Source organism: Ambystoma mexicanum, chromosome 2p (assembly GCF_040938575.1).
Source record: "Ambystoma mexicanum isolate Mex_15411 chromosome 2p, UKY_AmexF1_1, whole genome shotgun sequence".
Taxonomy (NCBI): Eukaryota; Metazoa; Chordata; class Amphibia; order Caudata; family Ambystomatidae; genus Ambystoma; species Ambystoma mexicanum.
The window spans coordinates 58,847,816-58,991,994 of record NC_090923.1 but is presented as its reverse complement, the minus strand read 5'-3'; the positions used below and the strand labels follow the sequence as shown (position 1 = coordinate 58,991,994).

Genomic DNA, 144,179 nt, shown 5'->3' with positions numbered 1-144,179 from the left:
CTTGATATTGCTTTGGTCAACATTTGTTTTTTTATTCCTTTTTCGTTTTTTGATTTTTACTTTTGTTCTCCAACATGGACCATTTATTTTGTTATCCACATAGTTGTATGTTTGATTTGTTTACTTATTTTTAATCTTTAATACATTTTTTATTTTTACTTCCACTTGTCTTATTTTGTCTTTGGTTTCATACATGTCATGATATGGGTTTTGACATTCACTTGCAGCCATTGTGTATGTGTGTGTGACGGACATGTGTTCATTTACATACTTGCCATTGGGGTTGTGTCATGTAATTGCATTCACTATGTGGGTGGATGCAATCCTTGCCTGGGTGTTTGTGCTGGGTATGCTGCCCATTACTGCCATGATTGTGTATCGTCAGGACCTGGGGGCAGGGGGACATGGGTTTGGGCCTGGTGGAGGGTGACCCTGCACTGCTGGGGTGTGGGGGTGGTGGGAGACATGAGTGGGGGCCTGGTGGAGGGTGACCCTGCACTGCTGGGGGGTGGGGGTGGTGGGAGACATGAGTGGGGGCCTGGTGGAGGGTGCCCCTGATGGCTGGGGTGTGGGGGTGGTGGGAGACATGAGTGGGGGCCTGGTGGAGGGTGCCCCTGGTGGCTGGGGTGTGGGGGTGGTGGGAGACATGAGTGGGGGCCTGGTGGAGGGTGCCCCTGGTGGCTGGGGGGTGGGGGTGGTGGGAGACATGAGTGGGGGCCTGGTGGAGGGTGCCCCTGCACTGCTGGGGGGTGGGGGTGGTGGGAGACATGAGTGGGGGCCTGGTGGAGGGTGACCCTGCACTGTTGGGGGGTGGGGGTGGTGGGAGACATGAGTGGGGGCCTGGTGGAGGGTGCCCCTGGTGGCTGGGGTGTGGGGGTGGTGGGAGACATGAGTGGGGGCCTGGTGGAGGGTGCCCCTGGTGGCTGGGGGGTGGGGGTGGTGGGTGACATGAGTGGGGGCCTGGTGGAGGCTGCCCCTGCACTGCTGGGGTGTGGGGGTGGTGGGAGACATGAGTGGGGGCCTGGTGGAGGGTGACCCTGCACTGCTGGGGGGTGGGGGTGGTGGGAGACATGAGCGGGGGCCTGGTGGAGGGTGCCCCTGGTGGCTGGGGTGTGGGGGTGGTGGGAGACATGAGTGGGCGCCTGGTGGAGGGTGCCCCTGGTGGCTGGGGGGTGGGGGTGGTGGGAGACATGAGTGGGGGCCTGGTGGAGGGTGACCCTGCACTGCTGGGGGGTGGGGGTGCAGGGGGACATGAGTGGGGGCCTGGTGGAGGGTGACCCTGCACTGCTGGGGGGTGGGGGTGGTGGGAGACATGAGTGGGGGCCTGGTGGAGGGTGACCCTGCACTGCTGGGGTGTGGGGGTGGTGGGAGACATGAGTGGGGGCCTGGTGGAGGGTGACCCTGCACTGCCGGGGGGTGGGGGTGGTGGGAGACATGAGTGGGGGCCTGGTGGAGGGTGCCCCTGGTGGCTGGGGTGTGGGGGTGGTGGGAGACATGAGTGGGGGCCTGGTGGAGGGTGCCCCTGGTGGCTGGGGGGTGGGGGTGGTGGGTGACATGAGTAGGGGCCTGGTGGAGGGTGACCCTGCACTGCTGGGGGGTGGGGGTGGTGGGAGACATGAGTTGGACATGTGTGGGGGCCTGCTGGCAGGTGCCCCACAGTGCTGGGGGGTGGGGGTGGTGGGTGACATGAGTGGTGGCCTGGTGGAGGCTGCCCCTGCACTGCTGGGGTGTGGGGGTGGTGGGAGACATGAGTTGGACATGGGTGGGGGCCTGCTGGCAGGTGCCCCACAGTGCTGGGGGGTGGGGGTGGTGGGTGACATGAGTGGGGGCCTGGTGGAGGCTGCCCCTGCACTGCTGGGGGGTGGGGGTGGTGGGAGACATGAGTGGGGGCCTGGTGGAGGCTGCCCCTGGTGGCTGGGGTGTGGGGGTGGTGGGAGACATGAGTGGGGGCCTGGTGGAGGGTGCCCCTGGTGGCTGGGGGGTGGGGGTGGTGGGTGACATGAGTGGGGGCCTGGTGGAGGCTGCCCCTGCACTGCTGGGGTGTGGGGGTGGTGGGAGACATGAGTTGGACATGTGTGGGGGCCTGCTGGCAGGTGCCCCACAGTGCTGGGGGGTGGGGGTGGTGGGTGACATGAGTGGGGGCCTGGTGGAGGGTGCCCCTGGTGGCTGGGGTGTGGGGGTGGTGGGAGACATGAGTGGGGGCCTGGTGGAGGGTGCCCCTGGTGGCTGGGGGGTGGGGGTGGTGGGAGACATGAGTGGGGGCCTGGTGGAGGGTGACCCTGCACTGCTGGGGGGTGGGGGTGCAGGGGGACATGAGTGGGGGCCTGGTGGAGGGTGACCCTGCACTGCTGGGGGGTGGGGGTGGTGGGAGACATGAGTGGGGGCCTGGTGGAGGGTGACCCTGCACTGCTGGGGTGTGGGGGTGGTGGGAGACATGAGTGGGGGCCTGGTGGAGGGTGACCCTGCACTGCCGGGAGGTGGGGGTGGTGGGAGACATGAGTGGGGGCCTGGTGGAGGGTGCCCCTGGTGGCTGGGGTGTGGGGGTGGTGGGAGACATGAGTGGGGGCCTGGTGGAGGGTGCCCCTGGTGGCTGGGGGGTGGGGGTGGTGGGTGACATGAGTGGGGGCCTGGTGGAGGGTGACCCTGCACTGCTGGGGGGTGGGGGTGGTGGGAGACATGAGTTGGACTTGTGTGGGGGCCTGCTGGCAGGTGCCCCACAGTGCTGGGGGGTGGGGGTGGTGGGTGACATGAGTGGGGGCCTGGTGGAGGCTGCCCCTGCACTGCTGGGGTGTGGGGGTGGTGGGAGACATGAGTTGGACATGGGTGGGGGCCTGCTGGCAGGTGCCCCACAGTGCTGGGGGGTGGGGGTGGTGGGTGACATGAGTGGGGGCCTGGTGGAGGCTGCCCCTGCACTGCTGGGGGGTGGGGGTGGTGGGAGACATGAGTGGGGGCCTGGTGGAGGCTGCCCCTGGTGGCTGGGGTGTGGGGGTGGTGGGAGACATGAGTGGGGGCCTGGTGGAGGGTGCCCCTGGTGGCTGGGCGGTGGGGGTGGTGGGTGACATGAGTGGGGGCCTGGTGGAGGCTGCCCCTGCACTGCTGGAGTGTGGGGGTGGTGGGAGACATGAGTTGGACATGTGTGGGGGCCTGCTGGCAGGTGCCCCACAGTGCTGGGGGGTGGGGGTGGTGGGTGACATGAGTGGGGGCCTGGTGGAGGCTGCCCCTGCACTGCTGGGGTGTGGGGGTGGTGGGAGACATGAGTTGGACATGGGTGGGGGCCTGCTGGCAGGTGCCCCACAGTGCTGGGGGGTGGGGGTGCAAGGGGACATGAGTTGGTGTTCATTAGTTCAAGGAGACATGTGCCTTTGCTGGGGGGCATGCCCATGTTGGGTGGGCTGCCTGCGGGACATGACCAGGGATGCAGGGTAGTCCCCTGTGGTGTGGGCTGCCTGCAGGGGCCGTGGAGGGTGTACAGGGTACACCTGGGAGGACCCACACTGTCAAATCACATGTGGAACTTCCCGCGCACCCCTGAAATACACGCGCCCAGGCTATTCGCGTGTGGAACTTCCCGCGCACCCCTGAAATACACGCACCCAGGCTATTCGCGTGTGGAACTCCCCGCGCACCCCTGAAATACACGCGCCCAGGCTATTCGCGTGTGGAACTTCCCGCGCACCCCTGAAATACACGCGCCCAGGCTATTCGCGTGTTGAACTTCCCGCGCACCCCTCAAATACACGCGCCCAGGCTATTCGCGTGTGGAACTTCCCGCGCACCCCTGGAATACACGTAGCCCGCTCACCCAGGCCCGATCGCGTGAGGAACTTCACGCGAACCCCTGTAATACACGTAGCCCACTCCCCCAGGCCCGATCGCGTGTGAAACTTCACGCGAACCCCTGAAATACACGTAGCACGCTCCCCCAGGCCCGATCGCGTGAGGGACTTCACGCGAACCCCTGTAATACACGTAGCCCGCTCCCCCAGACCCGATCGCGTGTGAAACTTCACGCGAACCCCTGAAATACACGTAGCACGCTCCCCCAGGCCCGATCGCGTGAGAAACTTCACGCGAACCCCTGAAATACACGTAGCCCGCTCCCCCAGGCCCGATCGCGTGTGAAACTTCACGCGAACCCCTGAAATACACGTAGCACGCTCCCCCAGGCCCGATCGCGTGAGGGACTTCACGCGAACCCCTGTAATACACGTAGCCCGCTCCCCCAGACCCGATCGCGTGTGAAACTTCACGCGAACCCCTGAAATACACGTAGCACGCTCCCCCAGGCCCGATCGCGTGAGAAACTTCACGCGAACCCCTGAAATACACGTAGCACGCTCCCCCAGGCCCGATCGCGTGAATAACTTCACGAGAACCCCTGTGATGCACGTACCCTGCTGAAATCGCGTGTTAGACTTCCCGCGCACCCCGGTATACACTCACACGTATTTTTTGTCAGCGGGTGTCCGTGTTTGTGGGTACCCCTTTGCACGTCATTTTTCCTGGAGGGCCACAGTATGGGACATTCATCATGGCAGTATATAGGTGCTATTTGTTGGCGCACCTTTTGGCGCACATTTCTTACAGCCGCAGAGACGCTACCGCCTGCTTTCTTGTGGCGGTCGTGTTTGTGCCTGTGCGCTGGTTTGAGCGTGCGCTTTTTTGCCCTATTCTATTCCATGAATACGTGTTGTAGGCGAGCGTGTGGGCGTTCCGCGCACTTGTGCCCTGTACTTCCCCCGTGACGCCCACGTTTTGGCAAGTTGTTCCCCATTCCGAGTGTTACGCCCGTGTTCCGCCTACTTTTGTTGCGTGCGCCGCGCTATGTGCGAATTTCGCTGTGGCCTGTGCGATTTTCGCTGTGACCTGGCGCACGCTGTTAGATGGCCTGTGCGCCAACGTGCGCCGCGCACTTTTTTATCGCACATGCGCTGGTTTTCTCGCGCACGGCCTTCCATGAATCGACGTGCGCTGCTTTTCGTGCGATTTTCGCAATTGCACTGCGATTTTCGCTATTCCACTGCGATTCGCACGTTTTTGCCCACTTGCGCCGCGCTAATTATTCCATGAATCTGCCTCTTAGTGTCTCATATGAAGGGCATATATAGGAGATTATGCAGATTTTTTATTTGTAACACTAACTTACATTCTCTGCAGCTGGCAACTCCAGCAGGTTATAAAGCTCTCCATGTAGATCACGAGGGACAGCGGGGTGGGGGGTTGCTATTCTCTATAAGGGCAGCTTGAATTTATATGTCTCCAGTACCCCTTCTCTTAACACCTGCAAAGGTATTTTTGTTAAACTTCTTCTTAGTCCGACCTCCAGCCTTAGTCTTCTCTTATTGTATCGCCCCCGCCCCCCCCCCCCGGCCTTTTGGCTTCACCTGATTTTCCTGAACAACTTATGGCCTTTTTGGGCCCTCATATTAAGGCTACTACTCCATTTCTTGTTGCTGGAGACCTCAATCTCTGGGCCAATAATCCTGCCGACAAGGAGGCCTGTCCTATTCTCAACCTCTTTGGAAGCCTTGGCTTCAAACAATGTGTTATAGCTCCCACTCACCAGGGAGGTAAGACTCTGGATTGGATCCTAACCAGATTGCACGTTATTTCAGCTAAAGAGATGGAATCCTGCTGCTGGTCTGACCATAGCACCATAGCTTTCCAGATTATATTACCCGGCAAACAACCTAGAAAAGTACGTGCACCAGTCTTACCTATGCTACGCAGATGCATTCAAAAGGTTTCCTTGAAAGCATTCTCAGCTATTATGTTGCGTTTACTTTTGGCAAATGCCAAATCTATCTCAATACAACTGAACTGCGCAATATCCTAAATGGTGCATTTGATCAACTGGCACCATTGAAAAATGCCCCAGGCAAAAAAAGAACACACAGGGGCTTATTAACCAGTGGTTTTCTCCCGAGGTTCTTGCAGCCAGACATAAAGAGGCTGGAGGAAATCTCCGACAGTTACCACTATGACTCTTGGTGAACTGTAGGGTAAGCCACAGGAATCACATTTAGCCGTTAACGATGCCTGGTGTCAGAATATTCATAACCATTTTTTTACAAAAGGTCAAACAACACCAGGAGAATAGTCAGACAAAAATCCCTGGCGGCCACAAAGTTTTCCCAGTTACTATTATTGCTAGTAAGGAGGTGGACGACATCAGGACACCTTTTCGTTCAAGTGAACGATATAACCACTATTATGGAAAACCTTACACCCACTTCTTGTAGTGGAGACCTCTTCCCGGCATCCCTTTTCAAAAGATTCTTTTCCAACATTGCTGCCCCTGCCCCATCCTTCATAAACCATTCCTTGCAACAGGGGATAGTCCCACAGTGTATTAGAGAAGCCTGGATTTCTCCCCTGCTGAAGAAGGACGGTTTGGATCCACATGAACCGTCAAACTATTGCCCTGTTACTAATGTGCCCTTTCGCCTCAAGATTATTGACAGCGTAGCTTGCGTTCAGTATGACCCATTTGTTGAGGAGAAGGGTCTACAATCCACCTGACAGTCGGGTTTTCGAAAACACTGTGGTACAGAAACTGCGCTGGTGGATGCTAAATCCCTGTTAACTGGCATTGTTGACAAAGGGAAAGTGGCAATGTTGATGTTGTTAGACCTGTCTGCCGCCTTTGATCTTGTCAATTATGACAGCATGGCAGGGAGGCTAATGGAGGTGGGAGGCTGCTCAAGATCAGCAGCCAAATGGTTTCGATCCTTTCTAGGCCCCAGGAGAGCAAGAGTTTTTCACGGGGTTTTTAGGTCCAAGGAATCGGTCCTTAATTGCGGAGTACCTCAGGGATCCAGTGCACACCCCCTGCTTTATAATCTTTATTCAAATCCGTGTTTTAATTTTCTGGACGGTCTGGGTGTCAGATTTGTAAACTTGAGAAGACTTCAGACAATGCAATGTGGTCTGGGACACAGACAACATGTTTCTCATGCCGGCAGGAGCCTGCACTGGTTACCATTAGTCATTACACGCATCTGTTTGGAGGAGTGTGTTGGGGCTCTCTGGTGCCAACCCCAGTGCTATTATGCGGCACGAATTGTACCTGACTCCCCTTAGTGTGAGATTTCTGTGATGCCAGCTTACGTATACCGCACATTTCTGTCTCCTCCACCTAAGTATTTGGTTATGGACGTTAAGAAAATGTTGTCAGACTGTTCTGTAAAATCTGTTCCGTTGTATAGGGCCCAGATGTGTAGACTTCTGGCGCTAATTGGCTACTCTGAGCTGGAATTGCCTGTGAATCCCGAGGCAGTAAATGTAAAAGTGTTCAGGGATGACTGGAGAATCACATTGGCATTGGGTACCTACTCTTCTTACCAGGAGTATGCAATAAGGCAAGCAGCATGTCTATGCGTTTCAAATTACATCGGATACACACCAAAGAAAGGGCTCAATAATGAGGGAAGGTATCACTCCAAGGCGGTCTATCTTTGGACTGCCGTGTCTGCACATCTAGTGACACAAGAGAAACTCTAAAGCATTGGATTATGGACTGCCAGTCTCTTATGATGATTTGATCGACCTGCTTCACCAAGGAATAGGGAAGCATCAGCTCTGATTCTTCTAAGGAGTTGCTTTGGTCGAGACTGATGTGAGGAGAAAACATATCAGGAATGCTTGCTCTTGTGCGTTTCCTGAATGCAAGCGAATATATTTAGGATGTTAATTGATTAGTTGTTTCACTTTTTTCTCTCTATCTCCTTTTCTCTTTTTTTGTTTTTTGTGTGTGTATGTATAGGCATGTCAAGAAACTTTATTTTGTAATTATGTTAGGCATGTTTATATTGCGTAAGGTTTCATGTAAACCATTTGACAACAATAAATAAATAAATAAATAATTCACCGGGCACCTAAGCCAAGTAATAGCAGCACCACCACCTTTTATTAAAATACTGTGGCCCAGTCACAAATGTGGGAGAAAATGCAACCTGATGTTCCGCAGGCAAAACTGAGCTCATGCTATGGGGGAAGACCACCCTCTTTCCCCTGCCCACCACATGCACACTTGCCCTAGGCCCACTGCCCACCACCTCCAACACAGTAAAAAACCTTGGATGCATTATGGACGTGGACCTGACCATATCACATCAACTCTGCGACAAAGAGCTGCTACCTACACATGCACAACCTCTGCTGCCTTTTTCCTTACGTGGCCTTCCCTCACAGAGTCTCCGCAATCATGGCTATCATCCTTTCACGCTTAGAATTTGCTAGCGCCCTATACCTGAGAGCGACCACAACACAATTACAAAAACGGGTTCAAAACAAAGTTGCAAGACTCCTCCTAGCCCTCGTCCCTAGAGAATACATCTCACCAGCCCTCTGTGTCCATCACTGGCTCCCTATCGGCCAATGATCCACCTTCACAGCAATGTGCATCACCCACCGAGCACTCCACAACTCAGGACCGGAATACCTGTAGCATAAACCTACATGATACAGGCCTAACAGAAACCTCAGATCTGGCACAGCACTTCTCCTCGTCATTCCAGTGACAAAATCAACAAGAATAGAGGACTCCTATTTCTTAGTCCAAGCACCCACCATCTGGAACTCACCTTTAACCATCCGTCACATAGAAGATCACCTCGCCTTCAGGAAGGCTCTCAAACCTTGACTCTTCCCTTCGACAGCCTGGCAATCTCAGCCCATATCCTGGATGAATTATTACTCGAACCCTGATGGGCATGCTGTGGCACCTGAGGAGTTGACAGGGGGGTGGGGGGACATTTCACCCCCCACCACTGAATGCATCCCAGTCAAGGCTTTATGATAAGATCGTCAAGATTTTCTCCAGCCAGGTGACAGTGTCTCTTCAATGGGACGTCAAGCACGCCATCACAATGAAACATAACCATATCACGCGCGGGTACGGCCCACTCCTGTGCATACCTCTAAATAAACACTGCTTGATTACACACACACACAAAACACTCATCACCTCATCCAATAGAATACAGACGAGAGATCCACGCAGAATTCGTACCAGCCGTTCACATAATCTGATACTTTTGACTATCCCCCCCACTGACAATTCATCACGGCACCCATTCTCTCACCTGATAACTATGGGTTACTGCTAGAGACCCAGCCAGTGGCGGAGCCAGGGGAAGGCGGGGGGACGCCTCCTTTATCCCCCTTGTGCCCAGTGAGCTTCCCAGCCTCCTGCTGGCACTCTTTTTTCTGCATCCCCCTCTCCGCCCTGGCACCAAAATCTGCCTCGGCTCCGCTACTGGACCTAGCCATTCCCTGCTCACCTACGTGCTGGCTAAAAAAAGCACACACGCATTTTAGAAATCCTCTCTACACTACGGCCTGGATCTATATGATCACTGCGACGGCCGAAAATGCAGACTTTTTTTTTTAACCCTTTACTCCACATATATATCTGGGGGAGACTCCCCGCACCCCCCACATACTAATATTATACTTAAACCCCCTCACATATATATGTGGTGTAAGGGGGGGTTAAAAAAAAAAAGTCGGCATTTTTTCGGCCGTCGCAATTCCTAGGTCGACATTTGTGTCCGATTCCCTACGGCCGTGGTAGAAGATGAGAACAGGTGAGTGAAGGGAATAGGAAAGGAAAGAGAAAGGATAGGCTAGAAGCACTGGGGAGGGTGGTAGTGCCACCCAAGGAAAGCTAAGCCACAAAGGGAGACTTTTACCTATGGGTAGGTAAGCCTTGAGAATAACGGCAGCCAGAACAAGAACAAGAACACGAAAGCAATGTTTGGGGAGGGTCCGCTCGGTCCCTGCATTGCCTGGGGGTTGCCTGGCATACTTCCTAGATCTCCTGAGATCCTCATTGTGTGAGTAGGCGAGAGCCGCGTCTGGTCGCAGCTTTTGGGTGACCAATTTGTCAAACGCGTCTTGGCCGTCAGAGGAACTCTGGGGATGATTTAGTGGCCTTCGCGAGGCAAGATTCTAAGGTAGTATTTCAGACACCTGGTAATTGTGGTCACCTCTGCTCCCGAATGGCGTCAACGTACAGGAGTGTGTACTTACCGAAGGGCAGCTCTGCAAACCCCAGTGGGTGAATTGATACAGGTTATTTAGGATTCAGAAACATTTCCTGGAAATCAGTGCTTTGAAAGTTCACCTAAACAACCCGGGCAAGAGGGCAGAGAAACTCCTACACTGTGCAGACCTGTGCAAGAGCCAATAGCCTGTGTTATGTGTGCACGCTATAAAGGGTTGAGGTGCAGCTATGTGAATCCTTTGCACAGCTGAACTACAGGGGCAGGCAAACCTGGGCTGTACATGGCTTGAGATAGCAATGAAAGCAGTGAGATGGCATGAACCCAGAGCCCTCCAGGCTGTGAAGGATATCAAGAGAGTTTATTCACAGAGTGTGAGCATAATGTCTTGCAATGAGCGTGGCATACAAAGATACCCCTTTCCCACACAGCCAGGGATGTATTCATATACCTTGAGGTTTTGTAACATGTCAGATGTCAGTACAACTGCTTCTAAGTGTGAGGGAGAAGGTGTGGAGACGGTGACCCAGCACTAGAAAACGGCAACACAATGGGGGTCATTACGACCCTGGCTTAAGGGTTTAATGGCGCCGTAAAAGGTGTCGGCGCCGTTAACCCCTTAGCGCCTAATTATGAGGTCCCTTTGCGGGTTCCGAACTTAACGACTGGTCTGGACCAGCCGTTAAAGTAGGGACCCGTAAAGGGATTTACGAGGTAATTACGGTGTCGCAAATTGCGGTACCGTAATTACCGCCTTCCCCAGTCCCATTGAACCCTATGGGGCAAAAATGGGAATGGGGAAGGGCCAATGTTAAATGGGGAATTACCGCCCCGCCAACCTTGGAATGGGGCGGTATTTCCCCATTTAACATTGGTGGACTCGTTACAATACCGGCAGCAACCATGGTGCTAATAGCGCCATTGTTTACCGCCAGTGTTGTAATGAGGGCCAATGGGACGCTACATAAAGCTGCACAACAGGGAAGAAGGTTTGTGGAATGAAGAAACAGGGGACCAGGAGATTGGGCCATCAGGAAGATAGGCAAGTCCACCAGCAGTCGAGGGAAGGAGAACGGAAACCCTAGTTCAGCAGCAGGCTTGCAGGAGAACCAGGTTTTACATTTCCCTTTCAATCCTATATAGGATGTTTCAGACTGGAGGCCAGAATGGAGATCCAGGGGGGAGTCTGTTTGAGTGGTCTTAACAGAAGGCAGGTAGCAAACAACCCACTGTGCTCTATTTATCTGAACTCGTGGTGAGGGCTGCAACAGGCATCTACTTGCTACCAACTACAGACCCACAAGACAGTCCTCCCTCTTCCCCTCAGAATGGGCTGACCTGTCCTCCTCTCTTCATGCCTCTTCCCCCAAACTTATCTTCCTTGAGGACTTTAAGGTCCATCTCGACTCTCAGATGTGGCTACTGTTCTCTTTTGCGCCCTCTGTAACACTTTTTCCATCACTACCCTTCTCTCTACCGGACACACCTTGGATGCTCTCTTCTCAACAGACGTCCCTCTCTCCAACCCTCTTACTGTCAAACCGGAAATTATATCATGCCTCCTATCATGATGAATATATATATATTGGCCTACGCCAAGCTGCTTGTAAGCCACTTGCGAAGAAATCCGTGTTGCAAGTTCCCGACCTTAGAATCAATGTAAACTGCCATTTTAGGTCAATCCGGCATTTTATGTTCTCTCTGCAAAGTCACTCTGTGAGCTAAAATGGTGGACAGTGTCATTTCGAAAATGTAACATGGCCGGCTTGACCTCTGTGTATAAACTAATGTATCACTTGCCTGCAGGCTACATGTTGGGGTCATGAACTGAGACCTTGTCGTTCGCTGACCTGTGTGTAGAGGATTACTTGCGCTAACAAAGCTAAACCGCAAGCACATGTTAAACACAATGTATTCAAATACTGAAATGTGAACACTTGTTTGACTACATTGTATAAAACTGTTTAAGAAGGCTTAACATGAAATCCTAAGATACACTGTCACCATTGAGGCTTGTTAAGTGAATACATTAAAGGTAAACCCCAAGTGCACAGATGCGTGAACTCGGCACAAACCCTAGATCCGTAATATATTAACAAATATCTACTGGCAAATGGGTTGGACATTATGTTTTCAAAGGTATATAAGGTGCGACTATTCTAATGTACAGTCGCACTCACTGAGCACACCGAACCACGCTGGAGTTCGCTGTGTTGTACTGAGGGGCGATAGCTATCTGTTGCTTTGTCCTTTGAAACTGTTCAGTATAAAATAAAGATCTTTGTATGTTCCTTTGTAACCCGTGTTCGGTGTATTTCCTTTTGGGGGTACTCAGCCTCGATATATTCTCTTTGTTTTCACATTACTACCCTTCTCTCCTGGTCTGACCACTCTCTCCTCTCTTCCAACCTTGACCTCCCCTGCCCCTGATGATGCCTCCTCCTGCACTGCCAGTGTCCTCCTTGATTTGACCGATGAAGCATGTGTCTGTAGCTGCATTTGCCTCTTCCTTCATCCCTCCTCCACCCCCTTCTTTTGACTTTCCTTCTGACTCTGTTCTAGCTAACCTCCATCTCTCTATCTCTAACACCCTGGACATCCTTTCCCCCATCATGTGGCTCCACATGAAGCCTGCCTCCAAATGCAACTCTTGGTATGACTCCGACTTGGAAGATTTGAAACACAAGTACAAAGATGCAGAGAGGAAGTGGCTGTCATCTAGCTCATCCTCTGACAAACTGGCCTGCCGCCTATTCCAAAGGCAATATTGTCTCACCATCTTTTCCAAGAAGAGGGCTCATGACCAAGCCCGCATCTCTAAAGCCCCCAATAACACAACTGAACTCTTTAAAATCTGCAAGGAACTTGCCAATCCTACCGCAGTCTCCTCCTCCCCTCCTCCCTCCCAGGCCCTCTGCACTGGCCGCCCAATTATCTTCCAAAACTCTGCACATCCTGTCCTCTCTGTCGTCTGCTCCACCCCGGGCCCCCCTGTTCTTTTGCCTCCTTTTGTCTCCCTCTAAACCCCATACTCTCCTCCTTTTCGCCCATTGCACCAGATGAGATCTCTAGGATCGTCTGCTCTATGAAATTCACCACTAAACAGGTGCTCCCGTGCTTCTCCAGAGCCATCAAGGACAACATTGCCTCTCTCGTTCCAGCCTTGGCTGACCTCTGCAACCACTCATTTGCCACTGGCTCCTTCCCACAACCCCTTAAGCACTCTCTTGTGCACCCTCTCCTAAAAAAGCCACCCGCTGACCCTTCTTCCCCGGGTAACTATCGCCCTATCTCTATCACCCCTTTTTTGGGATAACTCATGGAGAAGCTGATCATCCCCCAACTGACCCTGGACCCTTAAGTGGCTGGCTGCCTCAATGACCAACAGTCTGGTGTCAGGGCATCCAGAGGCACGGAAAATGCTCTCGTGAAGACCTAGGGCCTCATTACGAGGACAGCAGTAACACTCCGGTGCTACCAGCGGGTTGCCGCCGTCCTCGTAACACTGAATCCGCCACCTGATATCCCAGTGGCACCGGGGCATTACAAGTCCCGGCAGTCCGGGATATCAGGTGGCGGATTCTGGAAGTCCCCATTCCCGTGGAGTCCAATAAGACTCCACGGGAATGCGTTCACAGAAGCAATGGCACCGTTGTTAATGGTGCTTGTGCTTACGTGAAAACCCTGCTCTCTGGGGCCATTCGCCCAGCAGGTCAGACCTGCCGGGCATAATTGCCCCCCGCCCGCAGAGTGGGAGCGTGGTGGTCCAGAAAGGGTGCCGGTACATTGCTAACAGCACCTTATTCCTGGACTGCCACACTCATAATGAGGCCCCAACTCTCTAACCTGGACTCAAACACTCCGTCTGTTCTGATCCTCCTCGATCTTTTTTCTGCCTTTGATACAGTCAACCACTCCATCCTCATAAACCGTCTCCATGGTACCCTAGGCATCACGGACAGGGCACTGGTGTGGCTTACCTCCTTCCTTTCTAACAGACCATCCCAAGTGCAAATGGGACCTTTTCTCTCCTCCACCTCACTCTCTACCTATGGCGTCCCTCAGGGCTCTATCTTATCACTACGGCTCTTCAACATCTACCTGGCTCTTTTGGCCCACCTGATCTCCACCTCCTCTCCTCATTTCCAGTGTGATGCAGACGACACAGAGCTCTCCTTCAAGCTGCCTTTCTCTATCTCCTCCACCTGCTCCCTCATTGCTTAATGCCTGACTGCTGTTCTCGCATAGTGGTCTGCCAATGAACTCTGACTTATTACCTGCAAGATGGAGATCCTTCTCATTGGGATACCTGCTCCTTGCTTCCCCTCCCCCACCCATGAAGCAAAAAACCTTAGGATCATCTTTGAGTCCTCTCTCTCGTTCTCTCCACACATTACGGACCTTGCCAAGAAGTCCAACTTTCAGCTGCACCTCGTCAGGGGCATTGTACCTTTCCTCACCTTCGCCCAGAAGCTCAATGTCTCCAGAGCTCGGGTTCTCTCTAGGCTAGACTACTGCAACAGCTTCTTCCCCAATCTTCCTCTTTCCTCTTTCCTATTAGGACAGCAAGTACCTGAACTGTACTCGAATTATCGCCATGTTATCGGGCGGGCTAACACATTTATCACATTCACCTTCGCCCATCCCTTCTTCCACCCTCCCTAATACTTGTTCACTGCAGGAGTTGTCTTGATTCACTATGGTTTTCACCATCTTCGACCTGTTGCCAACACTTGGATTTGACTTTATGGACACTGACTTGGTGCTTAACCTTCTCAACTCTCATGCTGGGCCTCCCAAGGAACTCGTACTCAGGGTTGCCCTGAATCATGCTGTGCCCATCGCCTTCTTGATTCCTTGCCTACATTTTCTATACCTACAACATTATGTGTTTTAATGACCTCTGCAACTGTGTTCGCTCTCCCCTCTGCTTCTCTGCTCTTTTTCACAGTTTTATTCTCTGTTCTCTCCTCCCCTCCCTTCTCCCTCTCTCCTCCCACCCAACCTTACTTTTTTATTTGCACTTACTCTATTAGAATTGTTACTGGACCTAGTATGATAGCAACAAATGTCTGTCTCCTCCCCCCTTCCCATACTTGTTCTCCTCCCACCCCCTCCAGCACTATCTGAAATGTCATCAGGTCTAGTACGATAGTCGCTTGATTTGATCCTCTCCTCCTTTCTCCTCCCCTCTTCCTCACCTCTTGTTAAACTCCGTCTCTACCAGAAATGTTGTCAGGCCTAGTACGGTAGTCGCCTGTCTGTTTCCCATTCCCTCCTATCTGTGTCTTAGATCTTGCACTATCTGAAATGTCGCCAGGCTGAGTACAATAGTTAATTTCACATTCTTGTTGTTAATGGCCTTGTAAGAATGTCATTGTATTTTCCCTTGATCCGTCCCTACCTTGAAGTGCTTTGAAACACATGGTTTAGGCGCTGTATAAATAAACTATCATATCATATCATATCATATCATATCATATCATTAATGCATTTGGAAAGAGGATTCTCACCTTTCCATCCCTATTTTTGATCGGGCTTTCTTTCCAACAATCGGTACAATAACAATGGGGCTTCACACCATTAAGACAAAAATCCAGATCCGCCCCCACGCCCAGCACCCATCCCGCTAACAACTTTTACTGCATCTCATGCACAGTCTGATACATCATTTTTGGATACAAGACGATTTTTGAATGGATAAATATTTAATATTTTAGTTAATGCCATCTTCTATATGTGTTAGAAAAGATAGGCCCTAATCTCTGTAATAACAATATTTGTATCTATCTATCTATCTATCTATCTATCTATCTATCTATCTATCTATCTATCTGTCTATCCATCTATTTTTGTTTTTACATAGCGCCCCATCGCCCATGGGCCCCAAGGCGCTCACTAAGACAGACAACATGGAACAACAAAAAAAGGAGTCAAGGCTCCGTGAGGCGGACGGACTGGGAAGGTTTACTCTTCATCGAAAAGATGTGTTTTGAGTTATTTTTTAAAGCTGCAGAGGGAGACACTCTCTTTGATCCCAGAGGGTAGAGTATTCCAAATCATGGGGGCCCAGTGAACAAAGTTGGTACCGCCAATTTTGGTCAATGTTTTCTGTTGTTGCTTTAGGTTGTTAATGCTGTTGGATCGAAGATTTCTGCGTACTGGTGCCTTGATTCATCTCATGGAGAGATAGGTAGGAGCACACCCCACCAGGCATTTATAGATCGTAACTGAGCACTTGAATTTCATGCGCTGTGGTACCAGAAGCCAGTGAATTTTTCTCCTGGTTTTGGAGATTTTATCCCGTCTATTTAGTCCAAATACAGCCCTTACTGTGCCATTTTGTATGGTCTGTAGTTTTGTGATGTTACCTTTAGATGTGCCCATTAAGAGGCTATTACAATAGTCCAGCTTGGAATTAATTATCGCTCCTGCAAACAGGGCTAGGTTTTTCTCAGATAGGAAAGGACGTATTTGCCGGATCAGATTTGTGTAGAATGCTCATGAAGATTTTAGATAAGAGACATGTCTATTATACGAGAGATGAGAGTCCATGAAGATTCCCAGCGTCTTGACATGCTCTGATACTTCAATGAAGCTGTCATTAATCTTAAAATGTTTAAATTGTTGATTTAGCTTGCCTACTTTCAGAGGTGTACCAAGGATGAGTAGTTCAGTTTTTGCCGCGTTAAGGGCGAGGGAGTAATTGGCCATTCATTTTTGTATGGCATTAAACACCTCGTTAACTCTCAACACATTCCTTTCGTATGATCCTGTCAGTTCAAAGACCAGTTGCGTGTCATTGGCGTAATTTGTGACCTGGACACCCATGGTTTTAAGCATATTGCATAAAAGTTTGGAGAATATGTTAAAGAGTAACAGTGATAAACATGAACCTTGCGGGACGCCACATGTGAGCAATGTTTTCTGAGAACTATAGTTGCCTTTTACTACCGTGGCCATTCTTAGGCCCAAAAAGGACTTAATCCATATAAGAGCTGTTCACAATAATAACATCACAATAGTTGATTGAAGCCCTGGTGTATGTTAATTTTATTTAAGAACAAGTATATATTTTTTGATGAATGATATGAGAGCCATGAGGATTAAAACCAATTCTCGAAGCACGTGTCGGCTCGTTCCAGGCCCTGGAGTCTGGCTTTCCTCATGAATAAATTAGGTTTTGATATATGTTTATACCTTGGATATCTTATTGCAGGCAACACTATATTTGGGCAATTGGTGCATTAGAGATTTGAACACCAGTTTATCTGCCTCTTTCCTCCCTTCGATCTCTTCAACTAATCCAGAATAGGACTGTGAGAGCTATCCTTGGCTGCAAGCCCAGGGACCATACCTGTCCAGACCTAAATACTCTCCACTGGCTCCTGGTTAGCGCAAGGATCAAATGAAAGACCCTTTACATCATCCACAAGGCTGCGTGGGGCCTGGGACCGCTCTACATTCAGCTTTCGCTCCCTAAATACCTCCCGGCCAGTGTCCGTCAGTCCTCTGGCTCCACCTCAATGCAGGTCTAACGTCTCTCCCAGCCAAATATGTGGACCCCACAACACGTATCAAAATGAACGGCAAATTATCTGACCTGATACCCTTGATGCTCCATGTCACCTTTAATATTCGCACTGGCCATGTAGTGTTTAGCGCAAAAGTTCTGCTCCCACGATCGCATTAGGGGTATAGGAATCACTCAGGTTCACCATAAACTCGCCCTTTATGCTCATGATTTGGTATTCTTTATGCAAAGGTCAGAGAGGACTTTACCGAATATAGTAGAGTTTCCGGTTTAAAATAAATGACTCCAAATTGCGTATTCTAAACATCATTGACTCAGATCGAGTGATGAGCTCCCTGAAGGCGCGATATGACTTCCAATGGGGCCAGGACTCTCTCGAGTATCTGGTGTTCCGCCTGGCCAGGGCTCATCAATACCTATACCAACAGGACATTCTGCTGCTATTCAAGTTAGTTCAGGAGGATTTAACAAGATGGGCACAATTAGAGTTCTCCTGGCTGGGGCGTATCACAGCAGTGAAAAGTTATTACTATACTAGTCAGTTGTCTCCATACTTGGAATCACTAACTAAAAGGGAATGCTAAGCAGTGGGGCGTCATTGAGAAAGTAGGTTGGGGATAGCGATACGTGAAAGGTGTTGGGTGGTGCAAAACATAGGTGCTCTCCTGCTTCAATCGTACCCGTCACTAAAACCCATGGTTCCAACTGGGATAGGGCAGTTCGGAAATATGGCTGTACTACGTGTTGTGTGTTCCCCAACTAAGCTCAATTAAGGGACAGGCCCGACGCCGCGCGACAATCAACAAAAGGCGCGGCGTCGGAGAGCTTCATTACAGCCTCTTTATTCTTCTCTGTTGCACCTCCAACTGACTTCCTTCCCTTGTGTCACTTCCCTCGCCACTCCCAGGTCCCGCCCACCTGCCTGACTACGAGACCGTCATGGCACAACATGACATCCCCCCAAAACTAAACATTAACAGGATATTATTACTTGATCTCTTCAATTAATCTCTGTGGTCTTGTTCTGGCTCGCTGCAGCCTTGTTCCTCTATTTTCCAACAGTTCAGGCACTTCTCCTCCTGCCATTGGGATGGGCTCACCCACGTCAGAGTCTTCTCCATCACCTTGATAATACTCATCTCAGGAGTAGCCGTCCACTCGTTGTCTCCATGGTAATTCTGTCACCACCATTCTTTTAAGGTGCAACACATTTCTTGTGATTTGTCTTTGGTCGCCTTCGGCAGGGATCATGGATCCTTTCCATGCGGTTACGATGAGGGGGTCCTCGTGGAATGCAGCCATGTGTTTGCTGGTCCAAGGTTGCTTGACCATCACTATTTTATTTATTTATTTTTTGCATTTGATTATACGCCCAAACCGGGTGGTATCACGACGTAGGTTACATGGTTACAGTGAGACTTATCTGGTTACATAGGGCGAATAAACATGTAAAATAAACAACAGCTTATCTGATTACATAGATATTTGAAGTGGATTAGTCATGGTGAGACAAGTATACAGGTTTATATTAGTTTGCAAGTTTACAGTATACAAGTTTACATTAGTTTACAAGACAGACATGGTGTTCGGGTAGCTTAGAGTTGCTTGCGATGGTCATACATGTTAGAACTTGTTCTACTTCCCCTACTTCCAGCGAACAATCCTTGGCTCTCCTGTTACTGCCAGCATAGTTGTTCATATTTTCTTTTGCTCGTGTGTCTCTTTCTGGCAGGTCTTGATCACCCGTGTAGTGGTTACCTTCTTCTTGGTGGTGTGGCATTCGTGTGTGGAGGCTTCTTCCGTGCATTGCCTGTGGAACTGTGTGGGGTGTTCTGATAGTCCCACAACATTTGATGCACCACTTGTTCACAGGGTTGTCTCGTGAGATGCGCAATTTTGAGAGTTCTTTTTTTTAAAGAATTCAACAAAACATAAACAAAGAGCATAACAGAGTACAAGCTGCATAAATCACGATTACCACTTGCTGATTGTTAATGCAATAGAATGTTCCGGGATATCTGGACAGGTGAGTATAATGTAAAATAAAAAATATATAGTATACAGATTAGGGGCACAGGCGCGCAGCCGTTAGGGGGCGTAGGTTGAGTCCAGGGCGTTAGGGGACCGCCATCTGCCGGTTTAAATCAAGTTATATGCAGTCCTCCAGCAGTTCCCAATACTGAGCTGCTCTTGCTGGATTGAGACTGGATTGTCTCTTATAGGCCGCCCTTTCTAGCTTGCAGGTCTTTGAAAGTACGTCTGCCCAAACCTTGACCCCAGGAACTACCACAGCCTTCCAATGGATCAAGAGTGCTTTAGCCGCTGTGAACATCATTATGGACATGAGCTTGTGTGTGAGATTGTCGTCATGCCAATCTTCTCCCCCATGACCGAGCAGCATCCGGCCCCTCAATACTTAGCAGCTTGTGATGAATCTCCCGCCAGTTAGGGGTGATAGCAGGACAAGAGCGCAGCACGTGCCCCAATCTTCCCGTGACAGTGCACCCCCTCCAGCATAGTCCCGTGGAAGTGAGGCCCATATTGTGAAGATTGGCTGGCGTATAGTACAGTCGTTCTTAGATTTTAAACTGGGTTTCTCGATTTCTGTGTTTTATAGATACCATGGGTATGGCCAAGAAGCACCGCTGTAGGTCATTGCCGTTGATCGAAGTTTCCAGGTCTTTGGACCAGGTTGCTCCGAGTGTGAACAGCCTGTTTTTATTGTCCGGTATGGACATTAGGTAAAAAGGGTGAATTTGCGGGTGCTTGTTGGTGTTATGTGCCATTTCCGTCTCACATTGCGCAGGGGGTTGTCTGCGTGTGTCCGGTGTGATGTGTTTAGCAATCGTGCCTTGGATGGTTTGGTCTGTAAGCCACTCACCAGTCTTTAGGCCCAAAACTCTCCTTGCGTCTTGAATGCCCAGCAGGGGCCCCTCCTCTGTGATGTCCATTGTCTGCATCTTTGCCCATGCCTCCGATCGGTTTTGGTGGATTGTTAGCGTTGGCTTGTATTGTAGGACCGGCAAGATGCTGGCCCAGGCTGGTGCTCTCTTTGTTTGAATTCCTCGTGTTGCGCGCAGTTTATGCCATTGTAGCAAGGTGGGACCTATAATTGGGGGAGTCTTGATACACGACGGTAAGTATTGGGGAGGGGTTGCCATAAATTCTATAGGTGTGAGTGGGGCCATGGCTGCAAGCTCCATGGTCCGCCAGCTGGTGTCATCCTCGGTGTTGAGCCATCTTTTCATCCACATCAGCTGAGCGGCTTGGCGGACCGCCAGACCTCCGTTGGGCTTATCCGCCTGCAAGATAGGCAGCCGGATCCGTGCCTTTTTCTCCCACCAGATGAGTCTACTGACAGCTTTATCCAGGTCTTTTAACATTTGGGGGGTGACCCTGTCGGGAGCATCATTGTTGCATATATTAGCCTTGGAAATGAGTTCATTTTCAGTGCGTTGATCCTACCCGACATTGATAGAGTCAGTGGGCCTCATTACGAGGTTGGAGGCAGCTGCTATTAGCACCATGGCTGCCTCCAAACAGGTGTCCGGGGAGTCGGAATGGGGACTTACCGGGTCATTCCAACCTTGGAGCACCCGGTAAGTCCCCACTCTGAATACCATTTCCCATTCCCATTGGAGCCCCCATAGGGCTCAATGTGAATGGGGAAGGAGCTAATAACGGGCCCGCAAATAGCGGGCCAGTTATTAGCTCCCTGGTCCCTTAGCGGGTCCCGCTAAGGGCAGCTGGTAAAACCAGCCGGACCTAGTGGGACCCGCTAAGGGGCCTCGGAATGGGGCGGTAGGGGGTTAACGGCACCAGCATCCTTACCGGTGCCGTTAACCCCCTACCGCCGTACTCGAAATGAGGCCCAGTGTGTCCCACCACGCCAGATTATTTTGTATATTACTTAGAATCCGGAGGTAATTAAGGTCCCAGAGCTCTGCTATCGAGGCATTTATGTGGATTCCCAGGTATTTCAGGGGATGTCGCGTCTGAGGGGCATAACTTTGGATTTGCTCCAGTTAACTTTATAGCCTGTTAGGGAGAATTCTCATTCTATGGCTAATTTCCATCACCTAGTGAGTCCCCCAGCAGCTTTGTTGGATTTCTGGAGTTTATTTTTTTCACTTGGTAAGAGTGTGAGATTTTTTCCCACTCTTACTTGTGTTTTGCCATGTGTATTTCATCTGTTCTGTTGTGATTGTGGACTCTGGAGTACACCACTTCAGTAGCCCCCCTTCATTTGTATGTTACACAGCACCTTCAGTGCAGTGACACCGGGTTGCTTTTAGACTTCCCACCGACTCCATTTCTGGGGCTGACTACTGTCCCCCACAAAAGGGTAAAGTTGCCATTAACTTTGCAGAGTCATTTAACCACAGATCCAGTACACCCCATCCTACATGGAGTATTGGAAAGGGTTAATTCTTAGCCCTTTTTTATCTGTACCTCTTAGAGCATTGTTTCGCTCCCTTAAAATTAAGACTTGGGTGGTGGCAGTGGTATCTACCCTAATTTTCCTACTGCGATTATATTACATATAGTGGTATTGTTTTAGGCTATTTTAATAGCCTCGAAATTTAAACCCGCTAGTCCAAATACTTTTTATTTCGGCTCTGGTTGGGTTTAATCGCCATTTCTTTTTGTTAACATCCTTCCTGGGTCTTTCTTTGCGTGGCAAACCAGGTTTGCCTCCTTTCTTCGCCGACCTTTGGCGGGCTTCTAACCAGAAGCCCCCCTTTGGCGTCTGGGTGTCTAGGTGGGCTGAATGTGAGGAAGGGGTGTAGTCACCCCCTGCACAGGATCTCCTTTGAGACCCAAGTCGCACTTTGTGTTGATTGGCTGAGGTGGTTGTCCGGGCTGGACAACCCCGCTGCTGAGTGATTGACAGCCAGGCTGTGTGAATGGGGGATTTTGGCATAAAGGGCAGGACTCCTGAGCTAGAAGGCAGAGTCGCCTCTGAAACTACAAGGAACCGAAGAGAAGCAGAGAAGATGACAGCTGCTGCAACCCCGAGTTCCGGTGAAGCCCTGCTGCAGTCCTGATCTATCTACCCCTTCAACGACTCAGAGAAGATCCAGTCCGGAGTCTTCTTCCCTTGAGCCTGGTGGGATCAACCAGCTCGTCTTTTCTTCAGTCAGAGAATCCTCTCCTGGTTCAAAATCACTGCTGTGCTGTAGTGGTCCGGATGGCCATCAGAAAAGCCCTCTCCTGATTTAAAGGAGCGCACCTTTTATTCATCGTTGTCTTTTTCGCTGCTGCTGGCCTCATCCCTGGGTAGTTCAGATCGCTCAAGGCGTCCTTCTTCTTGTCCCCACGACTGAAGCTGCAGGAACCGTGAGTCTGCAGGAACTACCAGGAACAACTGCCGTGGCACCAGCTTTCTCCAACGGAATAAGGTACTGTGCACATTTGGTCATTCTCTCCGTCTGACCAGCCGGAATTGGGGCGAACCCTTTTCCTCCATGATGATGTGTTCTTTCTTTCCTCCCTCTTATAACTTTTCCTTCCATTTGACAATCTTTACGAACTCTTGGCATCTCAAATCTCCAACTGTTCAACGTGTGATCCTCGGCAACTGAGCATCTGCTCCATTGACACTGGTGCAGGCCCATTGACTTTAATCTGTATCGTTGAATAAGCCCTAGAGTCTCCTTGCCTTGAAAAAGTATTGCCTATGATTTTTATTCACTTTTCCCTTGTTTGAAATTTTTAAGTACAAAGTATGGTTTAAACTTCGTGAGCATTTCTATCCGCGGGTACGTGTTAGTATCGCAACACCGGTCTGTCAAATCCTAGTGCACTTACCTTGAATTTACTGCAACAAGTGGAATTGATTGTGTAGTGTATTTTACGCGTGGTTCTGAAGTGATAGAAGTGTTGTGTTATAACAGATGGTTTAAAAATAAATATACTTGTATTTTTTTACCTGAAACCTTGAGTCAGTGTTTGCTTGAGTCACAGTAACTGTCGTCCTTTGTATAATCTCTACTACTGCTCATATACTCTTGAGATAAGTCTGGCTGCTCCGCTACTGCTACCACTTTAACATAGTAGTACAGGCTTCTACCAAAGCTGAACTTGTATTACCACTTGTAGTCTTAATTTGTGTAGTGGTCCATAAGGGCACTGCACAGGATTCTGCCTAACATAGCCCGCCCTGGGGCCATTGGTTTGCAGGACATTTCTGATGTGTTCTAGGGAAGTGGGACAGTTGCTGACGTACATGAGGAGATTGTCTGCATATAATGATACCTTGTGTTCCTCCGTTTCCTGCAGTATGCTGGTCTATTTTGGGTCTATGTGCATTCTAATTGCCTGGGGTTCAATGGAGAGGGCATATAGAAGGGGCGATAGTGGGCATCCTGCCTAGTGCCAGATTGTAGGGTGAATTCTTTGGAGGCTACGCCATTAGTGACGACCAAGGCCATTGGTCTAGTGTAGAGGAGCTTGATTAGTTGGATTACTCGCGGGGGAAAACCATATTTAGGTAGGACGCGAAACATGAAGTCCCATTGGACCCTATTGAACGCCTTCTCGGCGTCCACTGTGGTTATGGCGTCTTGGGGGTCTCTGTCACCTGCTATTACATGAAGGAGCTGGCGGATGTTGTCACTGGAGTGCCGTCCTCTTATAAAGCCTGTTTGGTCTTTATGTATCAGGTGTGGTAGGGTGTTCTCAATCCGCTAAACCAGGCACTTAGCTAGGATCTTGGTGTCTGCGTTAATTAATGATATTGGTCTATACAATCCACAGACCTCTGGGTCCTTGCCATTTTATGGAAAACTATGATGTTAGCCCCCATCATGGACCTAGGTAGTTGTTTGTGTGTCAGTGCTTCCTCGAAAACTGCAGTGAGTTGGGGTGCGATTTATTTGGCGTGTTTCCCATACAAGTCTATGGGAATGCCGTCCGGACCGGACACCCTCCCTTTGGACAGGGATAATATAGTGCGGGTCACCTCTGCTATGGAGATGGGAGCGTCTAACCCCTCTAAGTGCACGGCAGGGATTTGCGGGATGGGCACTGTGTTCAGGAATTAGTCAAAGGCCTGCGGTTTATAGGTGTCCGTGGCAGTGTAGAGCTCACAATAGTATTCTGCGAATCTATCGTTGATCAATTCATCCCCCACTACCAGGTTATTGTCCCTGTCCCTAATCGCAGTGATTAGTTGTGTATCTTGGTGCTGTTTGAGGGCTAGTGCCATTCCGCAGAGAGGTCTGTCGCCTTCTAGGTAATATTTTTGTGTCCAGCTGGTACAGGATTTTTGCACTCTGTATGTGGTGAGTTGCTAAATCTCCCCTCTCACTTTGCGAATTTGATGTCTAAGCTGTTTATCGTGGGTCATTTTGTGTTGGAGCTCTAATCGTGCCAGGTCACACATGAGTCGGGGCTCTGCTTCCCCCCATTCCCTGCGCTTATGAGCCCACCACGCTATGCTTTTGCCCCTAAGATAAGCCTTAAAGGCATCCCAGCACCTATACGGGGAGTATCCAGGGGTTGTATTGTTCTCCCAGAACCCTTCTATGTCTCCTCTTAGATAGTCTACAATGTCCGGATACTGAAGGGCGTTGAGGTTAAGACGGCAAGTTGGGAGTCTACAGGGCATATCAGGGATTCCAAGACGGAGAATGATCAGTGCATCGTCAGACAGAGTGGTTGGTATAATTTTGCAGTCATTAACCATATGAATTGTGTTCTCGGGTATCAGCCAATAGTCCAGACGTGAATGGCAGTCATGGCTGTAGGAATAGAAGGTGAAGCCCTGCCAATATGGGTGTAAATGTCGCCATATATCTACCAGACGCAGGTCCTTCATCAGAGTAATGCGGGCGTGCCTCTTTTTAACATTAGGTGTGCTAGTGGGCTTGGGGCCTTTGCGATCCAGTTTCGGGATAAGGGTTACATTCAGGTCCCCGCCTATTATAGTAAGGTTGCTCATAAACTGGGCACATTCAAGAAAAGTGTTAGTGAAAAATGCTGGGGCGTCTGCTGTGGGGGCGTAGATGTTTAGAAGAGTGATTGGACGTTAGAGGAGTCGCCCTTGCTCAAGGATGAACCGCCCATCCTTGTCGCTGAGTGTGCGTAAGATCTGCATCGGGACTCGCTTATGTATTAAGATAGATACCCCCGCTTTCCATGGTGGGCTGAGTGAGCCACTGTCCCCAGCCAGCCACGGGTCAGTTCCTCCGCCTCCACTTTATTGAGATGTGTCTCTTGTAAAAAGACAATATCGCTTTGGTTGTCCGGCATATAGTTCAGCATACGTCACTTAATGAGGTGGCCTAGCCCCTGCATATTCAAAGTCACCAAGGTGAGCCTATCACTCGGAGGGAGGAGGGTTTAAAATCTGTTTAAGGGTACACTTGCGGGTGCATGTCAGTGTCTTTCCGAGTATTCATTCTATCCGATTGCGCCTCTTGTCTCGTGTTAGCCCTGTAATAATCGTGGGGGAACACCCACTCCTTTTGTAACTGTCAGGTCTGAACACTGACCTGATTGTAACCATGAACAGTAACATTGGGTGGGCCCAAATCCCGGCCCATACCCAATACGTGGCTTCGAAGCCCATATATGGGACCGGCGAGTGTGAGCCATGTACTCACTCCCACTTCCCATATATACTCTGATAGTATTGGGGTGGTGGCTGGCAGAGCTGTGGTGTACAGAGCATTCATGTGCGATAATTCGTACCTTCCTCTCACATTGGAGTGCGAGATCTTTCCCTGGTGTTTGGTAGCCGCCCTGGGAGCAGCTTTGATCAGTTTTAGGATGGGTTCAGGTTGTGTCTTTGTGCTTTTTGAGGTCTGGGTTCCATCCACAGAGCCCTCTCCCGGCTTTTTGCCCTCTCCCTTTTCTTGCCCATAATCGGTCTGGGTGTGCGGTGGGGCTGAGGGGTCCTTCCTCAGTGGGCGAGGCTGGTTCCCAGTCTGTTGTTACGATATCTTGTTGCTGCAGGAAGCTCCAGGGCAATTCTGGTTTGTTAAAGGAGTGCCACTGTTTGTTGTGTTGAATGCACCATGTCGAGGGGAACTTTAGATAGTGGGGCGGATCACAAGTTTGGCGGTAATGTAATTCCCCATTCCCCATTGAGCCCATTCGGGAATGTCCCATTCCCCATTGGGTTCAATGGGGAAAATGTGCGCTCTTACCGCCGGCAGACTTACCGCCGGCGGAAATAGCGCAAATTTTCAGCAGATTTCCCCCCAGCCAAGAGCTGGGGCGAAATCTGGAAAAGTCCTGATTTGGCAGACCCTTAAATCCAGCAGTAATAGCGCTACCGCCGGATATAAGGATTACTGCCAAAGTCATGATGAGGCCCAGTGTCTGAGATCTTTGCCTTTCAGAGCTTCGAATATTGGGTTGAACCTTTTCCTGCATCTGGAGACTTCGACTGAGTAGTCGTTGAAGCTTTTTATCTCGGTGCGGACTGTGGTAGACGCTCTTGTGCACTAGGACCCCAACCGGCCCATAGAGCTGGGGGTTGCCCAATATCACTTTAAGATGATTAGCAGTACCCCTGAGATGGATGGGGATGCAGATTCATACTCTAGCATAAAATCAATAATGACAACTGAATGGTTTGGCAAAGAGAGTCCATTTAAGGACAAGTACAAAAAACAGGGAGTTAATGAACATCAGCTATTGCTCGATCTTGCTTCTCGCTTCAACAACTGCAATGAAATCCATAAAAAACACATTATTTATACAAAAAAGTGGTCATCACTGACGTGTAACGCTTAAAATGTTGCATGTGATTATATTGGTTGTAGTAAAGTAACTTTACTATAGGTACAATATCTGTATATGGTAACAGAGTGAGAGGATTGGATAAACAGTGTCAGGTGGGGCATCTAACCCCTTCCTTCAAAATGGCTACTGTGGACGTCACTAAAGGTATGACATCTCATTGGTTCTACTAACTATAGGAGCCTAGATTACTTGGTCCACTATGGTTGGGTTGGCACCAACCCCACTCATACTTTTTCACTAGCATAGCAGTGTGCAGAATAGCCGGCCAGGTGCAGGGTGCTCATCTGCTCCCCCAGCCTCTCTCCCATTATTGCTACAATCAATAAATCACTTCAGTGGTCATGTGTCAATTATTTCTTTGTGGTTGACCTTGAGACTGCATCTCTGTCTCGAAAGGTTCTGATATCTTTGCATGGCACACAGCCATGCGTAGGTGTGAAAGTTCCATTTCTTCTCGCTTGGCTGGTCACGTGATTCAGACACCGTGAAATCGTCTCATTCTCCATGCAATTCGAGCATTTGATTTACTTGTGTAAGCCACCTGCCTCCTGTGGCTTATCTTTGACCCTTCTGAACAGGATACTCTGTTCTTTGCTTCATTAAATGTATCTACTGTGGGTCTATTTCAGTTGATATGACCTTGGTTTCCTGGCACGATTTGCATGCATCTGAGTTTCTATCTGTCTTTAGTTTTTGAGTTACGTGCTAATGAGCTCCTCTCCTTGAGACCTTTAGTAACCTTTTGGTAGATTCTGCTCTTGTGCGTAGTGGAAGTATACTTACCTTGTTGAGATAGATATGTATAGGTGGCGCTTGCCACAATCTATCTTACTACTAAGCATAGCAAGCTGCACAATTTTCTTAGCTTTGTTGCGGTTCCAGGCATATGTACACATGTAAACTGGTTCAATATCTTCGTCATGCTCATGGCTTAAGCTTCTTACATTTCACATCGTCATTTCACTTTAGGTACATGATGTCCCTTATACATGGCGTTTCATCTCTTTTTGTCATTCGCAGGTCGTCATATCTTCTATATGTGAGTCAGTTTGTGTTCTTGTGACATCACCATTCGTCTTAATTCAGTATCTTTTTAGCTTCTTCAGGGACTGTGCTCTGACAATCTTCATTCTGTTTCATTTGTTGATATGGTTTTCTCAATGGATATCTTACTGTCCAGATTTTCTTAGATGTCGGTACTTCAATGTCTGCGGTTCTTCTGATAGGTACTGGACAGAGCCCCACCGCGCCTCTTGGCTGGTTTATTTGTTCATCATACATCACATATTTTGACATGAACGTTCCTGGTACTTCAAAATGGACGGTTGGAGTGCGGGTCAGGCTTGGGACCTCCTCTACACTTCAAGATGCCCACTTTATGCTGAAAGTTCAAAAGCCTCATTGTTATGACCCTCGGGCGTTCTTTCGGTGGAGGCTTCGGTATAGGGGCTCGGTGCACCCTTTCTATGATAAGTTCCCTGGCGTTTAGCAGGTACAAGTTGTTTTGTAGGAGATCATAGATGAATTGTTCTAGATCTGGGCCTTCTGCGTTTTCCGGTATCCCGACCACTCTGAGGTTGTTTGTGCGTGACCTATTTTCTTGGTCTATCAGTTTTTCCCCAGCCGTTGTACCTCACGGATGACTCCGTCCAACTCTGTTTCCATTGTCGCTTGGTTGTCCTCAATGGCACTAATGCGTTGTTCAATATCGGTAGTCCTCTCTGTCTGGGTCGATAGCTGCTTTTGCACATCCTGGAGATCTTTTTCGATGTCTTGAACCATCAGATTGGTTTCTTGCATTCGTTGCCCGATCAGTCTCATTTCGGCAAAGATGGCTTGTAGCTGCATTTGATCATCCATTTCGGCCTTGTTCCGTGTCGATCTCCGTGGTAGGCTGCCTGCTATCATAGCGTTGTTACAGTCGGTCGAGAGTTGAGTGTGAATGGCTTGTTGCATGCCCACTGTAGTGGTTTTATTGCCCTTATGAGAGATCAGGAGAGATCAGGAGGGGGCAGACGGGGTGGTCCAATCTGGGTCGACCCTTGGTTTCTCTGGACCTTGGCACTTGCCGGGGCTATTTAGTCACTGTCCTGCTAGTAACTTACAGACCTCGGTATGCTATAATAGGGTTATTGCTCGTATGGAAGCATATGGGAGTGGTTTATGCCAAGGATTGGGCCATTTCTGTGTGGTCTGTCTCCCTTGTGCGCCCAGCGTTTGTCTTGACCACTGTATCTGTGTGGGGTTTGCCGGTCCCGCTGAATCCGTCCTACAGGCTGCTCCTCACTTTGCCGTCCTAAATGGCCACTTGCTGCGTTCTGCTGCTAGTCCTCACGGTCAAGCCCACTGGCGGGGGTCCATGTGCCTCCGCATTGTGCGTTCTGGAACATAGCCTCTCCCAGGCGTATAATATGTGGCTCCCTGGTGATTAGACTGGGTATGGCGCTGCATCCTTCCCAGGCGTGCGGCGAGTGCAAACTCTGTGTCTGCCCCTTATGTGTTGATGTGATCTGCCGTTGTTTCACCTGTGGGGCTGCCAAACCATGGCTGTATTAGCGGGTGAGCAAGTCCTCTGAAAATGTCAACTGCGTCTAGCCTGCCTTGGTTCACAGGTCGTCCCACCTTCTACGCGCATGGGACACAGTCCCTGACATCACTGCCTTGTGTAGCTCTGCTGCACATTCCGTCTTGTCGGACCCGCCCCTCCTACTACCGCACTTATTTGTTGAGTGATGCAGGTGATTTAGCGGGCCTTCCCGGGTCCTCCAGCATGGATGGCATCAGCGGGCCGCCTCACTTCATCCACAGTGCCCCCCCCCTGGGGCCGTTGCAGTGTCCCACAGCCCACATGGCACTCCTTCCCGCCTGGGAGCTCAGCATCCTACCCCTTCGGAAGGCTTCACCCTCGGCTTCTGGGGTGAAGGCCTCTTTGCTGCCATGGCCGGTGCTGGATCTTGTTAGCCGGGGAGCAATGCTGCTTGCTCTGGTGTCCGGAGCTTACACTGTGGCTCGGGTTGACGTCTGTGCTCTGTGCCAGCTGCCCTGCTTTGGGGCTTGGTGCGTGGCAGGCTTCATGCTCAGCGGTTGATGCCTTTTCTGAGCACCATTGAGACCCACGCTCCCGTTGCTGCCCTGACGATTATCTCCCAGTCTCTGGTGTGGCTCTCCTTAGGATTTCCCCCAGTAGTGCTGCATCTATTCCGACATAAGCGTTATGCTTTTCAGCACGCTTCACAATGTCTGGAAGGGTGGAAGGCGGTCGCGATTGCCTTCTGTCATCGAAGCTCACTCAGCCGGCCGTCATTCTGCTCGGACTCTCGATCGCCCCCCAATTTGGAGAGCTCTTTTCAGTTTTCCCATGAAACGTTCGATCATCCCATTTACCTGAGGCCAAAAGGGCATTATCGTCCTATGTTGGAACCCCATGTATTCCCTGAAAGCTTTGAAATCCTGGCTCATAAATGGGGGCCCATTGTCCATCTTGACCTGTAGAGGGATGCCATATGCTGTAAAGATCCAGTAAAACACGGGGATGAAATGATGGGCTGCTGTGGACGACACTATTTGGGCTTCTGGAAATTGTGAGTATTCATCCATGATGGCTAGCAATTATTTTCCACCTTCAATGGGACCAACGAAATCTGCTTGCTATTACCTCACAGATACCTTTTGGGAGTTCTGACACAAGCAAAGGTTCCGGGTGACTATTGTTGAGATGAGACATGTGGGGCACACTTGCAATAGTTCCTCGACCATAGAGTCGAGTTTCAGGAACCACACCTTTTGTCTTAGTATCCTCTTTGTGGAGGCGATCCCTCGATGACCCTCAGGGGCAATGGGCCTCATTATGAGTCAGACGTTAAGGGGTTAACGGCGCCGTAAATGGCGCCGACTGTTAACGTCTGATTACAAGGTCCCTTAACGCCATGATGATTTTAACGCCTGCTTTTTGCAGGCGTTAAAATCCATGGCGCTAATAGACCATGGTGCTAATTACGCCACCGTAATTTACGGTGGCGTAATTAGCGCCTTCCCCACTCCCATTATGCCCTATGGGGCAAAAATGGGAATGGGGAAGGGTAAAATGAGAAATGGGGATTTACCGCCCCACTCACCTTGGAATGGGGCGTTAATCCGCCATCCACCATGGTGTAAACTTACCGCCTGGGTCGTAATGAGGCCCAATGTCTAGAATATGTTTCCTCACTGAAACCGGTATAACTAGCTTGTTTCCTTTTAGAAGTAGGTTCTATTCAGATAGCGCCAATTTCTCTTTTACTAGGAGCATGCACTCTACATCTCTCCGTACACTCTCCTCTTCCAAACATCCCCTTTCCTTGGCTCTTTTCCACCTGCCCGACCTTACTCCTTCCATTACTATTTGACATGCCAGGTCATTGTCCATCTCCCTAGTCAGAAGTGTGGAGTCGATGCCTTGTGGGATGGCGTGTTGTATTAAGTACCTTGTGTATCTGTCTGCTACTGAGGGTTACGGTGTCTCTCTGGTCCTCGGATGTCTTGATAGGAAATCTGCTTGATTTTCATCCTAACCCGGCTTGTAAATAATGTCAAATGCATAGTCTAGAAGTCGCAAACCTCATCTGGTGATGCGTGGTGGCATATTTGTGCTTGTGGGTTTCCATATGTGAATAATAGAGCCTGGTGGTCCGTGATGATCTTGAATGGCTCCCCATAGAGAAATAAATGAAAATGCTTGCAGGCCCAGACGACTGCCATGCTCTCTTTCTCTGCCTGGGAGTAGGCCTGCTCTGTTTTTACAAACCTCTCCTGGCATACGACACAATGTGCCTTTATCTGAGTTGTCCTTGTCCTTTTGAGCCAATATTGCACCCAACCCCACAGGGCTTGCGTCCACTGTGAGTTCTGATTCTCTGTCCGCATCAACGTATGCCATGTTTTCTGCCTGTATGATGCATCTACTGATGTTCACGAATGCCTGTTGGCATAATGTTATCCAGTCGAATTGTGTGTGTGATGCTTTGTGAGCACATGTAGTGGCTCACTGATGGTGACAATATTTTTAATGTACTGGGGTAAGAAACCTGCGAGCCCTAAAAATGACCTGTACTCGGAGACATTTGTCAGTGTTGAAAGCTGTCACTTTATCTGGATCAGGGGTAATGTCATTTCTGAGAATCTGTGTTCGAAGAAGCAGAGTGTACCTTACCTCTACTCACATTTGTCTTTGTTTAAAGTGAGGTTGGCTGCTTCAAGCGCCATGTAAATTCGGGACAGTGTTTCGTCACACTTCTCCACATCCGTGACAGAAACCAATATGTCATCACTGTAATTTATGCAGTTGGGTAAGTGCTTTATAACGTTGTGGATCTCAGCATGGAATATTTCAGCTGCTGCTGACACACCAAAGCTTAATCTCTTGCATTTCTAAAGCCCTAGATGAGTTATGAAGGTTTTAATGTATCAGCTCTCTGGTCTTCCCTTTTGCAAGTCAAGTTTCGAAAAGACTTTTGCACTGTTTAGTAGATGTATCATGTCAGTGAAGCGTGGAGCTAAATGTCTCTCTCATTTAATAGCTACATTGGGCCTCCTCATATCCACACAGATGCAGATGGCGTCCAAACCCTTCTTTGGCACAGGCACAATAGGGGATACCCACGTGGTGGGCCCTACTGCTGGCACAATAATGTCTTGCTCTAGTAACTTGTTGAGTTCTTCCTCCACTTGGCGTTGCATGTTTAGTGGGAGGCCTCTGTATCGCTGTGCCACCGGTGGTATGTCTTCATCGATATGCAGTTTAATTTGTCGATTTCACGTCTTTCCAATTCCCTTGAACAGGTTGGGATGTACGTGATCGACTTTGTCTACAGTGTTGATGTACTTGTGGACCATTAGTTTGTATAGTACATGATTCAGACCTATGTCCATGGCTGTTTTGAAGCTTAGAATGCAGCTGCATTCGGTGGTGGTAGAATTGACAGGAATGGGAATTGTTTTTTCTTGTGTTTTGTACCGCTATAATTGACCGAGGCACTTTAGCGGTGTACTGGCTCCATAGGGGTATATGTCCACACTTGTTGGTCATAATCAGGGCATCTTAGGAAGTGTCTTGTAAATTGTTTCACTGATGCCATTTACGGTGGCACTGGTGTCTATGAGGAATTCAATCAGTTTTTCATTTAGATTCATTAACAGAGTGGGACTATGTTCTGTTGCCGTTTTGTTCCGTAATGCGTACAGGTACTCCTTTTTCCTTTGCCCTTCTGAGGAACTTGGCTTGGCCTCCAATGGGGATTATTCAACCAGGTATTGCACGTGGCATCTGGTACATCTTTCTGGCGTTGACGAGGTGACTGAATATCTCCTGTGCTCCTTCCTTTCTCTTCTTGGCCTTTCATCTTCCGTTTCCTGCTCGCGTCTCCCTCCTTCCCTTTGATTGCCATGTATCTGAGCTGCCATTTGCAACGCCTGCACTGCTGTTGTGCTGCTTCTCATCATGGACCTACCAGATGTTCCTCGTAACCTGTCTCTTTCTCCTTCCCTGGCTACGCGACCCACTGATTTGAAGTGTCCTTCACCACAAGCGGAGCATTGTTGTCCAATTGCCGGGCATATACCTTCATTAGGGTATTCATTTTCTCATTTATAGCAGAATGGTTCATTCTGGTCATTAGATTCTCTCCATAGTCTGTGAATCACGTCTGATCTTTTTGCCTCAGCTCCTTTCAGGCTATTAAACTTTCCACCTGCCCGTCTATGAATAGTTCCGCCCTTGCCAGCCTTAGAATCTCGTCTAGCAGCCTGGATTTCTGTAATAGTTTCCACCAGAATGCTTGGGATTCGTATTCCGCTATAATTTGGGACCTCAGAGCCTCCGTGCTTGAGTAGTTGCCAAAATCACAGTGCTTCATTTTGGTGCGCAGCCTCATGACAAATATGTCCATAGTTTCCCCTGTCACTTGTTTAGTATTGTGGAACACGTGCCTTTTGTAATCCACATTAGTATGTGGGTGAAGTATACAGCCAATGCTTCCTTCAGATCTTGGATGTTATCAATTGACTCAGAGGGCAACTCGTCGATGATATCCCTGGTGGCAGGGCCTACCGCCAACTTCAGTAAACATTGTTGCCTGGTGTCTTCAAACGGTCTTGTGGCTCTAATGTATAGGTCAAAATCAAGAATCCACTTTGCCCATCTTGGCCCCATGTTACTGTTATCTGAAATGTCAAATGCCCCTGGTAACTGGACTGCCAATGACTCCTGCACCCTATGAGGACCCTGTAGCTGAGGGGTTATGGGGAGAGTAGGTGGAATATCTGTGTCCAACATGGCTGTTTCGTGGTGAGTTGCTTTTCTTCCTCACCCATTGCTCCCCGACCTCCAGGGTACACACCTGACACTTCTCCAATGGGCTAACACAGCAGTTAATGCATGTGGGGTGTTTTCCCCCACTCCTTCTTCTAGATCACAATATGCATACGTGAGGCACTCTGGTGGCTCGCGTGCCTATCCCAGTAGTATATGGCCGCCTATATAGACATGTGCACCACCTAGGCCCAGCACGTAGGTGGACACCACTGCCTCAAAGAGGCATGAGCACCGGTCTTTGCTGGCTACGACACCACATACTGGCACTCCCCACTCACCGCCGTGGCACCGGGCGGCCCATGTCATGTTCAGCACTCTGGAGCAGCTAATGCAATGGTAGGTGTCCGTACCATCCCTCGTGTATTGTTATTGCCAGCCGATTCCATATGCCATAGGAAACATGTGGGCAGTTTCCATTTCGTCACCAGTGTTGTGTGTCCCTCAATGAAGCACCATTGTGGGACAGGCTGGATGCCGCGCGGCAAACACCAAAAGGCACGGAGTCGGATAGCTTCATTACAGCCTCTTTATTCTTCTCCATTACACCTCCAACTGACTTCTATCCCGTGCGTCACTTCCCTCCCCACTCCCAAGTCCCTCCCTGCTCCCTGACAACTAGACCGTCATGGCACAACATGATATCTACGGTCCATCTCTGCTCACACCAGTGCTGTGTAATCCTGCATTCCCACTAGGTTTTTATTGACATCATTTTGGACAATGTACAGATGGTGATTAACAGAGGATAGGTGAGCTATCAACAGATCGAAGGGTGTTGACCTTTCAGGAATGCAAGCAAACCTTTTTTGCTCCAGGAATCAGCCACATGTATGTTTATATATATTATTAGTTATTTATAACACTGTAACAGATTTAAGACACAACACACTCCAGTCAAGGACTCTTTCTACTGGCAAGGAATGTGGCGCACAATAAAAACGCTTTTTATCTTTATTTATTTTGGATTCTACTTTGAGAAGGCACCCATCCCGTCTCACACACACCTTGACAAATACCCTGTGTCGCAATAACCATGAACCAGGCCGGTGTTAACAATGAAATATTTATTTATTTTTAAAATTCAAATGAAAAATCAGAGCAAAACAAATGTTTAGGGCAGCAATCACCAGTGTGGTGATAATATACAGCAAAATGTTATAATAGACTTAATTTAACTTTCTGACATCAGATACACAAATTTTGAATCGAGATTGAAGCAAGATCACTTTTTGTTACACTTATAGACGGCAGTTTACGTTTGCGATTTGATAGATAGGACAGGAATTTGTGTGGCTGTACTATAAAGATGAGGAAGCTGACAAGCTACTGGACAGGTTACGAAAACAACATGAACACAGGTGAGAATATTTACTTTGGGAAAGGAAAACAATGCAGCAAAAATCACACGTGGCAGCATTGCAATTTCTTATCCTACACAGACTTTAAACAAGCAAACAGCTAAGAAAATGAGCTAAGTGTCAAAATCGGAAATTGATTTTGGGATGGGGACCAACGGCACATACCAGATATGATAATGAAGTAAAAGGGTGAATCTTTATGGGGTGACAGTATGGGTTTCTCTATTTGAAATGAAAATCGGATTTTTTTTAAGGAAAGCAATTACACGTGCAAAAATCGGTTTTCATTGAACAATGACAGGTTCTACTGAGACTATATTTTAATGGCTAGCTTATTAAAGAAAGACACTGCATGCAAAGGGGTAAATTTACCATTTTAACCAGCTTGCGATGCGTACCTCCTTATAAGGGAATTAATTAATTTATCACAAAAATGGTACTAAGGACTTACACAGATAACTGAAATGATCAGAAAATAAATATGCTAACAGATATATACTACACAGATTCTTCTAAGGAAAGTGTAAACAGAGGATACTGACGATTTGGGATACGATTAGGGTTCTTATGGAATTCTTTAGAGGATCGGGACAGAATGCAAAGTCACAGAGTGGGTTTTGCTGTTTTTGGGTACTGGGGAGGGTGATACGTCCAAAAAGCACTTGAGTTGAGTAATTTGGACAGGCAGCCGGGTCTCTGGACAGCGAGGCAAGGATCTGGTCACTGGGCAGCGGCTGGGCTTTCCTTTATGGGAACAGCTGGGCAAAAGGGGTCTGGTCCCTGGATGCTCCTGAAGGGGATCAGCGGCCTCTCTGCTTCTCTCCCTGGATTAGTGGGTCTGCCTGGATCTAAATGGGTGGTTCTGCCTGGATCTGAATAGTTCTGCCTGGATCTGGAACAGGAGGTTCTGCCTGGATCTGGATCAGGGGTTTGTCTCTGGATCTGGATTTGGGTCTAATTCAGCAGGTCAGGAAATCAGGCAGTCAGTCAGGAAATTCAGTCGGTTCAGTTAGGTTAGTCCTTTATGTTTCCCTGCCTCCTGCTTATATAGGCAAGATGATATCAGATACTTTTACAATAGGGGCGAAAGTAATATGGACATACCCCTGGGATGGGATAGGTCAGACTATGGTCGTCCCCGCCTCCCTGCGGCTGGATTGGTTCCAGGGAAGTGACATCAGTTTAGGTGTGTGTGTTTTATGACTTGCTTTTTTTTCACCACATTTACTTTTTACCAAAATGAGTTATGGCACAAAAACGTCATATTTACAATAGTTACCATCATAAAAATCAGATGAGCAGTTTCCATATTTCACAAGGAATATGCCGGTTGAAATGCCACCTCTGTGTGATGCTGCTTTGCCCTTCGGCACAATTTTGCTGTTCTTAGGAGAAACAAACCACCTAAAATTCCACAAATGACTATATACATGCAAACTATCATTGGGCATATTTTCCTCAAGTTTCATGTCTGCGCCATTTATGGTTCACACCAAAAGAAATGTTTTCTGTCATTCCAGTTCACCATGGGCTAAGATGATGCGCCTAGTTAAATTCTGTGTGTATAAAAATCCCATAAAAATTGTCATAATATCACATTACTGCTTATTCGGATTGCGGCGAAAATTTCTTAATATGAAAAGGTCTTTAAATCAAATGGGTTGGATTTGTCCCCAAATGTGGGTGGTCTGTCCAACCCTCCAGACAAAATGTCTTCCCTGGGTCAGCTTGCACAAGGGTTGCCATCACTCCCCCTTTGAAATTCTCAAGTGGGTGATAGGAATGACTGTTAAGAAAGTCACAACTGCAAGGCAAAACATGGGGCTTCCCCTCTTTCTTTGTCCTGGGAGTAGTTCTGCCTGGAAGTCTGGGATAGCCTGTAATTATCACACTTCAGGTCCATGGGAACAGAGCACAGCCCTGACAGCATCAATTCACTGGGAGGTGCGAAATTAGTCTTTCTGCCAAACTGGTTTGACAAGAATTCCAGGCCTCAGCAGGCTGCTTGAAGTCTTTGTGGCGGGAAAATACATAATGTACATGGCCTTTGCAGCCCCCTTAACCCCCAGGTACAATAAGATTTCTTGTGTGAGCAACAGTGAAATATGTACATCTAATTTTAAAAGACATTTTTCCTGCTTGTCAGAAGAGCAAATTCACACATGTGTTTATTTCAGTTCATTTTGGATTTACCAATGCGTTTATTTTTCAGCACACAGTTCCTTCAATTAGGGCTTTTATAGAAACGGTAATTTCTGGACAGATAGACATATACTGCCAAGCATCTCTTTGAAATTGACAGAAGAGAAAGGAGCACTGCGTTATTTCTCTCATTTACGGTGGAGTGTATGCGATGATTAAAAGCAAATGAACACAAAGGCCGTATTTCAATGGAAATCCGAATTATTTGCCTTTAAAGGGATTTCCCAGTACATCAGCTGCTCTGGGAATGTGTTTGCCTGACTTCTTGCTACTCAGCAGAAATAAAACATCCCAGGATGGGTTTCCATGAAGGGCACAACTTTGGGATGTTTTAAAATGAAATCCAGATTAAATTGCAAAGCCGTCTTGAATGTCATGTGTGCAGCTTTAGTATTCAGCATGACAGATCAGCCAAATGTGATGCCATTCTGAGCATAGGTCATTTTCTGCTTGATGTAGATGAAAGAAGCAAATGCAGCCATTCTTTGTAGTGGCAGTGTTTAAAGCTTGCCACCTCATGTGCTTTGTCGACAAAAGCACAGCCATTTTTGGGTAACTGCTAAAAATTGAGTGTTTGTTGTAAGGGGGTTTTGTGATGTTGTGAATTTCTGTTGGGGCTGGTAAATGTACCCCCCCCACCCATTACCACTCTGCTCTCCCATGACTTCTTATTGAGGGAGAGGAGAGTAGGGCAGAGTGGGATTCATCTGGTGGAGTTCTTCATCAGGAAGTAGCACACCATGATTTCCCTTCCGTCTTTCTGTTGGAGGATATGAAGCGGAACCCCCATTAACCTCCTTCCCTTTCCAGGCCCCCAGGGGGATCCTCACCGGTCTAGGAGGGAATGATGTTTTTTATCTAATAGGAGATAGATAAAAACAGGTTTTAGAATATTTAACTGGCAATCTTCCCAGAAGAGTGACAACAGCAGAACAATGCTTACAGTTGCAGATTTTTTGTGGTGTTTGAACAATAACATCAAGCAAATGACTCAACAAGGCAAGGACACAATTGGACTTTTACACCGTGGTTTCATTTATACATTTTTGCAATAACAATAAAGAAAGGTACTTCCTGTTAGATAGATATATCTATGAACCTGCATATTTCCTTCTGTTTTTTCTTTTTCTTTCCTCTCATTCTTCAGATATCTTCTCTGTTTGATTTTCCTTTTGCTCATCAATCAGCTGCAAAGGTGTCTGTGGTGTCAACTTTTTAACTGATTGAAGTGGACCCATTTCTCTTCTGACAGCTCTTCTTTGGGGATGAGGATTCTGTAGGCGACAGGTGAAATTTTGTCTACAATTTCAAAAGGACTGCGCCAGGACGGGAGGACATTTCTCTCCTTAGTATGTTTCCACTGAAAATTGTACAGGTCGACCCTGTCTACTGCGTGGTATTCCTTTTTAGTTGTTTTTAAGTCATAGTGAATCTTCATCCCCTCTGCCGATTTCTCCAGATTCCACTAAGCATATGCAAAAGTACCCTGAAGGTGTTTTCTTAGATTCTCAACATATTCATGGGTTGTGGAGGCGTGTATCAGTGTCTGCTCCTGTGTTCTATAGAGCAGATGCTATGGTAGCACCATTTTTCATCCAGTCATTAGCTCAAATGGAGACATTTTGGTCGCAGAAGAGGGTGTAGATCTGATGGCCATCAGGACAAAAGGTAATCGGATGTCCCAACTTGGCCCAGAGTCTGCCACAACCTTCTTGAGAATGCTCACAATGGTTTTATTGTACCTCTCAACTCTCCCACTAGAGGGTGGCGGTATGCAATATGAAGTTTCCTTTTTACCCCAAGTATCTCCCACATCTTTGTCATCACTTCGCTGGTGAAGTGACTTCCTCGGTCTGACTCAATCCTTTGGGGAAGGCCAAAATGTGAGAAGATGTGGTTGATCATCAGGGCATCTGCTGTTTCTGCCTTGCAATTTGGGGCCAGGAGACATTCCACCCATTTGGTAAACAAGCATGTTACTGTTAACATATACTTGTTCTCCCTAGAGGAGCGAATCACGGGCCCGATGAAATCTACTTGTAAATCTGACCAAGGTAGTACCATCCCCCTCTTCTGGAGGTGAATCGGTGTGTGGGTGAACTTGGCTGAAATTGCGCACATACAAGACACCCCTTCAAATATTGGACGAGGTCCTGCCCCATGTGTGGCAAGTATGCAACCTGACGCAAGATTTCTAGAGTAGTATGAAACCCCTGATGACCGGCTACAGCCGCATCATGGGTGTGACTTGGCACCAGGCTTCGGAATGAGGTAGGTACCACCCACTGGTCACATCCAGAGATGGATCTCCTTACCAATAAACCGTCTTTGATTCGGAACCCTTTGGGAAACTTCATCAACACTCTTATGTCCTCTTTCCCAATGTAATCGGACAGAGGAAAGTTCCCGGGTCCTCAATGTATTGGCAAAATTTCCCAATAATCGGATCCTCTTTTTGTGCCGTGATTAAATCAGAATCTGGGCTAACTCCTTACTCCACTGGGCAGTTGAGAGTTCACTGTGAGCGTTTGTCTGGGACCTGGTGACAGGAATGGCCTGGATTTCCCCCAACAGGGACTCGATCTCAAGTAGATCCCCCTGGATGGCTCCGGTTTTGGCCAACTGATCAGCCAGGTCGTTTCCAGGTTTGTCTGGTCCCTCTATTCTGTAATGACCCTTAATCTTTTTCCAATAGATGGTCATCTTATTAGAGGTGACCAGATCATCACTATTTTGTATGAGTTTGCGATGCTTGAGTGGTTTATTATTTGCCTCTGGTTTTCCAATGGATAAGGTGCTGTCATGATTCCTGCCCCTCATGTCCCCAGCCCACCAAGATGTCAGGCTGGAGCAAGGCCACAATCACCTACATGGCCCTCAAGGGCCTCTCCATCCCTCCAAAGAGCCACTTGGAGTCAGACATGGCGCTTGTGGCACCAGACTCACTCACTCCCATAGGATAACATTGGGGATTGGACTTGTAGTGCATTGATGGGGACAAGATGGATGCCCCCAAATATTTCGGATCCCAGAACTGCATGTGCGGTCTAGTCTTTTGGGTGTTATTCAGCCCAGAAACACCTGGGATACCCAGAGACTATTTAAGCCACACCCAGGCTGAGAAACATGCTTTGCGTTTTCTGCACCTGCAGCGTGACACTCACCGTGTTCGGATCGGTCTCCAGTAGGCCTGCATCTTTCTTCTGTGCTCAGCTCCTGCAAGTACAAGAACACTGTTAGGAACAGCCTTACCTTGCGGTGCTTCTGCCCATCATTCATCACTCCTTCTGTTCTGCGGGCATCTTCGGCGGTGTCATTCCCATTCCGGCACGCCGCTTCCTAAGGAAAAGGGAAAAGAACAGAAGAAAGGCATTAGTAAGCATTCTGCAAATCTTCACTTATTTTTGAATACTGTACAAGCTTCAAACGCTTACCTGAATCCCAGCCGCTCTGGGGCAACTCTGTCACCGGAACTTCTCATCCATCTGCAAGAGGGAAAAAACACTCCATGTTAGCGTGGAAACATCTAGAGGCGCCGCATGCCACGCTTACCCACCACATCTGTTCTTCATAACCGGACCCACGCTGAAAACGTCACAGCACCTAAAAGACACAGAAAAAGAACTCAGTTCAATGCAAATACGAAAGGGGTGCATCGCGCTCGCACTCACCTTCAGCGCTACCTATCTCAGCAGCACGCCGCCATCCCCGGACGCCGGCCATCATCTAAGGAAAGAAAGGAACGAAGTTAGAGAACTGTTCAAAAGACTCATTATACTTACCTGTCGGACTCTTGCCAGTGAAGTAACTAGGCAGCAACGAACCTGCATCAATCAACGCGCCCCTGCGCTGAAAGCAGGACAGAAAGCACACTATCCAAGAAAACAAAGTGAGCTGTGGATCAAAGGAAAGGGTTGGACCCCGGGGAAGAAGGGGTTCAAGGACACAGAGACAATAGTTAAACTCTACCAATCCTGTGTTTCAGGCCCAGTCTCCAGTCGAATAGCCTCCAGGGAAGGGTTTGAGGTCGTAAGAGGTCAGAACAGGCTGAGTGACGTACCTGTGGATACCAGGTGAGCGTTACAGGTGCTCCACAAACCGGTTCTGGGCATTATCTGAATCAGTGATTATGACCAGTTTGTGGAGTCGGTGTTGCACGGCAGTGAGGCTGGCCTGGTGAACTGCCATCACCTCCACCACCTGACTACTGCGGGGACCGATTTTGTACCCAGCAGAGGCATTCCCAACACTGGCTTTCAGTTCCTTTTCCCCGTTGTTGTCAACATGGTTGGAGCACCCGTCCACATAAACAGTGGGCATCCCCTTGCACATGTCTTCTTTATAGATCTTGTGCAGGGAATTCAGGTACACCTCTGTGTTGTCTTGCATTTTGAGACTTTCATCCTCGAGACAGTTTTCTCTGGCAGCCAATCCTTGCGCATGGGGACTCTTCTTCTTTTGGCCATATCTGACCTCCACAGGAAAGCCTTGCATGGTCAGAATCCAGAAAGTAATTCATGAATTACTTTCATTTCCGGCCCGGATTCTGGAGGTCATTACAACCGTGGTGCTAAGTGCACCAACTTTACCACCATGGTGTAAACTATGTTTACACCATGGTGGATGGCGGATTTACCGCCCCATTCCAAGGTGAGTGGGGCGGTAAATCCCCATTTGCCATTTTCCCTTCCCCATTCCTATTTTTGCCCCATAGGGCATAATGGGAGTGGGGAAAGCGCTAATTACGCCGCCGTAAATTACGGCGGCGTAATTAGCACCATGGCGGGTTAGCGCCATGGACTTTAACGCCTGCCAAAAGCAGGCGTTAAAGTGGGAATCCGGCGTTAAGGGTTAACGCCGTCGTTAACCCTTAACGCCGGGGTTGTAATGACCTCCTCTGTCACTTTGGAGGTATTGCAAAGACTGGTGTGGAGTCTCCACTATGATGAGCTCCCCCTGGATAAACGGGCAGTAAGTTTTTAAATGCCCACACCATTGCCAGGAGTGCCTTCTCACAATCGTTGAATTTTTCCTCCACAGGAGATGTATTATTGACCTTGTCATGCTTTTGATATAATACTGCTGTTACACATATATTCGAGAACCCCGTCTCCAAGAAGAACTCCTTCTTTTTGACAGGGTAAGCTAGACAAGGCGCTTGTGCGAGACTTCTTTTGAGTTGTTTTACTGCCTATGCTTGTTCTGGACCCCACTCCCACTTGACCCCCCCCCTTTAACAGATGGACCAGGGGTCTTGTGACCTCTGCGTAATCCTCAATGAACTTCCTACTGAAGTTGGTCAGTCCTTAGTTCACGCAGAGTTGTGGGGTCTTTCAGTTTTAATAGTGCTTCCACTTTCTTCGCCTGGGGACAGAGACCCTCAGCAGTGATTTCATGTCCCAAGAAGTTGACACAGGTCCTACACCACTGTGCCTTCTGATAGGATAGTTTTGCCCCGGCAACCCTCAACTGGGTCAGAACATAGCGGATTCCCGCTACGTGTTCCTCCACAGTTGAGCTTTTAATCAGAACATCATCCACATAGGCCATCTTACCCCTTTCACCCAAGTCGGGCATGGCCTTGTGTAGAAAGATGTTGAATTCATTGCTGGAGTTTATGTATCAGAAGGGAGCCTGAGTCCATGTGTACTGCTGCCCCCCGAAGGTAAAGGCCAGCTTGTACTGGTCCAGCCAATGGCGGTGTACATCTTTCACCCCTGGATCTGGGCCAGCCCCTGGTCAATGTAGGGAAGAGGCCATCGGGACATGTGGACCCTTTGTTCAGCTCCCTAAGGTCTGCGCAAAGTCTCCTTTGGCTATTTGGTTTTAAAATCCCCAGTACCGGATTATTAAAGGTACTCTGGACTGGACAAATTATCCCACGGGGCTCTAGGTTTTTTATAATTTCTGTAAGTGACTCCATAGATGCGAGAGGCAAGCGATATTGCTTCACAAATACAGGAGTCATTCCAGGTTCCGGAGGAATGGAGGTAGTATGTATCTCGGTGCGATTGCAGTCGTACGAGTCCACAGCAAAGATATCTTGAAAATCTAAAAACACCTGTTTCAACTTTTGCTTTTGTTCCTCTCTGGTGAGGGTGTTGACTTGGACAGAGGGTTTCAGGTGGGAGAGGCAGTCATTGGGGATCTGGACTATCAACTCATCATTCCTGATGTCACAGGTCACCTCTACCCACTGTAAGGGGTAAAGATCCTTTCTGGCGGTATGTCATCATCCCAGTCATAGCAGTCATTGGGAATTGGTCCTATAAGTTAATTTCCTAAGTCCATGGAAAAATGTTGGTCATCAACCGCCATTCCAATAATGGTGCCTGCTCACAGAGTGATACTCCTAGGGTCGCTGTTATCCACCAACATTGGAATGGTGTTGTGTTCTACGTTAACTAATGGTGTTGGGTTTAATCCCAACCCCTGCTATTGAAAATGGGCATTAAGGTGTACATAAGCGTCTGGATTGTGAAGTTTATGTACTCTCTTAATTTTTAAGTCAAGTGGGAATTGTGGAGTCCGTCCTGGGATGGTGACCTCCTCTCCAATTTGAACTTCAACCGCATGCGGCAGCGATTGAGCTGACCGAAATGCCTGTTCAGAATCATCAAATCCAATAGGGTCTCCCCACAGTTGGGACCAAGCCTTGTAATTTATAAGGTCCAAAATTAATTGCAAACAATTGAGAATGTCACTGCCTAAATAGAATGCAGCAGGGACATCTCGTGCGACCCAGCATTTATGGTCTATGCTTTTATCACCTATGGACATTTTTAGCATACACGAGCTAGGCAGGAGATATTTGGAATTGGGAGTTTCCAGGCCCATTTCCCACTTATCAATCAATTTAAATGAGAGAATGGTTGGATCTTGTTGGAGTTTCCTGAACAACGCTTCGCTGATGAAGCTTTTTCCATTATTCAGGCACACTCTGGCGAGAACAGGCTCCCTCCCCTTATTTAACTGAATAGGGAGGAACAGCTGTTCTCTCATTTTCTGAACATCAGCCAACCTTTGGGCTGGTTTTTCATCACTTTTGACTACAGGACTTGGATTTTCAGATTGGGGATCGGTTTAAAATTTCAAGGTATTTCCATCCAGTGTGGAATGCCACTTAAAACTGGAAGGAAGGTTGATTTTCAGGAATGGAGAGGAGTCCCCATCACCAGTCTGTTTTCCTACTGTGCTGTAATGTCAGGTATTTGATTGTTTTGGAAATGGAACTCAATTTGGTCAGATTTTTGTTCAACCATGTGGCAGGTGCAATTTAAACTGACATAGTTGATGCTTTGTTTTAATTTTATTGGCCAGTTAGCCTGAGTCCAGAGGACCTTGTTCACACAGTCTAGGGAAGACAACCTCCGAAGGATGTCATTCCCTAAAAGATAGGGGGTTCCCTCTGGAGTCACGACTATGACCGGGTGTTTCACCTTATGTCGCCCAATTTTAATTTCTAGATCCACAGTCCCATCCAGGAAAAGGGGTGAGAGGGATCTGGTGTCTCTCCCACCTTCCTGAATTGAGCTGCTCAAAGGCCCTTTTGGACAGAAGAGTGTCTTGGGATCCAGTGTCCACCAGTGCTAAAAATGCACATTGCCCTTGCACTCGGACGGGGGCGTTGAATCTACCTTCTTTCTCCTCCAATGGGCAAAGGAAATTGCATTTTGGTAAAGCTGGGCGGTCAATTTCTTTAATTTTGGACTCAGACACAGTCTGTGTCGGAGTCTGGGAATCTGTAAAGAAAATTCGGCATTTGGAAATATGTGCAATTTCGGAATCCCCTTTATCCCTTAGCTCTGTGCAGTCCCCCTTTACCTGGTGGCAGTCACTAGTTTGTGGGGAGGATCCCTCCGTGAGGATTATGATCGCTGGATGACAATTCTGGAGTTCCGGGATGGGTGATTCTGAATCAATCCCCACACCCACCCAGTCTGGGTTCTGGTTTCTTGGGACCCATTTTTCTTTGGAAGGAGAAGACTTTCTTCCCAGAATCCTCCAAGGATTCTTCCCCTTGAAACTGGAGGACACTGACTTCCTCCACAAAATGGGCCTTTTTGATCTCTTTGTTTCTCCTACCCACCCTCTGTTCCCTGGGTTGCAGATTTCCGGGGGCAGGAGATTTTAGTTCCGGTTACGGGGTGTCTAGGGGCTTTCACAGTGAGGAAGTAAGCTTCCTCTAGGCCTTTGCACCCCCCTTCCTCCTGTACCTCCTCCTCTGGAACCAGTGGGTTATTGGGGTTCTCTCCCTATCATTGTTCTGGGGTGCCAGACCCTTGATTTGAGGTATTCTGAGCCGCCATGTTCATCTGAGGGTTCTGCTGAGCCCTCAACATGCAACTCAGATCCTGAGTAAGGTTCTGGACCTGGCGCTCCAGTTGGGACACCCACTCCGGCTGGTATGGGGGTCTTGAATCAACTCTGGGTTGCTCTCGGGAAGGCTAACTATCCCTTCTCCCGGAGTAACCTGGGTACGGTGGGTTTCCCTGGTAGCCCTCCAAGGGAAGGCCTTCCCTCGTCCGGATTTGGTGGTCTGGACTCCTGAAAATGGGGAGAGTAAGGAGGGTTGTCCTGGATGTTGGGGTTTTGAGGGTACCTAGGGAAAAAACTTAACCCAGAATTTGGAAGGTTACTGCCCTCCTGAGGGAGTTTAGGAGGGAAGTTTTCCGGAGCAGTACTCACCTGGTTCGATCCACCCCCCTGGGCCGGGAGAGTCCATATGTACCCCAAGATATGTCTATTGCCCTTGTACCTGGGGCTGATGTAATTGTCAGAGTTAGGGGGCACATTTGTGGGTACCCTACCTGACTACCACCTGCTTGTGATTGATCAGAGGGTCTTCTTTGCCTTTGATTTGGTTGTTTTTGGGAAGGTGTATTTTTAGATTTTTAGGCACCCCCATTTCTAGGTCCAAAATGGGGGCAACCTTCACCTCTGCCATCTTGGCAGCAGCAGATGTAAGGTAAGTATAAGGGTGCTGTCACCCTAAAGTGACCTCAAAGAGCAGGGAGGAAAAAGTAAGGAATACTTACTGCTGTCTCTCAAAGATGATCTCAGTCAAAGGAGTCGATCTGGACCAGCACTGTGTGACAATATTGAGCTATTGTTTTAACAACATCTCCCATGCAGTTTGTTTAAGTGAATATTTGTCTTTGACACAATTAGCTGGACTATCAAGAATTTTGACACTATTGTTTTATATTTCTTTAGAACTTCTTTGATCATTGTATGAACTATCACAGCCCCTGATGAAGAGAACATTATCTCGAAACGCGTTGGGCATGTGCTTATGAAAAATAAATCATCGTTGGAAAACTAATCTACCTTGAATGTGTACCAAATTCTCTTGGGCCCTGATCTTCTCCACACTGTAAATTGTAGGCCACCTTGCGGGCCTACTGGGGGTTTCTGTGTGTGAAAAAGTGCTTCAAGATGGCTGCCTTGTAGCTGGGCCACCTTGAATGCTTCTGGGCTTCCAGCCCAGAAAAGAAGCTGGAGTACTCTGGAGAGAACATCCATTTGGCAAATTCTATACAATTCTGATTGTTTTTAATGTCAAAATAAGTTGTCATCTGTTCATATAACTCCAGATGCTCCCAGACAGAATATTTGGCATTCTTGTGGTACAAAGTCATGGAACTCCTAATAGCTTTAATCTGTTTAATGGGGTCTTTCACCAGAGCTCTCTTTTGTTTATTAGCCTTCTTTTGCCGCTTCACAGTCCATTCGCCCTCAAACTCAGAGCTGCTGCTATTTGAGGTCGCTATCCTCTAGGTGCTGCCTAATTCTTTGAGCTTGGGAGTCTATCTCAGAATGGTGGGGTTTAGTTTCTTCTCCCCTGTTGTACTTTGGGCTCTCTGGGTCACTCCCCTGGACAGGACCCGGGAACCATGAGGCAGCCAGACTCTGGTAGGTCCAGCATGATTGAGCAGGTAGGCCACCGCCCATCAGAGTTTGATGGACAGGCCTCCCTGTACAGATTCAAAAACATTATGCCCATATATCTGACCACGAAGATTCCTATGACGAGAAAATCAGGGAGCTCTACTTACAGAAGCATGATCTACGAAGGGACCATTTGGTTCGCTTTGCAGAAAGAAAAGAGCAGGAATTAAGGCCCCAAAAGTGTATTCTGAAAACCTCCACCCAATCACGGCGGTGTGGGGGATTGTCCACCAACCCTGGAAGCAGGGAGGAGTCAGAAGACTACTCTCCTGTGCGAAAGAGTTCTTGTGAAGAGTACTGGTTCACAAGCAGTTCTTGTAAACCAGTGGACATGAAGTCAGCAGTGCCTTGCACATACAAGGTGGTAAATAGGATTGAGGCCCTCGGTACAGAGAGCATCACACTGTAATCAGCGGTTGCCCTGTCCCTCGCTACTTGTTCGAGGTCCCTCAGGTTTTGATGCAGCCTAGCATACTCTTTTTCTTACAAAAAGCACTTGAGGTGAGTAATTTGGACAGCCAGCCGGATCTCTGGACAGCGGGGCAAGGATCTGGACACTGGGCAGTGGATGGGCTCTCCTTTATGGGAACAGCTGGGCAAAAGGGGTTCAGTCCCTGGATTCTCCTAAAGGGGATCAGCGGCCTCTCATCTTTTCTCACTGGATTAGTGGGTCTGCCTCGATCTGGATGGTTCTGCCTGGATCTGGATCAGGTGGTTCCGCCTGCATCTGGTTCAGGGGTTTGTCTCTGGATCTGGATTTGTGTCTGAGTCAGCAGGTCAGGAAATCAGGCAGTCAGTCAGCAAATTGAGTCGGTTCAGTCAGGTTAGTCCTTTATGTTTCCCTGCCTCCTGCTTATATAGGCAAGATGACATCAGACACTTTTACAATAGGGGCGGAAGTAATCTGGACATACCCCTTGAATGGTATAGGTCAGGCTATGGTTGTCCCCTCCTCCCTGTGGGTGGATTGGTTCCAGGGAAGTGACATTAGTTTAAGTGTGTGCGTTTTATGACTTTTTATGACTTGCTTTGTTTCACCACAGTTACTTTTTACCAAAATGTGTTATGGCACAAAAACTTCATGTTTACAATAGTTACCATCATAAAAATCAGATGAGCAGATTCCATATTTCACAAGGAATATGCTGGTTCAAACACCACCTCTGTGCGATGCTGCTTCGCACCTGGGCACAATTCCGCTGTTCTTGGGAGAAACAAACCACCTAAAATTCTACAAATGGCTACATATATGCACACTAGCATTGTGCATATTTTCCTCATGTTTCATGTCTGTGCCATTTATGATTCACACCGAAATACATTTTTTCTGTCATTCCAGTTCACCATGGGCTAACATGATGCACCTAGTTTCATTCTGTGTGTCTAAAAATCCCATAAAAATTGTCATAATATCACATTACTGCTTATTCATATTTCGGAGAAAAATGTCTTAATTTGAAAAGGTCTTTAAATCAAATGGGCTGGATTTGTCGCCAAATGTGGACGGGCTTTCCAACCCGCCAGCCAAAATGTCTTCCCTGGGACAGCTTGCACAAGGGTTGCCATGACTCCCCCTTTGAAGTACTCCAGTGGGTGATGGGAATGACTGTTAAGAAAGTCACACTTCCAAGGCAAAACATGGGGCTTCCCCTCTTTCTTTGTCCTGGGAGCAGTTCTGCCTGGAAGTCTGGGATAGCCTGTAATGATCAAATTGGAAGGTAAACACCTGGCACTCAATATTTGAGATGAAAATTAGCTATGTGTAGCTCTCTATTTGAAAAAGAGAGAGTTGTACTTTGATTGGTTCAAGGTGCAGGGGAGAAAGAAAACAACCCTGGCATATGGGTTGTACATATACAGAAAGACAAGAAAAAGTAAAGAAAAAGTACCCACTTAGAGAACTCCTGTCCCCTGCACTCTAATAATGGCTTAAACAAGCTAAAAGAATATATATTTCCAATTGGAAAATCAATGTAGATTTAATCAATGAATTACAGTCTATGTAAGTACATAGTATTCAGAAACATAGGTCTTGAGACAAAAAATGAATTCAAAGTAGATTAGTTTTCCAACGATGATTTATTTTTCATAAGCATATGCCGAACGCGTTTCGAGATAATGTTCTCTTCATCAGGGGCTGTGATAGTTCATACAATGATCAAAGAAGTTCTAAAGAAATATAAAACAATAGTGTCAAAATTCGTGATAGTCCAGCTAATTGTGTCAAAGACAAATATTCACTTAAACAAACTGCATGGGAGATGTTGTTAAAACAATAGCTCAATATTGTTAGAAGCCTGAAATACAACTTTCTGTATTTGCCCAATCATATCAGATCCATAATATTTTTTATAGAGATCACTGTCTCATTAGTGCCACATTGCATGGTTTAAAGGGGAACATCATTATGTAAATCATAATCTAGATCGAAACCTAAAAAATCTATTCCAAAAAGACTAAAATCAAGCCTACCGTGTGTTCCACATAGGGAGGCTAAAAGTGTAGTGTTCAAGAGATGTAACATCCCAACAGGGAATGTTAGTCTGAATCCCCTATTTTAAAAGAACAAAGGAAATATGCTGAGTGAGCAGTCGTGTCTGCCCTAGGTAAAATCTCAAAATATGGCTATAGTGAAAGATGGAATACCTTACTGGGAAATGTCCAAGTGATTGGTAAAGCTCCTGTCCTCTCAAAAGAGACGGTGGATACAGGACTTCAAAAGGGACTGCAGTGTGTATTCGAAATCCTAGGCGGTACCCGAAAAAGGTGGCACGTATTGATGTAGTAAACAAACACTCGTACGAGTCAGAACACCCACTAAGGATGTAAGGTAAGTATAAGGGTGCTGTCACCCTAAAGGGACCTCAAAGAGCAGGGGGGAAAAAGTAAGGAATACTTACTGCTGTCTCTCAGAGATGATCTCAGTCAAAGGAGCCGATCTGGACCAGCGCTGTGTGACAATATTGAGCTATTGTTTTAACAACATCTCCCATGCAGTTTGTTTAAGCGAATATTTGTCTTTGACACAATTAGCTGGACTATCACGAATTTTGACACTATTGTTTTATATTTCTTTAGAACTTCTTTGATCATTGTATGAACTATCACAGCCCCTGATAAAGAGAACATTATCTCGAAACGCGTTGGGCATATGCTTATGAAAAATAAATAATCGTTGGAAAACTAATCTACTTTGAATTTGTACCTAAGTCATTTTTTGTCTGAAGACCTATGTTTCTGAATACTATGTACTTACATAGACTGTAATTCATTGATTAAATCTACATTGATTTTCCTATTTGAAATATATACAGGGTAATTCATAGAAAATCGCACAAAAGTGGCGCACGCGACTGGCGCACAGTATGACCGTGCGAATGTCTGCGCCAGCCGCGTGCGCTAAAATCGATTTCCGAGCACAGCGTATTCATGGATTTTCGCATCCAAAACCAGCCGTGGTGCAGCGTGGCGCAGCGACCCTGCAGCAGCGCCATTTACGCCCCCAAGAACGCCCTCGCGCAAGGAAAAGCCTTCAAAATCCCCAAATAATCGCAAAGGGCTGCGCTAACCCTGGACCAGTACACAGGGCTGGCAAACAGCAAACGCCAAGCGGGGAACGTGTATAACAGGTTTGCGCGGGAAGTTCCACACGTGATTACAGCAGGGTACGTGTATTTCAGGGGAGCGAGGGAAGTTCCACATGCGATTGGCCCCGTGCGAGCAGGGTACGTGTATTCCAGGGGTGCGCGGGAAGTTCCACACGCGATTACAGCAGGGTATGTGTATTTCAGGGGAGCGAGGGAAGTTCCACACGCGATTGGCCCCATGCGAGCAGGGTACGTGTATTTCAGGGGTGCGCGGGAAGTTCCACATACGCGATTTCAGCAGGGTACGTGTATTTCAGGGGTTCTGGGGAGTACTACATGTGAATTGGCCGTGTGGGTCCTCCCAAATGTTCGCTCTACAACCTCCACGGCCCCTGCAGGCAGCCCACACCACGGGGGACTACCCTGCACCCCTGCTCATGTCCCGCACGCAGCCCATCCACCATGGGCATGCCCCCAGCCAACCCAAATGTCACCTTGCACTACTGATCAACAATGCATGTCTCCCACCACCAGCCACCAATGGCAGATTCCACCAGGCCCCCACTCATGTCTCCCACCACCCCCACCCACCAGCAGTGCAGGGGCAGCCTCCAACAGGCCCCAACTCATGTCCCCTATCACCCCCACCCACCAGCACTGTGGGGCACCTGCCAGCATGCCCCCACTCATGTCTCCCACCACCCCCACCCCCCAGCAGTGCAGGGGCAGCCTCCACCAGGCCCCCACTCATGTCTACCACCACCCCCACCCCCCAGCAGTGCAGGGGCAGCCTCCACCAGGACACCACTCATGTCTCCCACCACCCCCACCCCCCAGCAGTGCAGGGGCAGCCTCCAACAGGCACCCACTCATGTCCCCCTGCACCCCCACCCCCCAGGCACCAGGGTCAGCCTCCACCAGGACCCCACTCATGTCTCCCACCACCCCCACCCCCCAGCCACCAGGGGCAGCCTCCACCAGGCCCCCACTCATGTCTCCCACCACCCCCACCCCCCAGCAGTGCAGGGGCAGCCTCCACCAGGCCACCACTCATGTCTCCCACCACCCCACCCCCCAGCAGTGCAGGGGCAGCCTCCACCATGCCCCCACCCATGTCTACCACCACCCCCACCCCCCAGCAGTGCAGGGGCAGCCTCCACCAGGCCCCCACCCATGTCTACCACGACCCCCACCCCCCAGCAGTGCAGGGGCAGCCTCCACCAGGCCCCCGCTCATGTCCCCTATTACCCCCACCCCCCAGCAGTGCAGGGGCAGCCTCCACCAGGCCCCCACCCATGTCTACCACCACCCCCACCCCCCAGCCACCAGGGGCAGCCTCCACCAGGCCCCCACTCATGTCCCCCTGCACCCCCACCCCCCAGCAGTGCAGGGGCAGCCTCCACCAGGCCCCCACTCATGTCCCCTATTACCCCCACCCCCCAGCAGTGCAGGGGCAGCCTCCACCAGGCCCCCACACATGTCCCCTATTACTCCCACCCCCCAGCAGTGCAGGGGCAGCCTCCACCAGGGCCCCACCCATGTCTACCACCACCCCCACCCCCCAGCCACCAGGGGCAGCCTCCACCAGGCCCCCACTCATGTCTCCCACCACCCCCACCCCCCAGCAGTGCAGGGGCAGCCTCCACCAGGCCCCCACTCATGTCCCCTATTACCCCCACCCCCCAGCAGTGCAGGGGCAGCCTCCACCAGGCCCCCACCCATGTCTACCACCACCCCCACCCCCCAGCCACCAGGGGCAGCCTCCACCAGGCCCCCACTCATGTCCCCCTGCACCCCCACCCCCCAGCAGTGCAGGGGCAGCCTCCACCAGGCCCCCAATCATGTCCCCTATTACCCCCACCCCCCAGCAGTGCAGGGGCAGCCTCCACCAGGCCCCCACTCATGTTCCCTATTACCCCCACCCCCCAGCAGTGCAGGGGCAGCCTCCACCAGGCCCCCACCCATGTCTACCACCACCCCCACCCCCCAGCCACCAGGGGCAGCCTCCACCAGGCCCCCACTCATGTCCCCTATTACCCCCACCCCCCAGCAGTGCAGGGGCAGCCTCCACCAGGCCCCCACCCATGTCTACCACCACCCCCACCCCCCAGCCACCAGGGGCAGCCTCCACCAGGCCCCCACTCATGTCTCCCACCACCCCCACCCCCCAGCAGTGCAGGGGCAGCCTCCACCAGGCCCCCACTCATGTCTACCACCACCCACACCCCCCAGCAGTGCAGAGGCAGCCTCCACCAGGACCCCACTCATGTCTCCCACCACCCCCACCCCCCAGCCACCAGGGGCAGATTCCACCAGGCCCCCACTCATGTCTACCACCACCCCACCCCCCAGCCACCAGGGGCAGCCTCCACCAGGCCCCCACTCATGTCCCCTATCACCCCCACCCACCAGCACCGTGGGGCACCTGCCAGCAGGCCCCCACTCATGTCCAACTCATGTTCCCCTGCACCCCCAGCCCCCAGCACCGTGGGGCACCTGCCAGCAGGCCCCCACTCATGTCCAACTCATGTACCCCAGCCCACATGTCATCACAATCTAGATCCCCGGTCCCCATGGTCAGCCTCCAAATGCAAAACACCCACCCGAGTATTGCATCCACCCACTCAGAAATGGAAATAACATGATAGAACTGCAATTGCAAGTCTGGAAACAAACACATGTCCCTCACATACACCCAATGGGTGTCAGTGAATCTCCAAACCCGTATCATGATATGCATGAAACCAATGAGATGATACTACACATTGAAGTTTGATCTAAAAATATGTATTAAAGAAAACAAGAATTGAATCAAAAATAAACTAACAGAAATGTGAATTCAAAAAAAGTAAAAAGAAACATGTCCATGAAAAAAAGCTAAACCAAAAATCAGAATCCAAAGGAATGGTGTCCAAAGTCACAGTCCTGAAAAGAAAATCCAATGTGAAATTATAATAGAAAGCCATTGCTCCATGGGTAAATGGTAAAAACAAACGAAAATCCAACAGATAACTATGCACAGATGAACAAGCCAGGGTCCATGATCCCAACAAAAGAAATGAAACCTATCTAACAACACTACCTAATAAAAAATAACTATATACAAAAATGTGGCCCATTGTCCAAAAGGTCCAAAGAAAAAGCTAAAACAAAGGAAACCTAACACTAACTACATAACTATTTACATGGGCAGCGGGCTAGTCCAACGGCTCACTGGATGTTGTCATGGGCCAGGGCATCATCGAACTCCTGTTCAATGGCTTGGAGGCGGGCATGTTCCCTAGCCCCGAGGTCTCGCAGGGATAAAGCAGAGTCCAGCTCCAACTCCCTGCGAAGACCCTCGAGGCACTCAGCCCGCCTCAGCGCCCTCCGCATGGAGTTCTCCGCCCTGACCATTGTGAGCCGTTCCTCCTCTGCCCGCTGCCGCTCCGCACCTATCCGCTGGCCCAACCGCTCCCACACGGAAGCCACTCCCATTCCAGGGTTCTCCTGCCCTCCGGCCGATGCCTGCACCCCTGATGTTGATGGCCCCGAGCCATGATGCCTCCCACGTCGAGCCTGCCGCTGCCTCCGACGCAATTGCCTGTGCCAGCACAACGGCATCCAGGCTGATGGTATCCACCAACGCCGTCGTGCACGTGCCCTGCCCGATGATGCCGTCACATCCTCCATCTGCTGGGGTCCAGTTGCTGGTGTGTCCACCCCTGCTGGACCTCCGACTCCCGACTGTGGCAGGGATGGGATCCCCACCGAGCCGGCTGCATTGGTCAGGGCAGGTCCACAGGGGGCCCCGGTGGCATCTGGGCCGGAAGACGGCATGGAGAACGACTGGTGCATAGTCTCCACAGAGGAGGAGAGGGTCGCCAGATTGGCCGACACATGTAGGAAACCCCCGACCATGGCCGTTCCCAACTGGGCCACGTCGGCACGGTGCTCTCCGTGATGACGTGCATGCTCCTCCTGGGAAGCACGCACCTCATCACGAATTGCACCTGTGCGCAACGCGACACCAATCAGGACCTTCTCCATACGGCCAGGGGTCCCCTCGTACGCAGGTGGAGGGGAGTCAGATGACATGGACATCCCCCCTACCTGCGGACGGGCCTGGGATGGGGCATCCCTGCTGGTGCATGGTGGTGCAGTCACAGTGTCAGGGACAGTGACATGCACAGGCCCCTCCACGGCGACCTGTGCTGCCTCCTGCCCCTGCCCCTGGACTGCAACACTTGCACCAGCAGGGATGCCCCCACCAGGCCCCATGTGCGCCTCAGTAGCGGCCTCCTCCTCCTCTGTGGAAACTACCAACCTGGATGGCTCCACCCCGTCTTCCGCCATTGCAAGCCCCTGTGGGGGCTCACCCACCCCTTCCGCTGCAGCCGTGGGGGCATCCCCGCCGCTTTGCTCCACAGAGCCGTCTCCGCCCTCTTCTTCACGTGGTGCTGTGTAGAGGGAGACATAGAACACAAGCATCAGGGTACTGTACAATGGTCCCCTAGACAGGAAGCAATAGCAGATGAGTGGCACTGTCAAAGATCACTTCCATCATCTCCCTCCACAACACATGGCTCAGTGCAGGTAAAACAAATGCAGTAACAGGCATGGCGCATGCTATGGACATTAGCATACATGTCCAAGTTATTCTTCAAACATACACTGTTGTTCTGGAACTCACATGCATCATGTGCCATGCCTATCACATGCACACACTTCACCCTAGTTTCATCCATCTGGCCTCGTACACCGCAGACACAGTGGATACAAGGATGACTAGGCTGCATCAGTGAACCGGAACATTGCCACAGACATGTGTCATGCATCCCAGGCATTCACAAGTCACAGACACGCTGGTCAGACACACAGACATGGACAGCATATATGTACATGGCATCAGCACCCATCCCTCACCCATGTCCAGGAACAGAGACTGGCATGCTTTCATGTGGCCATTCCGCATAGGGCAACCCATGTTGCAATCGAACACATGCACCAACCGTGTGGTTCACACATTACTGGTCTCACATGCATGACGTCCCTGCACACACACATGCATACATGGGCTATGTCACACATACAGGCAGGTATCAGACAACCAGCACACTGCGACATGCCCTGTCTCACACAGCCATGCTTGGCCACTTACTGCTCAACTCCAGACGGGTCTGCCTCTCAAGGATCTGACCGTGGAGCGCTGGGCCTACGCGTTCCAGGACCCTCATCTGGATGGTACTCATGCGGCCCCGGTCCCCCTCCACGAGGCGCCGGGCCTTCAAGAGGGTCCTGGACCTGCAGTCATCCCAGCGCTTCTTGACATGTTGGTAGTCGCGGACTGCCACCCCCTCCGCGTTGATGGCAGTCACGATGTCCGTCCAGATCCGAGTCTGTCCTTCCTTGTTGGCGCGCTTACTTCCGAAGAGGGCATCATACTGCCCCAGGACTTGCTCCACCAGGACACCAACTTCGGTGGCACTGAATCTGGTGCCCCTCTGCCTCTCTGGCCGGGGGTTGTCAGTGGTGCCAGATGTAGCAGTTCCCGACATGGCAACCCCAGAGGCAGGAGTGGGTGGGCAACTGGGTCCTGGGGCTGGGCTGTGGAGCGATGGTATCCCAGTCGGGAGTACTCTGTTCCAGCAGGGGTGGACACAGCAAATGGACCCCTGCAGATGGCTGATGTGCAGGCACCAAATGGCAGGGTACGGTGGCAGCAGGCAGGCAGGTAGGCAGGCAGCAGCAGATGGCTCGTGGGAGGCTGCTCGGGGCTCGGGGGGCAGTAATTCGGCCTTTTGGGCAGGAGCGTGGTCTTCCGTGTGCTTATGCGTGGCCAGCTTGATACGGAGTGATTTGGCACGTGAAAATCCTGCACGTCTGCGTGTAAATCGAGGTAAGGCCCTTAGCGCGTATGCACGTCAGCACGCATATGCGATTTCATTGGACCAAAGGCCCTTAGCGCGTGAGCGCGTCTGTGACGTGAGGCGCGCGGGTGTTTCCCTCATTACACGTGATGACAGAGCACACGTGGATTTCCACCAATCGCGTGTGGAACTTCCTGCGCACCCCAGAAATACACGTACCCAGGCCAATCGCGTGTACCCTCACTTCCCTCCGATTACACGCGATGACACTCGGACATGCAGTTTCATTTCATTGGCCCAAAGGCCACCATGCGCAGCTGTGACGTCACGCGCATGGCCGTAGAGAATGGTGCGTGTAAAAATGAAGAGATACACGTCAGAGTGTCAAAGCACGTAATTGGTGGAAATGGCCTCATCGCGTATGCGCGTCTGTGACGTGTGTATAAAAGGTACGTGTAGGACGCCATTTCCTTGTACGTGCTTTTCGTGGAGAGCGAGTGGGTGAAATCTGTACTTCTTGTCGGTTCACACGCGATTTACTTCACGGCGTTTCCAGTTCGTACTCCCTGTTACCTCTGACAGTTTTTTCTCTTTTCCTCTTTTCCCTGGGCCTGTTTCCTCAAACAGCTCCCCTACTACTGTTGTCCTGTCTCCTCAGACAGCGTACAATTCTTCTTTTGGCGGGGGTTTTGCCAACGCGCACATGCGCATATTTTTCACGCTTTTGTTCCTGGCAGACGGTGAGTCGCGCACTTATCTAACATCTGTGCTTGCCCCATGTGTCGCGTACCCCTTCAGAGGTCATTCTATGCTGCGTGTGACACGCATACGTTCATTCTTGTGTTCCTGGGTGCCACAGCGTAGTGCAGGTTTTTTTTTCACGCACGTGGTCTAGGAGGGGTTGCGTGCACCTTACTTCCCTTTTTTGGGCTGTCTGTGTGTTGCGTGACCCGTCATCTTTCCCCAGGGGTGACATACAGCCTTGCTAGAGCACTAGGGTACGATTACCATCTGGTACCCAAGCCCTTTGACCCCCAATTGCCCAGGATAATAGTTCACATCAACTCCCATACGCACAATAACATCAGTGCCATGGCTGGGAGGCGAACAAGCCGTAAGGGTGGCAAAGGTGGCCGAGCCCCAAGTGGTGGCCGTGGTGGATCCGGTAGGGGACGTGGCCGTGACTTGCAGGGTGCCCCTAGCCCCCCATGTGTGGAGGAGCAGTCAGGGACACCCATGCCCCCCCCCTGGTTGAGGTTACCGTGGCTGACACCATCCATGCTCAGCCCTTGTTGGACCAGCCCACTGTGGAACCAGACCTGGCCCAGGGTGACTCCATGGCTGACTTCCAGGTCAGCAGGTCTAGGCCACGTGCGCCGGTGAACGTTGGTGTCATCAGGCCACGTGGATCAGGGGCAGCTAGGTCATCTGCTGCCCCGCGTAGGCAGGCTGGGGAGGCTGCAGGGGCAGCTGCGGCTCCATCCAACCCACCTCTCACACACCCAGCCAGGACAGTGTCGGTCCAAGTCCATCATGCTGACATTCCCCCTGACACCATCACACTTGAGATAATGGGCCTCATTCCGAGGCTGGAGCTATCCATGGAGTAAAGAGCACCATGGTAAGCAACCATGGAGCTATTTACTCCATGGATATCCGGCATGGTGAATGGAGTAATTACCGGTCCATTCCAAGGTTGGAGGGACCGCTAAGTCCCCATTCACCATACCGGTTCCCCATCCCCATTCCTGCCCCCATAGGGCTCAATGGGAATGGGGAAGGAGTAAATTACGGCACCGCTAAAAGCAGGCACTGCTAAAAGCAGGCGTTAAATGCCAACCCGCAAAAGGGAACTCGGAATATGGTGGTAAGTGTTAACGGTCACCGTTGCCATTAACGGTGACCGTTAACCCTTACCTCCAGCCTCGGAATGAGGCCCAATGCCTGCACCAACTCCCATGCTGAGTGTGCAATCCCACGCTCCTGCCCCTAGTGTCCAGAGCGGCGCAGGACACTCCGGATCCCCACCACCTTCCAAGCGGAAGAGGAAGAGTGCTCGTCCAGTAGAGGCTGATGCCCCAGACACGGCTACACAGTCCGGCCCGTCAAGGAAGCCCAGCTTCAATGAGGCCGAACTGAATGCACTTGTAGAGTATGTGTCCGCACATGACAGCGAAATGGTGATTGTTGCAGGATCCAAGACCACACCTGCACAACGTCAGGCACACTGGCAGACCATTGTGGACATCATAAGTGCCCTTGGAATCGTGAGGCGCACAGCTAATGATTGCTACAAGCGCTGGAATGACCTGAAGCGCAGGGCAAAGAATAAGATGGCCTCAAGTCATGCCGCAACTCTAGTGACTGGAGGTGGGTCTCCAGCACACGACATAGAACTCACTCCACATGAGCAGGTTGCTGGGACCTACGTCACGGAGGAACAGATCCAAGGCGTGGGAGTAGTGGCAGATTACGAGGCATTGTCCGGTGAGTGCACATGCATGTGTGTGTCATCCATGTGCATGTTGTGTGTGGGAGGGCTTCTGTTTGGGTGCCAGGGGAGGGTGTGTGTGCCTGAGTGGTTCGGCTCACCCATGTGCCTCTTCCAAAACATTCTTTGCAGCAGCATTTGGGTATAGCAGCATCCCTTTGGCCAACATTAGACATCCAGCCCAACACCACGCCAGTTGCCCTTGGAGTGTCATCTTGCCACTACACTGTTGCTTATTTACCTCTGCTTATTCAGGCAGATTGTTTGCATACCACCACTTTTACTCGGTATTTCTCAGTCCTATTGTCACATGTCTGACATGGCTATGGTACAGTGGACTGGCTCAGTTTCGTGGACATGATTAGTTTGGACATGTCCCTGTGCTATAGGACCATTTTTGACTGGCAGCTGCATGTTAAACATTAGAACCATTACAATGAAAATGATCAATCATATGAACAAACTGGACTGAATGAACAATTGGTGACCTCCTCTCCCTCTTCACTTCATGGCTAAGGTACATGCCATCTGTGTGATGGCATGTGTATTTGACCTGCCAATCACTGGCCAATGTGTGATGGCACTGCTAGGCAGCATGCAGCAAATGTGTTCATCTTCCATCTTGGTGTCATCAATGTGTGGCATCTGCCTCCCCATCACACGCAGTGACGGTGCATGCATGGGAGTGTTTTAGTCATGTGGGACATGTGTCAATCAAGTACTGTTTCTGTAGCCTCTCAGCCCTCATTGTGTGCCATGGTGCTAATGCCTGTTTCCATTTGTTTTCTTTTATGTCTTTGCAGGGGAAGACGCACCTGGTACTGCTGGGGTTGTGGAGATGGTGCAGAACCAGGGGGGGTCTGAGGGCCGACCGACCACCAGTGAGGGACGTGGTGTGGTGGTGGGTGAGAACCCACAACTGCTGCAGGTCGTGCTCTCAAGGGGTGTCTCTGGCTGCACCTCCCCCGAGCTGTACACAGGTGTTGATTCGGATGATGAGACCTACGTGCCGTCGCAGGTGAGTGCTCCTGGGAGGGATTCTGTTCTGTCCGACTCACCTGCACCAGGGTTAGAACCCTCAATGGGGATGTCAGTGTTGGCAGGTACGCCTTTGGTGGTTACGGATGCAGGGTCACACTCCGCGACATCTGATCCTGCTCCTGGGCCAGCAGATCAGAGGGGGAATGAAGTCCTGCAGCCTCAGGCAGTGCCGGCACAGCAAGGCGCAGTTCGCCTTGCCCCAGACAGGTGTGGTGCCCGCCGACGTGGTGGCCGTACGCCACTTGGCAATACCGCATGGGAGCAATCCATTTACGGTATGGCAACCCAACAGGCAGCATCATCAGAGATGATGGCTCAGGCCATGGATAGGGTGGCCACTTCCATTGACCCCCCCGAGAGGCTGATGGAGCGACTACAGCAGGCAACCGACTCCATCTGCCAGTCACACAGGGAGGACATGTTGGCGTCCAACAGGGACAAGCGGACGGCACTGGCGACTCTGCAGGAAGCCATCTCCATAGAGTCCCGGGGCCACAGGGAAGCCCTGAGGCTGGAACTCCTTCACCTCAGGACGACTCTTGTTGAGCTTGAGGCTTCAACAGACCGAAGGACAGAACAGCAGCTGGAGCATCTCACCCGTACGCTCTCAGCTGAGATGCAGGCAACTAGGGCGGAGGTCCGGGCATCCCGTGAGTTGTTGCATGGGGACCTCCGCACACTCATCCTCCAGAACGAGACCTACCACACCCGCATGCTTGCAGCCATGGAGGAACAGACTAGGGCCTTGCGTGGGCTGCCTCCCATAGTGCCACCACCTCCGGATGCAGCTGCACAGGGTGAGAATAGCGACAGCAGTGATACTCCCACAATAGGGTAGCCGTGTGGGCCATGACCCCATGGAGGTGTTTTTTTTTCGCAAGTTCCACACAGGTGGGTTTTGGTGTGCACCCTGTCCTCGGACCTCCTGGGTGGCCTCCCCAACCCCCCCGGGCCCATTAATGGCCATTTTTTTTTTTATTTCATTTTATTTATTTATTTTTTTAAATTTTGTGACAGTGTGTTGCCTTGTGTGGCTCCCGTGGGCATACGCTGCATTGTGGCTGGGCACATGCAGGCTTGTCATGGATTTGGTTCAGATGCTTGGGTTTTTGTCACACACACCCCTCCTGCTTCCCGTTTCCATGGGCTTGCAAAGGGTGTGCCCAAGTGACATTGACGTACATGGTGACATTGGACTCCCATGAGCTGTGTGGGCAGTCTGTAGTCAATACTGTGTATACATTCATAGTGCATATTGTTGTTGTATGGTACACTGCGTGGTGTATTCATATGTGCCTCTGCATCCATCTCATCCTCCATATTTGCAGGTCCATTCCTCATGTCTTCACAATGCGGTCCACCTTGGAACTGGAGTCCATGTTGTAAGCAGTGCACCTACACTCTTGCGTGGCGCCAACACTGTATACTTGCAAGTGTTCGGAGGGCTGTCATCATCAGGTGGTGAGGCTAACTAATTTTTAAGTCTGTAATGTCATGTTTAAGGTGGGTTGGAGGTTGTGTAGGTGATTGGTATTATTGGTAAGTATTTGGTAATGTGGGCTATAGGTCCTGCATTACTGTGAGCATTTCATGTGTGGACAGGTTTCCATTAGGGACACTGTAGCTGCTGACACTTGGGGCATGTTGTGGGGATTAATTTCTTTCCTCTCACATTGCATGACATGCCATGGTGTGTTGTGTGGCCGTGCCGTGCAGGGGGTGGGTGACATGGCACTGTTTTCATGTAGTATTTTGCAAGTGGGTATTCATTTATGCAGCATGGAAGTGTATTTTCATGACACTGCATTGGTGGTGTTTGTGTAGGTAGGGATGCACACATTGTGACACTTCCACATGAACAATCTCAGGCTGCTATGGTTCTGACAGTTGACAGTCCCTTTGTTCGTCTTAATTGTCAGGCCGAGTCATCATTGCTAATCAGATGGTATGTGCCAGGCCTGTGTGCACTCCACTGGAGTGTGATTTATATGTGAAGTAATTAGCCACCAGCTGCGTACGGGCTGCCTCACCCCGTGCCCTCTCCCCTCCCATGCGCAGCGGGCGTGCATGTGGTTGGGGGTGTGGGGGCACCACCATGTCCACGGCCAGGCCCCGGCGTGTTGCAACATTGTGCAGGACACATGCTGCCACTATGATCCTGCACACTACTGGGGGCGCATATAACAGCTGCCCGCCAGAACGGTCAAGGGAGCGAAAGCGTGACTTAAGCACTCCGAATGTGCGCTCCACTATGCCCCTGGTTGCTATATGAGCTGTGTTGTATCTTACCTCTGGAGGCGTGATGGGGTTCCGAATTGGCGTCATCATGTGGGTGCTCAGAGGGTAGGCACTGTCCCCTGGTGAGGAGGTGATGGGTATCATTAGTGGGGTAGTGACATAACTCTGCATCTGACATGCATGCATGTGCAGTGGCATTCATACTCACCAAGCAGCCATGTATCGCCATGCCGCCCAGCTTCTAGGACCCGGTTTAGGGTAGACATTCGGTAAATGAAGCTGTCGTGGGTGGACCCTGGATAGTTTGCATATACTGAGGTGATGATTCCCTTAGCATTACATATTACCTGCACGTTGATGGAATGCCAGTGCTTGCGGTTCCTATAGATGTGCTCAGATGCCCTGGGGGGCGTAGTGCCACATGGGTGCAGTCAATTGCACCTAGAACTTTTGGAAATTGTGCCACACCGTAGAAATCGAGGGTGGCAGCCTGCCTTTCTGCAGGTGTCCTGGGCAGGTATATGTGCCTACGGACTGATGGGCGTGCAGTGATGATGTTCAAGAACTGGTGTAGGCAGCGTGACTGCGTGGCCTGTGACACCCCACCCACTATGGCACTTGTCCGCTGAAATGATCCTGTGGCCAAGAAGTGCAGTACATTGAGGACCTTCTCCAGGGGGCTGAGTGCTTGGGAGCACAGGGTGGGTGATGTGAGGTCATCCTCCCACTCACTGACCAGGTCAAGTATCATGTGTAGGGGAAACCTGCACCTCCCATACACCTGGTCATCAGGCATCCCAAAAAGGCTGGTTCTGGGAGGGAAAATTCGGGCCCTCACTATCCTCCTCCTCCTCCTTTGGTAACCCACGCCCACTGCTGCTAGGAATGGTATATTCATCCTGGCGTATGAGCTTGTTTGTGGTTTTCACGCACTTTTATGCTGCGCGGGTCGACGTACGCCTGCTTCATGCTGGCGTACGTGTGTCAGGATTGGACACTTTTTCGGCACGACATAGGCGAACGTGTGAATCTTCCCGCCCACACTAGGAATACACGTAGCACGCTCTCACAGGCACAGTCGCGGGTAAATATTCCCGCCCACCCCTGGAATACATGTGACCCACTCTCACAGGCCCAATCGCGTGTGAAACTTCCCGCGCACCCCTGGAATCCACATACCCAGCCAAATCGCGTGTGGAAATTCCTGCGCACCCCTGAAATCCACGTACACAGCCAAATCGCGTGTTGGACTTCACGCGCACCCCTGAAATCCACGTACCCGGCCAAATCCGCGCACCCCGAAGTACACGTACAATCGCGTGTGGAACTTCACGCGCACCACGAAGTACACGTACCCAGGTAAATTGCACTGCTGGGGGTGGGGGTGGTGGGAGACATGAGTGGGGTCCTGGTGGAGGCTGCGCCTGGGGGGTGGGGGTGGTGGTAGACATGGGTGTGGGCCTGGTGGAGGCTGCCCCTGGTGGCTGGGGGGTGGGGGTGCAGGGGGACATGAGTGGGGGCCTGGTGGAGGCTGCCCCTGCACTGCTGGGGGGTGGGGGTGGTGGGAGACATGAATGGGGGCCTGGTGGAGGCTGCCCCTGGTGGCTGGGGGGTGGGGGTGCAGGGGGACATGAGTGGGTGCCTGTTTGAGGCTGCCCCTGCACTGCTGGGGGGTGGGGGTGGTGGGAGACATGAGTGGGGTCCTGGTGGAGGCTGCCCCTGGTGGCTGGGGGGTGGGGGTGCAGGGGGACATGAGTGGGTGCCTGTTGGAGGCTGCCCCTGGACTGCTGGGGGGTGGGGGTGGTGGGAGACATGAGTGGGGTCCTGGTGGAGGCTGCCCCTGCACTGCTGGGGGGTGGGGGGGTGGTAGACATGAGTGGGGGCCTGGTGGAGGCTGCCCCTGGTGGCTGGGGTGTGGGGGTGCAGGGGGACATGAGTGAGTGCCTGTTGGAGGCTGCCCCTGCACTGCTGGGGGGTGGGGGTGGTGGGAGACATGAGTGGGGTCCTGGTGGAGGCTGCCCCTGCACTGCTGGGGGGTGGGGGTGGTGGTAGACATGAGTGGGGGCCTGGTGGAGGCTGCCCCTGGGGGCTGGGGGGTGGGGGTGGTGGTAGACATGGGTGTGGGCCTGGTGGAGGCTGCCCCTGGTGGCTGGGGGGTGGGGGTGCAGGGGGAAATGAGTGGGGGCCTGGTGGAGGCTTCCCCTGCACTGCTGGGGGGTGGGGGTGGTGGGAGACATGAGTGGGGTCCTGGTGGAGGCTGCCCCTGCACTGCTGGGGGGTGGGGTGGTGGTAGACATGGGTGGGGGCCTGGTGGAGGCTGCCCCTGGTGGCTGGGGGGTGGGGGTGGTGGTAGACATGGGTGTGGGCCTGGTGGAGGCTGCCCCTGGTGGCTGGGGGGTGGGGGTGCAGGGGGACATGAGTGGGGGCCTGGTGGAGGCTGCCCCTGCCCTGCTGGGGGGTGGGGGTGGTGGGAGACATGAGTGGGGGCCTGGTGGAGGCAGCCCCTGGTGGCTGGGGGGTGGGGTGGTGGTAGACATGAGTGGGGGCCTGGTGGAGGCTGCCCCTGGTGGCTGGGGGTTGGGGGTGCAGGGGGACATGAGTGGGTGCCTGTTGGAGGCTGCCCCTGCACTGCTGGGGGGTGGTGGTGGTGGGAGACATGAGTGGGGTCCTGGTGGAGTCTGCCCCTGCACTGCTGGGGGGTGGGGGTGGTGGTAGACATAAGTGGGGGCCTGGTGGAGGCTGCCCCTGGTGGCTGGGGGGTGGGGGTGGTGTTAGACATGGGTGTGGGCCTGGTGGAGGCTGCCCCTGGTGGCTGGGGGTGGGGGTGCAGGGGGACATGAGTGGGGGCTTGGTGGAGGCTGCCCCTGCACTGCTGGGGGGTGGGGGTGGTGGGAGACATGAGTGGGGTCCTGGTGGAGGCTGCCCCTGCACTGCTGGGGGGTGGGGGGGGAGACATGAGTGGGGGCCTGGTGGAGGCTGCCCCTGCACTGCTGGGGGTGGGGGTGGTGGTAGACATGAGTGGGGGCCTGGTGGAGGCTGCCCCTGGTGACTGGGGGGTGGGGGTGCAGGGGGGCATGAGTGGGGGCCTGGTGGAGGCTGCCCCTGGTGGCTGGGGGGTGGGGGTGCAGGGGGACATGAGTGGGGGCCTGGTGGAGGCTGCCCCTGGTGGCTGGGGGGTGGGGGTACAGGGGGACATGAGTGGGGGCCTGGTGGAGGCTGCCCCTGGTGGCTGGGGGGTGTGGGTGGTGGTAGACATGAGTGGGTGCCTGTTGGAGGCTGCCCCTGCACTGCTGGGGGGTGGGGGTGGTGGGAGACATGAGTGGGGGCCTGGTGGAGGCTGCCCCTGGTGGCTGGGGGGTGGGGGTGCAGGGGGACATGAGTGGGTGCCTGGTGGAGGCTGCCCCTGCACTGCTGGGGGGTGGGGGTGGTGGGAGACATGAGTGGGGTCCTGGTGGAGGCTGCCCCTGCACTGCTGGGGGGTGGGGGTGGTGGTAGACATGAGTGGGGGCCTGGTGGAGGCTGCCCCTGGTGGCTGGAGGGTGGGGGTGGTGTTAGACATGGGTGTGGGCCTGGTGGAGGCTGCCCCTGGTGGCTGGGGGGTGGGGGTGCAGGGGGACATGAGTGGGGGCTTGGTGGAGGCTGCCCCTGCACTGCTGGGGGGTGGGGGTGGTGGGAGACATGAGTGGGGTCCTGGTGGAGGCTGCCCCTGCACTGCTGGGGGGTGGGGGTGGTGGTAGACATGAGTGGGGGCCTGGTGGAGGCTGCCCCTGGTGGCTGGGGGGTGGGGGTGGTGGTAGACATGGCTGTGGGCCTGGTGGAGGCTGCCCCTGCACTGCTGGGGGGTGGGGGTGCAGGGGGACATGAGTGGGGGCCTGGTGGAGGCTGCCCCTGCACTGCTGGGGGGTGGGGGGGTGGGAGACATGAGTGGGGGCCTGGTGGAGGCTGCCCCTGCACTGCTGGGGGGTGGGGGTGGTGGTAGACATGAGTGGGGGCCTGGTGGAGGCTGCCCCTGGTGACTGGGGGGTGGGGGTGCAGGGGGGCATGAGTGGGGGCCTGGTGGAGGCTGCCCCTGGTGGCTGGGGGGTGGGGGTGCAGGGGACATGAGTGGGGGCCTGGTGGAGGCTGCCCCTGGTGGCTGGGGGGTGGGGGTGCAGGGGGACATGAGTGGGGGCCTGGTGGAGGCTGCCCCTGGTGGCTGGGGGGTGGGGGTACAGGGGGATATGAGTGGGGGCCTGGTGGAGGCTGCCCCTGGTGGCTGGGGGGTGGGGGTGGTGGTAGACATGAGTGGGTGCCTGTTGGAGGCTGCCCCTGCACTGCTGGGGGGTGGGGGTGGTGGGAGACATGAGTGGGGGCCTGGTGGAGGCTGCCCCTGGTGGCTGGGGGGTGGGGGTGGTGGTAGACATGAGTGGGGGCCTGGTGGAGGCTGCCCCTGGTGGCTGGGGGGTGGGGGTGCAGGGGGGCATGAGTGGGGGCCTGGTGGAGGCTGCCCCTGGTGGCTGGGGGGTGGGGGTGGTGGTAGACATGAGTGGGGGCCTGGTGGAGGCTGCCCCTGGTGGCTGGGGGGTGGGGGTGGTGGTAGACATGAGTGGGGGCCTGGTGGAGGCTGCCCCTGCACTGCTGGGGGGTGGGGGTGGTGGGAGACATGCGTGGGGTCCTGGTGGAGGCTGCGCCTGGTGGCTGGGGGGTGGGGGTGGTGGTAGACATGGGTGTGGGCCTGGTGGAGGCTGCCCCTGGTGGCTGGGGGGTGGGGGTGGTGGTAGACATGAGTGGGGGCCTGGTGGAGGCTGCCCCTGCACTGCTGGGGGGTGGGGGTGGTGGTAGACATGAGTGGGGTCCTGTTGGAGGCTGCCCCTGGTGGCTGGGGGGTGGGGGTGCAGGGGGACATGAGTGGGTGCCTGTTGGAGGCTGCCCCTGCACTGCTGGGGGGTGGGGGTGGTGGGAGACATGAGTGGGGTCCTGGTGGAGGCTGCCCCTGCACTGCTGGGGGGTGGGGGTGGTGGTAGACATGAGTGGGGGCCTGGTGGAGGCTGCCCCTGGTGGCTGGGGGGTGGGGGTGGTGTTAGACATGGGTGTGGGCCTGGTGGAGGCTGCCCCTTGTGGCTGGGGGGTGGGGGTGCAGGGGGACATGAGTGGGGGCATGGTGGAGGCTGCCCCTGCACTTCTGAGGGGTGGGGGTGGTGGGAGACATGAGTGGGGTCCTGGTGGAGGCTGCCCCTGCACTGCTGGGGGGTGGGGGTGGTGGTAGACATGAGTGGGGGCCTGGTGGAGGCTGCCCCTGGTGGCTGGGAGGTGGGGGTGGTGGTAGACATGGCTGTGGGCCTGGTGGAGGCTGCCCCTGCACTGCCGGGGGGTGGGGGTGCAGGGGGACATGAGTGGGGGCCTGGTGGAGGCTGCCCCTGCACTGCTGGGGGGTGGGGGTGGTGGGAGACATGAGTGGGGGCCTGGTGGAGGCTGCCCCTGGTGGCTGGGGGGTGGGGGTGCAGGGGGACATGAGTGGGTGCCTGGTGGAGGCTGCCCCTGCACTGCTGGGGGGTGGGGGTGGTGGGAGACATGAGTGGGGTCCTGGTGGAGGCTGCCCCTGCACTGCTGGGGGGTGGGGGTGGTGGTAGACATGAGTGGGGGCCTGGTGGAAGCTGCCCCTGGTGGCTGGAGGGTGGGGGTGGTGTTAGACATGGGTGTGGGCCTGGTGGAGGCTGCCCCTGGTGGCTGGGGGGTGGGGGTGCAGGGGGACATGAGTGGGGGCTTGGAGGAGGCTGCCCCTGCACTGCTGGCGGGTGGGGGTGGTGGGAGACATGAGTGGGGTCCTGGTGGAGGCTGCCCCTGCACTGCTGGGGGGTGGGGGTGGTGGTAGACATGAGTGGGGGCCTGGTGGAGGCTGTCCCTGGTGGCTGGGGGGTGGGGGTGGTGGTAGACATGGCTGTGGGCCTGGTGGAGGCTGCCCCTGCACTGCTGGGGGGTGGGGGTGCAGGGGGACATGAGTGGGGGCCTGGTGGAGGCTGCCCCTGCACTGCTGGAGGGTGGGGGGGTGGGAGACATGAGTGGGGGCCTGGTGGAGGCTGCACCTGCACTGCTGGGGGGTGGGGGTGGTGGTAGACATGAGTGGGGGCCTGGTGGAGGCTGCCCCTGGTGACTGGGGGGTGGGGGTGCAGGGGGGCATGAGTGGGGGCCTGGTGAAGGCTGCCCCTGGTGGCTGGGGGGTGGGGGTGCAGGGGACATGAGTGGGGGCCTGGTGGAGGCTGCCCCTGGTGGCTGGGGGGTGGGGGTGCAGGGGGACATGAGTGGGGGCCTGGTGGAGGCTGCCCCTGGTGGCTGGGGGGTGGGGGTACAGGGGGACATGAGTGGGGGCCTGGTGGAGGCTGCCCCTGGTGGCTGGGGGGTGGGGGTGGTGGTAGACATGAGTGGGTGCCTGTTGGAGGCTGCCCCTGCACTGCTGGGGGGTGGGGGTGGTGGGAGACATGAGTGGGGGCCTGGTGGAGGCTGCCCCTGGTGGCTGGGGGGTGGGGGTGGTGGTAGACATGAGTGGGGGCCTGGTGGAGGCTGCCCCTGGTGGCTGGGGGGTGGGGGTGCAGGGGGGCATGAGTGGGGGCCTGGTGGAGGCTGCCCCTGGTGGCTGGGGGGTGGGGGTGGTGGTAGACATGAGTGGGGGCCTGGTGGAGGCTGCCCCTGGTGGCTGGGGGGTGGGGGTGGTGGTAGACATGAGTGGGGGCCTGGTGGAGGCTGCCCCTGCACTGCTGGGGGGTGGGGGTGGTCGGAGACATGAGTGGGGTCCTGGTGGAGGCTGCGCCTGGTGGCTGGGGGGTGGGGGTGGTGGTAGACATGGGTGTGGGCCTGGTGGAGGCTGCCCCTGGTGGCTGGGGGGTGGGGGTGCAGGGGGACATGAGTGGGGACCTGGTGGAGGCTGCCCCAGCACTGCTGGGGGGTGGGGGTGGTGGGAGACATGAGTGGGGGCCTGGTGGAGGCTGCCCCTGGTGGCTGGGGGGTGGGGGTGGTGGTAGACATGAGTGGGGGCCTGGTGGAGGCTGCCCCTGCACTGCTGGGGGGTGGGGGTGGTGGTAGACATGAGTGGGGTCCTGTTGGAGGCTGCCCCTGGTGGCTGGGGGGTTGGGGTGCAGGGGGACATGAGTGGGTGCCTGTTGGAGGCTGCCCCTGCACTGCTGGGGGGTGGGGGTGGTGGGAGACATGAGTGGGGTCCTGGTGGAGGCTGCCCCTGCACTGCTGGGGGGTGGGGGTGGTGGTAGACATGAGTGGGGGCCTGGTGGAGGCTGCCCCTGGTGGCTGGGGGGTGGGGGTGGTGTTAGACATGGGTGTGGGCCTGGTGGAGGCTGCCCCTTGTGGCTGGGGGGTGGGGGTGCAGGGGGACATGAGTGGGGGCATGGTGGAGGCTGCCCCTGCACTTCTGAGGGGTGGGGGTGGTGGGAGACATGAGTGGGGTCCTGGTGGAGGCTGCCCCTGCACTGCTGGGGGGTGGGGGTGGTGGTAGACATGAGTGGGGGCCTGGTGGAGGCTGCCCCTGGTGGCTGGGAGGTGGGGGTGGTGGTAGACATGGCTGTGGGCCTGGTGGAGGCTGCCCCTGCACTGCCGGGGGGTGGGGGTGCAGGGGGACATGAGTGGGGGCCTGGTGGAGGCTGCCCCCGCACTGCTGGGGGGTGGGGGTGGTGGGAGACATGAGTGGGGGCCTGGTGGAGGCTGCCCCTGCACTGCTGGGGGGTGGGGGTGGTGGTAGACATGAGTGGGGGCCTGGTGGAGGCTGCCCCTGTTGGCTGGGGGGTGGGGGTGCAGGGGGGCATGAGTGGGGGCCTGGTGGAGGCTGCCCCTGGTGGCTGGGGGGTGGGGGTGCAGGGGGACATGAGTGGGGGCCTGGTGGAGGCTGCCCCTGGTGGCTGGGGGATGGGGTGCAGGGGGACATGAGTGGGGGCCTGGTGGAGGCTGCCCCTGGTGGCTGGGGGGTGGGGGTACAGGGGGACATGAGTGGGGGCCTGGTGGAGGCTGCCCCTGGTGGCTGGGGGGTGGGGGTGGTGGTAGACATGAGTGGGTGCCTGTTGGAGGCTGCCCCTGCACTGCTGGGGGGTGGGGGTGGTGGGAGACATGAGTGGGGGCCTGGTGGAGGCTGCCCCTGGTGGCTGGGGGGTGGGGGTGGTGGTAGACATGAGTGGGGGCCTGGTGGAGGCTGCCCCTGGTGGCTGGGGGTTGGGGGTGCAGGGGGGCATGAGTGGGGGCCTGGTGGAGGCTGCCCCTGCACTGCTGGGGGGTGGGGGTGGTGGGAGACATGAGTGGGGGCCTGGTGGAGGCTGCCCCTGGTGGCTGGGGGGTGGGGGTGGTGGTAGACATGAGTGGGGGCCTGGTGGAGGCTGCCCCTGCACTGCTGGGGGATGGGGGTGGTGGTAGACATGAGTGGGGTCCTGGTGGAGGCTGCGCCTGGTGTCTGGGGGGTGGGGGTGCAGGGGGACATGAGTGGGTGCCTGTTGGAGGCTGCCCCTGCACTGCTGTGGGGTGGGGGTGGTGGGAGACATGAGTGGGCCCCTGGTGGAGGCTGCCCCTGCACTGCTGGGGGTGGGGGTGGTGGGAGACATGAGTGGGGGCCTGGTGGAGGCTGCCCCTGGTGGCTGGGGGGTGTGGGTGCAGGGGGACATGAGTGGGTGCCTGTTGGAGGCTGCCCCTGCACTGCTGGGGGGTGGGGGTGCAGGGGGACATGAGTGGGGTCCTGGTGGAGGCTGCCCCTGCACTGCTGGGGGGTGGTGGGAGACACGAGTGGGGGCCTGGTGGAGGCTGCCCCTGCACTGCTGGGGGGTGGGGTTCGTGGGAGACATGAGTGGGGGCCTGGTGGAGGCTGCCCCTGGTGGCTGGGGGGTGGGGGTGCAGGGGGACATGAGTGGGGGCCTGGTGGAGGCTGCCCCTGGTGGCTGGGGGGTGGGGGTGCAGGGGGACATGGGTGGGGGCCTGGTGGAGGCTGCCCCTGGTGGCTGGGGGGTGGGGGTGCAGGGGGACATGGGTGGGGGCCTGGTGGAGGCTGCCCGTGGCTGGGGGGTGGGGGTGCAGGGGGACATGAGTGGGGGCCTGGTGGAGGCTGCCCCTGGTGGCTGGGGGGTGGGGGTGCAGGGGGACATGAGTGGGGGCCTGGTGGAGGCTGCCCCTGGTGGCTGGGGGGTGGGGGTGCAGGGGGACATGGGTGGGGGCCTGGTGGAGGCTGCCCCTGGTGGCTGGGGGGTGGAGGTGCAGGGGGACATGAGTGGGGGCCTGGTGGAGGCTGCCCCTGCACTGCGGCGGGGTGGGGGTGGTGGGAGACATGAGTGGGGGCCTGGTGGAGGCTGCCTCTGGTGGCTGGGGGGTGGGGATGGTGGTAGACATGAGTGGGGGCCTGGTGGAGGCTGCCCCTGGTGGCTGGGGGGTGGGGGTGCAGGGGGACCTGAGTGGGGGCCTGGTGGAGGCTGCCCCTGCACTGCTGGGGGGTGGGGGTGGTGGGAGACATGAGTGGGGGCCTGGTGGAGGCTGCCCCTGGTGGCTGGGGGGTGGGGGTGGTGGGAAACATGAGTGGGGTCCTGGTGGAGGCTGCCCCTGGTGGCTGGGGGGTGGGGGTGCAGGGGGACATGAGTGGGTGCCTGTTGGAGGCTGCCCCTGCACTGCTGGGGGGTGGGGGTGGTGGGAGACATGAGTGTGGTCCTGGTGGAGGCTGCCCCTGCACTGCTGGGGGGAGGGGGTGGTGGTAGACATGAGTGGGGGCCTGGTGGAGGCTGCCCCTGGTGGCTGGGGGGTGGGGGTGGTGGTAGACATGAGTGGGGGCCTGGTGGAGGCTGCCCCTGGTGGCTGGGGGGTGGGGGTGCAGGGGGACATGAGTGGGGGCCTGGTGGAGGCTGCCCCTGCACTGCTGGGGGGTGGGGGTGGTGGGAGACATAAGTGGGGGCCTGGTGGAGGCTGCCCCTGGTGGCTGGGGGGTGGGGGTGGTGGGAGACATGAGTGGGGGCCTGGTGGAGGCTGCCCCTGGTGGCTGGGGGGTGGGGGTGGTGGGAGACATGTGTTGGTGATCAGTGGTGCAAGGTGACATGTGGGTTGGCTGGTGGGCATGGGTTGCCTGTGGGACATGAGCAGGGGTGCAGGGTAGTACCCTGTGGTGTGGGCTGCCTGCAGGGGCCGTGGAGGGTGTAGAGGGAACACCTGGGGGGACCTACATGGCCATATCACGTGTAGCATTCCCCTGCAACACCAAAATACACGTACCCAGCCAAATCGCGTGTTGAACTTCCCGCGCACCCATGGAATCCACGTACCCAGCCAAATCGCGTGTTGAACTTCCCGCGCACCCCTGGAATCCACGTACCCAGCAAAATCGCGTGTTGAACTTCCCGTGCACCCCTGGAATCCACGTACCCAGCAAAATCGCGTGTTGAACTTCCCGCGGACCCCTGGAATCCACGTACCCAGCAAAATCGCGTGTTGAACTTCCCGCGCACCCCTGGAATCCACGTACCCGGCCAAATCGCGTGTGAACTTCGCGCGCACCCCTGAAATCCACGTATCCAGCCAAATCACGTGTTTAATTTCCCGCGCACCCCTGAAATACACGTACCCGGTCAAATCGCGTGTGGAACTTCCCGCGCACCCCTGAAATCCACGTACACATCCAAATTGCGTGTGGAACCTCCCGCGCACCCCTGGAATCCACGTACCCAGCCAATTCGCGTGTGAAACTTCCCGCGCACCCCGAAATACACGCACACGTTATTTTTCAGTCAGCGGGTGTCCGTGTTTGTGGGTACCCCTTTGCACGTCATTTGTCCTGGAGGGCCACAGTATTGGACATTCATCATAGCTGTATATAGGTGCTATTTGTTGGTGCACCTTTTGGCGCACATTTTTTACAGGCGCAGGGACGCTACCGCCTGCTTTCTTGTGGCGGTCGTGTTTGTGCCTGTGCGCTGGTTTGACCGTGCTCTGTTTTGCCCTATTCGATTCCATGAATACGTGTTGTAGGCGAGCGTGTGGGCGTTCCGCGCACTTGCACCCTGTACTTCCCCCGTGACGCCCACATTTTGGCAAGTTGTTCCCCATTCCGAGTGTTACGCCCCGTGTTCCGGCTACTTTTGTAGCATGCGCCACGCTATGTGCGATTTTCGCTGTGGCCTGTGCGATTTTCGCTGTGACCTGGCGCACGCCGTTAGATGGCCTGTGCGCCAACGTGCACCGCCCACTTTTTTAGCACACATCAGATGGTTTTTTCGCGCACGCCCTTCCATGAATCGATGTGCGCTGCTTTTCGTGCGATTTTCGCAATTGCACTGCGATTTTTGCAATTCCACTGCGATTCGCACGTTTTTGCCCACTTGCGCCGCTATTTATTCCATGAATCGGCCTGATTTTCTTTTAGCTTGTTTAAGCCATTATTAGAGTGCAGGGGACGGGAGTTCCCTAAGTGGGTACTTTTTCTTGTCTTTCTATAGCCTGTAATGATAACACTTCAGGTCCATGGGAACAGAGCATAGCCCTGGCAGCATCAATTGACTGGGAGGCACGAAATTAGTCTTTCTGCCAAACTGGTTTGACATGAATTCCTGGCCTCAGCCAGGCTGCTTGAAGTCTTTGTGGCGGGAAAAGCATAATGTACATGGTTGTGCATCCCCCCACTCCCAAGTACAATAATATTTCTTGTGCGAGCAACAGTGAAATATTTGACATCTAACTTTAAAAGACATGTTTCCTGCTGGGAAGAGCAAATTCACACATGTGTTTATTTCAGTTCATTTTGGGTTTACCAATGTGGTTTTCTTTCAACACACAGTTCCTTCAATTAGCCTTCTGGCGGGCTTTTATAGACATGGTCAGTTTCTGGACATAAAGAGATATACTGCCAAGCATCTCTTTGAAATTGACAGAAGAAAAAGGAGCAGCACGTTATTTCTCTCATTGACTGCGGTGTGTGTGCGATAATTAAAAGCAAATGAAAACATGCCGTATTTCAATGGAAATCCGAATTCTTTGCTTTTCAAGGGATTTCCCAGTACATCAGCTGTTCTGGGGATGTTTTTGCCTCACTTCTTGCTACTCAGCAGAAATAAAACATGCCAGGATGGGTTTCCATGAAGGGCACAACTTTGGGATGTTTTAAAATGAAATCCAGAGTAAATTGCAAAGCCGTCTTGAATGTCATGTGTGCAGCATTAGTATTCAGCATTACAGAACAGACAAACGTGATGCCGTTCTGAACATAGGTCATTTTCTGCTTGATTTAGATGAAAGAAGCAAATGCAGCCATTCTTTGCAGTGGCAGTGTTTAAGGCTTGCCACCCCATGTGCTTAGCGGACAAAAGCACAGACTTTTTTGGGTAACTGCTAAAAATGCAGTTTTTGTTGTGGGGAGGTTTGTGATGCAAGGGCTGGTAAATGTACCCCACAACACACTTAATACCCAATTGTTTCTAAGCGGGGACCAGCGCTAGCCAATTGGCTGGCTCTTGCCCGATCCGAGATCCGGCATCAGATGTCTAGCTGGATCTTGTGATTCAGCCAGCCTCAGTCACAAAGTGCTCGATGATTGTCTAACATTTATTTTATTTGCTTAAATAAACACGCTCCAGTCACTGGTAAGCAATGCAATGAAAAGCGCTTTGTATAACTTACGCAAATATAACGGTAATGTAATGTGATCTGTGGCTGGGCACAGGGCAGGTTAGATCACCAAGTCCCAGAAAGGTGGGGGCTCGGTAATCTAATCTGCCCTGTGCACAGAGCACTGAAGAATGTACTGTACTTAAAGTTTTTTTCTTTATCGCCACCTAGCTAAGTAACTGAGAAACAGGTCACTTAGCCAGGTGCTTATAAGGAAATACTAGAGTTCACTATCAGTGAGCGGTGAACTCAAGCATATACCAACGGTGCTGCTAGGAGACATGTGGTGGGAAGGAGGCATGTGTGAGCATAAATAGTGTGGCGTTTGGAAAAGTGTCAGCATGAAAGAAATTGTGTCGTTTTAAAACTATTTTGAACATTTCTTTTCATCGGAGGTCAACTGCCAGCTCCGTCCCCTCTGAACTCTGCCTCCTCACAACTCCGCCCCTCCTCCAAACGTCACCCCCCAACCTCTGGTCCTTGTGGGATGCCCCTCCAAATGTTTTCCATTTCCACCACTGGCGCAGACCCGGGGATCGAACCTGTGTTGCTCTGCGTTGGTGAGTGCATTGCCCCTGAGCTATCCTCCCGAGATGAAACAATGGATTAGACCACCTAGAATGACTAAAGAGGGGAGTAGGGACACTACGCCATTCGAGGACATATTCGTAGGGGACCCGCCGGGCCAGTAGCTCTCAACGCTTTACAGGATCCTTCATAGTAAATGTTTTGCTCCACCCCATACTTACATGGCCAAATGAGAAACAGCCATTGGTGGCCCAATAGAGGATTTAGCCTGGTTTAATATCTGGACCAGAGCATCCGAATCGTCTCGCTGTATACAGCTAAGGGAAAAAAGTTACAAACTTTTATGCTGTTGGTACCTTATCCCAGAGAGACTTCACCATATGTACCCCGGTTCATCTCCTACATGCTGGTGATGCAGGCAAGGCCCAGGGACTCATTTTCACATCTGGCAGGCATGTCCCTCTATCCAACCTTATTGGAAGGAAGTACTATCCCATATCAAAATAATTACAGGTGTTGATCTCCCACTTGACCCCCCTCACGGTCCTCTTGGGTAGCAAGGACCCGGATAAGGTATATACACTCTCAGGTCAGAAATCCAAATTAGTATCTCACTTCCTGGTTGTGGCCAGACTCACACTTGAGCTTAATTGAAGGGGAATGGGAGACCAGATATAAGAGAATGGTGGGGAAGGTCTTGGTTGGGGTTAGCTGGACAACATTGATACCACATATACGAATGAGATGTCTAGATATTCAGAGACCTGGCTTCCCTTTCAGTATGTACAACTAAATGATTTTCCAAATGTACACTATAAGCCACAGGATATGCAAGCTTTTGTGATGGATTGAGAAGCCAGGTCACCCCTGCATTGTCTTCTGAGCGGCCAATGGGGCTGGTATGGTGTGAAAGGCTTGACGTGTATGCCTGAAGCCTCAGTAGCATGAGGGCTGGACTGAATACTAATCTACCTTGTCTCCTAGTCCCCCCCCCTATTTATGTCCTTGCCCTTTCCTTTAGGCTCTCTTTCCATCTTTTCCCTACCTGTGGTTTCTGTGTAGCCTTAGCTGGCGGGGTATGGGAATATGGAGTGAAACTGCTTCTATGATTACATGGCCACGCCCTCAGCTTGCAATTATTGTCTCACTCTACTCTTGCTAAAATTGTACTGTTTAAACCTTAGATAAAAATATAATTGCAAATATAAAAACCTCCAAGCTTCCAATCAGACCCGTAATCCCCATGCTGTCACCCCTTTGACGCGATTAAGAAAGGCCTGTTGGAGAGAGTGGGACAGACATTCGCCACTATGCCCAGGTCGGACGACCGATGTGCACGTCACAATCGCTTCGGACCTCCACCAGAGTTTCCTCTGGCGCCAGCCCGCCCATGCATAGTTCAGCATCTTTCAGGTCCTATCACACACACTCATGCTCCACCTCCCCGACAGAGTGGGCGAGACGGGGCGGTGGCGCAACCGCCACAACAGGATCCCACCTCAACCGCTGCACGGTGGCCCTCAGCTTCATTGCCCCACAGGGTTTCTATGGAGATGCAATATTTTGGTGAGCTCAGTTACCCAGAGATTAGACCTATGTCTCTTTGGGACACGTGTGAAACCCCTATCCCAACCAACCCACGGATGATGTCATTTATGGGGTACCGTGGCCCACTCCTGTGGACCCAGGTGTATGCTGATAAAATGAGATGTTTGATGCAGCACTAGAACGTGTTGGTCCTGAACCGGGTGAGGAGGTGCCTGGAAACAGTTCCCTCTCTGGCAAGCGGCCATTAAACAGGCGATCATGGCCCATGGACTACACACATCTGTTGTAGACACCACGTGGGTGCTATTTTTGCCAATACTTGGATTGTTTGGCATGACACGAGCACACAACACATTGTTGCCTCACCGACCGCCCGCAAATCGCTGCCTTGATTGCAGTGGAGTAACTTTGCTGAAAAAGTTGGGGGGGACATGAAATCTGAAGAAAAGGTGCCCCATTCAAATGAATGGGGACAAAATGGTGTGCCATAAAAGTTGGGGGGGACAAACACCCCTGTCCCCCTTAAAATTACGCCCATGCTTGATTGCTGGATTCGTTTTAACATGCAAAGTGCTACATAAATTACAGTAACAAATGGCGACAGAAATACAGAAGCCTGTTTTTAACCTACAGTTAACCCATCACACTAACAACACAGCAGAGCTCATTAGCAGCCGTCTTCTCTCCAGTATACGCCACCCACTTGACGCCGCTCTCAGCTCACAATGACCTCTCAGGCGAGATTACAGGTTTGGCAAAGACACACAAGCGTTGCTGGGGGTGCTCTTGTCCCTAATCTGGGCCCACTCAACCCTGCGGCGCGGCCACAAGTCACATTCCAGGGCTGTGCGCCCTTCCTGGTGCATTTCGGGATTGCAGCAGGAATGTGTGTCATGTGAGCAACAAAAACAAGCACTACTCAAGCCAATAGGCCTGTGTTTATTGCCATGGGAAACCGTGTTGTGGGAGCATGTGTTATGTCACCCAGATTTAGCAGATGTGTATGTGGGGTGTGAGAAGTGGTAGGGGGCACTACCCCAGCCCACACATTTTCCTGAGTGAAGAGAACAGGTCGGGGGAATTACAGTGCCTTTATTTCTCCAGTGCTCTGCCAGTGCCACAAGAAAACAGAACACGCTGTGTAGAATTCAGCTCATGAAGCGTTTGAAATGCAAGGTGTTTGTTTCCCTGCAATCAGCATTCACTTAATGATCAGAGGTCAGACTACAGAAACGTTCCACCAGTGCAACTGCAGAATTGCACAGTATTAGCACTAGGGCACAGTTTGTCCTATTTCTAAAAACACTGGGACATATTGGAAAACCATTGCACTGTGACAAGTGCAGTTTGGCATGGTATAAGCGCCAGGGAAAATATTGCCCTCGTGCAAAAAAGATACATTTTCACCGCATTTTTGCACCAGGACAAAGTTTGCCCTACTACTAATACAGTGGCACTTGCACCAGTGCAAAGTTTCTGGAATCTGGACCCAGAGGAAAGGGGGCGGTGAAACAGGGAGCGTGTTTGGAGTTACCCAGTCACCTGTACACGATTTACCTTGAAAAAGATCTACTCAAAGTTAGCAAGTCGATTATCATTTTCCAACCACGCGCTTACTTGCTGGTCATTTCCAGCATGGGTCAGAGTGGTGCTAATATGATATGTGATATATGTATAGCCCTTAACGGCCCTCAAAGCGCTTTAGGTTGTCTGGGAGTTCGGCAGACCGTAGTTTGCACATAAATGATTAACAGTGCATTGCATTGCTAGAGCAGGGCATTTCATAATACTGTACATGTATGCATGTGTGCAGATGAAAATATGACCCCAAGTTCACAAGCACAGCAGTGTTATAATTGATCAAATGCATTTGTTGGGTGGCTAGGTGATGGTTGCCATGAGAACCGAATTTGGCATAAGCCTCAGTAAGCTAATATGAGGAGCTGCACTAGAAGGCGGAACAAGCAGCCTGTACATATGACAATACCTATCCGTAGAGCAACTGACTGCAGTTGAGGGGTCTGCAATTACAAGCTAGATGATATGTTACATTGCATGTGGTATATTACATTGCTGGTTACCACTGCTAAAATGTCATGTTTAACAGAATGTTACATTTACGATTGCATGGCATAGAGGGAGCGCCAGATACATGGGAAGTTATGTAATACGGTTATGCAATTTCTATAAGTATATACAGAGATTATTATAAAAAATGTTTTATGATATGATATGGCATTTATAACGCGCCTATACACAAGTGTTTCAAGGCGCAACTTGGCAAGGGTGGGGGAATAGAGGGAAGACAGGGACAATGATCTTACTAGGCCAGGTGGCATTGAGATTGCGCAAGTGCAGGGGAGGCTGGAAGGGAAAGTGCGGAGGGGGAAGGGGGGCGGGGGAAGTGCATTACATACGATCAGCAGTAAAAAATAAATAGAATAAATAAACAATAGATAAAAAGTGCAGCCAGCTAGTGGCAAGTGCAGGAGTAAGTGCAGACACCAAGTGTCAAGTGTCAAGAGCTGGTGGGGACTGTAGGGATACAGAAACAGCCCCCAAGAGCAGCGGTTTCCTGGGAGGCAGTAAAGGTGTGCAGCTAGCGAGGGAGGGGAACTGGGCCTGAGATCAGAGGGCTGCCAGGTGACCAGTACAGTTTCAGTCAGGAGTTCAGCAGGGGAGAGGAGGAGAGAAAGCAGAAGCAAAGAGGACCGTCGAGGGGTGCTTCCGGAACCAGAGGTGGTTCTCCTCAAGTTTCAGAGAGGCAGGGAGGCTGTTCCACAGGGAGATCCCAGCCGGAGGAAGAGATCTACCACCAACTCGTTGCTTGGAGAAGTAACTGGCCCTGAGGGAGTTGCGGGCGGATGAGCGAAGAGCTCGAAAAGGAAGATATTTAGGAAGAGAGAGTTGAAGGTATTGATGCCCCAGGACCCAGAAGCCTTGTGGACAATGCAGAGGGTTTTGAACTTAATGCTCGCAGCCACAGGGAGCCAGTGCAGAGATTTCAGTCCTGGAGAGAAAAGATCCCTGTGCTTGAGGCCAAGGACAAGTCTTGCAGTCCTGTTTTGGATGATTTGCAAAGGGCTTGGATGTGAGCTCTCTTCTTGGTGCGGACAGAGACCTGGTATTGCCTTTGGAGCAGGCGGCAGGCCAGTTTGTCAGAGGGTGTACCGGAGGCACGCCATTTCCTCTCAGCCAGAGCAGGGGCCAGGGTGTTAATGTGGTCCTTAATGGTTTTGGAGGAATAGGGGTGAACCTGTTTTGATGAGACTTTCATAGATCAGACTTGTCTAGAAACCTCGTCTGGGGAGAACAGGGGAAAGGCAGAGAAGGAGGGAGGAGAGGTGGCCAAAGAAGGGCCAGAGGCCCCCTCCCAGGCCCTTTGGCTGGTTTAACAGACTGTTACATTTAAGATTTCATAGCATAGAGGGAGTGCCAGATACAAGGGGAAGTAATGTAATATGGTTATGCTGTTTATATAAGATTACACAGAGATTATTACAAACAATTCGTTCTGATATAGCGCATTGGGCATTAGGTGTGTTTAAATTTATACAATTAGGTTATGAAAGGCAACAAAACAAATTTGATTTATGTATTAAGATTATGAAATACATACATACATTAGGTGCCTTGACTCCATGTGAGATTATGCAACATGGGTCATGCAATGCATGTCTTAAGGGGTACCCCAATGTGGGCCTACTTGCACAATCAAGTCGCATTACATTAACACCCCCAAGAATTTGGCATGTTCATATATGCCTAAAACGATGTCAAATCCCACTAAAACGGTGCGAGATGGAGTATGTTACCCATCCCTCACTCATTTTAATTAGTCAGATGGAGTCATCTATGTAGTCATGTGATGCTCTGTGCCCGCAGTCCGACTGGTCTCAAGCCACAAACATCAAGTAAATGAAGCAAATTCCTTTTGTAAGAGTTTGTTTTCGATCAGGGAATGGGAATCAGAATACATTTTTAAGGCGCAGTACTCGGATTTAACCATCTCGAGGTGGCCATTTTGCTTCCCAGGAGCTGACCACAGAGCACAGAGATCTAGGGAAGAAGTAGACTTTACGACTTTTTCTAAAAAGTTAGATTCCACCCTGACGTTGAGGGAGGCTCTATCCAGACCAAGACACCCTGAACTTTAAACCCCACGCCTACCTAAGAGGGTTTTGGCAAAACATGAAATACTGAGGAGAGAAAGGTGCTAAGGGGAAGTGGTTCCTTGGCTACCCCGAGGTTTTAGATTTGAAATAAAGGGGCGCTGAGCCACGCAATGCAAGCTGAACTCAAAGAAAACAGATGGAAAACCTTGCCAATGAAATGGGATTTGGCAGGGAATTTGGAGACCACTAAAAGAGAAGTGGACCTCCGCTTTATGAATATTTCTTTTTTTAATGATAGTGCCTTGAATCACCATTTTGCATGAGGTGGATGCCAAAGAGAAACTGAGCCGGGTACACAAGTTAGGGGTAGCATCAGAGACTGGGCCTGTGTTATCCAGGAAGCCCGGAATGGTCCAAGGGAATAATGCAGTCTGCATTGTGGGGGCGGGATCTTATGTTGGCCAGGAACACTTCCGGGTAGGTGCAGTGCTGGAAATGGAAAAGATTTACTCAGGGAACCCTCTCTCCTTGGTGGACAGGGCTGGGTTGAAGAGGGGCCATCGCCCCAGGTCAGGCCACACCTCTTTCTGGAATACAAGCCTGGCAAATGTTCATAATGCACACAAAATGAAATACAGCTGCACTCTGTGAGGCACAGACTCATCAGCTCACAGGAACAAACAAGTACATCGTCTACATGATGCTCTGATTGGCAGCTGATGATCTACGCCTCATCCACTCCCTCTCCATTCACTGTTCCAGCCTACGCCTCATCCACTCCCTCTCCATTCTCTGTTGCAGCCTACACCTCATCCACTCCCTCTCCATTCACTGTTTCAGCCTACGCCTCATCCACTCACTCCCTCTCCATTCACTGTTCCAGCCTATGTCTCATCCACTCTCTCTCCATTCACTGTTCCAGCCTACGCCTCATCCACTCCCTCTCCATTCTCTGTTGCAGCCTACGCCTCATCCACTCCCTCTCCATTCTCTGTTCCAGCCTACGCCTCATCCACTCCCCCTCCATTCACTGTTGCAGCTTATGCCTCATCCACTCCCTCTCCATTCACTGTTCTAGCCTACGCCTCATCCACTCCCTCTCCATTCACTGTTCAGGCCTATGCCTCATCCACTCCCTCTCCATTCACAGTTCCAGCCTACGCCTCATCCACTCCCTCTCCATTCACTGTTTCAGCCTACGCCTCATCCACTCACTCCCTCTCCATTCACTGTTCCAGCCTATGTCTCATCCACTCCCTCTCCATTCACTGTTCCAGCCTACGCCTCACCCTCTCCATTCATTGTTCCAGCCTACGCCTCATCAACTCCCTCTCCATTCACTGTTCCAGCCTAAACCTCATCCACTCCCTCTCCATTCACTGTTCCAGCCTATGCTTCATTCACTCCATCTCTGTTCACTGTTCCAGCCTACGCCTCACCCTCTCCATTCACTGTTCCATCCTACGCCTCATCTACTCCCTCTCTATTCACTGTTCCAGCCTACGCCTCACCCTCTCCATTCACTGTTCCAGCCTATGCCTCATCCACTCCCTCTCTATTCACTGTTCCAGCCTACGCCTCATCCACTTCCTTTCCATTCATTGTTCCAGCATACGCCTCATCCACTGCCTCTCCATTCATTCTTCCAGCCTACGCCTCATCCACTCCATCTCCATTCACTGTTCCAGCCTACGCCTCATCCACTCCCTCTCCATTCACTGTTCCAGCCTACGCCTCATCCACTCCATCCCCATTCACTGTTCCAGCCTACGCCTCATCCACTCCCTCTCCATTCACTGTTTCAGCCTACGCCTCATCCACTCCATCTCCATTCACTCTTCCAGCCTACGCCTCATCCACTCCCTCTCTATTCACTGTTCCAGCATACGCCTCATCCACTGCCTCTCCATTCATTCTTCCAGCCTACGCCTCATCCACTCCATCTCCATTCACTGTTCCAGCCTACACCTCGTCCACTCCCTCTCCATTCACTGTTCCAGCCTACGCCTCATACACTTCCTCTCCATTCACTGTTCCAGCCTACGCCTCATCCACTCCCTCTCCATTCACTGTTCCAGCCTACGCCTCATCCACTCCATCTCCATTCACTGTTCCAGCCTACGCCTCATCCACTCCATCGCCATTCACTGTTCCAGCCTACGCCTCATCAACTCCCTCTCCATTCACTGTTCCAGCCTACACCTAATCCACTCCCTCTCCATTCAGTGTTCCAGCCTATGCTTCATCCACTCCATCTCTGTTCACTGTTCCAGCCTACGCCTCACCCTCTCCATTCACTGTTCCATCCTACGCCTCATCCACTCCCTCTCTATTCACTGTTCCAGCCTACACCTCACCCTCTCCATTCACTGTTCCAGCCTATGCCTCATCCACTCCCTCTCTATTCACTGTTCCAGCCTACGCCTCATCCACTGCCTCTCCATTCATTCTTCCAGCCTACACCTCATCCACTCCATCTCCATTCACTGTTCCAGCCTACGCCTCATCCACTCCCTCTCCATTCACTGTTCCAGCCTACGCCTCATCCACTCCCTCCCCATTCACTGTTCCAGCCTACGCCTCATCCACTCCCTCTCCATTCACTGTTTCAGCCTACGCCTCATCCACTCCCTCTCTATTCACTGTTCCAGCCTACGCCTCATCCACTTCCTTTCCATTCATTGTTCCAGCATACGCCTCATCCACTGCCTCTCCATTCATTCTTCCAGCTTACGCCTCATCCACTCCATCTCCATTCACTGTTCCAGCCTACGCCTCATCCACTCCCTCTCTATTCACTGTTCCAGCCTACGCCTCATCCACTTCCTTTCCATTCATTGTTCCAGCATAAGCCTCATCCACTGCCTCTCCATTCATTCTTCCAGCCTACGCCTCATCCACTCCATCTCCATTCACTGTTCCAGCCTACGCCTCGTCCACTCCCTCTCCATTCACTGTTCCAGCCTACGCCTCATACACTTCCTCTCCATTCACTGATCCAGCCTACGCCTCATACACTTCCTCTCCATTCACTGTTCCAGCCTACGCCTCATCCACTCCCTCTCCATTTACTGTTCCAGCCTACGCCTCATCCACTCCATCTCCATTCACTGTTCCAGTCTACGCCTCATCCACTCCCTCTCCATTCACTGTTCCAGCCTACGCCTCATCAACTCCCTCTCCATTCACTGTTCCAGCCTACACCTCATCCACTCCCTCTCCATTCACTGTTCCAGCCTATGCTTCATCCACTCCATCTCTGTTCACTGTTCCAGCCTACGCCTCACCCTCTCATTCACTGTTCCATCCTACGCCTCATCCACTCCCTCTCTATTCACTGTTCCAGCCTACACCTCACCCTCTCCATTCACTGTTCCAGCCTATGCCTCATCCACTCCCTCTCTATTCACTGTTCCAGCCTACGCCTCATCCACTTCCTTTCCATTCATTGTTCCAGCATACGCCTCATCCACTGCCTCTCCATTCATTCTTCCAGCCTACGCCTCATCCACTCCATCTCCATTCACTGTTCCAGCCTACGCCTCATCCACTCCCTCTCCATTCACTGTTCTAGTTTACGCCTCATACACTTCCTCTCCATTCACTGTTCCAGCCTACGCCTCATCCACTCCCTCTCCATTCACTGTTCCAGCCTACACCTCATCCACTCCATCTCCATTCATTGTTCCAGCCTACGCCTCATCCACTCCCTCTCCATTCACTGTTCCAGTCTACGCCTCATCCACTCCCTCCCCATTCACTGTTCCAGCCTACGCCTCATCCACTCCCTCTCCATTCACTGTTTCAGCCTACGCCTCATCCACTCCATCTCCATTCACTCTTCCAGCCTACGCCTCATCCACTCCATCTCCATTCACTCTTCCAGCCTACGCCTCATCCACTCCATCTCCATTCACTCTTCCAGCCTACGCCTCATCCACTCCATCTCCATTCACTCTTCCATCTTACGCCTCATCCACTCCATCTCCATTCACTCTTCCAGCCTACGCCTCATCCACTCCATCTCCATTCACTCTTCCAGCCTACGCCTCATCCACTCCCTCTCTATTCACTGTTCCAGCCTACGCCTCATCCACTTCCTTTCCATTCATTGTTCCAGCATATGCCTCATCCACTGCCTCTCCATTCATTCTTCCAGCCTACGCCTCATCCACTCCATCTCCATTCACTGTTCCAGCCTACGCCTCATCCACTCCCTCTCCATTTACTGTTCCAGCCTACGCCTCATACACTTCCTCTCCATTCACTGTTCCAGCCTACGCCTCATCCACTCCCTCTCCATTCACTGTTCCAGCCTACGCCTCATCCACTCCATCTCCATTCACTGTTCCAGCCTACGCCTCATCCACTCCCTCTCCATTCACTCTTCCAGCCTACGCCTCATCCACTCCATCTCCATTCACTCTTCCAGCCTATGCCTCATCCACTCCATCTCCATTCACTCTTCCAGCCTACGCCTCATCCACTCCATCTCCATTCACTCTTCCAGCCTACGCCTCATCCACTCCATCTCCATTCACTCTTCCAGCCTACGCCTCATCCACTCCCTCTCTATTCACTGTTCCAGCCTACGCCTCATCCACTTCCTTTCCATTTATTGTTCCAGCATACGCCTCATCCACTGCCTCTCCATTCATTCTTCCAGCCTACGCCTCATCCACTCCTTCTCCATTCACTCTTCCAGCCTACGCCTCATCCACTCCCTCTCTATTCACTGTTCCAGCCTATGCCTCATCCACTTCCTTTCCATTCATTGTTCCAGCCTACGCCTCATCCACTGCCTCTCCATTCATTCTTCCAGCCTACGCCTCATCCACTCCATCTCCATTCACTGTTCCAGACTACGCCTCATCCACTTCCTTTCCATTCATTGTTCCAGCATACGCCTCATCCACTGCCTCTCCATTCATTCTTCCAGCCTACGCCTCATCCACTCCATCTCCATTCACTGTTCCAGCCTACGCCTCATCCACTCCCTCTCCATTCACTGTTCCAGCCTACGCCTCATCCAGGCATTGTACCGTGATTACTTCTAGAGGAACCAGCAGAGGAGAGTTCACTCACACACTCAGGTGAATACACAGCCATGCAACAGGCACTGATCTATGATTACCTTTAGTGGAACCAGCAGAGGAGGGTTCACTGACACACTCGGACAAATACACAGCCATGCGACAGGCACCGATCCGTGAATACCTCTAGAGGTGCGTATAGTGGCAGAGAATGCAGCACACACCTGTTACTTTTCGATCCCACAAATGATTCATATTCATCAAGAACTGCAAAGGGAGGAACAACATAGCAAACCTACATGAGGGGTCACATTGCCACCAAACAATCTGTAGCCAAATATGAGGGCGACCAGGAGACAGTGGACAATAGTTCAAAGTATGACAATGCTTCCCTTAGAAGGTGCAAATTACGCTCCAGGAATGAGAGCTATCTGCATCCAATATTGTGAGGCTGACGGACCCCATACATGTTTCCTCACATGCCGCATCCCATTTATTTGGGGGAAGCTGAGCCCTCATTGCTACCACCAGACGCCAACACCGCTTAGGCTCCCAAGAGGCGCTGGTCCCGAGAAGAGCGAAGATCCTTCCGGCTTTCCCATGGCTCATTTGGAGTTTGTCTCTTGTCACTGGTCGCCAAAACACTGCCTCGCCGTACCACAACGTCAACGTCTAGGCCTTGCCGTAGCTGTTTCTTATGCAAGGTGGGTGGGTGGAAAATGAAAATCCTGTCCTCAGATGCGGCAGGCGTCCTTCTGCTCGGGGCAGGATGCTCCTGCTGATGCCCACCAGCTTATATGGCACCTGTCACGCCCCTTTCCTTTGTTGCCCTTTGCAGGCTTCCAAGCGCTTTGGCGTACTTAGCCATGACCCTCCCCTTACCCAGGGGGGAGGGAGGAGGAGGACCCTGCCCGAGTTATCGGGGTGCCTTCTCCATTTTCACCTCCGTCGTCACCTTCAAGAAAGCTCCAGACAGTAAATCACGTGGAGCTGTCCATAGACATCCTTAAAGGGGTAATTTTTTCGATTGTCAAACCTAGGGGAGGACTCCATTATTGATTCATACTTACGTTTTCCCTTACCTTGCAGTGTCCTCCGTAGAAACCACACAGTGGGACTACACCCTGGGATCAGCTTCCAGTCCGGCACTTCAAGACCCCAGCTAGCAAGTACAGGATTTTCTGCCCCATGAGGGCTTCCCCGGAAGCTCTACTCTGCCCCGGCATTTGCATCAGGGGTAGAGAAGGGTGACTAGGTATATTCTCTGCTCTTTCGGACTGCCGTATCTGCGACAGGTTGGTGATTTACTCATACTGCTATTTGCATTGTATGGAACTATAAGCCTTACTGTTAACACACATGCGGGAACCTGGCCTACTGTCAATATGGCCCCACCGGGGCTATGGGTACAGGGAGCCCACACGTTGCCGCAAGTGCTGCATCCTGGCGGGGTGTCAATGTTGGACATATGGACATATGGGTCCATGGAGTACACAAATTCCCTCACATGCTGCATCCTGACCTGGTGTCAATCTGGCCCAAATGGGGCAATAGGTCCATGGAGCAAGCACTTTCCCCCCACATGTGTGAAATGACAATGTGCCAGTGAAGTACAAGACAACACACCATCATGAAGTTTCCCTTGGGCAGTTCATTTTCGCAGTCTTTTCCATGCAGGTAGTTCCAGGCCCTCTGATATACCCTCTGCCGTTGGTGTGGCAGTGGAGCAACTACATGTGGTCTTGCATCCTGAGATGTCATGCTGGACACATGGGATGTGGAGAACTGTGCCTACTGTAGTTATAGAAGGACCTTGTTCAGTGATTGGTCCTGTCAGTCATGCACAGGCGTCAGACTCTCCTGCACCCTATTGGTGGTATCCATACAGTGAGCCATTTCTAGATGCATGCCACGCTGCACAGTACCAACGCCTCTGTTTGATCTACTTGCCCAACATTGCTTTTCTCCAGCTCCATCCTGCTTGTTGTGGACTGTGATTGGTCCACCTTTTGCCTTTTCATGTAGGTCCATAATGGCCAATGGTGCATGTCCAGGGATTTCAACAGGGATGCCTGGGTCTTATTCTAGCGTGTGTGGAGCTGGTTGTACTGCTCACGCTGTTGGAGGATCCTCTCCTGTATGTGCAGATGTTGTTCTGCTGCATCAGACTGCTGTCATGGACAAGGTCACGTTGGCCTGCATCTGACAAGCCTGTCTGACCCTATATCTCTACATCATCATGAGCAATAGGTGTGTGCTGGGGAGCAGATGTCTTCGGTGGAGTGGTGGGCCAATTGTCAGGCTGGTCATCCTAAAATGGTTCCATTTCTCCATGATGGTCCTCATCCTGTCCCTCCTGCATAGGCTCCTGGCCCTCAAAGTCTTCAGGCGGCACCTCTTCCCCCTGCTCGACCTCTCCCACCTGTGAGATGGGTGATACAATAGGTCTTGCGGCTGCATAGGTTTTCCAGGTGGAAGATGCACACCGATGGGGGTTTCCCTTGGCTACAAGCAAAGTTATACTTTACAAATAATGGGCAATTAAATATAGCACTTGTTGCCACCAAGGTGCATAAATGTCTATTACGTATAATTTGTTTTGAAGACACAACAACTCAGAGACATGTAATGCATAAGAATATGTTTTTTTTGCAGATTTACCATTGATCATTGTCTCCTTTGGGAAAGAAGAAAACACCCTGAAGAAGACTGGGCCAAGAAATAAAGAGGCTTTCACAGCCGAAACTGAGGTTGGCAATTGAGCATTTAGTAATATCAACTAAGATGTTTTTTAATAGGGTGTCATTATTGCACTTCCAGGTTTTTAAATGTATGTAGACACACGTAAAAATCATAAGTGTCTGGTTTACACTGATATTTAAACCTTGTGATATCTGCACATGGTATGTATGTTTCTTCATGATTAAATGTATTTTCTAAGAAAAGAGTGGACTTTTCTTTAGATTGAGTCCTTCAACGCTAAATGAACAATGTGCACATAGTTATCTTTCCCGTTATATAGGTGAAATCATCAAGGATTCATATATTTTGGGAACCAGTACTGCTACCAAGGTCCACTGTGGCTGTGGCTGTGTCAGTGGCAACTGGGCCTGCACTGCTGTCACTGGAACGTGTGGTGTCTCCTGAGGTGTTGTCGAAATCTAATGCCGTTGTTCCACGCTGCTTCCTGCCAGTCCTTCTCTGCTTTTCACATGTACAGCATCACACCTGCTGGAATGTTGTGATGGGTTGCCTGCATTGGGCAAAGCATACACACATGGCATCATCGTGTGCTCAGGCGTGTGTTGGTATATGGGTGTTTGGGGACACTATATATGTATGGTTATGTCTTATGGGTGAGGCAGGAAGGTGAGTGGTTGTGCACTTGCTGTGGGGGATATATGTTGTATTTGTGATGTGTATGTCTTTGTCAACATGTTTAAATGTGTGTGTGCATAGTTTGTGGCTGTTTGTCAGGATTTGTTCTCCCACTCACCTGTAGCATGTCTCTCCTCTAGGCCTGTGACACTTTCCAAGTCAATCAGTGGATCACCTTCTGCTCCCAGGTGGTCCATGCAATCATATATGCCAAGTGCTGTCCTTGGCTTCCTGGGCCTTTGAGATTGTCTTGCGCATGGCACGCTTGACGTCGCATTCACTGCATTTACCAGTGCCATGCATATGTCCCTTTTTCTCACTGCCATTTTCTGTATGCATCTCTGCACCGAGGAGTCACTCCCACCATCGTTTCACAGCCTCATCTTCGCCATCGGGGATGGTTTATACTGCAATACGGCGCTGGCAGCGCAAAGGTCATGACCCGCCAGTACTCGGCAGATGGCGGAAGTCTTCATCAACAGAACTATGGAGGTTCTAGAAACTAGGATGCCATTTACTTGCTCAGACTCAATGTGTGACGTTCATTAATAAACTCGTGTTTAATTTTAAAAGCTCTCCTTCCGACTTGCGTTGATTCTACCCATCGTTGTGTCACAGTTCAGGTGGGCGAGGACCAAGATTAAGGTTCTGTTATTGTAGGGGTTTAAAGTGGGGCTACCAGAATGGGCAGGACCGCCCATCGGCTAGGAAAGTTGAGGAGGCACTTCCAGCAGTGGTCAGTAGGGGGCAGGGATGGGATCCCGGGCTTTGGGGAGGAGTGGGTGGAGTGGGAGAGTCAAGTGGGTCTTGAGGAAAGTCGTGAGGGGTTGGAAAAGTAGGACATGTGTGGAGTTGTGCTGGAACAATAGTTGCTTTGGACTGGGTGGAAGAGAGCAGCCTGGGTAAAGAGTTTGAGGGCTGGATCCTGCAGGGGGTGCAAGGGGAAGGCTATTGGGGGCGAGCACACCAATGAATACTGGACGGAGCACGGTGTAAGCTGAAACTAGGAAGGGAGTTCAGGAGAGCCCCTCTAGGAGCTGTCAAAACAGGGAAGTTCCCCAGCTGTTTCTGAAGAAGAAAATTAACCAGAGACAGCCCCCTTCAAGCAGAGTCGAAGCACTAAGGGGCCTGGTGAACTGCGTAAGGAAGAGGGGTTGACAGCCGTGTATGGGGTGAACACCGGGCGTGTCCATGCAGACCAAACGGAACCCCCCGGGGGCTGTGTTTTCAGGTGGAGAATTGGAGAGGGGCTGGTGAAAGAGATGGGAAGTGACCAGATTCACAGAGAAAAGAAGGTACCTTTTTAACCAGGCTTTATTATGGACCCGGGGGGACCGGTTCTAAACTCACCCTTCCTGTGTGCTCCCCCCTCCCTAGCCCATGTGTCCACTGGCGGTTTGGAAGAAGGAGTGGGACACACTGTGGACAGTTCTATATTCTTTTAATGACGTTATAAAGAACGGGCCTATCTCTACCCATCACTGTAGGGAGTTCCCTATCTAACTCGAGGGAATAAAAGGTGCTTGTCTGTTGTCCGGAAGTCCAAAGTAAATGCCCTGGGGTCAAACCTAACTCTGACTGACCCTGCCAGTAACACGAACAACTAGAGTATGCCTCAAGATTGTCTCTAGCCTTCTGGTCGATTATCTTTTTGCCTCTTCTCTTGGGGCTTTCCCCCAGGGGTCATCTTGGTGTCGGTATATCTTCAACATACAAATGTCTCACTCTTGAAATTTAGTTCTTATACTGATCTCCTCTGTTTTTATCCAGGAGCTCTTGTAACTCCTCCAACCTTTCATGGCTTCTGCTTTCTTGACAACTTTATACTTACAACTGTTCTCCTTCAGATATTCGCTCACACTCTTCCCTTTTATTTTATGTCTCTCACGTTCTTGATATTTGACCTTTCTGAGGCCTGTTATGTCTTTATGAGAATTAGGGACTCCCGTCTCCTGGGGTTTCACTATGGGATTCCTTTTCTGATTGTTTGCTTCACTTTGGAATCTTAATTCACAACACCTGTCACACTTTCCCAGGCAGTGTTCTCCCCATTCTTTGACAACTATTTCTTGTGGCTTTTTCACATTCAACCTTATTCGCCAAGTCTTTTACTCGTTCCTCATATCGCCAGTGGTGTTTGAATGTCTCCCTCATGGCTTTCACGCATGTCTCCCTTCATAACATACTGTCCCGGAGGCCTCCCGCTTCTCCCAATCACCCCGGTGTCTTTGCTCCTCAAGGATCTCCTTGCGGGGCTCGGCACTTGCTCAGGTAAGTTGCTTCGTTTTCTTGCTTCCAGGTCTCAGGCATCGCATTTGTCCCACTCACGGTGTCTCTGCAGGATGCTGCGGTCGGTGGAGGCTGGCAGGGGAGCTTTCAGTGCTCCCGGCTGCACTTGTCTCGTCATTGTTAGACGGGTGTCTGGCCTCCACATCAGACGGTTCGTCTTACCCTGTTCTCCCAATGGTATCTCCATTGTCTGCCTTGTCGGGTCTCCAGTGTCTCAGACTTGCGTTCTTTCAAATTGCCAAGAGCTCTGCGGCTGCTCCCAGTTCCACCTCTCCAAGGCGTAATTACATCAGGGGGCTTCCCCTGCATCCCATACTCACTCTTCCTCTGTGATCCACTCATCCCATGTACAAAGAGATATTGCCTGTTCCTGTAGATGGGGTTTGAATCAACATTGCTTGGAGCCAAATAGGAGGAAGACAGAGTATTCATTATAGAATGCAGTTCCATATATGCAGATAAGGTGGATGGTCTAGGGAGTTCCTCGTGGGAGTTAGAGTCCTTGTCCCCTAAGGGGGAGTCACTCCCAGGGATGTTCCACTTACCCATACCCCTAAGGAGGGTCTTGTGGAGCAGGATCACCTCCCTAGCCTCAAAGTAAGCAGCTCCCCTTTGGGGAGAAGCGACAATTAATCTTGATTTGTCACAATCCCTACTCCCCACAACAACTTCCAAGACAGAAATCTAATGCACATTAATCACTATTAAGTCTAAACTGGCATAAAAGAGGACCATAAGAGGACCATAAGAGGACCATAAGAGTACCATAAGGCGGAGGCCTTCTCTTTCTCTATCGCTCAGGGGATTTTCTAGAGGGATACTTCCTTTGCCACTTTTGATATGCCAAACAAAATATTTCTCAGCTCTCTCCCTCTCAATCTCACTGTACATCAGTCTCCCTCTCTCCTTGCTTAGCGTGTTCCACTTCTCCTGCCGACTTTTCTACTACCCCTTTCTGTACTCTCCTAGTCACCTTTAATCTTACTGTTGTTCCTCTCGCTTGCTCCCCTCCTCCTCTTTCTCTCTCTCTCACTCCCTCTGTATTCCCTCTCTCTACATTCCTCTGATTAAACTTCACTCACTCCTACCACTCATGCCTACTCTCGTCCACCACTCTGCAGTCTCACTGACTCTTAGCTGACTTCTGCCTTCATACATGCTGCTAACTCCCTCCTTCTACTCTCACACTTCCTTCCCTATCACTCTCTCTCTGTTCTCTCTTTCTCGCTCACTCTCTCACACTCTCCCAGTCACCCTCTCTGACCCACACTATATTACATCAGTTGGTACCACGCTCTCTCACACACAATACCTTACCTGCTCTCTCTCTCGTCATCGACACAATCTCTGCAACACATCTCTCCACTGTCCGCTCTCCACCACCTGGTATTTTGGTCCTCCAACTCTGTCCTTGGACCTCACTGTAAGGAGCTCATGGTGGCAACAAGTAAGAAATACACAAGTGATCACAGTTCAAGGGTGTTATTGAACAAGGAATGCTGTATGCATGTTGGAAAAACAACTCATCTAAACCTAAATCTAAGATGGCAACAAGCGTCGACCATCAAATGAAAAATAAGGCACTCCCAGTGGCGTTGTGTCAAATAAAAGGGTCTATACTAAGAAACCTATTGCCAAACCTTACAAATAATACAAAACAACTAATACAAAAAAGGGTTTGGGATACTTTTCAGGAAAAGAAATAAGTGTTCTCAAATAATATGCCCCGATGCGGTAGCTTGAATCTCCCTTCTCCATGTTTTGAGCACAGGGTCAACAGTTCGGATTCAGCTTCATCAGGAACCTCGATGGCCAAGTCTCGTTTCCCTTGAAAGGTCTCTTGCCTTCGAGGGCATAATGCATTCAAACAACAAAACAAAAGGTTTCTTCAACAAATGAAAGTGTGTTTCCTGGTTTTGCTTAGTGTGAGGATTTTTCACCCCTAGGTCCCCCTCTTCCGAGCGCTGACCCCTCAACAGTTCTTATCAATATCAAGGCCTTCGGTAGCTGAGTCTCCTGCTTCCGAGGACCGGATGGGTTCACAAATAGCAACTAACATACACAAAGTTTTGTCCCATATGTCTCTCGGGTGATGACTTCACCCCTGGGTCCTCTTTTTCTGGGTGCTGACCCGTCACGTATCGTATTCCATAATTTATGTATCAGTTCTTAATGAACCTTGGGTGATAGCTTCACCCCGGGATCTGCCTCGGTCGGGCTCGGACCCCTCTTGACGGCTATTACTTGGGTGATGGCTTCACCCCTGGATCTCCCGCGTTTGGGCTCGGACCCTTCTCAAATAATGTCTTTTCAAACAGTTCATAGTGGACATCCCTCGGTCGTGTTCATGTTTGTCAAAACACTGTTCCTTGGGACTTTAGACTTGCCCCCTCTTCGTCAGCATCCCTCAGTCGGGTTCACTCTTGCTAACTTCACACAGTTTGTAGATCAAAGTCTTTCGAATGTACAGGGATTTTACTAGACCTCCTGTAACACCACTTTGACCTCTTTTGGCAGCCCTCCTGCAGCCTTCTGGTACTTGTAGTTTCTCTCAGATGGGGATGGACCAGAGTCTCTCGTTTTAGCACCCATATGGTGCCGGCTTCTCTCTGTAGATCGTCTCCCCTTAACACTTTTCACATTTCATTGAACTTGGTTCAAACTTGCCACTTTGTGGTTCTCACTCAACAAAGCCCGGTTGTGATGAACCGCTTATCTTGCAGCTGCCCTGGAGTCAAGGTTGGTACCACAGCCGCCGGAGCTTCCCTCGCTCTTGCTTATCAGCGTAGGCTTGCCCCATGTGCCGTTGACATGTGCTGCAAGACACTTGTGCTATTGTTTGCGGTCTTCTGTCCTCTTCCACAAAGGTTCTGTGGGCCTGGGATGAAAAGGACAAGGTTTCTTCTCTCCTCGCCACCCTCTCGATTCCCGACGCCTTTTTCCTTCTCTTGAACTGCCGTGCCTGGTTAGCTGTGCCATTGTGCTGTCTGCCGTGCTTGCACTGTGCTCTCTCCCTCCACCTTTTATCCCTCTGGGAAAAAGGAAGGACCATCAGGTGTGTGTGATTTAAGTCAATTACCTGATTTTGCCTGACCTTCGTGTCGGGACATGTTAGGTAAATAGTTTTATTACAAGTCTGTTGTTTTCCACATCAGGGAAAAGTGTGGGTATCAGAAAAGGGGAGCGGTAGAGTTTGTACATGTTCTGCGTGGTATGATGGGGATAAGGTGTTATCGGAAATTATAGTCTTTGTATTGGAAAGGGGAGGGGTTGGAGTGTCAGAGTATCCAACGGAATGGGATAGGGAAGGCTTGTGAAATGGGCGGGAATGACTGGCATTGTGAACAGAACATAGGTGATGGTGGGAATAGTCATGGTTGGTCACTTTTCGACTGGGAGTTCAGAAAGTGACAATTCTAGGGACGGGGTTGGTAGGGTTTGCAGGTTAAACAGGGATAGCTGGGATTGTGAAATAAACAAGGGGGACTGTAGGAACTAGTATTTTACCTGAGCAGGTTGGGAGAGTGGAAAATAATAATCAGAGAGACGGGAAGAAGAATGATTGGGAGTATTCGGATAGGGAACAGGAAAACAGGGTTTTTGGAAAAGACAAATTCTAAATGTAACTGGGTTTGAGATCCTAGGGGATTGGTTCTGTACGGCGGGGTTATTGGGTTTATGTAGGAGAGATTTAATGGGAGAAAGGGGAGCTGATGTGTTGGTACACCACAACACACTTTCAGGGGAGTTGGAGACTGCAGCCCCCAAATCCTTCATCCCACCTCTGTGGTAATAACGGCTCTGGTAACTGCCCTGAGTAAAGAAGGCATGGGATCAAACACTGAGACAGGCACAAGTGATCACAGTTCAAGGGTGTTTATTGAACTTCAATTGGGTTTGAAAAAGACCTATCTAATCCTAAATCTAAAGATGGGAGCAAGCTACAACCATCAAATAATAACGCAGTCCTAGTCAAGTGTGTCAAAAAAAGGGCCTATACTAATAAACCTATTGCCAATTCTTACTTCTAAATAGAAATGGTGTGGGAAACAATGTTATGCAAAAGAAAAGTGTTAAAGAAATAATATGTCAAGATATTCAAGTCGTTGGCTTCCCTTTCCCACGTTTTCAGCACGGGACAAGGCGGCACACTCGAGTTTAGCACTAACTCTGGCTTCTCTAGTTCAAAACCTCAACATCATGACCTTCTGTGCCATTCAAAGTCTCTTATTTCAGAGGGCCTGATGCAACACGACAAACATTAAAGTTCCTTTCTAACTTCTGTCAGGTGATTTACTGTTCACCCTGTTTCCGCCTCTGCCAAGCTCAGACCCACTTTGACACAAAATCTTCAATTGGTCTCCCCGGCCGGGCTAAGACCAAATTGATCTACTTTTCCAAACTAATATCTACTTCATCCAAATCGAATACTTTTGACTGTGCGCAGGATTTTGCGTGACCGGTTGCAGGACCACTTCGATTCACAATTACTCATTTTCTTCTTGATATAACCTTTTCCTCACTTTCACTATTGCCACTTTTCAGCTTGATACCTTACAGAGACTTTCGATGGAGCACCGGACCACTCTGTCAAAGGTATTTTATCTTGCTTTTAAAGTTCAATCACTCATCAGCAGTTCAACTTTACTTGCGACTCTTATCACACGTGTTTTAACAATGTTTGTTCCAGTGCTCACCACACAATGTTGCTGCTTGCAACCTTGGCTTCAACACAGACCGGTCTTGTATCAGTCTGCTCAACTCACCTGCTGCGTTCATTGTACTGAAGCTGCTATTTTCTCGGAGTGAAAGGACGGTACCACAGTGGCTGGTACTTCTCCCTGCCTTGATTATGGACGCAGAGGGCCCCGGGAATCTCCGACACACAATGTAGGACACTTCAGCATGGTTTCCTGGTTTTCTATTCTTGAGGTTTCTGGAAAATAATGGTTCCTTGTCGAAAAAGTCAAGGGAACTTCCCTCATTGCAATTCCCTTCTGTTTTGCTGTCTTTCTTCTCTCGTTCAGCTACCGTCTTGAAACTGTTGTTTCCTTGTGTGCTTTGCCTCGCTCAGAGTGTGCTCTCGTGCTATGCTTTTTATCCATGTGGGGATGCTTATTGGAATTCAGGTGTGTGTGATGGTCAGTAATTGCCGGACTTCAACTGACTATTGTATTGGGACACTTCAGGTATACTGCTCGGGTGTTAGTCTGTTTTCACTCGTAGATATGATATGATAGGTTATTTAAAACGCACTTAATACCCAGAGGTTTCTAATCACGGATCCGGGGTTCGAACCTGTGTTGCTCCCTGTCGTCTTGCTTCCTAGGCAAGCACATTGCCACTGAGCTATCCACCCGAGATAGCGGCCTGTCTGTGAGAAACTGTTTGTGTTGTAAAAGGAGGGGTTAGAGTTCCTAAATATCCTATCTGGTAGGATGGGCTAAAGCTGTTACAGGGAAGGGGATACCTCGTCTCACCATCCGGTGTCCCACTCCCACTCACTGAAGACCCATCGGCCAGATGATCATCCCGTACTGGTCCACCCCTAGAAACTGGATCCAAAAGGGATGGCTGTGTCCTGGCCACCTGAATGACAGATCCACGGGGACTAGTGGGCGAGACACCTTCTGGTTTCTCACATCTGGAAGGCCACCTGTCCAAGATGTGGTGGGATCCCTGCTCCTCTTTGACAGTGTCAAGACCCTGACCCTGTCACAATGGGTAAGACGTTGAATGAGTTGAAGAGGAACGATAGTTGAGAAGATAGAAGGTTGGTTGTCATAGTGGGGAAAGGAAGGGGAACGGATATGGGCAGGTAGCGGGCCAAACATCAAAAAGTGGCTTCAAGAAGTGTAAGGTCAAAAAGGGGGAGGAGGCATGAATAGAGGAGAGGGTAGGAATGAAAGAGGTGAGAGTTGAACAGCCTATGGAGAGTGTGGAGCAGGAGGCACTAGGGGGATAAAAGGGAGTGATGATTCTACAAGCACGCAGAAGGTGGGCGGTGAGAGTGAAGTGGGAGAGAGCATGAGGGCTGTGAAGGATAGGATCACAATTATGGGGAAAGGAGGGTGAGGGAACTCACAATGAGGTGAAAAGATACCTGCTCATCGCCATACGTTTGATAGCGCAATTGATCCTAGCAACATATGAAAAGATTTGCAGAGGGAAGTTTGTGAAATTACTAAAATTCATGCATAGGAAAGTGAGATGTAACAAAAGGTTTAAGGAGAGTTGGATTGAGCCTCGGCTTTTGACACTGTGGACCATCCCACCTTGCTGACTCGCCTGACTGAGATTAGTATCTCAGGTCAGGTTCTAGCCTGGTTTTCGTCAATTCTGGCTGATTGCACTCAGGTGCTCTCTCTTTCTCCTTTCTTTTCAGGTTCCTGCCACCTTACCTGTGGAGTTACGCAGGGCTCTGCCTTGTCGCCGATTCTCTTCAATATCTACATCTGGCCTCTGATTTGTCTCATCCGCTCCCTCTGCGTCAGGTGCTACTCTTATGCCGACGACACCCAGATCCTGATTCGTCTAGATCTTGATCGGGCTGAGGTGTCCTCGTGCCTCCATCAGTGCCTGACAGCCATTGGTGAGTGGATGAGCCGAAATTGGGTGAAGTTGAATGGGGACAAGACATATATGATGGTGGTAGGCACCCCCCCTGATCCCACACTTTGGGTGTCTTCTTTCTGGCCTTCTTTTCTTGGGTCTCTTCCTGTTCCAGTGAGGAAGGTGAAGAACCTGGGAGTGACCCTCTCTGCCTCTTTGTCTATGAATGATCAAGTCTGTGCAGTGTGCAAAGTTGGTCATTTCCACCTTAAGACATTAAAAAAGGTGCTCCTGCTGCTGCCGGCCACCCTCCGTCCACCGGTGGTTGCAGCCATGGTGCTTAGCCGGCTGGATTACTGTAATTCCCTGTATCTTGCCCAACGTAAAGGGTATGATTCAACGGCTTCAGCGCCTCCAAAATCTGACTGCCCGGGTGGCAACGGAGTCACCCTATGGGGCGCACATCACCCCTGTGTTGCGTGCCCTGCACTGGCTCCCAGTGATGCAGCGTATTGAGTTCAAGGTACTCTGCATTGTTCATCGGGCGCTTCATGGACTGGGGCCAGAATTCCTTCAAACCCAATTTATTTGCTATTGCCCTACTCGTTCCCTGCGTTCTGCATCAGCGGATTTGCTGGTTGTGCCTACCTTTCGCCGCTTGCGCATCGTTGGCCGGACTATCTCGGTAGCCGCTGCCCGAATGTGGAATGACCTGCCACTTTCAGTAAAGACCTTGCCAAATCATTTGGCATTTGGAAGGGCCTTAAAGACATTTTTGTTTTAGTGGTAGGTGGCTGATGGATGGTGGTTCCTGTCTCTCCCTCTCTAGCACCAAGATACCTTCGGTGAGCGTGCGCTGTACAAATTCAAATAACATAACATAACATAACGGTGATGATCACTATGGAAAATTGGACATTGGCCATTTTAACAAACAGCCAGGAGTGTGGTGCTATTCAAATATTTGAGGCCATAAGTAAGGCAACAGGGGAAATTTGGTTGTCTGGCAGCGATATGTTGAGGAGTTCAAGGATGAGGATGAGGCAGTGACATGGGGGAGTTAGAGATAGAGCTGTGGCTGCAGTGGATGGCTGCCACGCACCCAGTGCTGGTGACCTACTTGGCCAGAGATTAGCGCTGGCTGTTACGCCATACCTTCAACATAAGCAAGGAGCCACATGCCATGACTATCTCAACTTGGTTGGTGCAGGTTTCTGATTATATGTGAGTAGGTCACTATAAGGCAGTCACTGGGGATGAGGAGTGGGACCGTGGTTGTGGATAGGTAAGGGGGAATTAAGGATCACTGGAATTAAGATTAGAAAAATGGTTTGGGATAGGTAGGGGATTTCTTGTCTAACACCATATTATGTGATCTCACTGGTGTATTGTGTTAAGGATTAGTTTATTCTTTCATGTACATGTACTATTGTCTGCGTTCAGCCAAGCATACGCGTGTTTCAACTCATCTTGCATTAATTCATGCTTCCCTCCAATTAGGATATTTTAATTCTCAAATGTGTTGTTAAAGCACTCACATGCTTCGTAACAAATCTTTAACTCTGCTATGAGTTACATTTGGTGGTGGCATTCTGTGGCATGCTGTGGCACGTATCACATGTCACGTTTAGCTCCTACCACTTCTCCTCTGCTAACGATCTGGAAAAAAGGAGAACAATGCACTAGGATGTTATGTTCTGGGATTATCACAGTGCTCACTCATGCTCAAATGCACAGTAAATGTATCCTTTAATCCGCTGTGATAAATCTGATGATGTCCTCACTCCTTTTCCAGGGGTGGCTTCTCCTCAAGTGACCAGGGGACGGCGGCTACTACTTGATCCTGACCCTGGGGAGGCTATTTGAGGGAGGATCACATGGGGGAGGCAAATGTCAAGGAGGGTGTGAGGCTTTATCGGGTGTGACATGGTTTCCCCCTTTCGCTTTTAGGTCCCAACGCTATTCAATGTTGTGTTGAAAATCCTGGCAGGAGAGTACACCAGGTGGACTGCGAGTCTGGGACTCACACCCATAAAGTTGAAATTGAAAGTCCTGCCAGGAGAGTATCTCAGGCAAGCTAGAGAACTGAAGCAAAACAGAAAGGAAGAGCAACACCCCTTCTTGAAAAGAACTATACAATAGACCTGGCAGGGGAGTATACCAGGTATTGTGGGAGTCTGGAACAGGCACCCTTCTCTGGTATTCGAAAAAGGGAATCCAAAGGAAGGTTCATACCCTTGGGATTTTGAAGTGCTTTGCACGAGGAGAACCCCTAGGGAATGAAGTTATTTCCCTGGGAGTAAATTATAACACCATGAGGAGGGAGTTAATGGCTTGCTTATTCTTTTTTAACTTTTTACTCTGGTGAAGAGAAACCTGAGGTAGGAAGCCATCCCCTGGTAGTATGAACACTATCCATTGGAGATTTCTGTTGAATTGTCATCTTTTGTTGAACTTGAACATTATTGCACTCCTTCAAGCCAAAGACATTATCCCTAGCACCTTATAGTTATTCTTTGTGTGAGAGGGCGATGATAGGATTTGGGATACAGGAAATGTTTTCTTTGGATATCTTGACAACAGACAGACACCTAGTTTTTGGTTGAGGTAGGGAAATGCCTCCAAGATTAGGGACAGTGAGGCATTTCCCAAACCCAATGGTTTGTTATTATTTCAATAATAGTTTGTATCCACAAACATAAGTCTTCTGTGTCCGCGTCTCATTAGTGGTTCCTCACACCGGAACTCACAATGAGGGCTCCATTTGCAAGAGCTAAAAACGTAGTACGAAGACCAAGAAATCTGAGAAGCACCTGTGTTATGGTTGAGTTCTCACTCACCAGCACAGAGTACGGGTGTGGTGAACTTTAATTAGAATCGTCAGCAAGATGGCTGCCAGCTAAACAGTTTGGGTATTGTAGTTCTGAACCCATTTTAGGGCATAGCCAAAGTTCCCTGGTCTCTGCAGTTTTACTGGAGGCCACTCAACATCCCACATACCTGAATATCACCAAGGAGACGCTACACTCCGCAATGATTCCTGTTTAAGCATGGATGCAGGATGTGTGGCAGTAAGCATCCGTCAGGCAGCGTGTCATGGCCATTGGGAGTTGGGGTATGTTCAATGACAGAGGAGCAGCAGCCAAAGGGCCTTGGGAGGAAAGGGACCCGACTCCAGTTTTGGTATATGGCTTGTTGAGGGAGATATTGCAGTTTGGGGGAAGGTTTTGAATGTAGATTTAGATTATGGTACAAGTGCCCCAAAATGAGAAGACGGGATGAGAAACTGAACTCAATAAAGGACCAGCCTGAGCTTCTTGTCAGAAAGATTAGCAAGGAGTTGGAAGAGAAAGGTTGGCCGGCTCCCTTTTCTGATTGGCCAGGGAAATACTTTGCAATTTTTCCCTTGGGAGCCAGGGAATTCTTTTTGATTCATCACTTTTCATTGCCCCAGGGGCTGCTGGTCAACAATTTCTTTTATTAAGAAGACAGTGATGTGATTTATTGCAATATTGATTGCATTGTAAGAATCCTGTGGGTTAGGAGCATTAATGTTCAAGTGTGATATAAAAGCACCCCATAGACTGGCACGGGTCCATCTGCATGATTATTGGCCATTAGGGATGCAGGTCGGGAGGAGCATCTTTGTGGACTAGCACCTTATTGGAGTTGTGGTTTACGTTCAGTACAGCTGATGGAGTGAGCAGGAGTGTGGCAGGTTACTCCAGGCATTTCAATGGCTAGTGGAGGACACAGAAGTGATGTAGACAGAGACACAAGCGACCAGACAGAGCTTTTTGCGGATCGAGTTGGACTCAGAGGCAATGTGTGCCAGGATGCTGTCAGGGAAGGTGGAGGAATTGTTAGTTGAGGGGTTCGTAAAAGTGAAATTGGAACTGAGGAAGGTGCAGAAATTGTTGGGGCATGGGAACTTTGCTTGCAGGGTGGTAGCACAAGTGAGGACTGTCAGCATATGGCAAGGATCCAGAAAGGGGCGATATTCTCCACCACGCAATCTAGAATGATCCACCACATCTGGCTGTCTAGAACAGTGAAGAGAGACTTCCAGCTTTGGCAGGTGTCCCTGGAACACCTTAGCAGGGTGTCTGTGTGGCTGCCAGAGGAGGCTGACAATTGGCTGGTGCAGATTTATTCGATGCAGCAAGGGGGTTGGGTTGTTTTGGAATGGGAAATGGCCTTCTGAGCAGTGTCAAGATGTGTGGATGGAAAGGTCAGTATGGTCAGCATAATGTAGGGTCCTCCGCTCTGCCTAATGCTCCTTGGGAAGCTCCTCCACATTGCATAGATTGTGAAGGCAAGCCCCGGTTGCCTGCAAAATGACTTGAGAATCAAAGACTGAACTGGGAGCAGAAGGGCAAGACATAGAGAAAGAAAAGGCGTGTGGTACCCCTCAAGGACAAGACTTGCGGAGAGAAGGATACAGGAAACCCTTAAGCTTGAGAGCCTGGGAGAGAGAAGAAGGGCGTGGGAAACTCTCAGGCCCCATACTGAGGAAGAAAGACAGGAGATAAGTGTGATATTCCTTAATCCTGATTAAGTCTACAAGATGGCCGGCTAGCGGGAGCAGAATAAAAGACCAAGATTCTTTCCCAACACAGGTTCCCTGGAAAAACTCAGAAGGTGTGGGAGCCTAAAGCCTTTAGTTTGCAACCTATAACCCCTTCCCAATGTTGTTACATTGCCCATCTTCTGTTAGCCATCCACCAACAGGCAGACGATACTCAGTTATACATGGCAGTACAAATCCAACAGGACATCAGTCATCTCAGCGATTACCTAGCCATCATCCAGTCCTGCCTGCGACTTCCGAGCTCTAACTTAACCCAGCCAAGACTGAGTTCATCCTCATTGCCCCCCCACTAAAAACAACGACTTCTAAAATGGATCAGTGATGCGCGCCTTGAAGGATTTGATACACAACTCTCAGATTCAGCAACAACCTAGGCTTCAACATAGAGAGCGGCCTGTCGTTCCAGAAACACATAGACAAGAAGGCCCAAACAAGTTGGCTCAAAATCTCCACCCATCGCAAAATCAAACCTTTCCTCCCGCTGCAGGACCTCCGGACTGTACGCAAATTCTTGTGATCTCGCACATCGATGGAGTAACCGCTATTCTGACAGGGCTTCCAGCCACTCACTCCGCTCTCCTAAAAGCAGTCCACCACGCTGCAGCACATAGTATCACAGGTGAGCAGAAATAAGTCAAATCACCCCCATTCTACAGGAACTACACTGGCTTCCTCTCCAGATCAGGATACTATTCAAGACTGCATGTATCAGCTACAAAGCAGTCACCAGTCGCACACCAGCGTACTTGCCAGCTAAGCTCCACATAACTAGTGGCACCCAGTCCACGCACATCAAATAGGCCAACCAGCTTGAATTATAACTCGTCCACAAAGAGGAGACTCGCAAACAATCCTCTTTTCACGTACCCTCCCTCTGGAGCTCGATCCCAGTATCAGCTTGAAATGCCCCCACAATTCTCCAGTTTCACAAATCTCTCAAAGCGCGGCTATTTCAACAACACCTGACAAAGGACTAATCCCAGTGGACACACAGACTGATGAACAGACTGCAACACACAGCAGTATGCTATTAAAAGATCCACACAAATGTGGTGGACAAAGTGTTGGGAAATAGTGGCGGCCGAGAAAATCACAGTCATCAGATTCGGCAACTTGGCCAAATTCGCTCAGACATGGTCCCCCTTCTTAGAATACACACAGAAGTTCCCAGGAGTGGCTAGACAAACTCTGACCCTACGATGGATGGGCAATCAAGCTTGAAAGGCAGACTAAAGGGCATGAAGGGGGGGGCCAATCCAGCCAAGGTGAAACCCCTGGCTCAAGCGCAGACCACCGACAATGGAATGATCCCCGGCAGCAAGAGACCAGGGCCGAGACTGAGGACTTTGGTGCCTCGCCGGAAGAACTAACCCAACCGGGTAGACTGCAACATTCTGTGATTTACGCCTGCTCCGAGCGTCCTCTACCTACAAAGACTTTTGTTATTTGAATTATTAGGTCTTCTGCTCCTCCTCCAAAGACTTTTGTTATTTGAATTGTTAGGTATTCTGCTCCTCCTCCAAAGACTTTTGTTATTTGAAGTTTTAAGTTTTCTGTTACCTCATGTTGTCGCTCTCCTTTTCTTTCCTCTATTCTCCACTAATAGTCTGCAAACAACCCTTATGTAAAGATATCCTAAACTGGACTATGTAAATTCTGTGTATAAAACCAAATAAAACAAGTTTTGGAAAAGAAAAAAAAAAGATGCCAGCACAAACGCTGGCTACATACACCCTAAACCGGTTACATGTAATAATGTCGCCACAAAAATCTCACCATGCAAAAATATCGCTGAAAATGGCCGTTTTTTGTGGCGACATTATAGCATTGAACATGCAGGGGACACCCCCATATGGTCACCCATATAATATCGCCACAACTTTTTCCCGGCGATATTATTTACAGCGACCATATATATGGGGATAATATTACCTGATACCCCCTAAACCTTGCTCCACAGCTATTGAGCCAGGCTTGTGCTTTAAACAATCGAACAAAACAAAAATAAAATAGGTCCCTTAACAAAAGCTTGGTTACTGAAATGTAAGGTCTGGCTAAATGATGTCATATGTGGTATCACTAGACATAGTCTTCTTAGAGGTGCCCAGACCAAGACAATAAGGATAGCCACTATTTCTGTTCATCCTGCCATGATTTGATGGGGTGTCCTTAGGTTCTGAGGGTGAGCAATTTGGTTTCCAACCTGACTCATTGATGAGAGACTCAGATCCTGTCCCTGGACAGAGCAACTCTGATAGCGACCTAGGCCGAGAAGGTCTGCTCCATATCGCCGCAAGAGCAATCCAAGGAGGAAGAGAGTTTCAGTATGGCGTGAACAGTGGTCCTGTAGCAAGAGCAGAATTCCACCATGGCAGCCCCCTTCCTGTCCTTAGCCACAGAGTGGAAGAAGCAACCCAAGGTTGTTTGACTCCTGTCCTTATGCCTCATCTCCTCGGACAGATTACACTGAAGTAGCCCCAGACACGAACCACCAGATCAAAAGTAACTTCAGTTACTTACCACATGACGAAACCCACAGATTTCCCTCGGGCAGCCACTGCACAGCCGCAGTAGAGGAGTGGCAACAACAACATTTATGATGCAACCCACTGACAGGAGGAAAGTATGCAAAACTATGATGGCTTGGAAACTTCCCAGCCACCCTGATGCAATTAAGTAAACAGTATAAACAGATATTTCAGACATGAGAGAATAAAAAGCCCACCTGCAAAACCATATAGCAGAGGCATTCTCCCAGTGCAAGCACAACGCACAGCATGTTCCATTAGCGAGCAGTGAGGATTATTATTATTATTCTTATTAGGGAATTCAATTTAGCATGGACCTAGCTTCGAGAAGTAACGGAGCGCTTTACAATCATGTTGGAAAAACATGGTGAGGAGAGCAGAGAAACAAGGCAGGGACATTATTTAGGGGTCGCCAGGGATCGCAAATGCGATCCCCGAAAGTCTCCCTTGCTACCCCTAAAAAAAGAATGAAAAAAACACTTTTTCACTTTTTTAATTGAGTTTCCTGGGCTGTGGTCAGAAGTTTGTGCCCCTTTGTTTCTGGAGTGGCTGATTTTCTGGTAGCTATAGCTGGTAAGATAGCTCAGTGGGTAGAGTGCTCGCTGCTGCAATGTGTGTGTGATCTGCACGTTGCAGGTTCGACTCAAGGTCAACTTAGTCTTTCTTCCTGCTGAGGTTGATAAATGAGTACCAACTCTGGTTGGGTGATATTGTATGAATATTTGTTCTATATGAATGGCTTCATAAGTGCTATATTATATAACACATCGTTATCGTTTGGTCTTGGACAGTGATACCGTAACCACATTTTTCATAGTGTACTTAGCCAAAATGCTGTGTGATGCCACTTCCTGTTTTGTCAAGGGGTGAAATGTTATATTCCATTGCTTTCCGTGATGTTACTTCGGGGTGGGGTCAGACGACATCACTTCCTGTGATGTCACCAGAGGTCAAGTGTCGTGTGATGTCACTTCCGCTAACCCTGGCATTTTGGTGAAATGACGTCCTTGAAACAAGGGAGTGGGGAGCTATCAACAGGGGAGTGGGAAGGTGGGCAAGTTGTCAGCAAGGGTTCTAAAAGCAACCAGGAGAGGAAAAGGTGGGGAGCAGATCAGCCAGACTCATGTAGAGTGGGGAGTTTGTGGACCTAGCTGTTAGGAAGGAACCATTAATTGAAGAGGAGGGTCTTGAGCTCCTTCTTAAACAGTAGATGCAAGGGGTCAAACCTGGTGCTGACACAGAAGAGGTTCCAGAGTCCAGGGCTTAGACACAGAAGGTCTGTCTTCTGGTTCTTTCCTTCCTGGACTAGTGGTGTTCAAGTCTGCACTTGCCCGTAATTCTGGTGGGTAATATGCCTAGAGAGATGCAGTGTTTCTCAGTGAGGTAGCTTGGAGACTTCAGGGTGACAGCCTTGTAGAGGATGCAGCAGGATTTGAAGATGATACAGGCTTGCAGTGGGAACCTGTGCCGTTCGATGAGAATTAGGGTGATGTGGTCAAATTTGCTGAGTCCTTTGAGGAGTCATGCATGCAGAGCACATCTCAGGGATGACAGGGTAGGCACCAAAGTCCTTCCAAAAGGTCATTGCCACCATCCACGCAGTAGAGGTCCAAGGCTTGGACAGCAGATCTGAAGGTGTTTTCTGGGATCCACTGAATAGGTGCAAATCGGGATCTTCAAAACCTTAAAGTCCTCTATTCACTACTGCCAGGAGGCCCTGCGCAGAGAGAGCTACAATATGTGCAACTGCCATGTAATGATTGATAGGAAGTGAATAACACTATAATTAAATAAAAACCGGAGTCTGAACAAGGAAAAGTATGAACATTGAAGGGCAATACATATGATTGCAAAACGTATGTCCTATATAGCAGGAGGTCCCAGTGAGAATTCCATATAACGGAAAGCGAATCCTCACGCTACAAGAACTGTGATGAATCGGAGGATGTCGTCTCTTCTCCCCTAGGGGGAGTCCTTAACCACTGGGACCTGGGTGGTGCATCCACAGTACAATAGTCTCCCTACGGGTGGTGCACCGAGGAACGATCACATGGGGAAGGAATCTCTCGATGGAACTGGGGACGACCATTATCAGAGAACGCAGTATGATCCCGCTTTAATACATTCAACCCCTTCTCCAACCCTAAATCCTCCTTCCCTCTTTCTAGATAAAGCCAATGTGTTTTGTTGTCAAGTCAGTCAACCTAACAGACATGGCAGGGCTAGAAGATCAGAAAGTACAAAGTATCATGCATACAATTTTGAAACTGGCACTATGACTAAGAAGATGACTGGGAGTCCAAGGATCACTCTAGAGAGGCAGAGGCAGCGGCCTAGCTTCTCAACGCAAGTGATTGTCCCAAAGGAGTACAGCATTCCCACACAGGAGTTTGAAAGCAGTTCAGGTGGGACATGAAAGGGAGAGAGCGATCCTCTGAGGAGGAACAGTGGGAACTGTGCACAGGAGCAGCTGACGCACGTCGCAAAGGAAGCAGTAACCGGAGGAAAAGGAGAGTCCAGCACAAAAGAACTACCTGAGTTGTTGCCGAGTGAATCCTTGGAGTTCCCTCGGCCGTCATGAATTGTGAGAGAAGGAGAATGCGCAGCTAGGAAGAGTCAGAAGACTGTAGAGCAACTGCAGACCCTGCTTGATACCCAAAATGCTACCAGAGCCTACAGAGGGGAGGCAGCTGCCTGTGAACCATTGATACCTACAAGAAAGAAACAAACAGGTATGCTGGGTGTCCTAGAGGGGCTAGAGGTCTGGGGAAGCAACAGAGAGAACCCAGAAGCTGGGAGAAGAGGGTATGGGAACCTGAAGTAAAGCAACAAGAGTGGGGATCCGCACACCCAAACAAGAAGTCAAGAATAAGAGGGTCTGAGATCCCGATTGTAAATGAAGAAAAGCAGGAAGAGTTGCATACTTGGCAGGAGAGTGAACCAAGTGGATACAACGCAGCCGTGCAAGTCTGGGACACGCACCCATATGAGAAGCCAAAGATTGGCGAAGATCAAGAGGCTCAGGGACTGCACTAACAACCATGCAGCCCCCCCGCCTCAAACATCCTGTGAGGAGCTAGCCCAATTCTTTGATGATAAAATTACATCAATACATTATTTATTTACGTTGTCTATTCTTGTTTCACGAGAAAATGTGATTAGACATGAGCGGTTTATGATCCTTGATTCTTTTCCCACTATATCAGAGACAGTTTTACTCAAAATGATGGAGACGTGCCATTCTTCACGCTAGACTTACCGTCCTTCCGGCTCTCCTCTTGATCTTCGCCCAGCCAGAATTACGAAAATATTGAGATTGTGTGACATTTCTGATCTATTTCGAATGATTATTTAATCCCTGAAAGCGCCCAAAGTGCCAGACCAACTTAAGATAGCAGCTGTCTCCCTCCTAAGAAACCCTTGTTAGACCCTCACGTTCCCAGTTAATTAATGCCTGATTTCACACCTTCCCAACATTGGGAATCTGTTGGAGGCTGTGATAACATCGCAACCTCACATTTGTGTTGAAGAAGCTGGTTGGCTCGATGGCATTCAGGCTGGTCTTCGTCCCGGCTATAACCCTGACTCAGTCTTGCTGGCTGCGGTAGATGCTCTAATATTTTCAGCAGACGCTGGAGGAACGAGTGTTCTCATTCTTTTGGATCTATCCGCAGACTTTGACATGGGCGACCATAACATCCTTTTGAAACGTACCTATGAGCTCAAACTACATGGGAATACTTGGGAATGGATCCAACCTTTTTTTGAGCAATCGAAAACAAACATTACATCTTTTCCCCTTTTTTCTCGGCTGTCAGAGCTATCACTTGTGGAGTCCCTCAGGGATCCTCCCTCAGTCCATTGTTATTTAATCTATGCATGATTCCTCTGGCAAAGCTAGAGCGCAGTTTTAACATGACTAGTTACATGTATGCCGATGACCTTGGCTAATATTGTGTTTCAGTGCTTCCAACAACAATCTGATCAATCAATTGTGATGCATTGAACAAGTAAAGATCTGGAAGATGACCAGCTGTCTTCACAGTTCACCCTCAGCTCAGACCTATCCCAGCACATTAATGCCATCTCTAGATCATGCCACTTCCACCGTCGCATGCTCAAGCGGATCTTTCCCTATCTCTCCTACCCGCATAGAATCTCTGAAATCATTGCCATCATCCTATCCCAGCACATTAATGCCATCTCTAGATGATGCTACTTCCACTGTCGCATGCTCAAGCGGATCTTTCCCTATCTCTCCTACCCGCATAGAATCTCTGAAATCATGGCCATCATCCTATCCCAGCACATTAATGCCATCTCTAGATGATGCCACTTCCACCGTCGCATGCTCAAGCGGATCTTTCCCTATCTCTCCAACCCGCATATAATCTCTGAAATCATGGCCATCATCCTATCCCAGCACATTAATGCCATCTCTAGATGATGCCACTTCCACCGTCGCATGCTCAAGCGGATCTTTCCCTATCTCTCCAACCCGCATAGAATCTCTGAAATCATGGCCATCATCCTATCCCAGCACATTAATGCCATCTCTAGATGATGCCACTTCCATCGTTGCATGATCAAGCGGATCTTTCCCTATCTCTCCTACCCGCATAGAATCTCTGAAATCATGGCCATCATCCTATCCCAGCACATTAATGCCATCTCTAGATGATGCGACTTTCACCGTCGCATGCTCAAGCGGATCTTTCCCTATCTCTCCTACCCGCATAGAATCTCTGAAATCATCATCATCCTATCAAAGCACATTAATGCCATCTCTAGATGATGCCAATTTCACTGTCGCATGCTCAAGCGGATCTTTCCCTATCTCTCCTACCCGCATAGAATCTCTGAAATCATCATCATCCTATCCCAGCATATTAATGCCATCTCTAGATGATGCCACTTCCACCGTCGCATGCTCAAGCGGATCTTTCCCTATCTCTCCTACCCGCATAGAATCTCTGAAATCATGGCCATCATCCTATCCCAGCACATTAATGCAATCTCTAGATGATGCCACTTCCACCGTCGCATGCTCAAGCGGGTCTTTCCCTATCTGTCCTACCCGCATAGAATCTCTGAAATCATGGTCATCATCCTATCCCAGCACATTAATGCCATCTCTAGATGATGCCACTTCCACCGTCGCATGCTCAAGCGGATCTTTCCCTATCTCTCCAACCCGCATAGAATCTCTGAAATCATGGCCATCATCCTATCCCAGCACATTAATGCCATCTCTAGATAATGCCACTTCCATCGTTGCATGATCAAGCGGATCTTTCCCTATCTCTCCTACCCGCATAGAATCTCTGAAATCATGGCCATCATCCTATCCCAGCACATTAATGCCATCTCTAGATGATGCGACTTTCACCGTCGCATGCTCAAGTGGATCTTTCCCTATCTCTCCTACCCGCATAGAATCTCTGAAATCATCATCATCCTATCCCGGCACATTAATGCCATCTCTAGACATGCCACTTCCACCGTTGCATGCTCAAGCGGATCTTTCCCTATCTCTCCTACCCACATAGAATCTCTGAAATCACGGCCATCATCCTATCCCAGCACATTAATGCCATCTCTAGATGATGCCACTTCCACTGTCGCATGCTCAAGCGGATCTTTCCCTATCTCTCCTACCCACATAGAATCTCTGAAATCACGGCCATCATCCTATCCCAGCACATTAATGCCATCTCTAGATGATGCCACTTCCACCGTCGCATGCTCAAGCGGATCTTTCCCTATCTCTCCTACCCACATAGAATCTCTGAAATCACGGCCATCATCCTATCCCAGCACATTAATGCCATCTCTAGATGATGCCACTTCCACCGTCGCATGCTCAAGCGGATCTTTCCCTATCTCTCCTACCCACATAGAATCTCTGAAATCACGGCCATCATCCTATCCCAGCACATTAATGCCATCTCTAGATGATGCCACTTCCACTGTTGCATGCTCAAGCGGATCTTTCCCTATCTCTCCTACCCACATAAATCTCTGAAATCACGGCCATCATCCTATCCCAGCACATTAATGCCATCTCTAGATGATGCCACTTCCACTGTTGCATGCTCAAGCAGATCTTTCCCTATCTCTCCTACCCGCATAGAATCTCTGAAATCACGGCCATCATCCTATCCCAGCACATTAATGCCATCTCTAGATGATGCCACTTCCACCGTCGCATGCTCAAGCGGATCTTTCCCTATCTCTCCTACCCGCATAGAATCTCTGAAATCACGGCCATCATCCTATCCCAGCACATTAATGCCATCTCTAGACATGCCACTTCCGCCGTCGCATGCTCAAGCGGATCTTTCCCTATCTCTCCTACCCGCATAGAATCTCTGAAATCATGGTCATCATCCTATCCTAGCACATTAATGCCATCTGTAGATGATGCCACTTCCACTGTCACATGATCAAGCGGATCTTTCCCTATCTCTCCTACCCGCATAGAATCTCTGAAATCATGGCCATCATCCTATCCCAGCACATTAATGCCATCTCTAGATGATGCTACTTCCACCGTCGCATGCTCAAGCAGATCATTCCCTATCTCTCCTACCCGCATAGAATCTCTGAAGTCATCGCCATCATCCTATCCCAGAACATTAATGCCATCTCTAGATGATGCCACTTTCACCGTCGCATGCTCAAGCGGATCTTTCCCTATCTCTCCTACTCGCAGAGAATCTCTGAAATCATGGCCATCATCCTATCCCAGCACATTAATGCCATCTCTAGATGATGCTACTTCCACCATCGCATGCTCAAGCGGATCTTTCCCTATCTCTCCTACCCACATAGAATCTCTGAAATCACCGCCATCATCCTATCCCAGCACATTAATGCCGTCTCTAGATGATGCTGCTTCCACCGTCGCATGCTCAAGCGGATCTTTCCCTATCTCTCCTACCCACATAGAATCTCTGAAATCACGGCCATCATCCTATCCCGGCACATTAATGCCATCTCTAGACATGCCACTTCCACCGTTGCATGCTCAAGCGGATCTTTCCCTATCTCTCCTACCCGCATAGAATCTCTGAAATCACGGCCATCATCCTATTCCAGCACATTAATGCCATCTCTAGATGATGCCACTTCCACCGTCGCATGCTCAAGCGGATCTTTCCTATCTCTCCTACCCGCATAGAGTCTCTGAAATCATGGCCATCATCCTATCCCAGCACATTAATGCCATCTCTAGATGATGCCACTTCCACCGTCGCATTATCAAGCGGATCTTTCCCTATCCCTCCTACCCGCATAGAATCTCTGAAATCACGGCCATCATCCTATCCCAGCACATTAATGCCATCTCTAGATCATGCCACTTCCACCGTCGCATGCTCAAGCGGATCTTTCCCTATCTCTCCTACCCGCATAGAATCTCTGAAATCACGGCTATCATCCTATCCCAGCACATTAATGCCATCTCTAGATGATGCCACTTCCACCGTCGCATACTCAAGCGGATCATTCCCTATCTCTCCTACCCGCATAGAATCTCTGAAGTCATCGCCATCATCCTATCCCAGCACATTAATGCCATCTCTAGATGATGCCACTTCCACCGTCGCATGATCAAGCGGATCTTTCCCTATCCCTCCTACCCGCATAGAATCTCTGAAATCACGGCCATCATCCTATCCCAGCACATTAATGCCATCTCTAGATCATGCCACTTCCACTGTCGCATAATCAAGCGGATCTTTCCCTATCTCTCCTACCCGCATAGAATCTCTAAATCACGGCCATCATCCTATCCCAGCACATTAATGCCATCTCTAGATGATGCCACTTCCACCGTCGCATGATCAAGCGGATTGTTCCCTATCTCTCCTACCCGCATAGAATCTCTGAAATCACAGCCATCATCCTATCCCAGCACATTAATGCCATCTCTAGATGATGCCACTTCCACCGTCGCATGATCAAGCGGATCTTTCCCTATCTCTCCTACCCGCATATAATCTCTGAAATCACGGCTATCATCCTATCCCAGCACATTAATGCCATCTCTAGATGATGCCACTTCCACCGTCGCATGCTCAAGCGGATCATTCCCTATCTCTCCTACCCGCATAGAATCTCTGAAGTCATCGCCATCATCCTATCCCAGCACATTAATGCCATCTCTAGATGATGCCACTTCCACCGTCGCATGATCAAGCGGATCTGTCCCTATCCCTCCTACCCGCATAGAATATCTGAAATCACGGCCATCATCCTATCCCAGCACATTAATGCCATCTCTAGATCATGCCACTTCCACCGTCGCATGATCAAGCTGATCTTTCCCTATCTCTCCTACCCGCATAGAATCTCTCAAATCACGGCCATCATCCTATCCCAGCACATTAATGCCATCTCTAGATGATGCCACTTCCACCGTCACATGATCAAGCGGATCTTTCCCTATCCCTCCTACCCGCATAGAATCTCTGAAATCACGGCCATCATCCTATCCCAGCACATTAATACCATATATCTGACGTCTCTAAGAAGTCACACTACCAGCTGCACCTCCTCAGAGGTATTCTTCCCTTCCTCTCCTTCCCCCAGAAGCTCACTGTCTCCCGAGCCCTGGTTCTCTCTAGGCTGGACTACTGTAACAGCCTCTATCTTAATCTGCCTGCCTCCACTCTCCGCCCTCTGCGACTTATCCAGAACAGAACTGCGAGACTTGTCCTTGGCCTCAAGCCCAGGGACCGTATCTCTCCAGGACTGAAATCTCTTCACTGGCTCCCAGTGGCTGCGAGGATTAAGTTCAAAACCCTCTGCATTGTCCACAAGGCCTTCTGGGGCCTGGGACCTAAATACCTTCAACTCTCTCTTCCTAAATATCTTCCTTCACGAGCCCTTCGCTCATCCGTCTCCAACTCCCTCATGGTCAGCCGCTTCTCGAAGCAACGAGCTGGGGGTAGATCTCTCTCCGCAGCAGGGGCCTCCCTCTGGAACAGCCTTCCTGCCTCCCTGAAACTTGAGGAGAACCATCTCCGGTTCCGGAAGCACCTCAAAACCTTCCTCTTCGCTTCTGCCTTCTCTCTCCCTCTCCCCTGCTAATCCTGCTTAACTCCCCACTGAATTCAGCACTAAACCTGCATCTGGGCCACTCTCAGCAACCTCGGTCCAGGGCCCAGCCACTCTCCACTTGCACTGCCTCCCTGGCTCCCCCTGCACTGTGGGACTGTCACTGTATCCCTACAGCCCCCTTCCCAGCACTTGCTCTGCACTTACCTCGCACTTGCCACCAGCTGGCCCTTTTTATTTATTATTTATTATTTATTATTTTTTTTACGCTACTTACCTTGTACTGCACTTCCCCCCCACCTCCTCCCCCTGCACTTCCTCCTTTTCCCCTTACCTCTGCACTTGCGCGATCTGAATGACACCTGGTCTAGTAGGATCGTTTGTCTGTCTTCCCCTTGTTTCCCTCCCTCCCTGCCTCGTCGCGCCTTGAAACACTTGTGTATAGGCGCGTTACAAATACCATATCATATCATATCTCTAGATCATGCCACTTCCACCGTCGCATGATCAAGCGGATCGTTCCCTATCTCTCCTACCCGCATAGAATCTCTGAAATCACAGCCATCATCCTATCCCAGCACATTAATGCCATCTCTAGATGATGCCACTTCCACCGTCGCATGATCAAGCGGATCTTTCCCTATCCCTCCTACCCGCATAGAATCTCTGAAATCATGGCCATCATCCTATCCCAGCACATTAATGCCATCTCTAGATCATGCCACTTCCACCGTCGCATGATCAAGCGGATCTTTCCCTATCTCTCCTACCCGCATAGAATCTCTGAAATCACGGCCATCATCCTATCCCAGCACATTAATGCCATTTCTAGATAATGCCACTTCCACCATCGCATGATCAAGCGGATCTTTCCCTATCTCTCCAACCCGCATAGAATCTCTGACATCATGGCCATCATCCTATCCCAGCACATTAATGCCATCTCTAGATGATGCCACTTTCACCGTCGCATGCTCAAGCGGATCTTTCCCTATCTCTCCTACCCGCATAGAATCTCTGAAATCATCATCATCCTATCCCAGCACATTAATGCCATCTCTAGATCATGTCACTTCCACCGTCGCATGCTCAAGCGGATCTTTCCCTGTCTCTCCTACCCGCATAGAATCTCTGAAATCATGGCCATCATCCTATCCGAGCACATTAATGCCATCTCTAGATCATGTCACTTCCACCGTTGCATGCTCAAGCGGATCTTTCCCTATCTCTCCTACCCACATAGAATCACTGCAATCATGGCCATCATCCTATCCTGCCTTGACCACACGAACTCCCTTTATCTAGGCGCCCCTGACTTTCAACTCAGAAAGCTCCAATGGATTCAAAACTCTGCACCAAGGTGCCTCCTTGCCCTCTCTCCTATAAAACATATATCCCCTGCACTCAGTCTTCTCCAGGGCCTGCCCATCAGCTGACAGGCCATTTCTAAAGCCATGTGCATTGCCCACCGTGCCCTCCACATGAATTGCCCCGAATCCATCCAAAACAAACACCCATGCTACCAACCCAACCAAATCCTCAGATCAGGTTCAGCACACCTACTAGTGGTACCCCCTTTCAAGTTCTCCTACTAGGAGGCCACTCCTCCTCTGTTTTAGCATCCATCCTCTGCAACTCCCTCCCCCTCACCTTCCGTCTCACAGAGGATCACCTCCCCTTCAGGAAGGCCCTTAAAACCGTGACCTGGAACCCTGCCAGCGACCCTCACACACATGCACTGGCCTGCAGCAGTAAAACCGCCTCTGCCACTGCTTCTCCATTTAGTTACTTTGCCTCACTCCTTTATCTTTCATCATTTGGGCCCTGCTCGTGGCCTCTGACTCAATTTCTCCCCCCTGTGCCCCTGCTCCCCCCTCTATCAAGATAGCCAGGGTATGGTGCCCAGAGGAGTGTAGGGTGCATCCATCGTCCCACACTTTGAGGAACTCTGAAGGTTGGCTAGGTATTGCACCTGCATGGATTTGAGGGTGGGCAATGTGTCGCACTTGGACAAATCCTGAGGGCGGGATTGTGTTACACCTGGATATTCTTGGGGGTGGACTATATGTTGCATTTTGATTGTTTAGGGGTGGGCAATGTATCACTCTTTAATGCATTTGAGGGTGGGCTTTCTCTTTGCACCTGAATGGTTTCATGGGGGTAATATATTGCAGTTGGACAGATTTGTGAGTGGGCCGCGAATCGCACTTAGATGAACACGCAGGGTGGGCAATATATTGCACTTAGATTGATACTGAGAGTGGCCAGTGTTTTCCTCTTAGATGGAGTCCAGGGGGTGGGCAATGTTTATTGTGTGTATACCATATTTATTCCCATCGCTCTCCACACCTTCGGATCCTAGCCATAGGCATGGCCTCATTTCTGTACGCATCTGCATTAACATAACTCCAAAAATACTCTGCACAACATCTCTGCCATAAGAATGCAGCTACCTATCACGACAAAAAAGTGAGCTTTAGCTACACACATAATGACTATCCTCTTGCACCCCCGCCCCCTTTTAGTATACTGGATAGCCTGGACTTGGCCATCCCTTATAACCTTTAATGGCTATATGCACACATGAACACTAACACCACCCACTGTTTTCCCATACTCAGGATTTCGATCCTTCCGAGGGCTACAACCGTGCATTGGGACCATACCTATGGGGAAAGGCGCTATATGAATGATGAAATGAAAATGAAATGAAAGCAGCAAAAAGCAGAAATACTTATTTTTAAACCGAATGAGATCAATACATCTGTACAAGAACCTCCAGGGAATTGGGACTTCTGGCCACCTGCTTTGGGACTTTACCCTAAGCCATCAGATTTAGTTTGCATCCTCGGAATCTGGCTGGAACCCGGTCTGTCCCTAGAGGGAGAAACTAGCAAGGGGTCCAGCAGACGCGCCTTTCAAACCTTGAAGGGTTTCCCCAGAGAAGGTACAGCTCATGAATGCATTCATATCTAGTAGTCAGGACTACTGCAACGCCATTTATTTAAGGATTGCCTACAATGTCTTCAGCTAAATTGCAGCGCATTGGAAATGCAGCTGCAAGGATCATCTTAAAAGATGTGACATTTCCCCACTCTCTTCATGGTCTGCATTGGCTACCAGTGGCCAAAAGGATTCAGCACAAAGCTCTGTGCCTTACCCATAAGGCCTATTACGAAACAGGTTCTGTGTTGCCCAGGAACCATTTCTCTCACAATGTTCCAGGGGACAGCTTAGATCTGCCTTTGCAAAACCTTTGACTACCACCAAATTAAAGAGATCTAAACAGGGTAGCTGCATTTGCTGTCCAGGGGGGCAATAATAGACAATAAAGGGGCTAGTCAAGAGGACCAAAAGGGGACCAAGAACAGAACCGTGGAGGGAATGATTGTGTCCTTACTGGCATGATAGTAGCTGCTGCTCTTTCCTTGTGGTGTCGGCGTGCACAGATGGCTCATAATACATGAGTTATAAAAAATAAACTCAGCACTGCTATGTTTAATATGTCAAGTGTCTATTTTTGACTTAAATTGTGAAATAAACCAAATACAGACAATCTTTTGAAATTGGAATGAATTGTGTTAATATCAGAATTTGAGTTTTGATAGAGCCAGCCGCACCCATTGGCTGCTGCAGACGCTGCGTCATTCACAGAACATTGACCTAGCGGGAAACGGGAAAGATGTGGCTGACCTTTAATGTAAGGAATCCTCCATTCTCTATCAACGTGGAAATCAGGTCAAATATTCTTCAACGGGATTGGACCATCCTTTTCCTATCGACTCATTGTCCTTCATTATACCAGGGAGTGGTTTTGAGTAGCCCTACCTATTTTTTCACTATTTGATATATGGATTTGGGGTGAGACGCCACCAATGTAAGTGTGTAATCCTCATGTTTAACCAGTTAAGGGGCACCCACGAAGATAACAGAACTCCAGCCTAGACCACCCATGGCAGGCTTAATCAATGGCCCAATCAGACAATCACAGGTACCCTACAATAGACAGAATTGGAATGCATTTGGGTCTCCATTTCAACCAGTGACGTCTATTCATCACCACGTCGTTCCCACCAAATCCCACAAAGGTCCCCCCAAATCCCAAGAGGGTAAATCTTGCAATTAACACAATGTAATAGACTAGATTAACATTCCTGCTGTTCTTTTAACTAGCCTCTAATCCTGTAATGCTTAGGGTTAGGCTTATCGCAGCCTCCATGATGCCCATTGACTTGAACTTCTCTTCTATCTCATTCTGAAAACAAATCTGATTATTACAGGTTGCCCACCTATGCAATGATCATCCTATCTTACTCCACTTATCACGGGCACGAACAAACTTCGTGAATTTGTTCAATTTCTTGGGTGTTGAGAATAGAATTCATTATAGCAGCAATGCTTATTTAAATTTTATGGTTTAACACAATGATGCCAGATATGTCCATGGGCAAAGCAGAGGCCATATTCTGCTGTGAGCGCTTAGTGGGAACTGAGGTTTGTAGCAGAGGCACCGGCAATGCGTTCTAGGAGAAAAAGGTTTCTTCTAGAGCAAGCCGCACGCAATAAAACTGTAAGTTCCTTGATGGGTCTAACTAAATGCTGAAGTTGCATAACGTTTAATGTATTAGGATTCCAGCCTATTTTAGTTTCCAAGGGATGAGGCCTACCATATTGTATTAGCTAGACTAATACCCTGATACTCTGAAGACTAAGCTGGATACAAAGTGTCATTAAATGAATCACCTCAATCTTCTGGGCACCCAACATCTTCAGGAAAAAAAGGCAAAATATCTAGAGTAATATGGATACTGACATGAAGCAGAATTTCTCATTTCACTCAAGGGGAGTTCTTCTGAAGGTTTTAATTAAGTCAGCATAGTTTAGATCAGGTGTTGGATCTGTTCGATGAAAAATACCATGCATTTTGCATTACATTTCTTCATATTCTTCTAAGGGTTTCACTAAATTTCAAGAGTTTTATTTGTGCATAAACACCATTCATTTTACCTTAGAAATACGTGTAACAATATCATTTATTTTGATGTAAGTGTTTCTCTTACAAAAGAGAAGCTTAAAACGTAAAAATCACCCATACAAATAATTTAGTAATTGACGTTGCAGGGGGATAATGGATGGGTTCCAGTGCAGCTGCTTACTCAGAATTCAAGGAAATATATAGAACGAGAATGTTGTGTACAAAGAGAAAGGTCATTGACAGCACTTCGAGACAGTAAAGAATAGTTGTTATCCAGAGGAAAGGGGACCAGCCAATCAGGTGTCTGGGAATGAAGAATTTACTACACATCAAAGCCGGTCTTCCATGCAGGCAACAAGATCCTTTACCCCAGACTGACTATTTTTTTTTGGCTGTACCACCCTCTGCCCTGGCAACGCTGCACCTAAGCACCCAACATACTCCCCCCTCACCATCCAACCCCATTTCTTTCACATCTCCCCCCATTACCTGGTCATCCGTTCCCACATTGGCCACCGGTATCCGCCTTCACCATGGGAATAGAAAAGGCATCCAATGTCTATCCACATGGTGGCCATCTTTGATTTTTTTTAAGGGGTTTAGGCGCGTGCACTTGGCACAAAGCCACATTTCCTTACAAAAACAGCTATTAGCACCTCGACTTTCTTCTCCGGGCTGCTGATAGCAGAACACCATGAGGAGAGGTGCATTGCCGCCTGCTTTGCTCAGGCCTCTAACTTTGGGTCAGGGGCAGTTATCACCTGGTAATTCCCCCTCCTCTGTGTACATTACTTACGTATCTTGGAAACAGAGAGATCATTTGCTATGATTAGCTACTAATTGGCAAAATCTGTCACAATCATCATTTAGACCTACTCCATTTAAGCTGAGATCAAAGATCATCGATCAGCATAAATTGCTGCAAGATTTCATCTCCTTAATTTGGGGTTTAGGAATTTCAGTGAAATATCTGGAAGCTATATTTATAAAAAGAAAGAAAAAGAATGACTTGTCAACACTGCATAAACATTATAAAGGTGACAGTGTGACTCAACCCTAGCCCAAAAACATGTATGTTTCGTTCCTACTTCCGAACATGTGCCTTTACATTGTTTGCCGGCGAGGATCTGAATTTGATAACGCGGGTGCTCACTGTGGGGTAAGGCAGTAGAGGGCCACTACCTGGGCTACAACGGTGCCCCAAGGGTTGTCTAAGGTCAAGTCCTCTATTTGCTATTACTGCCCTCTGGTGAGAATGAGGCATAGCAGAGGACTGTGGGCCTCACTACCAGTTTGGTTGTATCTTGGCGGTAAATTCACTGCGATACGACAAACGGATTTACGATTAATCACCACTTGGTCCAGAGGAATTACTGCCAGATTACAAGTGGTGGCAGGTGGTGATAGTCCCTATTTCTTGAGTTTATAGGACTCCATGGGGATTTTTGCAGAATTACTGGCAGCGGTAATTCTGCCGATTTGACTGATTTTTGGCAGTAAAGGGGAGGAATTACCTACAGCATTCTGCTAGAGGACTTTCCTCTGCCTTACCTCAAAACCCCTGGTTTGGCAGTGTGGCAACTGTTACCACTGCGTCACCGCCATTTTTGGCTACACTGCCGAACTCGTAATGAGGCTGACAGACTCATTTCAGACGCAAATACCATTATTCCTGTGGTTCTCTGGTGCCCCGTGTGGAGGCGCATGATGCACCCTCCCCGCGGAAACAATGCAAGAACCATCTCCCAAGACCTGTCTCGAAAGCCCCAGGCAGGTTCTCCATTGTGGGGAGTGCGATAGGGATAAGCTCAGCCCAGTGCCTAGCCCTAATCTGCATTTCACAAGATTTCCCACCAAGGAATAAAATTGAGAAAAGATATGCATAACACAAAGTGTGAGAGAGACCGAGAGAGAGACATGAGTCATTGCGAGTCATTGCGAGGCGGTGGCGGTGCTATACTATCCCGCCAATCGACATCGAACGCTCCACCATCAGGATTCCGTGCAAGTGCTCATGCAGGAGGACCTGTGATGGCTACAGAGGTGACACACAATGCAGCAGCCTCCCCGCCCCCCAAAATGAGAAGCGAAAAGAGGAAAGGGGAAGGGAAGGGAGAAGGTAAAGCAGAAAGCAGGAAACTGACATTCAACGCATGACATAGTCCCTAGACTTTGCTGGAGGGCCTCTCATAAGCATTCTTTCTTTCCTCATTGAGGTCTGTGTGTAGAAAAAGGAATCCTCATTGGTGGGGTGCTGCCTAAGCTGGAGGATGAGAGCGCAAAGCTTGGTTGGACTTCACCAGTGCATTCACGATTGGAAAAGGAGGGGGCATCATGAAATCAGACCAAAACCCACATAGGGTATCTGGATAGGGGCTGGGAGGGGAGGGGCATGGAACTGCATGTCAATGTTCCATTTGTCTCCACCTTCTTGGAGATCACAATCATACCTACTCTCTGTTACTCTCCTGGCCCTTTCTGGGTTGAGGACAAACATCGAGTAATGTGTGTTGACAACTCAATGATCAGCTCCTCGCCACATTCACGGTCAGAGTATTCTTTTCTAGCACCCTGCTTATCCTGAACTCTCTTCTCTAGGGGGGTGCCTCCTTTGCGGCTCCAACTTGAGCACAGATCGGTGCAAAGCAGGCACTCTCTCGTAAGTTGAACATCTGTTACCCCTGTGATACTATGCAGTGTGGTACGGGAAGAAAAGAAAAAACCTCCTTAAAACCCCAGCAATTTTGTGTACATATCATCACTCATTCTTCAAGATTCCGTCTAAACCACTCCAACATTCTGCCGCATTGGAGGTGGTATAATGACATGTGTTCATGTGTTTACAGTATAGGTCTCTGAAAATGCAGGCCTCTAGTGCAATTAGATGACACCCCATTGTAGGGAACCAACTTTTTGTGTATGCCTTCACTCACAAAGGTTTTCTCCAAGAGCCCAAAGAAACTACTAGTGTTAACGTCCCTAATGGGCTGAACCGCTGGAGGAATAATAAACCTGACTGATCAGATAAATGTAGTCCTTAGTATTGATAAAGGACCAGAAATGAACATAGCTACCTTCTTTCCCTTGTTGGGAGTCATGGGGTCATGCAGCAGCCTTGTGACTCACAGTGCAAGGAGCACAGGAGCAGACTCTCCGTTGTACCTTGAAGTCCATATCACCACCAAATGATATGATATATGATATGACATGATAGGTTATTTATAACGCGCGCTTAATACCAAGAGGTTTCTAAGCACAGACCCGGGGGGATCGAACCTGTGTTGTTCCGTGTCGTCTTGCTTCCAAGGCGAGCACGTTGCCGCTGAGCTATCCTCCCCTTGCAGCGTTCACCCTTCTTTGGGTACCAATAAACCCTGCGGGCACTATTCATGTGGTGAGCAAAAAGTATAATAAGAACAAGGGTATATCTTCTCTGCATGCATGAGCCAATCATTCCGTACTCTCATTTCTGAAGAAGGTTAGCGTAAGTTCATAGATCACCTCTAAGACTACGTTCAGTTGGCCACCCTTCATGGCAATACTGCTTGTGGTGCTGGAAATGCCTAGTCCTTGTCCTGCCACTTCTCTGTGTGTGGTTTCTGTAAGGTGCAGCCTGGACCTCTGGCAGTGCACCTCTTCATGTTTTCCCTTTGGAGAACAACACCCATGGGATACCCTTATGCCACCCATTGGTGTGAGTACACCCTTGTACCCCGTATGTGTGTTTTTCTGGGCACCTGTGTGTTGCCCACAGAACAAGATATGGGCTGCTGGCAGCTACATGCTAACTTGACAGTGGGTCCGAGTGTCCTGCATTTTTGGGACACTTAGACCCTGCCATAAGAATCAATGGATTCCTGAAGAAAAGCAAGATGGCCATTATAGCCTTTTGGTTTCTATTGACTGTACACCTTGTTTCCTTAAGTCCTGGGAAGCCCTCACTCTGTCCCTTCTCTCTGACTGGCTGCTGGGTGGAAGGACCATATATGGCTCTGGGGCTGCCTCCTATCAGACTGAGTGGAGCCTTCCCAGGGACAGTGTGTTGTGGGTACACCCTTGGGGTGGGATCTGGTTGTGAGTGTCTGGTTTTGATTGTGTGACACAATGCCTGGGCCAGTCCTGACTGAAACTGGAGTGAATGGAATGTAGTGCTCTGAAATGATGGGTTATGGGTGTCCGGTTTGGGGTGAATGCCCTGAATGCCTGTGAGCCTGATTGGTTGCCTGACTGCATGAATGCACTTGTGAGTGATTGGCTGACTGAGCCTAGGTCAGCTTGAGTGAATGGGGAAAAAATGTGTATCACTAGGGACCTCTCGTCACCAATCTGTTCTGAAGCTGAAACATGAAGCTTGCATCCTGGGTCTAGTCGGGGGAAGGAGTCTGCAGCTGCATTTCTTCAAGGAATCCGAAGACTTCTGAACTGACCCAAGGACAGAATCAAGAGAGGACCTGGCTAGGTGACCTCTTCCTGAGCTATGAGGGATCATCGTGCACCTCCTGCTCTTCTTCCGAAGTACCCTGGAAGCCCATTTTGTGTGCCTGCTGTCTGGAGAAGGGGTCTTCGTGAGTCCAGAAGAGGATTGCCTGGGTATCTTGAACCGAAGAAGTCCAGTTGTGTCACCAGGGTCCGGAGGTGTGTTTGTGACCACTGGAAGCCAGATTGTTGCATATCGCCCAGAAGAGGGGGTACCCTGGCATAGTGCTGATTGACACCCAGAGCTGCGGAATTTCCATTTGATTGAAGAATCCTTCAAGATACATTCCTGACATGCCATCTGACTACTGTTTCCCACAGAAGAAGATCCAAGGTAGCTGTGTGCAGAGGAGGATCCGCTCGTGGGTTTCCTGCCACCAAAATCCAAAGAAGATGTCCTGAGGATCCAGACTGGGTGAGGGTCTGCAGTTAAGTCCAATGGTCCAGTCTGTTCTGAGTCTGTAATTAACTTTGCATTACACTCAAACATGCCCTTCTGTTTAATGCTGTGATGTCTCATCACTGGAGGAAGACACACAGGGAACGCTGCACAGGCCACCAGCATTAACACAGCCACACACCATGGAGGATTTACTATAACTGCTTTATTGGCATGGCAATCGCGTTTACGTTATGTTGGGTAAGCTGACCCGAGTCCACGCATCGTTGTGCCCCATCAGGGTGACTATGTGTGATGCTACATCTCCCTCCAAAATAACATCGTCCTACCCCATTTCCTCGATCCACCGTCTGGGTCTTCTAACGATACGGCAGGGTCTTGCATTTTCTTGCAACATGGTATTGTTCTCCTCTGGGATTTCTCCGATGACTCTGTGTTCTTCTCTTTCTGACTCGGCTTCATCTGCTGAGTATCCCGACGTCTCTTTCGTGTATTCCTCATCTTCACTCCATTGCTGACTGACCTGCGGGGTGCCATCTCCGACTTTTCTGAAAAATTAACTGTTCCTTGTTATGACCCATCCCTCTCTTTCCGCTGTTATCATGGATCCTTTGACATGGGAGATGGTCATGGGTCAAAAGGTGGCATGTCCCTGTGAACTTAAACTTGTCGTACTACAGCCTGTTCCCCAACTGCCAACTCTGCAGCCCGTGCCCTTCTCCTTCTGTCTGCATATGTCTTCATTCTGTGCTTTGCTCTGTCATCTTTTCTTCTCACTTCATGTATTCACTGTCCTCGGTTCCGTGACCCTCTTGAGGCACTCTTGAACGCACAGGGCGGCCGAACATTAATTCTGCTGGGCATGTCCCTGTGAAGTCATGCAGCATGTTGCGATAATCCCTTAGGAGTAGGCACAGAGCTTGCTCTATGGGCATGTGTGTGATGGTTGCGATACGTATGGCCCTCTTGATGTTTGCCATGAAGCCTTCCACACCTCCATTCGCCTGCAGCCATAGAGGAGTGATCTTGCCGTGGTGGGAGCCGAAATAGTTTGTGAAGTCGCGGAAGTCCCTGCTGGTGAACAGGGGACCATTTTCCGACTTGACCACCTTCGGTACTCCGAAAGCCGAGAATATACGATCCAGGGCTGGTATCAAATCTGTGGCAACTGTGGCGGGTACTACTTCTGCTTTGGGGTATAGTGAAAGTTCATCCAGCACTACCAGGACATATTCCCCTCACCTTAAAAGGAAGAAAAAGTCTATTGCCACTTCCTCCCACACCCCTTTTGAGAGTTTGGCCACATGCAGTGGCTCCGGGGATGCGGGACTTTGCAGTCTGAGGCAGATATGGCAAGATTTTAGTATCCTTTCAATCAACTTGTCCATTCCTGGGAACCATGCTTTGCCCGGAGCATGCGTTTCGTGGAGACTATGCCGCGGTGACCCTCATGTGTGATGTGAGTTTGATGTGAAGTCTTCCGATTTCTCTGCAAATCTTTTACTTTGAAAAACGGTGCTAGAAAAAACCTTTTTTTAATATTTTTAGTGCTTCCTCTGGTGACAAAAACCTGCCATGTCGAAGAATTCTGACAGCATTTTAAAGAGTTTATGTTTCAGAAAAGCTCCTCAAGAAGATGGCAGTTTTGAAAAAATGGCACGGCACCCCTATAGCTGCCACCCATCCTCATATCAGGAGAGTCACATATTTCCAGTCGTGACTTTTCTACCAACTGTACTAAGAATGCTGAGACCTGAAGTTCCGTTTTTTTTACTTCCTAAGTGTTAACATACAAGAACCTGTGTTTTTGACTAAAACAACATGACTGGATGAATTTGACTCTTAATGTTGACCAATTGATACCTTTGTAAATTCTTCATTCCCTCTATGACACTCTTCCTCGTCCCAGTACTTTAGCACAACATGGCTGTCGTGTGAGCAAGAGTACAGTTTATCAGTCTTATGCACTTAATAATAATTCTATTACTGTTTTAATAATGCGCTTTATGCCACATACCACAAGTTTTATAGACCTCTGATAGGTGAAGGGCTGGGTTTGTCTGGCTTTGAGGGAGTGGTGATGCTAAAAGCACAGAGGTTACCTTAAAAAAAAAGAAAGAAAATATAGTCTGGAAAGATGGTGTCGTTAAACATATGGCCTGGATTTACAGCTTAAGCGGGGCATTAAGTAAACTCAGGCAACAGCGTGTTGTGGCCCGCCTCCAGTCACCGGGGTGGGCCACAGATCGTGTCGGGTCCACCCAACACGACACAGGCACGCCGCGTCCACGCAGCGTGGTTGGTGGCAGGGATAACCCTGCAGCGCCCGGATCACCGGCGCGCGTTATCCCATCGTTTTCTTCGTCGGCCTCCTCTCCAGCATCATACTGCATTCTCCTTTGGTCTTCCGCTGCTTCCATTGCGGCCATTCTCGGGGTCCTTTTCCCCCTCGACTCACCCCCTTGTGATGTCCCCGCCATGATTGCTCTTGTCGGGGCGAGGCACACCCGTGCAAAGTGATCCACCTTCCTGCATCTCCCACAGATGTGTCCTTTCGCCGGGCAGTCTTGCGGATGTGGAAGATCCCACCCGCACTGATGGCATAGTGTGGCATTGGAGTCTCTGCTTGGCCAGTATCCCCTCCTCACCTGCTTTCCTCCTTGCTACTTGCTGACGGATGCCACCTCCTCCAGCTTGTCCCGCTGCATGGGGGCCTCCAGCTTGAGGTGTTGTCTGGATGAGTCCATGACAGAAGCCCACACCTCTGCCAGTTCCTGGGCATGGCCAAGGTCTAGTATCCAGTCGAGGGTTAGCGCAGGGTTCCTCAGGACTTGCTTGCGCAGCTTGGAAGAACTGCAGCCGTAGATGATCTGCGCCCTGATTCCGTCCTCCTAGAAATTTCCCAGGGCACAGGACAGTGCAATGCTGCGCAGCTTTCTGTGGAATGCATCAAGGCTCTCCCCTTCCTCCTGCCTGGCGCACCTCATCCTGAACCGTTCGTAGTCTCTGTTGACCATGGGTCGGAGGTACTCGTTCAGGGCTGCGATGGCCGCGTCATAGGACTGATCCACGGGTTTAAGTGTCTTGAATAGCCTCTGGATTGCCAGTCCGTCGGAGTACAGGAGGGTTGGACGTTTAGCCGTGTCCTTCATTTCGACTGCCTCGAAGTATAACTCCAGGTTCTCTACCCAGGCTGTCCACCAGGCCCCCAGACTTGCAGTCGCACCCAGGACATCAAAATGGGGTATTGGTGCGAGCTGACCTCGACATGTCCCTTCGTCATGCAACATGATTGACGCTGTGCAGGATGCCTGATGTGGCTACTGGTGTTGAGTGTTGGAAGTGCTTACAGTTACTGGGCCTCGGGTGGCTTGACCCCTCGTGGGGAGGTATTTAGAAGTCGCCCCAGGTGCACTCTGAGCTGCTGCTTCCTTTGGGGATGTGGATGGTAGCAGAGGTGTCAGGATGGGTCCATCCCTGTTGTAGTGCTCCCTGGATTGGGCCTACGAGTTCCTGCCCCTGTAGACTACATCCCTGACACTCACTGGTGATGGACTTCAGCGACGCCACCCAGCATGGAATTCCCGCAAGGGCGCACAAGCACTCAGGGTGGAGCCGCTGCCCTCGGGTTTGCACAGATGTAGCTTGCGGGAGAGGTTGATGGTCCGTTTCCATGCCCCTCCCCCAACGGACAGCTTTCTCCTTTCTCTTGTTTGCTGCTTCTGTCGGGTGTGGTAGGCTATGCCCCTTTTCTGGGCTGCTTGGCCAGCCTTGAGATCCACTTTCAGAAATTGATCAATATTTCTTTCCAGGCCCAGGTGTTGATAGGCCTTCTGTCACTGTGTGCGGGGCCTGCTCAGGCTGTTCACACCGCGACCTGGGTATGGGAATGTTTCTCCCGCTCCCCGCGGGCGAGGTGGAGAGATGTCCCCGGCCCCTTTCTTTGTTCTGGGGCATGCTGCGGCCACTCCCCTTTTTCAGCCCTGCACCCTGCCGCTGGCTGCACTGCTCGTGTACGCGCGTTATCCCAGTCTGGGGATCACACCAGCAATGGCGGTGCTGGCACTGGGGACACCCAGGCAGGCCGTGTACCAGGCCACGATCACGCGGCAGAGGTAACACCAAAGAAATACGCAGACGCGAGTTGCCACTTCATGGGGCTCTGCTGCACTGCCTTCCGCGTGCCAGCAGAGCCCCTTTTATTAAAGGAGCGTCATGACACAGTCATGAAGCTCACGCACCAAACGACTAGACCAACACACAACACAGCGGGTCTAAATTATAACATATTGTAAATCTTTGTGGTGTTATTTCGAAAGGAGGTCTCTTTTAGGATGTGAACATTGCATATTGATATTGTACTATTACCTGGTTACAATTGTAAATACATATTTTGAAATAGAAAGTAATGGAACTTGGCTTGGGTCACAAAGGTGCAGGTTTTAGACAGCGCTTCATACTGTCAGCTGGCCTGTGTATTAGAGGACCCCATTTTATGCAGTCAGGAAACTGCATGGTCTTTGCTCTGTCGCCGACTAGCCTAGGGGAAAGACCCCTCCACAATCTCCCCCAGTGCCGAGAAAAGAAACATGAACAATGAAGACCAATCTTCTGGTAACTCTTCTTCAAATTCCAGCCATGGTTACTGAACATGTGGGCGTCCAGATGTTTTGGACTTCAATTCCCATGATCACTAGGCATCATAGTCAGTGGTAAGGGCTTATAGGAGCTGTAGTCCATAAAATCTGGGGCCAGATTACAGAAACTTTGCTCCAGTGAAAAGTGTAAGGTTGCACAATATTAGCACTAGGGCAAAATGTTTCCTATTTCTAAAACACTGGGACATATTAGAAAAACATTGTACCACAAAAAGTGTAGGTTGGGATGTTATAAGCACCAAAAAAGATACATTAATGATGCTATTTTATCAGGGCAAAGTTTGCCCTAGTGCTAATATCATTCCGTATCAGCACTTGGGTCCTTGTACAAACATGCAGGGAAAATGTATCTTTTTTGCACTAGGTCAATTTTTGTGCTGGCGCTAAACTGCACTTTACGTGCTGCAGTGGTTTTCAAAATGTCTGTAATCTGGCCCCAGGACAGCACAAGTTCAAATAATACAGTGGTCCTTCTTCTAAATTACCGAATACGCAGGCGCATCCAATAGGATGATGTCTTCTTCTTCTTCTTAATTATCAGATGCGTGGACCTACGCAGGCGCTTCCCCATCCTAAAGGATGATGTGCACCAGACCCACCAATCAATATTTATCTCCCATAAACTCACAACTCCTCCCACCCCGTCTGCCTCACAAAATCCAACATCACACTGTTCCAGTCACCTCCCAGCAAAGCCTTCCCACTCAGCTCAGCCACACCCAGTGCAATGTCCAAAATAGTATATATGTTCCATGCTTTGCACACATTTTTCTGTTAGGGTGATTATTGTGACAGATTTACCCAGAGCGCATTGCATGCTCAGAAGGAAGGCACATTTGAATAACTATCGCAGACGTGTTTGATACATTGGGGGACATTGTGTTCCAAAGCAGCCAGCATCCTATATTCAGGGAACCCGCATTATTCAACGCCTAGCTACACCCCTCAGTCCCTCCCACACTACTGGCAATCCGACCCCATCTCTCCCATCCTGTTCCTTCTCCCCCACCCCCTCCACCTGCTAAACCCTCCTCCGCGCTTCAAGTTCCCCCAGTAAATAGTTGCCAATTCCAGCACTGCTGCAGACGAAAAAGCCTCGGCTAGTCAGGCCAAGCGCTCTGAAGTGCCAGCTAAGCACTGAGAAAACACCTCCCGACATACATGCATTTATAACTGTGTGAGGCGAGCTCTCGTGGCTACTACAGTCCTTCTCCACCAGCGTCAGTTGCACATGGGTGCTGGAGTGATGGAAGCCCAGGACAATGCAGACAAAAGTTACTCAAAGCCCAATGACATTATTTCGCGCCTAGAAATAGGTGTGTACCGGCGCGTTATAAATGCCACATCATATCCTATATATCCGTTGAATTAATAGACAGAGTGGGGTTAGAGGGGGCAGGCAAGGCTTTAAGTGGGCCGGAGCTAGGCTGGGGCCAAGCCTCGGCAGTCTCTGAGATGGGCACGCTACCGGGGCTCACCCTGACTAGCCCCAGCCATGCCGACCTCTCAGGCATCCATTTAGCCGAGCGCTACACGGTTACACGGCTGCCTGCGGGTGTCAGCATTTCATCGCCTTTTCTTTTTTCTAATCTAAAATACTGACACCTGAATTCAGGCCTGTGACCGAGCAGTGCTTTGGATAAAGTTGCTGCGTGATGTCTCGGGCTGGGTTGGCCAGCCTCTCCATTTGTTTTTAAGTAGAGAGCTAACATGCAGGACCAAGCCGGCTTCCACTGGGTGTCAGCGCTTTACTCAGAAAAAAAAGGAGAGGCTGGCCAATCCAGCACTCGTCCTGTTTCAGAATAAAGAGACATACGCAGAAGGCCGCCCATTGCATTCAAGGAGCCGTGTGGTCAAAGGGTTGTCTGGGAGGGTCAGCATACAATCTTTTAACATCGGCTCCTTGAATGCAAGGGCTGGCAGGGGGTGGGGGCTCTTGTTAGGGGCTCTTGGGAGGCATGACCTAAGCACTCATACTTAGGCCACCGCCCCCTCCCTCAGTTTACCAGCACATCTATTTTTTATTTTTTTGTTTTTGCATTTATTTCAGCGTACAAAACCCCCGAGGCATCTAAGCGCTAGTTACAGAAAGTGCATGGTACATTAGTGCAAGAACACACATATGGTTACAGACATGAAAGCACTGGGGGCAGGGAACTATAGAGGCAACCCACTTCACCGGGGTAAGACCCGGCAAAGAAAAACAAACTCTTCCTGTGCTATTGCCAGCAAATCCATCAAGCCCCCACAGTCTCGTTTTTAAACAGGAGGCTCGTGTTTAATTTTCTAAAACCATATGTCTTGAATCTGCAGATGAGCGGTTCCCCGGCAGCTCCCGTGGCGAGGTCAGCCTATAGTGCTGTGCGATGGTGTAGTGAAAGTGCGCAGCCCGGCAGGGTGGCAGATGTGCACTATGTCCCTGCCTCTCTCCTGAGTATTACTGCCATCCATCAAGGCCGGTGATGCCTGTCTGGGCACCACTACGGCCATCTGGCCCCCACGAAGACCACTCACCTGGGAGACCTATTGGACCTACTATGATGCATGTAGAGCGGCAGCTCCATGCTAAAATGGCCGCCGCCTTCTCATCAGGGTCTGGGTCCCGGGCTGAGCACCTTGTTGTGCATTCAGATTGGCCACTGAGCAGTTTTCCACCAACTACCTCTTTAAGCCGCCAGGCGAAGTCAGCCACTCATGAAGGCCTTCCATCAAGGCCAGTGATGCCTGTCGGGGGCGTGCCAGGGCAGGGAAGGCTACCCGCTTGACTAGAATCCACCTACACAGCAACACCTTTTCTACCCAAACTTCTACCTCCTTAATCCGCGATACCACAACCCCTTTTCTCACCCCTTGGACTCCTGCACATACCGCCACTGCGTGCCAGTAGCCAGCCCCTCATCCCTCTGCCTCCCTAATGGAAAACTAGGCCCTCACGCAGTGGCAATCAGCTAAGCACCATGCCTAGGTCCCCTAAGGCTAGCCCGACTTGCTACACGAATCGCGCCTCAATGCACACTCATCTCTCTGCTACCCAGGAATGCCCAACTACGTGCGCGCACTGCCCCACCATATATATCCACATCCGCAATGGCAGCCAGCCAAGCACGCCCACTCCTATCAACATGTACTCCAAGCTACCTCTACCCAACATGACGTTACCTGCCCCACCATCATGGAAATACTCCACCAGCCATAAGCTTACCTGCACCGCCAGCTCCAGCAAACCCAGCTTGCTTGCCCCACCTCTAAAGGGCGCCTAGTCAATGCCAGGTCCATCCCGGTACAACCACTTGACATATTAGCCCCATCACCGATAACAATCTGAAACCTGGTTACACGCCGTCTCGGGTCCAGCTCTATCCATTGCTATCCCTCCGGCATATACCATCTTCTGGAAAGACAGACAGCACACCAGAGGCGGGAGGGTAGAACTGATCATATAGGGGACCCTCCTCATCCGAGAATTCAGCTCTACTCTGTGACATACTCTCCACTAAACGAGCACTCTCCCACACCTCACAATCACAATACACATCATCTATCGCCCACCTGGCCCAACACCAATGTTCGAAGAGGACCACCTGCATCGGAACTAATACTCCTTGGTGAGTTTAACCTATGATTCAACGATTTGGAAGACGTGAATGACCTGTCTTTAGCCAACTTCCTTTCTGCCTTAGGACTCATATAACGTATTGTGTCACCCACTCATGCCAAACAGGTTGTAAAGCTCATGGGCAACCTGCTCGTCTTTGAAGCAAGATGACACAGAGCAACATGGGTTCGAATCTTGGGTCTGTGCTTGGAAACCTCTTTGGTATTAAGTGCATTATAAAAAAAACAATTATAATTATAATATCAAAGTCCATACCCAGGACTGGTTAGTGTTGTAGTTGGTAAAAGTGGAGTGAGATATTGTGACAGTTATTCCCTGGAGTTTGGCGGGAGAAGGAGCTGGGGTCACAACAGTAAGAACTTGTCAAATAAACAAAAAAGAAATCTCCTTTCTTGAAGCATGGGTGCCTCATTTCCCTGCCTGGATTATTGCTGCTGCCCTCCTGTGGGTACCTGTCGCTGCAGGCTGGTCCTGCCCTGCGCCCACGTCCTGCCCCTGTGGTGTGGTGCCTGAACGCTGGGTGGATCAGCGGTGCTCGTCTTGGTGTGAGCGGGACATTGAGTTGGGTTGACAGCAGCGCTTCAATTTGGGTTCCTGCGGAGAGTGGGAGTCCCCTTGTGTGGCACTTTCAGAGGAGTGAAGCCCTGCAATCCCACTGCCCCTCTGCATTTTCGGGGGCAGCCTCGGGCTGCTCATGGGGATTCTGTGCGAGCATCCTACGTTATACAGATCACGACAGCATCTTCCTCGTCCCAGTTTACGGTGCCCTGCTGAACTGCGGATTATGGAGCACACTTTGTGTGCTTAAGAAATGCAATACATTTTAGCATATCTTTGTGTGGGGGAATCCAGGGACTCAATTACTATCAAAGATATTGTTTTTCGGGCTGTTCCAGCAGTGCATTTCAAGGTCTGGTGTGCCTGGTCCCCCAATATTTGTGGCATCTCCAGGGCCCGTGAATATAAAATGGAGCCAGTGGATAAAGGGGTTTCGCCATTACATGCGTGCAGCATGTGGCAACGCCGCCTCTTCTGATCAGAATGTATCTTTATTAATGCATTTCCTTGGCTATGAGGGGCAACGAGTGTATGAAACTCTCATGCCTGTAGATGAATCTGACAAACCGACAGCCTCCAATGGATGTGACATGGCGTCATTTAAGCTTGATGCTCATTTCAAGACTAGCACTATGCTGGAAAGGTATAATTTTGTAGTTATGGTTCTGGAAGAGGAAGAAAGCATGGAGGAATACCTTACTGCCCTTCGGCATTTGGCTCTTACGTGTACTACGTGTGGGAATAAATTGGGAATATACTCGAGAGACCAATTCATGATACAGCAGTGATAAAATAAGTGAGGAGTAATGGCTCAAAGATGAGCCAAGTTTAGGTGAATGTATTACTATTGCGGAGAGAGTACAACATTCTATGGCCTGTGTGGCTAGGCTGTTGAGAAGAGCAAAGTGGGAAATACAGAGATACTGCGTGTGAGGACTGAGGATAAAGCAAAGAAGCAGCAAAAAGAGATTCCGTCGCGACCCTGATTAGAAAAGGGAAGTCAACCAAAAGGGCAAAAGGCAGAGGAACGTTTGGGCTTTCGTTGGGCCAGTGCAATGCATTTTGCATGGTCTTCTGTCTGCCTGGGGAGAAAAGTAGCATGTTCTAAGAGGAAGAAGTGGGGCCATTATGCCAATTGCTGTAAAAAATGTTGTTGTTGGTGAAAATAAAGTATTTTATGTTGTTAAGGAGGGACAGCCTTCATCAGGAGAAGATGAAGAACAAGTTGAACTGATCACTGTAAATATGGTGAAGTGTTTAGATGATGAGGAATGTGAGAGTCCCGTTGCTGATATGAGCATCGATGGAAAGAATGTAAAGATGATGGCTGATTCGGGTGACCGGGTTTCATTATAGTCGTGTGAGGGATGTGAGAGAGATGTTGTGCAGATCAAAGATCTATTGCCACATGACATAAGAACTGGAGGTTACAAATGGCAAAGAATGTACTTGTTGGGTTACTTTGTGGTGAAGCTGGATTCCAAGGGGCAGTAAGCTTATGGCAAAATGTAGGTTACAAAAAAAGGGGAAACATTTTTGGGGTGGAAGGAGCTGATGAAATTGGGGATAAGACTTGACCTGAATACCATAGAACAGGTATTGCATGTTAATGAAAATGCGAAGGGGACGGATCGTTTCAAAGATGTGTTTGCAAATTCATTTGGATGTGTGAAAGGGCTGGGATACAAAATTGTACTTAAGGAGGGAAGTGTTCCCTAGGTGTTGAGGGAGGGAGTAGAAAAAGAGCTGGAAAGGTTGAGAGCATCAGAAGTGATTGAGTGGGCAAGTAGTGTGGAGTGGGTGTCTCCCTTGGTGGTTGTCAAGAAGGCCAATGGGGAATTGAGACTATGTATAGACCACCGTGAGCTTAATAAATGTGTGGTGGCTGAGAGGCATCCCTTGCCTAATATGACAGATATGCTAGCGATCATCGAGAAGGTGAAACTTGACATGGCTTTAGTCTACCACCAAATTGAATTAGATGAGAAGTTGAGAAAGCTCACAGTGTTTATCACCCATGAAGGGATTTTTTCATTCCGGAGATTGCCGTTTGGGCTTGTATCAGCTTTGTCTGTGTTTCAGAAAATGCTGGATATGTTTTTTAAAGGAATGGTGCTTTCAAGATGATGTGTTGATATGTGGCGAGACGTTGATGCACCTTGAACAGACATTAGAACATGTGCTTGAGATTCTGAGAGAGCGAAGGATAATGTAGAGAGAAGAAAAAGGTGTGTTCAAAAAAAGTGCAGTGGTGTACTTGGGAAATGACATTTCTGGTGAGGGGCCAAACACAAAAGATGACATGGTGGATGCCATAAAGGAATTCCCAGCTCCAAAAGATAAAGTGGAGCTAAGATCCTTCCTTGATATGATTGAGTTATAGCAGAAATGTGCGCAAATGTTTGCTGACAAAGTAGTACGGATATGGAAGCTGTTGAAAAAGGGAGAATAGTTTGTTTGGGATGTGGCATGTGAGGAAGAATTCAAAGGAATAAAGGGGTATATTTATATCGCAAGGCCATCTGGCCAATTTGACATGAGGAAGAGTTCTAGTTTAACTGTTCATGTGAGTGATACTGGCATTGGGGCAGTTTTGTCTCAGGTGGATGGAGAGGGAATGGAGAGTGTGATCACTCAAGCATCAAGGATGTTGAGGAGTGTGGAAAGGAATTATTCTGTTCTGGAGAAAGAGGCATTGGTGTGTCACAGGGGCGGGGAGAAGTTCAAAAATGTTGTGTGGGGACAGATCATAAGCCCGTTGAAAGTCATTCCTGAGGAGAAAGGTTTGCAAAAGGTCTCCAGGAGAGTTGCTGATTGTGAAGCTAGGATGCAGGGCCATACATTCTCTATGGAGGTGATCCCTGAGAGGGACATTGTCTTGGCAGACCACTTGTCAAGGATGGGGGGTTACCAAAGGAGGTGAGGAGAAAATGATAACTGATACAGTGTATATAAGCCATCTTGTATTATCTAATCTTAAAAGAATTTGTATAGCGCAGTTCACACCCGAAGGCATCATGAAGGTAAGCAAAAGAGAGGTCGATCCAATCCAAGAACTAAAACAAGAAAGTCTTGAGCGCTCGTCGGAACAGAAAGTGTGACTCAATACTGCACAAAGGGAAAGGAAGCTGATTCGCGCCATGATGGTGTGATATCGCGTGAGGAGTGGAGAGAGGTGATTAGGTTGAAGCCTGTGTTGAAAAAGAGTTCTAGGATTTTTATACAAGGCTGGCCTGAGAAAATGCTATTGAGTGAAGAGGAGAGAGTGTACTGGGAGGTTTGCGCATGAATTGAGTGCAAAGGATGGGTTATTGTACAGGTGGGACCGTCAATCGTGCCAAGGGTGTTGAGGAAGAGTTTGGTGGAAATTGCCCATGCGGGGCACATTGGTGTTACAAAAAATCATGGCACTGTTGAGAAGGGATTATTGGTGGCCAGGTTTTGGCCGTGATGTCAAGAAATTGTTGAGAGAGTGCATGGAGTGTGAAAAGTCTGGCAAAGGTGTAGATGCACATTTACAGCCCATGGGGAAAGTGGATCTACCAGAGAAGGTGTGATTTGGCCATCAGTACTTTGGGTCTGATTGACCTTGGTAGGGGTCGGGGAAAATTTGTTCTGGCTATGTTGGACCAAATTTAGGATTGTGCAAGAAGCTACTTGGGCAGCGGTTGTAGAGTTTTTGCAAGGTGTTTATGAAAAAGAGAGCTCCCCAAATCCATTATAGTGGAAAATGGAAGTCAATTTATTGGAAGGTGTTTTAAGGAATACTTAGTGCGGTGTAAAACATAAGAAGACTGCAATTTACCACCTTGAGGAAAATGGGTCTGTGGAAAGGATGAATAGATGCGTAATGGAGGCAGTGAGGATGGCAGGAGTGTGTTGTAACAACAAGAAAGTGGCAGTCGGGAGAGAATGTATGCTCTTCACATGGTGCCACATGCCGTTACCTGTGTTGAGTCCTTTTGAGTTCATGAGAGGAAGGAAAGGTAATTCTAGAGTGTCACCTCCATGGTTGGGGAGGGCAGGAGAGACGGATTGTGTGGTGGAGCAATTGAGGAAAACCCCTGATGAAAGAAAGGTTGTGTGGTTGTAGAGGAAAAATACAAGGAGAGGACATAAGGTTGTTGAAGTGTAAGTAGGAGACTCGGTGTTAATAAAGAAGGCTGTGGTGAGAAGAAAGGGATAACTGTTTTATTTGGAGTCTTTACAGGTGGTGGAAGTGTTGAGGGGAGTTGTGGGAGTCCGTGCTGGACAAGTCTGGAATTTGGGTAGAGTCAAATAAAAGTGAAAAAGATTTAATAATTAGTGTACAAGAATTTTTTTTAAAAGACAATGTTAGTAAAATTGTTAGGAAAGGATATGTGGTGTACTTGGTATCCAAGGATGCATAGATCCTTGCTAGGCAATATAACGTATAATCTTAAAGTGTAGTGAGAGATCGTGACAGGTATTCCCTGGAGTTGGAGGGAGAAGAAGCTGGGGGTCACGACAGTGAGAAGTTGTCAAATAAACAAGAATCTGAAGTGTTGTGTGCCTCATTTCAGTTAGCAGACCCCAATTGCCAAACATCAATCCTTTCCAACATCCCCTGTCCCTGGACAGACCACCATGTCATAATCTTCGCCATTCGCACCATCAGCGTGCTTGCACCCATTGCCCCACCACTGCCCCCAACACTTTCACGCAGCTTGTGTAACCTAACCAAAGCCCAGATCTCACCACTTCTAGCATCTAGCACAGATCTCACATCACAATCCAACCATCCTGGTTGACCAAGGAAATAAAACCATCACTCACGCAGTCGACACTATCGCCCCCTCAACCTGCCATGCACTTGAATTTGTGGTTTACCGTGGACATCAAAGCCATCCACTCAAACAAACGTGGGCTTGAGACTAACTGGAGGGGAAAGAAAACAAACACAACAAATCCCAATTCCTCACTTTAGCAAAAGAATACAAACATGCTATACTACAGGCCAAAGCCACCAGTTACAACAGGAGACTCTCCAACAATAATTCTAATACACGAGAGCTTTTCACCATCCTGCGAGAATTAGAATCCCCAATTTTCCCCCAAACTAACCTCACTAAAGATGCGCCCTGATGCAGCAGCATCCAGAACGCTCTCCTGGACAAATGCTCTCACTGTAAAAGAAACTCCAACTTAAACAAAATGCCATCAGCCTCAACGCACAACATACCTTCAACATCACTCATTCAGGCACTCTGCATGACCGACTGCCATTTTGCTTTAACTTTGTAACTGAAGCAGACGTCACTGCCATTTTGAAAGGCCTGAAACTGTCCGGGTGCAAAGGAGATGTCTGCCCTGCCTCAGTGAATAAGGACTGCACAGACTCACTTGCACCCTTAATCACAGCTATTATCAACGCATCATTTACCGCCTGCTCAGTACCCACTAGCCTTAAGGAAGCTTGGGTTCTTCTTCTTCTCAAGAAACCTACTCTGGACCCTGCTATCCCGACCAACTACCACCCATCACCACAGTCCAATTCCTCCTAAAGATACTGAAAGATACTGGATCGAGCACCCTATCTCCAGATCCAGCATCATCTTGAGTCCAACTGTATACTTGAAATTCGTCAATCAGGTTTCCACCACGACCATGGCACGGAATCGGCTCTGCTTGATCTAAAAAAGCAAACTTGATGAGTTCAAAGACGCAGGCAAGCTCACACTTTTATTACTCTTAGACCTCTCTGCAGCTTTCGACCTAGTAAACCACAAAATCCGCTGCCAGCACCTCACATCTGAGGCCAACCTCTCACCTGAATCCTCCAGCTGGATCAAATCCTTACTGGCCGACAGAACTATGAGAGTCTATGCTGAAAACGCATCAGACCTACGGGTGCCTGTTACCTGCGGCATACTCCAAGGCTTCTGCATCTCCCCGACTTTCTACAACATTTTCACCAAACCCCCATTCGACCTTTTAGACACCCAAGGTATCTCCTACACCAACTATGCGGACGATACCCAAATCCTCGTTCCCCTCACAGGTGACTACTGAACCGACTCTGCCACACTAATTGCTGTGTACCAGACTATGCAATCCTGGATGCCCTCTCATCTACTCTGTCTAACTGATGAAAAAACTGAAATTCTCATTGTTGGATCTCCAGCCATGCTTAATACTGCCCCCTGACCTCTGTACCGTTCTTACTAAAAAATCTGGATCGATTAGCCTATGCTCAGGTCCAACAATTCCTAGAAAGTAATCACCTGCTAGGCATAAGACAATCTGGTTTCCGCTCTAAACGGAAATCGCGCTATTAGACCTACAAATACAAATGGACAGCATCAGGGATTCTGGCAATTTAGCCATCCTTCTCTCTGAGGAATTCGACCTGGTTCATCACAATATCCTCTGCCAACACCTCATCCAGCACTTCCAATACTCCCAAGAAGCCACAGACTAGATCAAATCCTTTCTTAGTGGAAGGATCATATGAGAGGCCATAGCAAACTAAGCAGCAGACGCCATCCCAGCAAAACTAGGTCTACCTCAAGGGTCTTGCCTCTCGCCCACTCTGTATAACACCTATACAAAAGCCCTCTTTGATACACTGAATGATAGTGGAATCATATATACCAATTTTGTGAATGAAACCAAAATTTTAGTCCCACTCTCAAGTGACCATGTTGCTGATACGACTCAAATTAACGCTGTCTATAGCAAAACTGGATGGCCACCCACAATCTCTGCCTAAATAATGAGAAAACCGACCTCCTCGTGATTGGCTCACCACACCGGATCAAACACCTTGATGCCTCATTCTCCCACTTCTGCATTGACGGTGCACCCATACCGGTCTTAAGCAATTAAAGACCTTAGGAGTCCACCTTGAAGCTGACCTATCTATGAACAGACAAATCAACGCTCTATCATCAACCATGGCCTATACAGCCAGACTCATTGCTCTGAGCCGGCAATTCCTCTCACCTAGCAACTGCACCACTCTTGCTAGAGCTCTAATACTGTCTAAATTAGACTACTGCAATGTGCTATTCATGGGAACCTCCAAAGCAAATCTATCAAAACTACAACTACTCCAAAACAAAGCGCTGCGCTCCACCCTTGGTCTCAGACGATCTGACCATACTTCGGCCACCAGACCCGAAGCACACTGGCTACCCTTCTAAGCCTGTCTGGATTTCAAAACCCTAACTATCAGGCATCATTGCATGCACAAAGAGGCCCCCCAATATCTAAACAGCCGTATTACCCAATCCGTCGGCACACGCTCGATCAGATCCAGTTCCAGTATCTCGTTGGTCACCCCCCCTCTTCAAGAGAAAAAGAGCAGGTGGGGCTAGCTTCCGTGTTACAGCCCCCACACTCTGGTACGCCCCACCAGCGCACATTCGCAATGAACACTCATTCCCTGCCTTCAAAAAACGAACCAAATCTTGGCTGTTTGATAAGTATGAGTAATAATGTATTATATTTATATTGTTCTGAATAAGTCATAATGTATTATATTTATTGCACTGAACAACCACCTGCACGGTGGCTATGGCACCTATTCTACTGTTGCATTAATTGATGTACTAACGCTGTGATACCCCAGGGTCTGGGCGTTGCCATAAAATGCCAAAATAAATAAAATAATAATCGTAGACAAATGTACCACTCCTTCACTATCGATCACGATACCCCTGTCCCCAACAGTCAAGCCACTTGGGGTACACCTATACGCCACCCTCATCCTAACACGACAGGTCAATGCCATTGGATCATCAGTGGCCCACACCGCGCAACTCGTCAATGCAAGCAGACCTTTCCTATCTACCAACTGTTGCCTCACCATTCCCCGAGCAGTTATAGGATCCAGGCTTGATGACTGCAATGCCTTACTTGCTGGCACATCAACGCGAAACATCAATAAACTCCAAGTCATCCACAACAATGCAGTTTGACCCGCCCCAAACATTCCAGACGTGAGCACATCTCAGCCGCCAGAAAAAATGTCCACTGGCTCCCAATATGCAAACGCATGACCTTCAAAAGCCTTTCCATCACACACAGATGCCTAGCCAACTCTGCTGCCCCCATACCTGTCATATAAATTCAAGAGAGTTCAAGAGAGCCCAGTCATCCAGACGACTTGTTCCATATACGCTCACCACTTCATCATACCCTGATTCAAACTAGCGATAGCGGACGGAGCCTGTAACCCGATCATTGCAGCGAAACTCTGGAACATGCCTCCTCTGGACTCGAGATCCAAATAATTGTACTGGACCTTCCGCAAACACCTGAAAACCTTGATCTTGTCCCCACACCCCCTTTGAACTTATACCCATGACAATCCTCTACTGGCTGTCGAATGCCTGTCTTGTAACCATTCTTGTAACTAACACCTTGATGGCTATGGGCATGGAGCGCTCTACAAATGTATAAATAAATAAATAAATTCCCCACCAGTCCATGAGTGAGAGGAGTTCAGGCAGGTCCTCCTCATCAGTTTCCATCCTTATATCACTACCACTCACTCGTTAGGAATAAGAACGAAAACAAAGGAGAAGTGAGAAGGGGGTGTGAGGAGGAGACATGAGGTGGAACCAGTATGACTTCACTGGAAACCTGTAATGATGTCATAATGCCATGACGTCCCGCGCCACGATATCGTGCACGCGCAATGTAATGGGACAAGGCCAGGGGGAGTGAGCATTCAAATGTGGAGAACAAAGAAAGGAGGAGGAGGGGCTCCAGGTCTCTCTCTCTTGTAAGACAGATGAGATGAATAAAGACATAGGCAAGCATAAAATAGAGGCCTCATTTATTGACTACAGCGGAACCCATATGCACCACGTTTAGGCTGCCACAGAGGTGATTCCCCACTTCAACATCCCACATTCATTACTCTACCGTACCCCAGAAAACTAAAGAGCGAAGGAGGGGAAGAAAAATGACACAGCACCTGCAACCTACCTACCAAATCTAGGTACGACTAGATGGCAGTGATGGCTGCAAAGCTTCAAAGAATATAGGGAGACCTCAGGACTGCAAGAGTCCAATGAAAAAGGGAACGCAGTGATATTGCTGAATGCATTGGGGATAGAAGAGCAGAGAATGTTCCAGACCCAGCCAATTGAACGCGGTGATACTGCTGAATGCATTGGGGATAGAAGAGCAGAGGATGTTCCAGACCCAGCCAATTGAACGCGGTGATACTGCTGAATGCATTGGGGATAGAAGAGCAGAGGATGTTCCAGGCCCAGCCAATTGAACGCAGTGATACTAATGAATGCATTGGGGATAGAAGAGCAGAGGATGTTCCAGGCCCAGCCAATTGAACGCAGTGATACTAATGAATGCATTGGGGATAGAAGAGCAGAGGATGTTCCAGACCCAGCCAATTGAACGCGGTGATACTGCAGAATGCATTGGGGATAGAAGAGCAGACGGTATTCCAGATTCAGCCAATTGAAAGCAGTGATATTGCTGAATGCATTGGGGATAGAAGAGCAGAGGATGTTCCAGACCCAGCCAATTGAACGCGGTGTTACTGCTGAATGCATTGGGGATAGAAGAGCAGAGGATGTTCCAGACCCAGCCAATTGAACGCGGTGATACTGCTGAATGCATTGGGGATAGAGGAGCAGACGGTATTCCAGATCCAGCCAATTGAAAGCAGTGATATTGCTGAATGCATTGGGGATAGAAGAGCAGAGGATGTTCCAGACCCAGCCAATTGAACACGGTGATACTGCTGAATGCATTGGGGATAGAAGAGCAGAGGATGTTCCACACCCAGCCAATTGAACGCAGTGATACTGCTGAATGCATTTGGGATAGAAGAGCAGAGGATGTTCCAGACCCAGCCAATTGAACGCAGTGATACTAATGAATGCATTGGGGATAGAAGAGCAGAGGATGTTGCAG

The 144,179-nt window shown here is 50.2% G+C and overlaps 1 protein-coding gene across 1 annotated transcript; it reads left to right on the top strand.

The window, feature by feature from the left end:
- Positions 1-47,126: 47,126 nt before the first annotated feature.
- Positions 47,127-135,623, top strand: LOC138567705 (nuclear pore complex protein DDB_G0274915-like). Its single transcript, XM_069646174.1, has 5 exons — positions 47,127-47,173; positions 85,426-87,243; positions 88,273-88,352; positions 89,839-89,933; positions 135,456-135,623. The coding sequence occupies exons 1-5, from the start codon at positions 47,127-47,129 to the stop codon at positions 135,621-135,623; spliced, it is 2,208 nt and encodes a 735-aa protein (XP_069502275.1).
- Positions 135,624-144,179: the final 8,556 nt, after the last annotated feature.

What these genes read in the sequence shown, in the direction of transcription:
- LOC138567705 (XM_069646174.1), top strand. Translation starts at nt 47,127, where the DNA reads ATGGGGGCAACCTTCACCTCTGCCATCTTGGCAGCAGCAGATGTAAG. An exon ending in TTCAAGACCCCAGCTAGCAA is followed by an intron (nt 88,353 to 89,838) that starts GTACAGGATTTT and finishes TTTTTTTTGCAG; the next exon opens with ATTTACCATTGATCATTGTC. An exon ending in CTTTCACAGCCGAAACTGAG is followed by an intron (nt 89,934 to 135,455) that starts GTTGGCAATTGA and finishes TATGTTGTTAAG; the next exon opens with GAGGGACAGCCTTCATCAGG.